The following is a 144,179-nucleotide window of genomic DNA, read 5'->3' as shown; positions in this document are numbered from 1 at the left end:
GCGACAAAAACAAATTGGTATCATCTGCGAACATCACCTTTTGAAATACTTGAGAGGAATTCACAAAGTCATTTATATATATATATATATATATATATATATATATATATATTGAAAAGTAATGGACCCAATATTGAGCCTTGGGGAACCCCGTATTTAAGTTCTTTCATTTGAGATATATGGTTATTAATCATCACATATTGTTTCCGACCATATAGATAACTTTTAAACCAGTCGAATGCTACTCCTCTAACACCATAATGATGTAATTTTTCTAGAAGAATATTAAGATCAATAGTGTCGAATGCCTTAGATAGATCAAGGAAAACACCAACTCCACAATCACCCTGGTCTAAAGAATCATTGTTTTTTTTCAACAAGATCTAAAACAGCCATAAAGGTAGTGTAAGGACTTCTGGCTAGGCAACACACACGAGCCCCCCCGAAACACACACACGCGCAAACACAAGCCCTTTCCTTCCCCCACACATCGGAATGTGTGGAATGTCTCTGAACAAAGAGAAGGACTTTTGGTGTTTAAATACATTCAACAAAATGTTTTCAATGGTTTTTATGTATATGTGTCTTCCCCATGTCACAGTAAAATAACTTTGTTTGGTCACAGCGTAAATAGAAATTGGAAATACCCTCTTCATGCATTGTAAACATAAGTGTATATTACTTTGATATAACATAATGTTCCTTGATATCTCTAGAATGCTTATTGAATGAAACACTCGAATATGCATAGAGATGTAAAGTAAAGTGTATTTTTGATTTGTTTTACTGCCAATGAAGATCAAATTGTTTACTATAAAACCCTCATTGAACACACGCCCTTCCACGAGGAGCGCGCGCTGAGGAACAAAGGACAATAAACCAAGAGTTCCCGCGAGCATGTCCATCTCCCCGATTGGCTCAAGCCAACAAGAAGGGGGTGGATTTCGGAGGAGATAAAAGGAGCGCGCCGGCTCCGCCCACTCTCTTCTGAACTTTCCAGCGCTCCTTCAGCATGTAAACCTCACGGGACTCTGATCCAACCATGGAACTTTCCTTTTGTTCATCTAAAAGTTTCGTCTTTTCCTCAAATGGACTACCAAGTTCGTCTCCCAGGAAAGGAAGTGGACTTTGCCGAACTATTTTCTCGGGTAACGTCACCTCAAAGACTTTAAGCCTTTCAAACACTCGCGCTGAATGCCAACGAACGCCACGTGACTCCCCACGGAACAAAGGAGCCATGCACGCGCCGCTGCAGCCGCGCTCCACGTGATGCGTGCACGCAGGACAGCACCTCCAGTCGACACGTGGCCCGAACAGGCCGAGCAACGAGCCCGCGACTCACACAGACCAAATATGCCCTGCAAGTATACCTTCTTTTAGAGCTTCTAAGAAGCATTAAGAAAGTGTTTTCGTGGTGTTCAGAAAGGTTAACTGACTGTTTTGGTGAACGTATTTCACTCTCTCTCACTTTCTCTACAACTCACTCTATCTCACTCTCTCTCTCTCTCCAACTCACTTAACTTGCGCGCATCCATTGTCTAAACGCTCTGCGTCGTCTTAGTTTGTGTTTTTAATGTTTGTAAATACCTGTATCATTGTAACATAGTAAATGCTTAAGTAGTGGCTTTATTAAATACACTTATGCACATGTCTGACTGAATCACTGTCTCGCTCATGATACAAGTCAATGAAATGCCGATTTAAAATGCTGCTAGCTGTAACTAAAAATACCTGAAAGGGTATTTGTTTATGGAGCAGGGGAGGCAAATTCTTGTGGCCACAGAATTTGTCTTCACAAGCTCTATAACTTGATTGAGCTAATTGATTTTGCCTGTCTTGTAAAACGTGGTCCTTGCAATTAATAACAATTAATTTGTGGTTAATTGCGGGGATGCACAGGTATGCATATGGGTAAAATTAATAAATTAATATGTAAGACCGGTCTGATCCAAATCTGTATGAATAATTATTAATTATCAATTATTAATTATGATATGCAAATTCCCCCTTTATCAGACCCGACCAGAGTCTTTACAATTATGGTGGAGTGAATGCGGAGCACTTCAAACTTGTTTATGAGCATCCAGTTTCAGTCTAATGTGTATATTGTTATTTAATACTGTTTATGTAATATTTAATATTACACGCGCGCATCGGAGTGAACGCTTTGCGAATTCACGATATGACTGATCTGGGCACGAAAGCCGCCTCAGTCAAGCACATTTAACAAGCTGCTAAATGTTCAAACATTTTAGTCAGTGTTAATTGCTCAAAGTAAACTGCAGTTTCCATGGTATTAAATTTGTTCTGGCACAGATGGAAGAGAAACCTCTTCGCATAAACGACACTTTTAATAATTTTAACTCCATTGTCCGAACGAAGACAAGATATAACGAAACAATGCTCTTTCACTATTCTTAAAAGGCCTTATATTATAATCGTTAGAGTAACGATTAGCTCCTGGTTGAAAAAACATTGACTTAGCTACTCAATGTATAAAACCGGACAGCATATTATCATAAGTGCTATGTGATATATGCCTGTTGGAGCAGGAAACAGATGAGTAATTCCTGTTCTCTTACGAGAGGTTCTCTCGTATTGCGTAAGCTAGCTTACGCTACGGGCAAGATTCATCTTTGCTGAGAAGTTGAAGCCAAAAAATTATTCCATAATTTGTAATCATTGTCAACGCAGTCTCTTCTGAGGCAGACCATGAGCGGGCTAGCTAGCGGCTCATTGGTTCGCTCAGAGAGAATGCACGAACCTATGGGAGAGCGGCGCTGAGTCCGCGGCCAATGAGCGGACGGCGCTCGCTCACTGCGTCACAGCCCGCCAAAAGGGGCGTGGCTACAGTGTATAAAGGTCGCTCTCCCAGCTCATTCGTCGATTCTTTTTCATTCAGCGAGCTACACGCATCCGCTGTCCTGGGAAGAAGCCACCGTCGTCGAGAAGGCACCTTCTAGCGAGCTCCGGAGTCTGAGGAAGCCGGCCGTCTGCCACCTTCAGCCGCCCAGCAAGCTAGCGCCATCCGACGCGTATCCTTTACTATTCCATATTCCTAAAAGAGCCGAGCGTCTTTTTAAAGATGCCTCGTATTTCCTGCAGCTCATGCCGCTCTCCACTCGATGAAGGAGACCGCCACCCCATCTGCGCTCTCTGTCTCGGAGTGGAACACGCAGAGCTCGCCCTCGCCAACGGAGGATGCGACCACTGCGAGGACCTGCCGCTGTCAACCCTGCGGGCTCGACTACAGGCGGTCAAAACCGCTCCAGCGCCGCCTCTCACTTCGCCGCGGAAGAAGAAACGCCGCTCCCAGAGGCCGCCGGAGCCCCCTGCGGATCTATGTGGGCCGCCGCCGCCGCCCACCGACCGCTCTCCCTCTCCGCCCCTGCCGGACTTACAGTTGCCGCCGAGTGGCCGCTCTGTCGCCTCCGATGACATGAGAAGGACTCCTGTTCGCTGCACGCTTCGGACAGCGAGGATTGGTCGTCGATCGGCTCATCGACGAGAGAGTCTGCGGGGACCCGCGGCGGCATTGAAGAGGAACTAACGCGCCTCCTTTCACAGGCCGTTAGCCGCCTGGGTCTCGAGTGGTCTCCTCCCCCTGAGCAACCACCGAACCGCATGGATGGGAAGTTCCTGCACCGGCGCCCGGCCCCCGCCTGCAGCCGGGCTGCACCATTCCTGCCTGAGCTTCACAGCGAGCTCACGAAATCCTGGAATGCTCCTCTTTCGGCTCGTAATCGCTCTGATGTGTCCGCTTCGCTGCGCTCAGTGGACGGAGCCGCCGAGAAGGGTTATACTGCCATGCCGCCCGTCGAGGACTCGGCCGCCGCTCATCTCTGCCCGCCCTCTGCTAGATGGCGGTCTTCTCATACGCTTCCCTCTAAAGCGTGCAGAGCGACCTCTAACTTCCATGCCCGCGCCTATTCCGCCGCCGGTCAGGCCGCTTCAGCGCTGCATTCGATGTCTGTCCTCCAGGTGCTCCAGAGCGACATCTTGTGCGAAATGGCGAGCAGCGGGAGGCAACCGCCCGTCCTTTCGGATCTGAGAAGCGCTACGGATCTTTCCCTTCGCGCCACTAAAGCCGCCGCACAAGCTTTGGGGAGATGCATGGCCGCCCTCTGTGTCGCCGAGAGACACTTATGGCTCACGCTTACCGACATGGGAGAGTCAGAACGCGCCGTGTTCCTCAACGCGCCTATTTCTCCTACCGGGCTCTTCGGATCTGCCGTCACGGGCATCGTTGACCGCTTCTCCGAGGTACAAAAAGCGACTCAGGCCATGAACTTGTTCCTGCCCCGCCGCTCGAGCTCTTCGACGGGCCGCTCTCACGAGCCGCCTGCCAGAACCCTACAGCAGCGCCCGCCTCAGCAAGCTCAGCAGCCCCAGCGTAGACAGGGCGGCCGCCCTCGCTCTCGCTCAGACAGCCGCCGCAGACAGCCTCCTCCCCGGGGGCCTCGACCCAAGATCGCGCTGAAGCCCGATCAACAGAAGTCTGCCTAGCACAGCTGAGAAAAAGACGGCTTTCTCGGCTTAGTCCCCGTCTCACCGCTGACTGCAGTAGTGTTTACCGCCACAAACAAGCCGGTTCCCCTGCCCACTTGCGAGCGACTAAAAGCCGTTTTCACGGCTACCCAGAGAGTTCACAAAAAGAGCATAAAAGCCTCAAGTGTAAAAAATGTGCCCACAAACATGTGCTCACGTACACACACAAGCACTTTATGCCCAGGGTCTCTCACAGAGCCCATTCTCACGGAGCGTGCACTATCCGCTCCAGTAGCAGAGAACATAAGCACGCCCACGAGCCCGTGCGCGTGTCCCCCCTCTGCCCGCTCTGTCACACGGCCCATAAACTCCTCTCTGAGTGTAAGTCCCGTTGCCACACACACTCTAAGCGCGCCCACACACAGTGTCCAGCCCGCTATGTGCAGCAATCAGGGCGAAATCGCCATTCAACCGCTAGCCGCATGCTACGAAGCGTGGGAAGCCATCCCCGGCATCTCCCCGTGGGTGTTAAGCATAATAAAGAATGGTTATCGATTACAGTTTCGTCGCCGCCCGCCACGCTCGCGCGTGCGGCTCGAATCCACTGTCAGCCCGGCTGCTATGAACACGCTTCGCTTAGAAATAGCCAAGCTACTGCAGAAGGGCGCTATAGAGAGAGTCCCGCCAGCCATGACCGAGTCGGGGTTTTACGGCCGTTATTTTCTGGTTCCCAAGAAAGACGGCGGCCTCAGGCCGATCTTAGATCTCAGGGCTTTGAACAAAGTGCTCATGAAGAGACCGTTCAAAATGCTCACAGTCAGGAAACTCCTCGCGCACGTCCGCCAGGGGGACTGGTTCATCTCTCTAGACCTGAAACACGCCTATTTTCAGATCCAGATAAACCCTCATCACAGGCCATTCCTACGTTTCGCCTTCGAGGGCCAAGTTTACCAGTATGCCGTTCTCCCGTTCGGCCTATCCTTAGCACCCCGTACGTTCATGAAGTGCATGGATACAGCGCTCGCCCCCATGCGAAGTCAGGGGCTGCGCATACTGAATTATCTGGACGACTGGCTGATTCTAGCAGATTCCCAGACGGAGCTGCTGTCGCACCGCACAGTTCTCCTCAACCATCTGGAAGCGCTGGGACTCTCTGTCAACTGGACAAAGAGCTCTCTCCAGCCCAGTCAAACTATTTCGTTCCTTGGAATAGATTTGAACTCTATCACTATGACGGCTCGCTTATCCACACAGCGCGCGCGCCGTGTTCAGCGCCTAGCCGCCTCGTTTCAGATGGGTACCCATACATCCCTGAAATCGCTTCAGAGGATGCTGGGTCATATGGCTTCAGCCTCCGCTGTGCTACAGCTGGGTCTTCTGCACATGCGCCCCCTTCAACTCTGGTTAAAGAGCCGCGTATCCCACCACGAGTGGACGACAGGCCGCCAGATGATCAAGATTACTCAGACATGTATCACTGCACTGCAGCCATGGTCAGTAATCGAGTGGTTTCAGAGGGGCGTTACCATGGGAACTTTTTCTCGCCGGAAAGTTATCTCGACAGACGCATCCAACTCGGGTTGGGGAGCGGTTTGCGAGGGCTCACCGGCCGCCGGCCAGTGGTCGAGCCACGAGAGTTCCCTACACATAAACTGTCTGGAAATGATCGCGGTCAAGAACGCGCTGCTGTGTTTCCTCCCGCGCATATACGGTCACCACGTCCTGATTCGCTCCGACAATATGGCCGTGGTATCATACATCAACCGTCAGGGCGGCGTCAGATCCAAGAATCTCTTTCATCTGACACGCCGCATCCTATTGTGGTCCCAGAGTCACCTGCTCTCGCTCAGAGCGACGCACGTACCGGGCCATCTGAATGACGGTCCAGACAGGCTGTCCAGGAACCTGGTCTCCCCCGGAGAATGGTCCCTGCACTCTCAAACAGTCCAAACGCTGTGGCGCCTATTCGGCAGAGCGGAGATAGATCTTTTCGCGTCAGAAGAGAACGCTCACTGCCCAATATTCTTTTCAAAGAGCGAGGACGCGCTAGCCCAGGATTGGACCCGCCGCCCGCTCTATGCTTTTCCCCCGATTTCTCTGCTACCGCAGGTCATTCAGAGAATCAGGGACTCACGCCACTCGGTGCTCCTCATAGCCCCGCGCTGAGAGAATCAGATTTGGTTCCCGGAGCTAACGCGGCTGTCACAGACAGCCCCGTGGCCCATTCCAATCAGAGCAGATCTCCTCACTCAAGCCCGCGGCTCGATCTGGCATCCCCATCCACAGCGCTGGGCGCTTCATGCATGGGTGACCAACGACTACACGTCGAATTGCCAGAAGGGGTTTTGAACACGATCAAACACGCCAGAGCGGATTCTACCAGAAAGCTCTATGCTGCAAAATGGTCTGTGTTCTCCAAATGGTGCACCGACAAAAATTTGGACCCACGGACGTGCGAGGTTTCGTCTTTGCTAGTGTTCCTTCAGGAGATGCTGGATAAGGGCAGGTCCCCATCCACTCTTAAGGTCTACGTGGCAGCCGTCGCGGCGTTCGTTGAACCCCGGCGCGCCCAGTCTCTGGGCAAAGACGAGCTAATCATCCGCTTCCTCAGGGGAGCCAGAAGGATGAACCCCCCTCGCCCCCCTACGGTGCCGGTCTGGGATCTTTCTATAGTTCTAGAAGCTCTAAAAGCCCCACCGTTTGAACCACTTGAGTCCGTGGAGCTAAAATACCTCTCGTTAAAAAACGTTCTTCTGACGGCTCTCGCCTCAGTAAAACGTGTGGGGGACATTCACGCGCTGTCTTCGAGCGCCGCGTGCCTAGAGTTTGGACCGAATGACTCCATAGTCATTCTAAAGCCTAGACACGGTTATGTTCCAAAAGCGATTGGTACCCCTTTCAGGGCGCAAGTGATCTCTCTATCGGCGCTGCCTGCATCCGATAGCGAACGTGACGCTGACAGCCTCTGCCCGGTTCGGGCTATCAGAGTGTACACTACACGCGTTGCCGCGTTCAGACGCTCGGAGCAGCTGTTTGTGTCGTTCGGTGGCCACACCAAGGGACTAGCCGCCTCGAAACAGACCCTATCCAGGTGGATAGTAGACGCGATTGCCTCTGCTTATGCCGCTAAAGACCTGCCTTGCCCTCTGGGCATCAGGGCTCATTCCACCAGAGGCATGGCCTCATCGTGGGCATGGTCCTGCGGGATTTCCATTCACGACATTTGTGTGGCTGCGGGATGGGCCTCCCCCTCCACTTTTGTCAGATTTTATAACTTGGAAGTTCCAGCCTTACAGGCTAAAATTCTGGCGGTCTAGTACTCACAGCCCTCCTATAGAAGCCGCACTATCGGGAGTTCCATCACAACCGGCTCACCCCTTGTGTTCCCCTATGTGCTTATGCATTAGCCTACACATCACGGCCCGCTTCGCCGGCCGCCTTTGGGCGTTTTTGCACTAGATGATAACGGCCGCTATGCTGGCCGCCGTATTATCTTCATCCACTTATAGATTCCCCCGGTGTTTTCCCCCTGGGATGCTTAGTGGTTACTTAGCGCGCACGGCGTTGACCAGGTGTTCCCGTAGCGTAAGCTAGCTTACGCAATACGAGAGAACCTCTCGTAAGAGAACGAATCAGTTACCTAACGTAACCTCGGTTCTCTCTAGATGAGGGAACGAGTATTGCGTTCCCGGCCGTGCTTGCGCCACTAGCGTTTCGCTTCATGCTACAGAATCAACGAACGAGCTGGGAGAGCGACCTTTATACACTGTAGCCACGCCCCTTTTGGCGGGCTGTGACGCAGTGAGCGAGCGCCGTCCGCTCATTGGCCGCGGACTCAGCGCCGCTCTCCCATAGGTTCGTGCATTCTCTCTGAGCAAACCAATGAGCCGCTAGCTAGCCCGCTCATGGTCTGCCTCAGAAGAGACTGCGTTGACAATGATTACAAATTATGGAATAATTTTTTGGCTTCAACTTCTCAGCAAAGATGAATCTTTCCCGTAGCGTAAGCTAGCTTACGCAATACTCGTTCCCTCATCTAGAGAGAACCGAGGTTACGTTTGGTAACCGATTCGTTTTCCTTTGCACAATGCAGCGAAGAAAACCTGCTAACGTGTTTTAAATAAATATAGCACCAAAAAGTCCAAACTGAAAACATTCTTATCATTAATGCTAGTTGTGATAAATGTTATTTGGAGTTTTGAAACAGACGAGTAATTCCTGTTTTCCTTTGCACAATGCAGCGAAGAAAGCCTGCTAACGTGTTTTAAATAAATATAGCACCAAAAAGTCCAAAACTGAAAACATTCTTATCATTAATGCTAGTTGTGATAAACGTTATTTAGAGTTTTGAAACAGACGAGTAATTCCTGTTTTCTTTTGCACAACGCAGCGAAAAAAAAAATCCTGCCAAACGTGCTTGTAAAATATAGTACCGGAAAGAAATCCGTCGAGATTTGAAAATTCCGTAACATTTGTGATTATACAGCAGGGAGGAGGTAACGCTCCACTCCCTCTGAGAAAATCACAGGGGCAGCAGGTTGGTTGTAATACTACTGCCAAACACTATGGTGCGCCTTTGAGTGCTTTGCGGTATCAAATTGCCACCATTATCCTGGCTTTACCCCGTGTGAGCGCAGTGGCGCCATCGTGTGGACACTAACAGCTAGGTCATCTTTTCCTCAAAATTCTCTGTTAGAAAATTCCTGTTTTCTTACTAAAATTTTGAACTAGTTTCTCTAATTTTCAGTGCATGTGCAATTTACAGCCTTGTTGTAATAACATGATTTTCCTTACCTTGACTGTGTGCACTTGTTTTGAATTTGGTTCAAACCACATTTGAATTTAAAATTCAAAATTAAGTCTTGGCAACTTCTGATGACCACTTAGTAGGAGAGCGCCCCCTTGTGGCCGCCCCCTTTCTAAGTCATCAACTAACATCACTCTGTTTTGCATGGCTCTTTCTGTTGGTTGTATTCTGGTTATCACTGATCCCTCACCGTAATCGTGATTATTATCAAATATGACACCAACCTTTAATTCCCTACACTTATTCAAATTTGGTTTGAAACAGACAAATTTCGAAGTTAATTTGAATTAATTCTCTCATTTCCCGTTGGGAATTGTTTATGGCTTTATTTCTATATTTCCTCCTCAAATTATTTTTAATAATTTTGATTTCGTCTCGGTACAATTGTATCCTTACTAATCTAATGGTTACTTAACCCCTATGCATTTGCTCAATTTGAATTGTGTTTAAATCAGTTTGAATGCAATTTAAATCAAGCTCTCTGTCAGCCCGGTGGAACACTAGCAGGAAAGGGCCCAAAACCCTTAGTGGCCAAAACCCGCCACTACAGCTTCCTCCTGTGTTCTTCATTGCTGCACTCTATCCCTTTCCTGAATGGAGGCTAGGTTATTCTGATAATTAACATTGTCATTATTTCCTTTTTGTTTATACAATAATTTTTAGTAAAGCCGTTGCCTTTGATTTTTCTACAAAAATAGACACTCAATTTGATTTAGATAAAGGAGCTTTAATTCACATTGAAGTACACTTGTTCTTCATCCTGTTTTGTGTTTGCAAGTAGAAATCTCTCTCGTGCTGTGGTGATTTTGACAGTCATCTCTGCCTTGGGTCCAGCGAGCTGGTTTGTCTGATCTGCGTCACCATCGCTGACTGAGCGCGGGTCTCGGACTTTCCTGTATCTTTCTGTTGGTGCGGCCCGCAACACGATATCACCAATCTGGCACCGCCGGTTGTGTTTAAGGTCAAGTTGCTTGAGAGGGCGCACCTCGGTACAGATGCATCGAAAGGCCCGGGACACTGCTGTCATGTGTGGGGCGACAGAAGGACCAACCACGATGCTGACTCCAGCCAGAATGACCTCATTTCACCCCAGGCAAACTAGAAAAGGTATTAAAACCCATCCACTTACTATTTGCCACAGAATCTAGAGATTCCCCTGGTAATTTGAAGTGGTTGGCTTCCTCCTCTCCGAGCCACAAACCGGCTCCAGACAGGCTTAGGCATTCTCTTCTTCCCCTTTCTAACACTGCTGGTGTACTATTAATGCCATTTGATTACAGACCTTCCCATCTTTGATGGTTGCATGTTACTTCAAACTTTGCTAGCTTGCCATTGCTCTGTTTTGTTGTGCTCTGTTCCTTTCAGTTCACAGAGAGAAAGAACCTCTCTAACACACCAAGGAAAGATGAAGAATAGTTTGACCACCAAGTCGTTAGCACCAACAGGTGACCCCTAAGCTAGCGCCCTGTCAAAAATCTTCATTCAGACCCATGATGACCTACCCAAATTGTCCCACCAAACGGTTTAACTGTCTGCATCAGTTAACCAAAATTCTCATACACGGCTTAGCCTGTATTATAGCTCGTTAAACGTAGTCGAACTTGCATTGGTCTCTCTGTGTGTGTTGTGTTCCTCTCGCCCACAGTGAAGCCAGTATGTTCCAGTCCTACAGTCCCACAACCCGCTGGGACAACCTGGAGACATGGCTGAGATTCATGACATCTCCATCCCTGCCCAAAGCCACCAGCGACTCAGAACCCCGAGCCAAGAGCAGCTGACAAAGACTGGGCCGGACACGTCACAACCTCGCTTACCAGCTCAAATGGTAAATAAATGGTAAAAGCTCAACGCACACGCACGCCTCCGCGAAAGGAGCTGCATTGCCCCGGAGCACAAGGTTGCAACGCCGAGGATGACAACGACCCCGAGCTACCGAAGGAAGTGGAAAGACTTCAAACTGCCCTGTCTAATTTTCTACACAGACTGAAGAAGAATAGTCAGAGAAAAGAACTAAGAAGAATTCAACGAGAAACTCCGACAAAGTGAAGTCTCTTGCAAAGAGCAGAGACTGAACTGAAAGAGACTCAAAAGCCACGGCCTGCGCAAGAGGCCCGTGCGACCACCCACAAGCTCGTTCAGCAGAGACAAGATCTTGAACACGAACTTGACCCACAGAGTTGCAACACTCTGATAGACTGCAGCATGACTGGAAAGGGGAGGACACCTTCCACAAGCTTCCCCTGACCAGTCTGCACATTTCAGCCAAAATACAAGAGCTGAAAAGCTGAATGGAAAAGCCCGCCTTCCACAACATCTCTGACAATCTACAAGACATTGACTTTTCACCTGCTGTCTCCAACTGGTGGACACATGACACCGACACCCAGCAGGACAGACCCAGGAGGGCCTGTGCTATCACCACCGGCTCCGAACGAGTTTTCTGTGGAACTTACAACGAACCTGTAACTGAGGAGGACGCCAGTTTCAAGAAACTTTCCCTCCAAAAACCCGTCAGTCACCATAGTTCTCTCGGCCCCACACCATGCACACTCAACAAGGCGTGAAGGCCCCAGTAAAAAATTCCTCAAACCCCAATTTATTCTAAACTGCAGAACCAGAAGACACACAGCACGAACACCGTGCAAGGCTCTGCGTTTGTAGAATTAGAATTTTACTAAGTTAAAGGAATCTTAGATAGACATGTAAGCCTCAACGGCTGACGGACTATGCACGACTCTTTTGAAACAAACAGTCTCTAGATGTTGTTTAAATCAGCACCGTTAAAGATTAGGTTTCGTGACAGTAAAGAGTTACAGAAAACACCAACTCCAAACAGGGCATACAGTACGTTACCCTGACGACAGAGTGTAGTAAAATCACCCGAGTTTTAAACTACTGTTAACCTACAGGCGTGCACTCGATCATCGCGATCCAACTAAAACGCAACGTGCAACACGCATTTTGATCGCTGGCTTGTCTAAATGCAGACAAAACAAATAGCTGAAATTGACATCTCTACTTAAAAAAAAAAAAAAAAAAACAGCCTTAGATTCCCAACTGATATCAAGAACTTCAGCATTAAAGCGTAAGTCTGTGTAACGAAGGTATCACCTCAGCAGCTTGTAATCTGTACCGATATCTATTCTGCTTTGGTTAAAAATAAATCCAAATCGCGGTATGACTAAACTTCGCGAACGATCTCGTACCCACTTCTGATTGCCCAAGATCTGTGAGATCGCTTTGAGCCTTTAATAGACTTTAAACAACTGAATGCCTGAGCTCAAGTTCAAGAACCCCTCCCCCTCCAGTCATACAGGTCAAGAGAACCTAACTGGCAGGTCACAGAGGTCACAAGAACTCCCTCAGCCAGCCATAAAGGCACAGCCTCAGTACCAAATGGAGATGTGAACTTGCTACCCTGCACCTTTCAGCTTACCACAGACTTTGATTAACCAAATGAACTCTGAGACTACCACCTCTCTACCCCTCCGACCTCCCAAGCCTGCCGTCGAACACAACACCAGGCAGCTCACCAAGCACATGCTGCTCAACGGCCCTACACCTCAGTTTTATGCACCTCGTGACATCACTTCGCCACGGCTTGTGCTGCCACGGTGCAAAAAGGGGGATATGCCAGTGTATGCCCTGTCACGCACCATGTGGGCTGCACACCGCAGCACCAGGACATCTCGGCATCCTCAATCGCATCAGACTGTCCCAGCCGACAGCCGCTGAATTCTTTCCTCCCTTTCACTCTCTCCCCTGTCTCTGTTACAGGATGCTGCTGTGGTCGTCTTCCTGTGCCTCCAGCCAACCAGAGGACAGCTACTGTCGACCGTCTCACCGCCGGGTCCGACATCAGGCAGCATATGGTCGACTGCCACGCAAGCAGAGCTAAATGGACTCCCACGCCGCTGCTGTCAGTACGCAGTCAAACACCGGCCTGTCCAGCAACAAAACAAACTGAAATCCCACAGCCAAAAGGTAACTCACAACACAGAGTGCCTCCTCACCAGTGGTGGTAAGTAACGAAGTAAAAATACTTCGTTACTTTACTTAAGTATTTTTTTCGGGGATCTGTACTTTGCTTGAGTATGTTTTATTTGCATCTACTTTCACTCTTACTCCACTACAATATTAAAGACAAAATGTACTTTTTACTCCGATACATTTCCCCATGCCCGCTCCGAGTATTTACTACACTTGGCTTTTCAAACCAATGAAAAACGTGGTTTTCTTTTGAAAAAAAAAAAAAATTAAGTATGCACGCGCGACGCGCCCGCGTTCTTTGCCAGCATAGTATGCTCACAGCAGTCAGTTCAGTTCCCCATCGCCAGTTCTGTGGAAGATGACAACCAAAGAAACAGTTGCAGCTCTCATCAGAAATGATGATTCTGAGATTCCCGACAGGGATCATCACCCATGGCCATATCTTAAGGATATGTTTGAATTTACAGAATTAAAGGGAGATTCGTATCGGCTGAAATGTCTTCTTTGCCTGCCACGGGTGAATCAAATTTCAGCTTTCAAAAATTCACCCTCGAATCTGAAAAAACATATTGAGGTGAGTTGACGTTAATTTTGTTTCTATAATGTTAGCCAAGTGATTTCATATTGAAACGTGCCTTGTAAACAGCTAATAACGCTAGTCAAGTGGTCATGGGGGTGGGGGGTAGACTTGGGAAAGCAGGTTTGCCGCGTTTGCTCCGTGTTTCCCAAATTTTTTTCTTTCGCGCCACACTATGTAACTATGAAAACATCTCTCTGCACACCACCATGACATTAAATAGATCACTTAGAAAGTGTAAGTAAATGTAGTAAATACAGGTAGTTATAAAGCATTTAGTTGTGGTCACTGCCTGTTCAGTGGTCAGTTAACTATTTTGCGAGCTCATCTGAAGTGAGGACTATCCATGCCAACAGTAAAATGTAACAAACACAACACAGTGATACGGAGCATAGAAATATTTAATAGCCTTTAAATCTCCTGTATAAATGCTTAAAGGCATGAATAGTCCTCACTTTAAATGAGCTCGCAAACATAGTGAACTGACCACTACTAAATGCTTTATAACTACCCGAATTAACCCTGAATTGCAGCATAAATACATGTTAATAAAGCATTTAACATACCAAGTAACCATCACTATATGTCTGAATAATAAGATGGATGTACATTTAAATAGTTTATTAATCACTTACACGTTCTAAGTAATCTTATGAACCACTGAATACTCTTAAATAACACGTTTATAAAAAATGCAATTCTTCATTTAGAAACGATACACTGATCATTAATAAAGGATGAAAATACGATTATTATACAAATTATAGATTTGCTTTTAAATCAAGAAGAAAGCATTTATAGCTGTATTTACAAACTGCTTATTAATGTCTATTTATGGTTTATGAATGATGAATTAACTGTTTACTCATGCTTAACCAATGATTATTAGCTTGTAGTTATTATAAAGTGTTACCTGCATTTTTTAGCAGAAATAATGACATGAAAACGTGATTTAAAGACATATTAAGCCTAAAATATTTCAGCCATTATTATTTATTATTTTATTTTTTTTACACAAATATGAATTTTTCCTGCGCTGGGCAGCTCTTACATCACACACTGTGAGGCTTTTGGGAAACACAGTGTTAGCTAACTTGGCTATCACAGCATTGATAACTTGGACCATGTTTCAATAAAGCTGGCAAGCCACATGTAGTCTAATATGGTTGTTTTTAACAGTTTTATTCTTAGGGAAATGCACGCTTATTAATTAATTGTATCTTTGTTGCAGAGAAAGCATCCCCATCAGTTAGAGAGTTACTCTAAATTGACTCAGAGTCATAACAGCTCACAGAAGAGAAAGTGTCCTAAAAATCCTCCTGCCGGTACCAGCAAGCAGCTCAAGTTGGATATGTCCACCAGCAAACGAGTTTCACAAGTGAACATAAACAAAGCAGTGATGAAGTTTGTTGTTGAAGGCCTTCAACCATTCAGTGTGGTGGACCTACAAGCATTCAAAGACCTGATCCAGGACCTCCAACCCAATGCCACCATCATGTCACGCCCCACTCTACGATCAAGTATAGCTGAAGCTACAAAATCTATGAAGAAGAAATTGATTGCGGCAATGAGTGAGGTGGAATACATTGCAACCACCACAGACTGCAGGACCACCAGAAGGCGCAGCTTTATTGGCATAACAGCTCACTGGCTTGATCCTGACAGTTTAGACAGGCACTCAGTAGCCCTAGCATGTAGGCAGTTAAAATGCTCCCACACTTTTGAAGTTTTAGCGGCTGCATTAAACGACATCCATGCAGAGTACCAGATCCGTGATAAGATCGTTAGAACAACGACTGACAATGGGTCGAATTTTCTAAAAGCATTCCGAGTTTATGGTGACCAAGATGAAAACAACAATGCAACGTACACTGAAGAGTTAAGCAACTCGGGCGATGGAGATGATGATGAGGAGGAGATTCAAGAAGAGGAAGAAGTTGTTAACTACCAAGAAGTGGCAAGTGTGCTTGATATAGGCGATGGCTTTGAGTATCATTTACCCAAGCATCAGCGTTGCGCATGCCATCTTCTCAATTTGGTTTCAACAGTAGATGCTTTAATGGCAAACTCTAATGAGGCCTACAAAAACTATGGAACAAGAGTGCACGATCCGCTTTAGCTACAGAAACCATCCAAGATGCATGCAAACTTCAGCTAATAAGGCCCAATGCAACCAGATGGAACTCGATGTTCCTTGCAGTGGAGAGATTAGTGAGGATCGTCAAAGAACAGGGAGAGGGAGCCATCCGAGATGTCTGCACATCATTAAAAATTCCAATGTGAGTACTGTATTTTTGTTTATTGGGATTGTTTTCCAATGCCACTACTCCTACACTATTTAAGATAGACACACCGCACTAACTTAATTGTAGCCTCTCTACAACTGTCCGATTTATTGTAACTACTACATACTCACTAAATTGCCCCATCCTAACCCAACTCTTAAACGTATTAACTACTCCAGTACAGTTATTCACTTAATCTACCCCACACTAATCAACCCACTACAGTTACCCTACTCTGACGGTCCTAAATCCCTAATTGAACATTATATTCCATTCTAAAGCTATGTCACCGCCAAAACAATTGATCTGCTTAATTATTTATATTTACAGTTAATTTGAATATTTACTTTTTACTTTCGCTACTTAAGTACTTTTTAAATCGGATACTTTTGTACTTTTACTTAAGTGCTGTTTGAATGGAGGACTTTCTACTTTTACTGGAGTAATATTTTATTTAGGTATATATGAAGAGTTCAGATGCAAAAGCCTCTAAATGCCATTTGAAATTTTCTTCTTTAATGATGATTTTTATCAAACTTGTATATTTAAGTTGAGTAATTTCACTTAAATGGCAATGATAATTACCTATTAATTGTTATTTAAGTGAAATTACTGAACTTAAATATACAAGTTTGATAAACATCATCATGAAAGATGAAAATTTCAAATGGCATTTAGAGGCTTTTGCATCTGAACTCTTCATATACTTTTACTCGAGTATAACTTTTGAGTACTTTTACCACCCCTGCTCCTCACAGACCATCAAGAAATTGATAGGAACTGTGATAAATCCGCAACGCTCACAGCATTCTACTGAACCAGACAAGTGAGTTCCAGCGAGACAACTGTTCACTGTCTGCCAGAATGACTTTGCTAAAATTCACCATCAAGCAGCCTTTGCTCCAAGATCCGAGCTACCCTGCTGCGACCGAGCCTGAGTCAAGTCCCATCCTTTACGAAACCCACGATCTCACCCTGATTCCAGAACTGGAATTATGAACGGTGAAAGGGGGGGGGGGGGGGATGTCCCAGCCGAACCGACTTATCCCCAGCGACATAGCCCTCCCAGCTGTGTCTCAACTGCACACCTGTTGACTGCAATCCTGGACTGCAGCTGATTCTGCGCTGGGTACCCCTACAGTAATCAACCTGCTACCTGACCTTCACGATTCACCTGCCATCCGTCCTTTGCGATGGGTGTCGTCCGATGAAGTCCACGCAAGGACTTCATCTGACGAAGAGGGGGATGATGTAAGGACTTCTGGCTAGGCAACACACACGAGCACACCCCCCCCCCCCCCCCCAAACCCCCCAGGGGCAGCCCTTCCCTTCCCCCACACATCTGAATGTGTGGAATGTCTCTAAACAAAGAGAAGGACTTTTGGTGTTTAAGACATTCAACAAAATGTTTTCAATGGTTTTTATGTATATGTGTCTTCCCCATGTCACAGTGAAATAACTTTGTTTGGTCACAGCGTAAATAGAAATTGGAAATACCCTCTTCATGCATTGTAAACATAAGTGTATATTCCTTTGATATAACATAATGTTCCTTTATATCTCTAGAATGTTTATTGAATGAAACACTCGAATATGCATAGAGATGTAAAGTAAAGTGTATTTTTGATTTGTTTTACTGCCAATGAAGATCAAATTGTTTACTATAAAACCCTCATTGAACACACCCCCTTCCACGAGGAGCGCGCGCTGAGGAACAAAGGACAATAAACCAAGAGTTCCCGCGAGCAAAGTCCATCTCCCTGATTGGCTCAAGCCAACAAGAAGGGGGTGGATTTCGCCAATTCCGCCCACTCTCTTCTGAACTTTCCAGCGCTCCTTCAGCATGTAAACCTCACGGGACTCTGATCCAACCATGGATCTTTCCTTTTGTTCGTCTAAAAGTTTCGTCTTTTCCTCAAATGGACTACCAATTAAGAAAGTGTTTAAGAAATTAAGAAAGTGTTTTCGTGGTGATCATTAAGAAAGTGTTTTCGTGGTGTTCAGAAAGGTTAACTGACTGTTTTGGTGAACGTATTTCACTCTCTCTCACTTTCTCTACAACTCACTCTATCTCACTCTCTCTCTCTCTCCAACTCACTTAACTTAACGCGTATCCATTGTCTAAACGCTCTGCGTCGTCTTAGTTTGTGTTTTTAATGTTTGTAAATACCTGTATCATTGTAACGTAGTAAATGCTTAAGTAGTGGCTTTATTAAATACACTTATGCACATGTCTGACTGAATCACTGTCTCGCTCATGATACAAGTCAATGAAATGCCGATTTAAAATGCTGCTAGCTGTAACTAAAAATACCTGAAAGGGTATTTGTTTATGGAGCAGGGGAGGCAAATTCTTGTGGACACAGAATTTGTCTTCACAAGCTCTATAACTTGATTGAGCTAATTGATTTTGCCTGTCTTGTAAAACGTGGTCCTTGCAATTAATAACAATTAATTTGTGGTTAATTGCGGGGATGCACAGGTATGCATATGGGTAAAATTAATAAATTAATATGTAAGACCGGTCTGATCCAAATCTGTATGAATAATTATTAATGATCAATTATTAATTATGATATGCAAATTCCCCCTTTATCAGACCCGACCAGAGTCTTTACAGTAGAATTCTCTTTCCTAAAACCATACTGCGATCTTACAAGAATATGAAGTTTATTCAGATATAGACTTAACCTAATGTGTACCACTCTCTCCAATACTAGGGATGCACCGATACCACTTTTTAAGGATCGAGTACGAGTACCGATATTTTTTTCCTGGTACTCGCCGATACCTGGGGGGGGGGGTGATTTTCTTAGAACAACACAATGAGACTAATGAACATATAAGCATCTTTATTTTTTTTAACAACAAGCTTTAACCAATAAATTGAGAGTGGTTTATTGTCAAGAACAATGAATTGGGTAAGCATTTCTGTTATTTTTATTGCTCTTGGGGTATCTTTTGACATTTTCTCTTGCCTTGAAAAGGTTTGCTGCAAAGTTTGTTGCAAAGTACTGCTAGTGGCAAATTCACCGTGCTCACTTTTGTGTTTAAATTTCAGATGTTTTATCAAGTTACTTGTATTATATGTACTGGCTTTTGTACCTCCTCTCGATTAGGGGTGTCCATGGTTAAAACCGGTTAACCGATTAACCGTTTAAAATTGTGGCGTCAATACATTTGCACAAAACTTTTGCGTTTTTTTTCTGAATGTCGATAAAAAAAATATTGTGAAATGACAGCGTTTCTATTAAAGATGTTATGCGACTAAAGCATTTTTTTCTTTTGCGATAAGTCATTCCAAAAATAATGGCAACGGTCTATCACAACCACCGCACTAGACATTAGCCTATTATTATTTATGTGAGGAGACGTGGTGTCATCCAAGCATTAATGGCAGGCAAAGACAGAGTTTCTGTGTGTTTCTCCCTCATTTCTGCTCCGAGGTCTTGATTTTGGCATTTCTTTGAGGTTTTGTCTACTGTAGTAGGCTATTCCTTAATCTTTTATGATTTAAAAAAAAAAGAACTCTGCCTCGTATTATGTCCAAACGGTCAGTGTACTTTTGTGTTCATTTGTTTCCCCTTATTTAATCCGTACCTAATTGCAAAACGAAAAATGAATGGTTATTTTGTAAAACGCAAAGTTGAACACCAAAATGTTAATTTGAACTGTAGGACTACGTCAAATGTTGCGCAAAAATATATAGGCTATATATAGGCTATACATATCGACGAATTTTCAGATATTTGTTTGATTTTTTTGCCCATTTAAACATTTGAAATATTTGGCAAATGAATATGGAAAAAAAAAAAAGTTTTTCCTGTTTTTCTGAGGCCAAATAAGAACATGGAAATGATATTTTCCCCGCAGTAATGAATGAGTAGAGCCGTAACCACAGCCTACAGAAAGGAGATTTATAGATGATTTATAAGATATAATAAATGTGTCTGATAATAAAATAATATAAAATAACGAGACATTAATTGTTTGTTAATAAACTATTGTTTTCTAAATCAGTTTCTGCTAAAAACAAATCTCCATCCCCGGATCCACCTTTAGAGAGAAATACATAATTAGCTAGGCTACATAATTACATAGTCAGAAGATATTGGCTTTCGATTCGAATTTGTTCATTTTAAATTGGACATTTAAAGCTTTAGTCTACTCAGACTAAAGCTTTAAATGTCCAATTTAAAACGAACAAATTCGAATGCGGCTGTTTCAGTTCTCGCTTCAGTTCACGGAGATCATGAAGCGCGCCTGCTGTTAAAGCACAACGTTTTCTTGTTATTGTGAGTTTACGCAAATAAATGTATTTGTCAATAATGTATTATTATTTTCTGTATGACCAGAAATGAAAGAGTATTTTAAGTTGTTTCCACTGAAAGAACTGCAATGAAACTGCAAGTGTTCACATGGGCGTCTCGCAGCCATCAGTGCACGCTCCACACTAAGCACACACACTGGATATGCGTCAAAATTAGTGTTTATTTGTGCTTTGTTCCTTTTTTGGATAAAGGCGTCTTCTACATATGCAGCCTAATAAAATGTTACAATAATGATGATGATCATAAATATTTATTTGCGATCACGGAGTTTTTGCGAAATGGACTTGTTTCTGTGCGTAGGCTATTTTCAATTGGCAATTTCAGTTTGAAGGGTGATGGAAATGTGCCTACTTTAACTGCTCTGTAGCCTGCGTTTTATTTCTATAAATTAATTCGTTTCAAATGGGGTCCAACCAGTTATTAAATGTTTTAAAAATTAACTCTGTATGTTGCAGCGCGAACACTATGGTTAACCGAGTATTAACGGTTAAAAACTTGAAAACGTGCAGCCCTACTCTCGATATTAATGCAGAAATAATCGTGCAGATTGCCATGCGTGGGTCGTCATCATTGATTTTGAAAATATTTCCACACTGCTGAGGCTGGCATTGCATCTGGTGTCTCTGTGTGCACTGGAAAGTTCTGTCAGTTACGTCGCGTGAGGTATCGGCCTTTGGTATCGGGGTATTTTTACGAGTACGACAAGTACATGAGCTTGGTATCGGTGCATCCCTAGCGGAAACTGAAGCTTCCCTTGGGGGCTGCCATTGTAGCAAACCATCACCTGCTGTTAGTATAGGGGATTATCACGCTTCCGGGTTTCATGGGCGGGATTTGTCAACTTTGTGCATGTCCACTTCCGACGCAGTTCAACAATGCCTGAGACAAATGCTATTTATGTCACTACTCTGTTCCACTTTGTCAATCTAACCAACAACGCTAACCCTACTTAAGTTTTCATATATTCCCGACTGAATTGAGTATAAGGAAGAAATGGATTAAAACTTTAAAATAAAACAAGGTAGCACGTTTGTTTGCAGCCGGCACTTTAGTGAATCAGACTAATTTACCAGGGATGCTGTATAAATAAACTTAGTGTAGTCCTTCATCAGTTTGCCAGCGAGATCGGTCATTCAACGGAAGTGGCAGTGCACAAAGATCACAGAATCCGGAAGTACTACGTATCAGCGTGATAATCCCCTATTCCATTGATACCCATTCATTTAGGCATCACTTTGACAGCGAATAACTTTACATCTGAGGCATCCAAAGACTCCATTTGTCCATTATTTATTTCGAAAGAAACACAACAAAAGTGGCTCCATTACTTTGTATAACAGACCAAGTTAAAGGGACTGATTGCAGCTGTACAATGTACACAGGCTACACTGTAATTTCTATTTTTAATGGACAGTAATATATATGCTGATAACAGTACTGTCACAGTCCTCCGTCTGCACCAGTCTGTCTTGTCTTCAGCACTACACTTCCCATGATCCTCTCGTCTGCACACCTGAACTCACTCCCTCATCAGCCTCCCATTCAGCGTCCTGTTTCACCTGTTTGGACCTCATTATGTTTGATTCCCCTGTGTATTTAGTTCCTCCTCATTCAGTCTGTCATTGTCGGTCGATGTTGATGTTACCCTTCCGTGTCGTGAGTGTATTCCTGCCTGTACCCGTGACTGTTTGCTATTCTGAGTTAAATTAAAGTGTTTGCATTGGAGCATTGCCTCTTGTTCTCCTTCTTCTGCCAACACTCCACCGGCACCGTGACAGATCGACCGACCATCAAAAAAGGAAAAGAAAAAAAAAATGGACCCTTTCGTAGGGGTCCAATTGCTCTGTTTAGAGCAAGCGGACCGGTCTCTGGAGGATCATCTGGCGGATTTCTTCCACCTCGCTTCCGCCACAACCTTCCCGGACGACTGCCTCTGCAGCTTCCTGTACGCCGGCCTCAACACCGCCACCAGAGAGCAGTTGTCCGGGAGTGGTCCCCAGGGGAGCTTTGCTGCATATGTTGAGTGGGTGCTGGTGTCCTGTGGATCACCTTTCACCATCGATGACGGCACCAGCCCCACTCCAACGCCCGAGCTCTCCTCATCGCTGGTTCCGCCCAGCCCCGTCCAGCCAGAGACCGTCCAGCCAGCGCCAGAGACCGTCCAGCCTGCCCCAGAGACCGTCCAGCCAGCGCCAGAGACCGTCCAGCCTGCCCTAGAGACCGTCCAGCCAGCGCCAGAGATCGTCCAGCCTGCACCAGAGACTGTCCAGCCAGCACCAGAGACCGTCCAGCCTGCCCTAGAGACCGTCCAGCCAGCGCCAGAGATCGTCCAGCCTGCCCCAGAGACCAGGATCCCACCCAGCCTCCCTCTCCCACCTCCTCCCGTCATGCATCCGTCAGCCCCTCCGTCTGCCAGCTCCCCTGACCCAGCCTGGTCGTTGGATCCCCGGCCTTCGCCTCACACCTCCTCCATCTGGACACTTCCTCGGCCCCCTGTCCCATCTGCTCCCCCGTGGCTCTTACCTCCCTCAGCTCCTCCATGGCCCATCAGTCCACCAGCTGGGCCAGGCTCCCTCGTCCCTCCAGATTCCCTTCGCTCCCTCATCATCCTCCCTTAACCTTTGGACTTCCTTCCTCTGGCTCCGCCCCGTCATGTCACCCCCCCGGTTCTGTCGGACTCCTCACTCCCTCCAGTCACCCGTCAGCCCTCACTCGCTCTGGCCTCACCGTATCCCTCTGTGCCCCTGTCGTCACTTCTGTCACCTGAGCCTACGGTGTCACCATGGTCCCTCGGTCCCTCTTCAGCACCCGATGTCGTGTGTCCCTCTGCTTCACCCTGGTCTCCTCTCCCATCTCCTCCACCCCTGTCAGTCGGCCCCCTGGTGTTGTCAGCCCCGCTTCCATCGGCTCCACCAGGGGTCCTCCCTCCATCTGCTCCGTCCTGGTCTCGCCCTCAGTCTGCTCCGCCCTGGTCTCGCCCTCAGTCTGCTCCGCCCTGGTCTCGCCCTCAGCCTGCTCCGCCCTGGTCTCGCCCTCAGCCTGCTCCGCCCTGGCCACGCCTTCAGCCTGCTCTGCCCTGGCCACGCCCTCAGCCTGCTCCGCCCTGGCCACGCCCTCAACCTGCTCCGCCCTGGCCACGCTCTCAACCTGCTCCGCCCTGGCCACGACCCCCTCAGCCCTCAGATCGTCCCCCCTCAGCCCTCAGATCGTCCCCCCTCCTTCCTCTGTTCTGCGGCATGAGGTCACGCCTCCCGGGAGGGGGGAGTTCTGTCACAGTCCTCCGTCTACACCAGTCTGTCTTGTCTTCAGCACTACACTTCCCATGATCCTCTCGTCTGCACACCTGAACTCACTCCCTCATCAGCCTCCCATTCAGCGTCCTGTTTCACCTGTTTGCACCTCATTATGTTTGATTCCCCTGTGTATTTAGTTCCTCCTCATTCAGTCTGTCATTGTCGGTCGATGTTGATGTTACCCTTCCGTGTCGTGAGTGTATTCCTGCCTGTACCCGTGCCTGTTTGCTATTCTGAGTTAAATTAAAGTGTTTGCATTGGAGCATTGCCTCTTGTTCTCCTTCTTCTGCCAACACTCCACCGGCACCGTGACAAGTACTATCTGATAGGTAGCATTATTTGACAGAACACTGGCACAGTGACAAATCAAACAAAACGCTGATGCGGTGCTCAACAAGGTCTAAACACTCTGATATTAACTTCCAGCCATATAAAAGACAGGATAATAAAAAGCTAAAATACAAGACATTCACAGCATTGTAGTACAATATTGTATTTATATAATACAAAATACAAAATATAAAAATGTATATGTTTAATTAATATAGGATTTGTTCTGCACTTTCTGTGAAATAATTCTGAAAAAAATATTTTCATTGACTTTTACCATTGACTATGGTAAAAATGTGAAAAGGAAAGGGGAAAAACATGACAAAACCAACCCGATCTCACGACCAAGTCGTACGAATTTGACGAATGATTAAAAAGTGGCTAATTCGTAACAATTCATACGACCTCACTCGTACGAATTAATACAATTTTGCTAAATCGTACATATTTTACTAATTGGCCAATTCGTATGAATTCGTACGAATGACCTAGCCCTTACCCCGCCCCTAAACTTAACCATCACGTGGGTTTAGACAAATCGTACGAATTAGTACGAGTGAGGTCGTACGAATTAGTACGAATTAGACACTTTTTAATCATGCGTCGAATTCGTACGAATTGGTCGTGAGATTATTACTACATGTGTGTGGTATTTCCAGATATAAACAAAACAAAAATAGAAGATAAATTACTTACTTTTGCTTTTCTATATAACATCAGTTCAGAGAGATCAAGAACAATGAAGAAACACCATAAACATACCATAAAAGTATTTCATATGACTCATGAGCTATATATTTCAAATCAACTTAAGCCAGATATGACAACTGTAAAATAATATAAAGAAAAAAAAATAGTTTCATGAACAAACTATGGTTATCACCTGTTAGTTACATAACAGACTGTACTTAAACTGTTAGTTAGGCAAAGGTCAGGGACACAGTGAGTCTTCATGATGTTTATCATCCTCTCAGGAGTCCACACCGAGCGGACGTCTGTTCCGGACTAATTTGTAATGGAGGCAAAGCAGCGCCACAGGCCTCCATTTCCACGCCAGTTGAAGGTGACCTTTCTTTGGAATGAAACAGAGCCCCATGCTGAATGTTGGTTACATTCCCAAAATTAAGAGAGACCCTGAAAATCTCAGGAAGGTCAGGCCACATTAATGCCTACATCAGCCAGGGACAGGTTCATGGTCCAGAGAGAACTGACCGCTCTCAGAAAACAATGTTAGGGTTACGTGGACATATATCAGTCAACATTATTGTTATTGGCCTGCAAATTTCAGAACTACACAATCGCAGATGTGATACTTTTGTTTTAGACCACGATATCGAAAAGCTCAATTTGCCTATTTTGTAAATGGTTTTCATGCTAGAATGTAAAAAAACCCCCCACAATATTAGTCCCATATTTGGTCCAGAATTTAGATTTGCCAGCTGGATAACAAGTAGGCCGCTGTCAGTAGCCTAAAAGAGGCCTAGAAATAGGGTTTCGTTCCAACAAGTGGGGCACTACCTACTTTTTTTTTTTAACATCAGAAATATATAGAGATTCCTTAGGAAAAAGTTCTCCGCACACAACCTTGCAGTTTTTGAGAAAAATGATGCTAAAGATGCCCATTTTGAAACTAGTAAACTACAAAATAAACCAGTTTGAAATGTGTGATATACCTGAAGTTGCCATCTAGGCACAGTAAAAATAAGATTATCAAGAAAACTTCATCATTAACATCCCAATTACTTCTCTTTATGTCGCTCCAATTCAAAGGTAATGTTTGAGGTAAAATCTGAATAACAAATAGAATTCAGCCAAAATATAATATATAAAAAAGTAAAACACTTTTCAAAATAACACATTTAATGGTGAATTGTCAATTCGCATACACAAACAGTAACTGCACTGCATCTGCACTGCATGTACACTGTGAAAATGGTTTTGATAAAAAACATTTTTTTGATAAAGTTTTGTAAAAAAAACCTTTATTTTGATAGTCACTAACTATAAGTAATTTTTCAACTACATGTCAACTAACTGTCATTAGAGTATAGGCTGTAGTAGACTGTCAATAGACTGTTAGGTTAGGGTTAGGTGTTAGGGTTCAGGTTAGGAGAACAAGTTGACTTGTAGTTGATAAGTTACTTATAGTCAGTAGAATATTTGTTGGGGGACCAACAAAATAAAGTGTTAGCAGATATTAAGCAGACAGTCTACTAATACTCTAATGATAGTTAGTTGACATGTAGCGGCAAAGTTACTTATAGTTAGTTGAATGTCTAAAGTGGACTATCAAAATAAAGTGTTACCTAAAAAATATTACATGGTATCTATTTAAAAAAATGATGGTAACAATATTACACGTATTATATTTGAGTAGATTTTTGAGTGGGGTTTTGAGTGGGGGGTTTTTTTGTGTGTGTGTGATCTACCCGAATAAATTAAGTAAAATGTCCTAAATTATTTAGTCTATGGCACATGATGAATTTAATATTATTAGTGGAATGTGCTTTTTTTTTAATTTAAGTCATCTCACAAATAAATCAAGCAGAATTTACTCATTTGTATTAATGATGAAATTGACTTACCGGTGATTATAACATTTACTGCCTTTTTCAGACAGTAAATGTTATAATAATGAATACATACGTAATGCACTTTTTGTTATCAAACATGCTTTTATTCTGTATTTTTTGCACAAATACAACAAATCTACATAAAATGTAAGACAGCAATTTTAAGATATGAAAAATAAAAGCAAAAAAAATAAAAAAATGCTAACATTTTCCATGTCATTGAGAAAGATCATTTTGTTACACAAAAACATGTGCATACAAATTTCTGTACTAAAACTTGTGAATAACTTGTAGGAAAACATAATGTGTTTAAACAACATAACATAATATTATTAAAACATAATAATAAAAAAATAATAATTAAATAATAATTATTAAAACATAAATAATAAAAAAAAACAGAAATCGAAGTCATGAGTTTGTTTTTAAGTGTTAGTAATTTCAGGGAAAACTTGCAAACATGCATTTCCAAGAAAAGCTTCTGAAAGGCCTCAAAAGTGTGCCTCAGTTATTTCGGGTAGGTGTGGTTTAGTGCATACGTGAATCCAAGAAGAACAGCACAGGCTATAGTCATATTTTCCAAGCCAGCCATGACTTGCATCCACCCCTCCAAGATGATGCTGAAATACTCCTGAGAATCGCCCTTGCAGATGGCAATTTTCATTATGTGCTGCAGGATATCTCCATTGTCACACTGTAAAACAAACATTACTTTTATCTTGTCTGTCTCATAAGTCTGTCCTTAATTATAAACTTGATTTGTGTACGGTTGTAAAAAATTTCTTTTAACAGCTTAAAATGCTAAGACAACTACAAGTAAACAATTATAGTTTATTTTCTTTGTAATCACTGAAACATAAAAATATTATGTTTCAGTGGACCACAAAGACAAAGACTGTCACAATAACATACAGTTTCACCAATGACAGAGGGTGTATTCAGGAAGAAAAAATAAAATAAATGTAAATTAAATTTGGTGACACTATTGTAGGGGGTAATTAAATCTCAATGGTCCACTATAAACATTCTACTAGCTATATATAACTACATGTCAACTAACTCTAAGAGTATCAGTAGACTGCTAGGTTAGGGTTAATACTAGATTAAGTTAACAAGTAGATGCAGTTACTTAGTCAGTAGAATGTCTAAAGTGGACCATCAAAATAAGGTGTTACATTTTTAGTGGCTGACAAAAATCTGGTTCTTTATATAATAGAGCAATACAACTTTTGGATAAAAAATATTACGTTATCATCATTGCAGCATCTTTAATAAATATATTTAATGAATTTTGATAGCTTTAGCAAGTTTTCCTTTCTTAAACTAATTTATAAGTGCATTAATCATCTAGCACCTGAGCCACTATAAGTACATTTATTGTGAGACAGAAAAACATCCGAGTCACTAGGAGCTCTACAAATTATGACTGTAAAATACCATATTGCAGGACCAGCTTTGGATAGACAACCTTCTCTAAGAGTTCTAAACTCTGGAACTCATTACCTTTTGAAATCAAGACTGTGCCTGACTTTAAGATGTTCACTTGCAGGCTTAAAAACTGGTTAAAAATAAACCAAAAGTGTACTCATTTTTGATTATTATAAGAGTTGTATATGATATGTATGTATGTTTATACAACGCATTCTCACCCCAAGGCGTCACCTTTGACCATGCTTCAATATTTGACGTTTTAGGCGCCCTTTAGCGTCACTTACATGACGCGATCCTACGGCGTCATCTAACTGACGCTAAAGGCGTCAGTTAGAGGACGCGGTTAGGTTTAGGTATGGGGTGGGGGTAGGGTACACGCGATCCTAGGGCGTCATCTAACTGACGCTAAAGGGCGCCTAAAGCGTCAGATATTGAAGCATGTCCAAATGCTACCCAAGGCGTCAGTTAAGTGACGCCTTGGGGGAGAGAATGGGCTGGTTTATATTATTATTATTATTTACTATTGAAGTAGTTAATCATGTAAATTTTATTGTGTATAAAAGCCCTTCCAGGGACAGGTGTTGAAAATTAGCAATAGCTATAAACTTTATATGCAACACTTCAGTGACATACTTGGTCTTGACACTATGTTTGTATGTTTTCTGTTTTTTATAAATAAAAACAATGGACATAAGTTATACATTTCTCAAAATACCATAAATATATAGATTAAATCTAATCACTTACATTGTACTGTTGGATGAGGTCATCCTCTTTTTCACTCAGATGACAGATCAAGCAACGGTGGACTGGACAACGTCTCTCATCGCGTCGATGTTTTTATCTGGATTCTGATCGGGAAGTTTGTGAATTAGCATCATACAAAAATAATGAAAAAATATTGATAGGTTAGCTATGAAAGTAACTTAACTTACTTGCAGCATGGGATCAATAACGTAGCTAGCTCCGTTGTGTCCGACGTTTTGAGCCATTCCTTTGCACATTGCTTGATTTGTTCCCATCGAACTTCAGTAAAGGGCTACGAACCTTTCCATCCATCTTTTCAGACCGCCATCTTTTCAGACATGAAAAATACACTTTACGGGTGTTAATCGAGCTTGATCGCCGCTATCAGATGAAGATGCGCTGCTTACGTCCTCCTCCATGTTTACATGTGCGTAGTAATATTAGCTTGATTTTGGCTGTGACCTACTTTCATTTTCGACGCTGATTGGTTGAAAATCTAGCTCAACAGTTTTTTTATGTCTCAATGCGCAGTCAATATAATGCGCCAATAAATTGCACTTGCTCATTAACTGCAGGATAATGCGTGGAGAACTGTAACGGTCACCAGCTGGAGTGCCCTTTTGAGCCAGCAGAGGGCACTCCAGATAAGACTATTATCACTCGCAAACTACATTTCCCAGAACTCACTGCCCGGACTCATCATCACTGATCACATTCACCTGTACCTCATTCATTGATTGCATTCACCTGTATCTCATCCTGTTAGTCTGTCTATAAATACCTTGTGTTCACATTCACTGTTTGCAAAGTCTTGTTGTACTGTGTGTCTGCATTTCTGAGTGGTTTCTTGTGTTTGTCTTCGGTTTTTGACTTTGGATTGTTCTTGGATTTTGATTATTGCTGGCTGCCCTGACCTGACCTCTGCCTGTTTTTTTGGATTCCCACTGTGTTCTCCATTGCCCTGTCTGCTGATTCTCGACCCTGCCTGTACAACTATTCTTAATATAGCTGCACATGGATCTACATCTCCCAGTTTAGGAGCAGTTCATAACAAGAACTTTTTGTTTGGATACCTTTTCATTAACGTTAAACATATTGAGCAAAAGAAAATGTAGTGCCCCGTTTGTCGGAACGAACCTAAATGATACAGCTCATGTACAGCGGCCTAAAGTCTGCTGTGATTGGTGAACCACTTTGAGCATGTTAGGGCAATATTCCGTCCACTCAGACGCTGCATCAGGTCCTTCTCAAAAAATTAGCATATTGTGATAAAGTTAATTATTTTCCATAATGTAATGATAAAAATTAAACTTTCATATATTTTAGATTCATTTCACACCAACTGAAATATTTCAGGCCTTTTATTGTTTTAAGAATAGTCTAGAATGAAGTGAAGAGTGGGGGAGATTTATTGGTTATGCGTAGGCTATATTCTAATAAGCCGCAGGCAGCCATCGTGCAGTAGCAAGTCGATCATTCACAAGTTAAATATAGAATAAATATATTTGGTATATCAAATTAAAATGTTACGTTTCAACAGGGCTGGCCCGTGGCATAGGCAGTATAGGCAAATGCTAAGGGCGCTACCACTCAAGGGGCGCCAAAATGAGTGAACGAGTGATTTTTTATTTTTTTTTACTAATACTATTTTAAAACCATTAATTCGAAATACTACAAAATAAAGCAAAACAACTCCACAAAAACTTAACTAAGTCCCCCGACTCCGGTCCGGTGCATTAATCTCCCCCATAGATCTCCGAGTGCTTGAAGTGCGCCAGAAACAGAGCAGATCAGTTTACTGTTGATAATTTGTTGTTTAGCGTCACCGCATAAAAATGTAGACAACATTGCTTTCGTTTGAGGGCGCTTACACTCAAGCACTCCCTTAGAAATGGGCCTGGCAGCCATCTAGACATGGTGAAAGTTTCCTCATTGTGACGGATGGCCGAATTTTCATGACACATTTAAATTAGCATTATAGTCTGCTGCGATAGATAGCCTACAGTGCCAAAAAGAAGAGGATAGAAGGGGATAAAGACAGAGCTAAAGTGATGTAATGAATGAACAGTTTATCTAATTGCATAAGATGCTATAATTTAATGGCAGTTAATTTTACCTTATAACTTTATGCTAACAGTAGTTCTAAGTTCTTCAGAGCTCAGACAATGCAATTTGTAACAAACATGTCAGTCTTTTTAGATGCATTCTATCACTTTAATTATTTAATGTTTTACTATACAGTTGGGATGGCATTTTTTTATTTATTTGCCAAAATTAATAACGATATTTATAGGCTACAGGTTTATTAAAAGTAGCTATGTTTCATGTAAAATTCACATTAAAGACATTTAGCAGTTTCATTCATGTTGAAAACATGAAACGTGCCATAATTTAGTGAAAGATTGCTGCCATCAACTCCAAAACAAATGCTTTTGCTAGTGCTCAATGAATAGTTTGTGCATGAATGACATTTGGAATGACTGTTTTATCTGTGGCTATATATAAATGAAATAAATGTAAAAAAAATACAACAAATTAAACCTTCACTGAACATACTTAAGCTTGATTATGACACTATTTTCTTCTAGATCTTCTGTACAGGAGAAGCAAACTTTGTTGCATTATTTTCCTGTTATTACTGTAAAGCTGCTTGAAATAATCTGTATTGTAGGCTAAAAAGCGCTTTATAAAAATAAAGGGGACTTAACTTGAATGCTAGATGTAATGCTTGTGCTATATATATATATATATATATATATATATATATATATATATATATATATGTATATATAGCCTATAACTAAATAGTCACCAAAACAAATGATGGGGTGAAATGTGCTGTAATGCATGGGGCGCCAGGTAAAATCTTGCCTAGGGCAGCAAATTGGTCAGGGCCGGCCCTGCGTTTAAATTCACCATGCCTGGCTGCCCACAGGGGTTTGATTGACAGGCGACCTGGCCAACGCCGAATACACAATTTTGTCCGACAACAAAGCTGTCAGTAGACTGACGTCGGAGGACTTGGAAACGGTATTGTTTAAATTACTTAAATAACAATATTTGAAAGTTGAGACTTTGTTTCATATCAACAGTAAGTTGATCTAAACTCTCTCTCATAGGCTAGTCACTCGGTGTAACATTAGTCTTTGCCCCTTGGTATTTTTCACTGCGTGAGTGTGCGTGACTTGTGAGAGCCGCCTGGCTTGTCACACAGTAACTAAAAAAGGTGGGTCTTTGCGAACGGTCACTATAATATTAATGATAATGATTCCATGATAATGCATGGAATATACGGCAAAGTGCCACTAAATAACAGGGCTAATTTGTGGGGGGCGTTGCGTGGAAAGGCTTTGGCAATCAGATGGCTAGTAGTATCTGCTCCAAAGCCAGTCACGGGCCCCCTGCTACCCCTATTGTTAATGTGGCCATGCCCTTACACCCATACACATAAATGATTGAATTTTTTGTTGTAAATAAAACAAATATTATTGGACTAAGTTTGACAAAAAATACTATTTCAATTTTTTTTACTGAATATTTCGCTTAATTTTATGTTACTTACTTTGCTTTTTTTGTAATTATTTGTGAAATTTAGGCTTCTAGTCCACACACTTGCTTATGGTTTCTCTATCCACACAGACTCTCAAAGGACCAAAGATGATGACAAGTTGTTCTTCAACTTATTTGCCTTGCCGAGGTGGCGAGGCATTTAATAATTCATTTGCTTGTATGAATGATGAACTATTAGCCAGAGGCCTTTTCAAGAGTGACTCATAATAAAGAGAGAGAGAGTTTGTGTGTGTGTGTGGGTTTTGTCTCCGGGTCTGTATTTTTTTTGGAAGAAATTCTATCAGGATCAGATGATGTGCTATGAGATATGAAATTAACATCAGTATCTCAGGGCTGCTGAGCGGGAACGTATCTAATCCCACTCTACTTATTTATTTCTTCATCAGATTTATGTCAAAATATGCATGGCACAGATGCCACCGGAGCTCAGAGTGCACCGTTTCAATCACCGCGTCCAGAAAGCTGATAAATTAATAATTCCATGTTTCACTAAGATGAAGGATTATTTTATATACATTATGATTACGGTTTAAAGCAGAGGTGGATGCTGGAAAGGAGACTCATATTTCTAGGCGCTTACATAGCAATAAACTTCTACATCTCATAATTGGCGACTCTCGGGTTAGAAGGTAAATTTACAACATCCACTTTGGTTTGCAGAGTGCAGTCGTGGAACACAAAATGTCAATACCACAGGACAAGTGGATCTTGTGTTTTGACTAGGCGGATACGCTGATCTCATCCGCTCAGGTCTCAATTGGTTTCTAGTCTTGGCTGTGTGTGTAGCATATCCCCAACAATACACTACACTAGGCTGTCCTATATGACGTTAACCCTCTGGGGTTGGCGATATTTAATTTTTTTCTTATAAGTGCAAAAGACACTCAAAATACTCTGCTGATTTTGATCTTAAATATAAGTGTTATACATAATTTGATCCTGTTAAGTGTCTATTTTTTAGACGTGAATCAAAAGTGATTCTGATGAATGGGTATATCTACCAAAACACCACGGCTGCTGCAGTGTTCCCTCTAATTTTCTTTATTGCTGAGCAATTTTTTTTTCTATTGGGCGGACATTTTTCACCACCTGAGCAAAAATATTCTTTGTACCTGTAACTACTGTATACATATACCTGTACAGCATGTATAAACACAATGGTTTCAACATTCAGTTGTAACTTTTAACATGAATTTGCCATTTATATTTTATTTGACCCATGATGTACCTTATTGGTATTAAATCATATTTTTGAAAAACAAGCAATTAATTAAGAAGTCACTAAACGAAACACATTTTAGGTTATCTGATTTTTTTTTTTTTTACAGTGTTGTTAACAGTACAGTCTTTACCAAGAAATCGTATGAAAAATAATTTTAAAAAAAATCTTCTGCAGGACAGTTTACAATAATAGAATATAGTAAGAAAGAAAAGTAAGCTGTTACACTGAGATGGTTTGGGAAAAGCATTTAGTGTTGTGTATTGTTTAAGGCTCATTGCCATTAAAAAGTTTGAAACCCCATGCTAAAAAATATTGGAAATTCATAAGGAATAAACAATCATTCAACTTTGATGGTTTAAAGAGCATATTGCAGGTAAAAAAAAATCTAAATTAATAGATAACCTTGTATGAAAATAGAATATGAAAAGTTAATTCAGGATTAATTCAATGTTTTAAAACAACATAAGGGCACTAATTTAGTAGATAAAGTGAGCGTTTCTTGGACTGCTAGTAAAAACGGCTTTTTTTTTCAACATTGCGTCATTTGACATAATATCAGGAAGCCGCAGCCTCGGCTCAGTGAAGTAGGCTGGTATTCAGTGAGCGCGGTCTTCTGTCAGTGTGCTTTCGGTACTTTTTGTATTTTAATTTATCATCGTCATGGTAAATTATTGTGTTTGTGGAGGTTGCATAAACTCAGGCCTGTCACACCACAACTCAATTAGTCTCTGACCGTTCTGTCTGACATTATCCTGGCCTGTCCCTGCTCTCTTTAGCATAGCAGGCTCATAACTTTATGGCTTGATCAGTCATACGAGTATTTCCTCAGCATCTGAAATGTCATTGCGATCCATTGTTTTCCTGTTGTGTGAATTGTCTGCTCTCCCCAGTCTCCCGCTCATTGCGTCACGGCCGCCACGCCCATTTTCAGACGCGGAAGTAAAAATTTCTCACAAAAACGACTCCAGAAGCTTCTGTAGCGTATTTATAAGTATATTTTAAAGAAAATCTAGTTCCTACAGTGTTTTTCTATGCATTGACTCGTTGGGTCCTCTAACCTGCAATATGCCCTTTGATAAGAATTAAACCATCAAATTTAAGTGATTGTACATTCCTTATGAATTTCCAATAATACGAATTAAACCATCAAAGTTAAATGACTGTTTATTCCTTATGAATTTCCAATAATACAAATTAAACCATAAAAGTTAAATGATTGTTTATTCGTTATGAATTTCCAATATTTTCTTTAGCAGGGGGTTTCAAACTTTTTAATGGCAATGAGCCCTAAACAACACCCTAGTGAGATTATTATTTTTTTTTTATTGGGGCTTATAATATAATAAAACATAGGCCGAATATAAACCAAATAATACCTTTGTGAGATTATTTATTTAGGGTTATAATATAAAGTATTTTTAAAGTATTTGAAGTGATATAATATATCAGTTTAAATGATTCAATTTGTTTTTTGTTTGTTTGTTTTTTTTTTCATTTTATTTGATAGGGACAATGCTCATTAATCAACAACAATACATGTTGTAAACAAGCCAGAGTTAGCTACGCGTGCTAGTTTTCATCTGCTGTCCCTAGCCAGGTCTTAGCAGGCTGCCTAAAATGCAAAAGTCAGTAAAAAATACATTTAATAAGTACAGTAGTAATATAATAAAATATGAACAGGACATATCAGGATCAATATAAGCCTAAAAAACATAAAGAGCATTCACAGGCCATATATAAATATACATACACTCTCTCACCCATACATATACGCAAACAAATGTACGCATATACATACGCACATCTCTACATACATTCATACATGTACACAACCCATATACACATACATCCATCCACATATACACATACAAGTGTATTTTAAACCTAAGTATAGGATGTATGCTTACACGTATACGTGTCCCCAAACCAAGACCTAAGTTGTTTTTTAAAGGAGAAGAGACTATTACACTCCCTTAACTCTTTGGGCAAACTATTCCAGAAAATTGTGGCTCTAATAGAGAAGACTGCATTTCCAAACCTGCTTTGTCTATACTGAACAATGCAGTCCCCTCTTGTTGTTGCTCTAGTAGCTCTATTGGCCTTGTCTTTCTGTTTTATGAATTGGCACAGTGGTGGTGGAGCAAGCCCACGGAGTACCTTAAAAACAAGACATGCATCAGCGAAATGTATGAAATTTTCAAAGCTGAGCATATTGTGTTTTTTAATTATAAGACAATGATGATGACTATTTCCTTTCCGGTCCAGAGTCTTTAATGCCTGTTTATAAAGTGACTCCAAAGGTTGCATTTACATATTATATTATTATAATATGAAAACAAACTGAAGCATTAAATAATTAGATATAATAGCAAAATATTTTCAAGAAAAGTGAATATCTGAACTCTTTTATATTAATATAACCATGCCTAAAACTCCCCGACACACAAAAACATCTTCACCGTTCTGTGTCCATCAACCGTTATTCTTCTACGTGGCATTTTATTATTTTACGCGGCTGCGCACGCGCGCAGCTTAGAGGGAACATTTGGCTGCTGGCCCTTGCAGCGCTCCGCTTGAGCCTCCTGGCCTAACTAGGGGCTGAAGTCGGAGCTGTAAGCAAAGAAGTTCAGTCTCTGCTGTTCTGCAAGACCCACTCAGTGTGACTTATTGGATAACGCTGGGAAAGTGTGCCCTTGGGAAGGGAACACTGTAGAAGCCACATCCTACCTGTGAGTGCGCATCGCAAGAATTCCAGTCAACTCGCTCCGTGTCCAATTAAAACTAAAATAATTTACATGCACCGTTTTCTTCATGCAAATTCTTCCTTTAATCCAAACTCGTTAGTAAATAAAACAAAGAAAAGAAAAGAAAACAAATATAATCTTAAATCCTAAATACCACTCTATTTCCTATACAGAACGCACAACCGCCTCACTTACAGTCGCAATTCTTAAAGGGCCAGAGTACAATTTTTACACGTACCAAATTTCAAGGTAAATATAGAGAATATTTGTCTAATTAGTACACACAAAGAAAGAAAGTTACAATCAAAACACAAATATTAAAATACTGAAATACAACACATAATATGAAATAATTGTCACTGAACAAAATCAAAATTAGGCTCCTACATTACCCCAGAAGGAGGCACCGTGATGGATACACATGGATTAGCCAAGCAGGGTAGTACAACAGATGGCAGTCACCACAGGGACCGCTACATTTGTACAGCCAGCATAACACAGGTTCCACAAGCATACAAGTGTAGGTCTAGCATCAGACACTCCAGAACGTCTGACTGCCAGAGGGGTGACGGAGGAACTCACTGGGTTAGCCATTTCTGGGGAACACTACTGCAGCAAAAAGACACACATATCCGGCCCATAGGGGTGGGAGTGGTGTTGCAAGCTGACACTAAGAACAGGTCCTTCGCACTACTGGCCACTGGGGGCGATTATACAGGAAGATACCGGCTCTACACAGAGGCTATAGAATCTAGCGAATGTGTTAGGTGTCGCCCAGCCCACAGCTCTACATATATCTATCAGTGAGGCACCTTGAGCCAGCGCCCAGAAGGAAGCAACAGTTCTAATTGAGTGTGCATGCAACCCAAATGGGCAAGGCACGCCTTGGGCTTCATATGCCAAGGCGATGGCATCCACTATCCAGTGGGCCATCCTCTGCTTGGAGACAGCCTCTGCATCCCATCCAGGGACCAGACATGGAGTTTCCAGAGGTTTGGACGCTGGTGCCATACAGTGCAGAAAATAGGTCCTTCCACAGAGGAATGGGCCAAGGAAGTGCTGTCGTTAGGAGCATGAGTTCTGGGAACCAGGACTCAGTTCTGGGCCAACATGGCACAACTACTGTAACAAGACCTGCTGCTCGTCCTGCCTGACTCTGCAGTTTGCACAGTGTCTGTTTGAGAAGGCTCACTGGGGGAAATGTATACTTGCGCAGGCCTCGGGCCAGCTGTTTTCCAGCGCATCCATGCCCAGGGTTCCATTCGGTCAGGGAGTGAAACAACTGGCAATGGATCAAGTCCGGAGAGGCAAACAAATCTATCTGTGCGGCTCTGAAGAAGTCTTATATCAGCTGGACTGCCTGGGGATGGAGACGCCACTCTCCTGGAAGACTAGGCTGTCGTGAGAGCTTGTCGGCTGCACAATTGATGCCAGGAATGTAAATGGCATGAAGCAACCTCAGAAGAATCTGACTCCAAAGGAAGAGATGGCGGGTGAGGTGCAACATGCAGCGGGAGCGTAGACCACCTTGGCGGTTGATGTACTCAATGGTCGCAGTGTTGTCTGTACGAATGTTGCCTTGGGGTGCTTACCCTGTAGCGAACCTTTAAGGTGGCCCAGCGCAAGGGGTACTGTGAGCAACTCAATGCAATTTATGTGCCAATGCAGTTGAGGCCCCGTCCACGGACCCGAAACTGCTCCTGAAACTGAAAAAGTTTCAGTGGGACCACTGTCCTGCTCTTGATTGTACTCAAGCAGTTCAACACTGATCGGACACTCTCCTTTGTGAGTCATGCTGTCTTATTGATAAAGTCCAACTCCATACCTAGATAACATATCCTCTGCACAGGGGAGAGTTTGCTCTCGTCCCAGTTAACCCCGAAGGCGCAACAGGCTGAGGTGAGGAGCACCATGCGATCCCGAGACTGAGCCAGAATCAGCCATTCCTCGAGATAGTTGAAAAGACGAACACCTTGTTCTCAGAGTGGAACAATGGCAGCCTCCGCGACATTCGTGAAGACGTGGGGCAACAGGGATGCAAAACTAATCATTAGTCCTGCATTATTTGCCAGAGGTTTTTAAAGTTGTTTTATATTAATTTCAATAGGCTACATCTTAAAAGTGATAAAAGATAGAGACTTTCTGTAAATTAGAGAATTATTAAGGATGACCCCAAGTTTATGTAGGGATTATATTTTCCCATCTAATTTGCATATTATGACATCATATGGGGACGGTAACCTTGGATTATATAATTTTCATGAAAAGTCACGTTTAAATGATAAAATGCAGCACTCCTTCCCCCCTAAATGTCCCTCATTTTCTGTATGCTATATTGCCCAATACTGAAAGCTCAGGTATACAGTAGTAAGTAGTAAACAAACTGTGTAAATCATTACTAATAAATGCTAGAAACAAACTGAATGCATGTTGCAATTTGCCCTTTTCTGTAAAGATTTTCCATTTAATACAGTATGCACTCTGATTCCATGTATGGAGCACAAATATATTATTCATATGAATGGAAACACAAGTAAACAAGGCCTGTTTAGTTCAAAACCTCACTCGCCACAGCAAGACACAGGTCATGAGTGAGATGATACAAGCAGCGCGGCCAGATCTGCCTCGCGCGTGCACAGCTCGGATTACTGTCATTGTCATTGCGACTCCCCACCCTGCCCTCTAACTGTCCTATGAATACTTTGACCTCGTTTAACATACCCAATGGCATTAGACAAAGTCTCCACCACAATACTGTCGCTGCGATCGTGGAGAGGCTCTGATAAAATGGCACACTAGCTCTGCTTTTGTCGCACTGATTCAATGCACTCTAACTCAAACATTTTGTATAGAAGTATGACGTTTTTTGAGTCGGGTATGAAGTATGACATCTCTGGCATCTAGTGGAGGGGAAGTTGAATGAAATTTGACACCCAATTAGACAAAATCGGCTTTTTTATTCAGTGCCGGATCTTGTAAATAAACTCGACCATGAAGCCTATGGGGGCTAATAGCCGCTTTTGCATTACCCTTCAAATTGCGCAAATTAAATTGCAAATATGCACTATGGAAACACGTCATTTTCGCAAAAACTCCCATTTATCGCTAAAAAAAGTTTTTCAGGCAGTTCAAAAAAGGAATATTTTTGGGGTACGTGTATCCTACACAAATAATAATAATCATTACATTTTAACATTTATTAGGCTACATATTTAGAAAGCAATTCGTCAAATGTCATACTGTCACGAAATTGCTCAGAGACACGGGGGTTAAGTGTCATGATTCTGCCCTCTTGTGGTTGATTTTCTCTGGTCATGAGGCAGGATCATGACAGAATCATGTTTTGTGTACAAGCGCATGGTCTGTTTGGGCCATGTGCTTGTGTTGTCTCGTTTCTTTACTCCGCCCCCTTGTTATCCTCGTCTCGTCATTATTGTCTAGTCAGTCTCACCTGTCCTCGTCATTAGTGTTCCCTATTTAATCCCCTTGTGTTTGCTGTCCTGGGTCGGTTCATTGCCATATGTTGACAAATGTTGCCAAGTGTTATCCGTGCCAAGTTTGTAATTACCTGTGAAGAGTATTTGTCCTGGTTTTCTATTGCTCGTGTCAGTCGTTTATTTAGTAGAATTTTGTCTGTACCTTGTCTAGTCTGTCACCTTGTCAGAGTCTTGTTTTGCCCCCTCGTGGGCTTTTGCTTTTCCCCTATTTGTCTACAATAAACTATCTGTGATTGCACACCGTCTGCTTCTGGGTTCATCCGCCATCCATACCACAACAGAATGAACCGACCAAAATCGAACCCAGCAGATGGTATGTCCTCCAGTGTCAAGCATGACTCTGAGGAACTGAAGGAGTGGTGGTCCAAGACCATCGCTGACTCGAGGAGAGGCAAGCTCCCGATTCCCGCTCAGGGACAGCTATCGATAAGGGAGTATGCCCGGGTTGTGAACGAGAGGAGGTTTTTCATTCCGGAGTTCCTCCTAAACTGCTACCTCGTCGCTGGTCTCAACTCTCTTCCACCCCTGGTTGAACGGGAGGAGCTGGTGACTTATCCGTTCACTGAGTTGGTGGATTGCTTGTCTCGGAGAGAGTCACAGGCACCCACAGGCTCATCATCCGCCAAGCTGCCCGTGATCCCGGAGGGTTGTGTTCTTGCTGTGGTCACTCAAGGGGATCTGGTTTCCTCCGTATCTTCTCCTGAGGTTTCGTCCACACCACCTCATCTCCGTGGCAAGCGAGAGAGACGGAGTTCATGGGATTCTCCTTCTGAATCATCCTCGACAGAGTCTACGCTGTCTGAGACTGCCCTTCCTGCACCAGTTACAGCCCCCATTGAGCTTCTCCAACCGGTCAAGGGTCCGTCTACTACGTCCGTGCCACGGCCTAGGAAGAAAAGGAGGAGGAGGGGGGCCTCTCGTCCTTCATCTCCACCTGTCCCAGAGCCCGCTGCTGTAAGCGCTGTCCCAGAGCCCGCTGCTGTAAGCGCTGTCCCAGAGCCCGCTGCTGTAAGCGCTGTCCCAGAGCCCGCTGCTGTAAGCGCTGTCCCAGAGCCCGCTGCTGAGGACACCGTTCCTGAGCCTGCTGTCGTGAGCGCCGCTGAGAGGGCTGCAGCTGATTCGGCTGCTGAGGCTGTTTTGCGGTCAGTGTCAGCAGATCAGGAGTTGCCTATTGCCGTTGCGACAAGAACTTTGTCCAAGTACCTGTCAAGTCTAGCCAAGATTCTGGAAGTTCCAGCCAGGTCTGGCATATTGTCTTGTCCCGTGTCTACAGCCGTCGAGAGCGCCGAACCCGCGCCAGCCGCCGAGAGCGCCGAACCCGCGCCAGCCGCCGAGAGCGCAAGACCGGAGCCCGCCACAGAGAGCGCTGCACCCAGTCCTGTCCTTTCGCCTGTCATGTCCCCCGTCAGGAGTCCTGTTTCCCCATCCTCTGAGTTTGTTGCTGCTGCCACTAATGCAGTACCCCAGTCTGTTTTCCCGGTCGCCCCTGTCTCCACTATTTCCCGGACTGTTTCCCCATTTGTCCCTGTCTCCACTGCCCCTGGACTTCCGCTTGTTTCTCCTGTCTCCCCTGCCATGTCTCAACCCCGGATTGTTTCTCCCTCTACCCACACCACTCCACCCAAGTCCGTTCGGACCCCCCGTCCCAAGCCCATACCCCGTGGTCCCAAGATCACCGCCCCGCCTGTGCACCCTGGACCCTCGCTCAAGGACTTTGTTGTCCCTCCGCCTCCCCTTCCTTGTTTATTATTTTTGATGTTCCACCCCAACCCTGTTGTTGTGTATTCTTGTTTGCCTTTGTTGGTTTTTGCTATGTACTGTTGGTTTTTGTCTTTGTCACAGTCTGTCATGTCCCGTGTTTAATGTCCCCTTGAGGAGCGTCTGGTAGCCGCTCCTTAAGGTGGGGGTTCTGTCATGATTCTGCCCTCTTGTGGTTGATTTTCTCTGGTCATGAGGCAGGATCATGACAGAATCATGTTTTGTGTACAAGCGCATGGTCTGTTTGGGCCATGTGCTTGTGTTGTCTCGTTTCTTTACTCCGCCCCCTTGTTATCCTCGTCTCGTCATTATTGTCTAGTCAGTCTCACCTGTCCTCGTCATTAGTGTTCCCTATTTAATCCCCTTGTGTTTGCTGTCCTGGGTCGGTTCATTGCCATATGTTGACAAATGTTGCCAAGTGTTATCCGTGCCAAGTTTGTAATTACCTGTGAAGAGTATTTGTCCTGGTTTTCTATTGCTCGTGTCAGTCGTTTATTTAGTAGAATTTTGTCTGTACCTTGTCTAGTCTGTCACCTTGTCAGAGTCTTGTTTTGCCCCCTCGTGGGCTTTTGCTTTTCCCCTATTTGTCTACAATAAACTATCTGTGATTGCACACCGTCTGCTTCTGGGTTCATCCGCCATCCATACCACAACATTAAGATCCAAATGCAGCTTTAATAGGGACAATCCAGACAGGTAATCCGATAAACAGGCAAAGGTCAAATACACAGGTAGGCAGTCCATATGAACGAACAAACAAAACAGGCAAAACAGGTAGAGGTCAGAGGCAAAAGAATAATCCAAAGAACAGGCAAGAAATCCAAAAAGCGGGAGACAGTTGGGTCATCTATAGCCGTTTTGTGACCGTGGAGAGCGAAGGTTCGTTTCTACTGGATTTGTCATCTATAAAGCTTAAAGAAAAAAATGAGCCGGGGTGCCCCTCGCAAAAATGTGGGGAAATTTTGTGAGAGCCCGAAACCCAAATGGCTGCCGTCGGCCAAGCTGTGAAATTAACTTTTGAATGGTTTTGCCCACAGTGTTGCATAATACATGGTTTCTGAGACTATTTGGGTCAAGAAATTCATAAATTATGTAGATTTATTGATTTTACCTATTTTTGACCTTCAAATTCAAGATGGCCACCAATTGGCTCTTTAAGGTGAGACCTTTAAGGTGAGAAATTTTAACTTGCAGATATCACCATGAAAATTTACCAGTTTATTACTCGCATGCATACGAGAAAAAAAAGTATTGCGAGTTTTCTGTAATTTTATGTTTAAATATGCTAATCAGGCTATATCTAATTAAATATGCACTAATTTGCATATATTTTGAAGTGACGAATCTCACCATTGAAAAAAGGTGCAAAATTATTTTAGCATTTTCTTGATATATTCAATGAAAAGACATCACCTGTGGGGACTATAAATATCTCTTTTTGTTACCCTGGAAATCAGAAAATACTACCAATAGCATGAAATTGAGGCTCCAAGTACCAGTTACTCTGACCTGCCGTCAGAGGCTGCGTTTACACTTGGTGCAATTTTTTTTTTTTACATACCCCTTTGACACTGGCTAGTTGTGCCACTGGATGGGACAAGGCAGGTTTGAGTACCCTACCACCAGTGCTGGTATCTACTATCACCAGAGATAATTTATATAGAGACATGCCACTTCCTAAATCCTCAATACAACTATATAGGGAAAACCCGTAACGCCAGAGATGGCGGTTGTATGCACATGTCCCAACCCTCCCACTGGAAAGCCAATCGTCTGCTTTTAACAGTCAAGCAGGGAGACATTTAAGCCTATCGTCTGGTTCCACTGATCCACACGCACATTTGATGTTTGCGACAGTGGAGATGAGAACCCTTGCGCATGCGTAGTAATAGTATAGCCTGTGGGGAAAAGGGAGTTTCAAACCTTATTTTGGGGCAAAGTCATCAAACTTTTTCAGCGATTTTTGTCATAATGTACTGCTGTTTCTATACATGCAGTTTTTATGTCCCGGTGACCATTGAAACTGCAGTTCTGACTCTCTGCCCATTCATTTAGATAGGAACCTGGTCTTGTTAGTCCGAAATAGCTGCCCTGAGGCATTGCCAAGATGGCGGCCGAGTGGCAGGACTTGCCTAAAAAGACTTTTCTATCACTTACGCTAGACTAGAGCATCATCTAGAGACATTTCTACGCGTTGAAGTGGAACCTCTTCGTCAACTGGTGCTCTACTTGCAGAGAAGACCCCTGTAGATGCTCGATTAATGTCGTGCTTCCCTTCCTGCAAGATGGGATGGAGCGAAGAAAGTGTATGTCGCCGCTATCACCACATATCATGACGCAGTGGGAAGTAAGTCCTTGGGAAAGCACGACCTGATCGAGGAGACTAAATCCTCCTCGTTCCCTCTTGGGACCTCTCAATGGTTCTATCTCCCCGGCAGAGTGCTCCCTTTGAGCCTCTGTATTCAGTAGAGCTTAACTTCCTGTCAATGAAGACAGCTCTACTGGTTGCACTGGCCTCCATCAAGAGGGTAGGGGACTTACACGCATTCTCCATTGACAAAGCCATTGACATGATCCTGAGACCCCGGCCTGGATATGTGCCCAAGGTTCCCACCACTCCCTTTAGGGACCAGGTGGTGAACCTGCAAGCGCTGCCCCTGGAGGAGGCAGACCCAGCCTTGGCACTGCTCTGTCCAGTACGCGTTCTCCGTGCCTATGTTGACAGAACACTATGTTTCAGGACCTCGGACCAGCTCTTTGTCTGTTATGGTGGAAAGCTGAAGGGAAAGGCTCTCTCCAAGCAGAAGCTGTCTCACTGGGTAATGGATGCCATTGCTTTGGCATACCAGCAGCAAGGTCAACCATGCCCCCTTGGTGTGACTGCCCACTCCACCCGGAGTGTGGCTTCCTCTTGGGCTCTATAGCGCATGGTGCCTCTCTAACAGACATTTGCAGAGCTGCAGGTCATTCACCAGATTCTACAATCTCCGAGTGGAGCCAGTGTCCTCTCGTGTACTCGCTTCAACCACCCACTTATCTGTCTTTGCTTGCTCGCCACTCCACTCTACGGACTGGATACATGCAATTTTTTTCCTCAGGTGAGCTTCTCCCATCAAGCATCCCCCGTTAAGCCCTGAGTTTCTCCAGCACTGCTAGGCTAGGTGCCTCCGTGTGCATGGTTCCCCCTCTGGGCGACCCCCAAGTGTATTTCCAATGTAAGTCTCTCTGAGCACGTGTCTTTCCCTTGGCAAGCCACCTTGCCCCCTGGGGTTGAAATATTCAACCCTTCGGGCTGGGCTGGGGTGCAGTGTTATCCGTATGCTACCCCCTTCCCCCTTTCAGACAGGCACTATTTGCATATTTCCTCTGAGATATGCATCCCTGTTTACCTTGGTATTCCTTTGTTAAGTACGAGTCCTTCATCCATGCCAGTCTCACAACAGGGAGGTCAGACTTACGCAGGGCACTGGAAGACAGCTGTAAAGCTGGCTTGATTAGACTGGAACCCCATTTATTGTCACTCGACGTAACTCGGAATAAAAACAAAAGGGAATGTCTCGGTTACATATTTAACCCTTGTTCCCTGAGAAGAGAACGGAGACATTACGTCTTCCTGCCACTTTCGCTGTACCGCGGGGACCGCCTGAGTTCAGTCTTGGCTCCTCAGCGAAGAAACATATCTGCATGTTGCCGGCGTCCTCCTTTTATATCCACGAGGTGGGGCGGAGTTGCTCCATGCAAATCCCACAGACCCATGACATTTCTTTGCCATTGGCTCATTTTTTAATACTCGAAGTCGATAGGCTTTCTTAGCGAAACCCCATTCGTCCTCACTCAGCGTAACGTCTCCATTCCCTACTCAGGGAACGAGGGAGACATTTTTTCTTACACTCCTAGTGCCGATTTTACACTTCTGTAGCACCTATACAACAAACTGTACAGTCTTATTCCCAACTATATTGTGAAGGTTTTTCCAGAGGGATTTGTTGATATATCATTCTTGGCCTGATTTATTTGTCATTTTATGCCTAAAAATAGGGCAGAAATCTGTTTAATGCTATTGGCAGTATTTTCTGATTTCCAGGGTAACAAAAAGAGATATTTATAGTCCCCTCAGGTGATGTCTTTTCATTGAATATATCAAGAAAATGCTAAAATAATTTTGAACCTTATTTTTTTCAATGGTGAGATTTGTCACTTCAAAATATCTGCAAATTAGTGCATATTTAATTAGATATAGCCTGATTAGCATATTTAAACAAACAATTACAGAAAACTCGCAATACATTTTTTTTCTCCTATTCATGCGAGTAATCAACTGGTAAAGTTTCATGGTGATATCTGCAAGTTAAAATTTTTACCCTATTCACCTGTAGTGGTGTCTCACCTTAAAGAGCCAATTGGCGGCCATCTTGAATTTGTCATCTTTCAAAAATAGGTAAAATTAATAAATCTACATAATTTATGAATTTCTTGACCCAAATAGTCTCAGAAACCATGTATTATGCAGCACTGTGGGCAAAACCATTCAAAAGTTATCTTCACAGCTTGGCCGACGGCAGCCATTTTGGATATCGGACTCTCACAAAATGTCCCCACATTTTTGCGAGGGGCACCCCGGCTCATTTTTTTCTTTAACCTTTATAGATGACAAATCCAGTGAGAAACGAACCTTCGCTCTCCACGGTCACAAAACGGCTATAGATGACCCAACTAAGACAGGAAACCATGGAGAAACGCTCAGGAATGCAGTGTAACAACATACAATACTTTGCAGTGAGAGAATGTGAAAACCAGGCTTATAAGGGGTGAGCTAAACAAGGTAATGAGATACAGGTGAATGCAATCAGTGATGAGTCTGGGCAGTGAGTTATGGGAAATGTAGTTTGCGAGGGAGTGATAATAGTCTGAGGGCCAGGCCCATGGAGCGGAAAAGAGCCTGGAGACTGAGGCTGGTCAGACGGCCAGGGTGGAACAGGCTGTGTATGCGACCAGGGCGGAGCAGACAGTTCAGGGGACCTGGGCAGAGCAGACAGTGGCTCAGGAATAGACAGCGGCTCAGGAGCAGACCGTGGCTCAGGAACAGACACCGGCTGAGGAACAAAGGAAACAGACATTGGTTTAGGAACAGACACCGGTTCAGGAACAGACAAGGAATGGCCATCTTGAACGGCGACACAGGCTCGGCAGACAGGACGTGAACAGTCTCTGGCTCGGCAGAGGGGACGTGAACAGTCTCTGGCTCGGCAGACGTGACATGAACAGTCTCTGGCTCGGCAGACGGAACGTGAACAGTCTCTGGCTCGGCAGACGGGACATGAACAGTCTCTGGCTAGGCAGACGGGACGTGAACAGGCTCTTGTGTGGCAAGCACGACGTGGCAGTCTCAGGTTCGGTGGCCCTGACGTGATGCATAGACTCAGCTGGACTGACGTGAAGCAGCTCAGGCTGGCCAGGCGTGACGTGAAGATCAGGCTGGCCAGGGCTGACTTGAAGATCAGGCTGGTCAGGGCTGACGTGAAGATCAGGCTGGTCAGGGGTGATGTGATTATACTCAGGAATGGTGGCCACCTTAGGACATGGCTCTGGAATGACGGTCTGACATCAGCGCTGACATCAGCGGTGGCTGTGACAAAGTGGACATCAGTCCTGGACGCCCATAGACCGATCCGAGGGCAAGCTTGATGGCTGGCGTGACATGGAGATTAGGCTGAGGGGATACTGCGGGTTCACGGAGCTCCTCCACGCCTACAGTAAACGATGAACCGCTCAACAACAGGGCCAGGTCAATATATTGTTCTAATGTCCCGTGAGGATCATGGTCCAGCATCAATGACCTGAGCAGTTCAGATAGTCCTCCTCGGAAAAAGATAATCTAAAACTCTGTGCTCATTGGGGTGAGATGTGCCAGTTCAATAAACTCTCCGACATATTCTTCAATCGACCGATTCCCCTGACGGAGACGGACTTCTGGACTCAAGTTTTCTGTCACGAAACTGCACAGAGACACGGCAGTTAAGATTCAAATGCAGCTTTAATAGGGACAATCCAGACACATAATCCAATAAACAGGCAAAGGTCAAATACACAGGTGGGCAGTCCATACGAACGAACAAACAAAACAGGCAAAACAGGTAGAGGTCAGAGGCAGAAGAATAATCCAGGCAAGAACAGGCAAGAAATTCAAAAAACGGGAGAGCGGAAACAAGGTAGAAACGCTCAGGAATGCAGTGTAACAACATACAAAACTTTACAGTAAGTTAATATGAAAACCAGGCTTATAAGGGATGTGCTAAACAAGGTAATGAGATACAGCTGAATGCAATCAGTGATGAGTCAGGGCAGTGAGTAATGTAGTTTGTGAGGGAGTGATAATAGTCTGTGTGGTGTGCCCTCTTGTGGTTCTCAAGGGCACTTCAGCTGATAAACATTACACATTCATTTTACAGGTAAGACAATAATAATACGGGGCTAAGATTATCACAAAAACACAAGATTTTGACTCATATCCAGTTTGCGGAGTGTGGAGCACGCATGGCAGGGAGGTACTTTTTGCATTTTCCCTTCAACAGTGGAAACAAATTTAAAATACTCTATCATTTATGGCCATACAGAAAATAATAATGCATTATTCACAACTACTTTTATTTGCATAAGCTCAAAATAACAAGAAAACGTTGTGCTTTCCTAAAATAAAATAAAACAATCAGGCGCGGTTTCATGGTCTCCTTGAACTGGAGCGCGAGAACTGACACAAAATATAGCTTATGTTGGCCAAAGCTTGAAACGTCCACTTTTAAACAAACAAATTTGAATTGAAAGCTAATAGCCTACCTTCTGATTATGTAATCCATATGAAAGGTGCATTTATCTCTAAAGGTGGATCCGCCTTACAGCGGAGATATGTTTTAGCCGACATGATTTAGAAAACAATAGTTCATTAAAAAACAATTAAAATGCATAGGTATTTTTTCAGACACATGTATAATCATTAGCCTATAACTCGCCTATAAATAGACATACTGTAGCTCTTCTCATTCAGCACTGTGGGAAAAATATAATTTCCAGGTTCTAATTGGGCCTTAGAAAACCAGTGAAATCTAATTTTTTTCATTATAATTTGTGAATATTTTAAATGTTTAATAAAGGGGCCAAAAGTCATAAACAAAAATCTGAAAATCCGTCTATTTTTTTTTTATTTTTTTTTTTAATGCAGCATTTGGTCTGTACAGTTCAAATTGAAATTTTGGTATTCAACTTTATGCTTCAAAAATACAACAATCGTTAATTTTTCCTTTTGCAAAATTATGGGTTAAAAAGAAAAAAAAACAAATGGACACAAAAGTACACTGACCGTTTGAACAGAATACGTGACATAGTTCTTTATTAAATTCATGAAAAAGAAACAATAATTAAAGAAATAGACTACTGAATTCCAAACCTCAAAGAAATGCTACAATCAAGACCTCGGAGGAGAAATGAGGGAGAAACCCCCATAAACTTCTTAGGCTATGAGCTTTCACAGTATAAGGGTCTTTCCTTGCCATTAAATGTATTGTAGGCAGTAATTTTACATATATATATATAAAAAAAAAAAATTCCAAATTTGTTTAAACTTTCTGTATCAATGCATAATTACTCTGAAAAAGAAAGTATAAAAATCAAGTGTCTGTAGACCTCTCACGACCTCTCATGTTTTAAAGACAGCTCATTATTTCCATTCACTTCACTTCCACCCCCTCCCTTCTGGGCTCCTTCCAAAGCCACGCCCCCAAAACACATGAACGCGCGACTGCTGAGCTGAAGACACATTATTTACCTGAGACGAGTGGAGAGGAAGGAGCGCAGTGCATTGACATCATGTCAGAATCACATGTAATAAAAAAATCTTAACTTTATCATTATGAAGATAAACAAATAAGATGTATTTTAGTACTCACTATCAAGCTATTGGTAAAGTTTTAAATATATATTTATTGATTCGACAACGAGCTAGTTATATAGCCTAAGGCAAAGCTAAAAACAGGTTGCATGATACAGGTTTTTCCATTGCCATCATTTACACTGTGATGAAGATGAATTTCGTGTAAGATTCATAAGATATATGGTGTTCTGCATATAAGAGTTTCCATGATGAAAACATTGTTGACTCTGATGAGGACAGTGGGGTTAATAGCATTTATGAGTCTTCCCATACCATCCAAGGAAAAAAATATCGCTCCCCAGATGTAGATCTACATTTTGCTTCGTTTTGCTCGGACATTTAACGGCATGTACATACATGCATACACGCAGATAGCTCAAAATGCATATAGATAACATGCCAAAAGTGGCATGTATGTTTACGCAAACGTCATGATGTCATGTTACCGCATCGTCAGCTCAAGGAGAGATCCGCAGTTGAGGGCGAACTTGCAGAGGAGGTCGTGCAAGAGGCCGTGCAAATAGGGTCCGAGGAAGTAGAGGCCGAGGACGGGGTGGTCGAAGTGCAGGGGAAGGAACACTTCTTGGACAAGAGGACCTGCGTTGAGTTTTGCATCTTCCAAGCTCAAACAAGGGCATGTGATCTGGTTACACGCAAGTGGGCAGGTCCTGTTTGGCAAAAGGGTGGTTGCCATGGTTGCGAGAGAGTGACAGTCGCCTAAGCCAATCCGTTGTTTTGTCCCGGTTTGAAATAATGAGCTGTGTTTAGTGCAGATTAAACGGTCTAGAGTCACTCGATTTTTATACTCTTTTTATCAGAGTACTTACATTTTAATTATGCATTGACATATATATATATATATATATATATATATATATATATATATATATATATATATATATATATATATGTATATATATATTGAAAGTTTAAAAAAAAATTGGAAAAAAGTTTTTTTTTAATAAAATTCCTGCCTACAAGACCTTTAAGGGATAACACACCTCATCTCCTATTATTAATAATTATAATGTCTAGTACGCTGGCTGGGATATATATAAACCTACCAATGTCCGTTGTCATGATTTTTGTAATGACTTATCGCGAGAGGAAAAAATGCCGTTTTAGTAGCACAACATCCGTTAATGGAAAAGCCGTCATTTCACAATAGATTTTATTGACATTTAGAAAAAAGCGCGAAAGTTTTGCACAAATGGAAACGTGCTTAATGACGGACTAAGGTGTCATTAAACACTAAATCACTTTAATGACAAAAGTTCAATTAAACTAACATTCTAAAGTGTTACCAATTAACACATCATGAAGTAACTGCATCAACCCCAGTGATTCTGGTCTGTCCGACCCAAGGTTTGGATTGAAAGTTAATAGGGACAAAGAGACAGGAGAATCTATAGATTATATTACAAAATTAAGCCATCTATCTATCCATCTTTCTATCTATCTATCCATTCATCTGACAGATTTGTTGGTTGTGGAAATTATGCCACACTTCTGTGTAATTATTCATATTTTTATAATAAATTTTGATAGGAAAAAAAGTTTAATGTGACCTTGATGTGACAAAAAAAGAAAAGAAAGTTTAAATGTGCACAGGTAAATTTTTACAAAAATCAGCATATACGTAGGATGTAAAAGCGCCTATAATTGAAGAGACTCACATAAACATTTTATCACAAATATCATCTGATCTTTCATGAGAGATACAAGAGTGTACGAGGTCGTGTACATTAGCGGCCGCTCGCTTCAGTTGTCATGTACAAACGACATGCCAGCGGGCAGATGAGTTCTCCATTCTCTCCTCCATCTTGTTTTCAGTGAGAACAAACAGAAAGAGAAAAGGCTTTTATAATTTTGAGCTGACAGCACAGAACACACGCCACCTTTCTCTGAGTAACGTCCAGAAGCAACAGAGGAGGAAATGGTGCTTTAAATTGTCTCTCTTTTATCTGCCTCCTTCTATCCCTTATTTCCACTTCCTGTGGAGCATGACGGGAACATGAGCCGTTGTTTCAGCGAGAGCATGTACAGGTTCAGCATTTCCACTTGACAATGGTACTTCACAGTTTTCATAAATTCACACTGGTCTGTATTTGCTGATCGAGTCCAGAAAATAATAAAGTGTCCTGGTCGCCTTGATGCTGTTTACGAGCTGCTTCACGCTGCCATCAGAAATAATTTTTAATCCATAAAACTTCATGGTAGCTTTAAAGTTGTACTCGTACTTTACTGTAATTTATCCATAATTATTTCTCTGCATAAAACCTCCTGAACAGTTTGGTGTTTACGATTTGCTCAAAAAGGAACATTTTGTCATTATAATGACTCAGTAACATGTCATTCCAAACCGCGTATGATGATATTATTTCGATGAAATGCAAAAGGGACATTTTTTTATGAATGAATCTACATTTCATAAAATTAGATAGTTCATATTGGCCTCTTTTACACTGCTTGGTTCAAGTGACCCAAATTTTTTCCTCTCATGTGGCACAGATCGAATATGACTGGTGAACGTGTAAGCAGGAAAAAAACCCGCATGGATTCCGATTTTCTCAGATCGGATTCAGGCCTCATTCATATGTGGTAATAAATCGGATATTTGCGTGTGCCATGAAAGCGGACAAATCGGATACTCCCCTGTAATGCAAGTCGTGTGTAATTAAAAAGTGCGTGATTATAGGCGCGATGGAAGAAAGGATACACACAGTGGAGCAATGCGGAGGTTTCATGTCTTTTGAGTGTTTGCGGTGAAGAGTGCAGGCAAAAATGCAGGGTTGTTACAGAAATAACTCAGTTTTTTAAGACATTTTACGAGATATGAGGCATCGTTTTAAGTGCTCGTGGCTAGAGCGTCTCCTCTTTTTTTCTCCGCCGTACGAGACCAAGTTTTGATGACTTATTGAAATATTGTGGAAAGAAAACACTTGATAATTTTATTTGCATCTGCATCCATTGAATTTCGTGCTGTTTTGCTTAATTTCCCGGGTCGGAACGTCTGCATTTGGTAGTTTCAGCAGTGTATAGTGTAAATGCAAAAATCGGATATGGGTCACTTTTAAAAGATGATGTAAGCAGGTCGTCAAAAAATCGGATATGGTCAGAAAATCGGATTTGGCCATCAAGACCTGCAGTGTAAATGCAGCCATTGATCATGTTTGTCAAGCTCCAAAATAAGTCAAGATCACCATAAAACATCATAACAGTAGCTCTGTTGACAAACTATTGTGACTATTAACTTGCAAGAATCTTTCATTCCAAACAGAAGCAAACATTGACTGGTTAATTGTCACATTTTTGAGCATAGATGTGAAAACACTTAAATGGCTGTAATTCATGAATGCTTTAAAATTACAGATCGTAGTTTGGTATGTTCTTTTTATTTAAGGTCAAAAAACATACTAAAACAGAACAAAGGAGTGTTGCAGGCCAAGACAAAAGACTAACAGAAGAGCACATGGCAAAACAAGATACAAGGCAGACTTTTTTCTTTTTTTACGTTGTGGTTCATGGCTTTCGTAAAAACCAGATGGACTTAATGATGATGAGATTAGATCTCTGTGTGGAGCATACCCGACTGTTGTAAAACTCCTTGTGCATACAAAAATCTTCCTATATTATTAACATTAATTTGGACATGATATTTCTTAATGACACACAACAGCAAAATATATAATAACTGGCTCAAAACCATTTTTTGTATGAAAATATCAACATGCCTAAGACTTTTACATAGTTTTGTATAGATACTATTCTCTATTATAAGCATGCGCCGCAAATGTTCATGCTCTTAAAGCAGATTCGATTCTGATTGTCTGTTTGCTGTATTTATTGCTCATCTGCTGGAAAAAAAAAATGTTCAGAAAGTGATTCCAACAATATATTTTCTCTGTGCTATTACCCTTATTGTTGTGGACTAGGACTATGCATTTCTAATTACCATTATAGTTATTGACCTTGGTGTGAATGGGCCTTTACAGTCTGTCTTTGAATGGAATAAATGCCATCAGATCATCCAATGCTAACATAGACTGCAAGTTAATTCACTTGGATGCAAGTATTGAGATGCATATGTAATGAGATGTAGTGTTTTTTTTTTTTGTTTTTTGTTTTTTAGCAAGTCTGTGATCATCCAGAGAGCAGAATTAATGGCTTCCCTCAAAATTTAATGAATTATTGTCCTTCAGATTACCCCTCACACTCCGTCATCCACCGCTTTCATTCTGCCCCGAGGCAAATTCAGAATGTAATTGAATGAAATAATTTGCTCTCATTTTTTTATTAGTGGTTTAGCCAGTCAGGTGTGTCGCTATATGCTTATTTCCTCTGACAATTAAAGATCCATAATTTATTGCAACAGGAAGTAAGTGTGGGGAGTCTCATCTCGTTTGGACATGGATGATTCTTTGCTTCTGATTAGAGAAATTCTCCTGACTGCCGAGAGTAGAACTTCACATGAAATCGCTCTGTGAACGTATGTACATAAATGAGGAAGGCTTTAATTGCTTTTTGAATTTGTTTAATTTAATTTCTTGTCTTTTCAAAGGATGAATAAATTGCAGTATTGATTTAAAAAATATATATCAAAACAGACACAAGTCACTAAACAAAATTAGAATATCATGTGTGAATAAGTCAATAGTGAATAAAATGTTCTGCACCAGAGTTCGATATAAAACCATAAAATATGTATATATATATATATATATATATATATATATACACACATACATATATATGAGGAAGACGTAATATCCAATACGAATTTTTATTAACAACAGATCCAACAGAAACGCAAATGGATAGCAACAAACACTAAACATAGACAATACAGGACACTGAACTGAAACAGAATAGAACATATATGCAGGTGAAAATGAAGGTGATTGATGAGTGCACAGCTGAATGACAACAACCAAATCAAACTTGAAATAGCTCAACACAACAACTGTTTTAAGTGGTTTCCCCAAATTCAACTGAAAGTGCCACTTTTAATGTATATATATCACACTCGTATCCGTGCAATATCAGTCACAGCCATACTAATATAAAACCATATTGAAATGCTAAAAGTTGGATATTGTGTTTATACTACAGTTTGATGGCACAAGTGTGTAAATAAATAAGAAACAACAACAGAGTGTCTTTAAAAACCCTCTTTCGTAAATCCATCACAGATTCAAAACTCAAATTCACAGTTTAACAGTTGAGCCTAAGCCTCCGTGCCTAATCTAAAACGCAACAAAGTTTACAAGTAAACAAAGTGTTTACACCTGGTACTACGTGTCGATGAGTTTCCATAAATCCAATAACAAGTGGATGACGCTAAATACAGGTGTAAACGGGGTATAAAAGGTTTTGAGATACCAATTTTGACCTCTTCCAGAGGTAGTCAAAAGCACATTTGAGATAGTCGAAAACAAATAGACCCCATAGACCCTGCCATAAAAAAATTAGGACAGAAGTGGTTGAAAGTTGAAAAAAGAGATGGATTAAACACCTGGTGTACATGGGAATGCGACTCTCTCATCTAATTGTGATCCAATCAGCCAAAATGCATCTTAAATCAGGTGTAAACAAGTTTTTAATGTTAACAAAAAAACACAAAGACATCACTCACTGCAGTGCAAATACATTACTCTCTTCACGTTTTTAAAGTTTGCGTAGAATTAAGTTTTCTGTTAAAACGGTGTCGTATTAGCGGCACCTAAGTTAATAACTAATGATCGTTGTGATGGAAGTGAATCAATTAAAACTAACTTCAGCTGGAAAATAACTTTATTCTAGAGCGGTCATAAAGCCAAAACACTCACATTTGCTTTGATTTCCTATTATCACTAGGGTAGTTTCCATTACAGATTTGCGCAAAACTTTTGCGATATTTTCCAAATGTCGATAAAAAACTATTGCGAAATGACGGTGTTTCCATTAACCGATGTTATGCTGTAAAAAAATATGTTATTTTTTTCCTCTCGCGATAAGTCATTCAAAAAATCATGGCAACAGACTTTGGTAGGTTTATAACCTATTTCACATCCATGCACCGCACTAGACATTATTATTATTATTGGAAGGAGATGTGGTGTGTTATCCAAGCATTAATGGCAGGGAAAGACACAGAGTTCCTGCAGTTTCTTCCTTATTTCTGCTTCAATATCTTGTTAGCATTTCTTTGAGGTTTAGAGAGGCTAGGCCTATTCCTGTAATTATTGTTTCTTTTTTTAAAATGAATTTAATAAAGAACTCTCTCATATTATGTCCAAATGGTCGTTGCAAAACGAAAAATGAACGGTTGTATTTTTAAAATGCAAAGTTGAACACCAACATTTTAGTTTGACCACACCAATGCTGTGCTATATAGCTTTATTGTTTATGACTTTTTGCCCCCTTTAAAACTGACATGTTTCCATTGAGCGTATTTTCATTTCGCAATTTCAATTTGCGCAAATTGAAGGGTAATGGAAACGCAGCTACTGTAAAACAGCTTTGGAACAATCTACATTGTTAAAAGCACTGTTAATGAAGATGACTTTCCTTGACTGCTCTTCATTGAATAACTTTTGTAACTATATACAAAAGTATATATATACAGTATATATATATATATATATTTATATACTGTATATAATAAACTAAACCTACCTAAAAAGCTTCATTTTATATGACTTTTATATGACTTTTGACTTGTTTTTATTAATCTTTGAAATGTATATTAGTTAGTAATTTTAGCACTGTAAGAAATGATTCTGTGGTCATGTAGACTTGAATGAATGTTTTTGGTTAAAATGTATTCAATATAATTGTGTTTTTGATTTTGACGCAAATATTTAATTAAATTTCAAATAAAAATGTTTTTTTTTTAATAAAAACCACCCATTGTAGTTGAATAAAACTTAAGCATTTTATTATTTTAAATCCAAATGGAGAGAATATTGAGTGAATTCAAATTAATGTAATCAGGCAAATTTTAATTCAAAAGCACTTACTGTCAAAGTCCGCCTTTTTGAAATGCAGCAAGCTAGACATTTGAGTACATTAAGCTGCTACAGACAGTGTCGTCGTCTTCCACATTGCTCATCTTGCAACTGCTTGACCAAGGTAAGAAAACTTATTTTGTTTTCACTGGACTAGTAAAAAGAACGCATGTAGTGGTTATATGTAAGAGATAATGTAGACCGAGGCATTGTTATAGCAAATAGAAACCCTGACAGGCTGATTATAACCCCGACGCGAAGCCGAGATGAATGGGTTGTATTTGACGATTTCAATTTCGATATATCTAAATATGTTTAGTGAAAGGTAAAACTTCCGAAATCTCCGTGTAAACAATACGTGACGTAGACGCGCAAGAGATCACTTCTGGCGTAACGTTGGAGACGGTTCAGTTCAGTTTAGTTCGGTTCAGTTGGACATCTGATTCAGATCAGTTAAATAAATACTGTTCGTTTTCTCACACAAACTGCTCGTTTCATGTCTTAGGCCATCAGTGTGTACTTACATTCACGAGTCATTAAATCATGTTTAATTTTGACTTCGCTGTGCATGCACTTTGAGGTGGACCCCCTAAACCTGCATTATATGACTGACAGACAACAACGGTTTGACCGAAAAATGTCAAAATTGAAAATGCTGTGGAAACAAAGACACCTACATCTCGGATGCCCTTGAGGTAAGCTAAAACATATCAAAAATTAATTTCAAAGTGAACTATCCCTTTAAATGTCTGGTTTGAAATGCAAGATCCTACTTCTGTCTTGAAATGAGACTGTGGCTGCAGTGTACAATGATGTGCTCCAATGTGTTGAAAGCACAAAAGTGAATTGTTAATAAAATTCTTATTTGAGTATTTGTTAAGTTCTGTACTTTCTGGGCAACCCAGTCTCATATAAAAATGTACCCTGGCTACGTTGGTCCAAAGTGCAAAACGTAGAGGGGTTACAATAATGGCCCTTAAATTGTATGACTGTTACATTTTTTTTGCTTATTCTTCTCCTATTGTTTTCCGTCAGAGTCACGTGACTTTCAAGATTACGGCTGTGAGAACGAAAAACATGGCGGACATTTCTTTCATGTTTAGTGAAAAAAACTATATTTTCAGTTGGTTTCTGCATAAAAAAACAAGTTTTGATTACATTTCTAGCGAGAAATATATATTTTATTTTCATAATATCCACTCAGTGAGTGTACATAATTCCCTGTTTGCTCGTTACTGCAAATATTTTTCAGATCTCACCAGAATAATGTGAAACTGAAACGTTTTGGTTGCTATAACATGGACGCTGCTATCTGCATATTTTGACTTAGTTTCTGCATAAAAACAAGTTTTGATTACATTTCTAGCGAGAAATATATATTTTATTTTCAGCATAATATTCACTCAGTCAATGTACATCCCCTGTTTGCTCGTTATTGCAAATATTTTTCAGATCTCGCCAGAATAATGTGAAACTGAAACGTTTTGGTTGCTATAAAGACCCTGCTATCTGCATATTTTGAGTTTCTGCATAAATAAGTTTTGATTACATTACTAGCGAGAAATATATATTTCATTTTCATAAGATCCACTCAGTGAGTGTACATAATCACCTGTTTGCTCGTTATTGCGAATATCTTTCAGATCTCGCCAGAATAATGTGAAACTGAAACGTTTTGGTTGCTATAACATGGACGCTGCTATCGGCATATTGACTTTCTGCATAAAAACAAGTTTTGATTACATTTCTAGCGAGAAATATATATTTTATTTTCATAAGATCCACTCAGTGAGTGTACATAATCACCTGTTTGCTCGTTAATGCGAATATCTTTCAGATCTCTCCAGAATAATGTGAAACTGAAACGTTTTGGTTGCTATAACATGGATGCTGCTATCTGCATATTTTGACTTAGTTTCTGCATAAAAATAAGTTTTGATTACATTTCTAGCGCGAAATATTTTATTTTCATAATATTCACTCAGTCAATGTACATAATCACTGGCTTGCTCGTTGCGAATATTTTTCAGATCTCGCCAGAATAATGTGAAACTGAAACGTTTTGTTTTGGTATGGTGCTATCGGCATATTTTTAGTTTCTGCATAAAAATAAGTTTTGATTACATTTCTAGCGAGAAATATATATTTTATTTGTTATAATATCCACTCAGTGAATGTACATAATCACTTGCTTGCTCGTTGTTGCGAATATTTTTCAGATCTCGCCAGAATAATGTGAAACTGAAACGTTTTGGTTGAGTCACGTGACTTCAAGAAGGATGGGGAGTGGGTAGTTGTAGAGTTTCTGGATCAAGTTCACAGTAGGTGGCGGTAATGCGCGAAATCGATGCGAATCAAGAAGAAGAAGAAGAAGAAGAAGAAGAAGAAGAAGAAGAAGAAGAAGAAGAAGAAGAAGGCAGGAAAAGGTAGACATTAACAAAGAATATATATTAACAAGGAGGAAAAGGAAGCGTGGATAACTTGACCAAGCTGAAAAAATGAATCACCTTGAACCAGAAGATGCCATATTCCTGGTTGATGCGTTCCTGGACGAGTGCAAGGTAAATAACATTATCTCAGTGGTGGAAAAGCATACTAATTAATGCTAATTGCAAGGTGTAAGACCATAATAGACTCTGACTGAGGTATTGCAGGGAAGGTGCAAAATTAAAAACACTCCAAGCAAAGTGCAACTATACAGGTTCATTGTCTTTGTTCAAATGCAAGCTATAGTGCTGAGCTGATTTCCTACGTTAGAGCCAGTGAGAGTTTAATTAAATATTATGTAAAAACGTCTCACTTTCTTTTGTTCTTTTTTTTTTTAATGTAGAAAGGGTTTTCTAGATCTGTCTGTACAGTACAGGACCAGAATTCATCACATTAGAGTGAATTTTTACAATGTAATATTTATTAGGGCCCAAGCCCTGAAAGGGCGAAGGCCCTATTGTTTTCCTTAGGATTATTATTATTAGGGCCCAAGCCCTGAAAGGGCGAAGGCCCTATTGTTTTCCTTGCGATTATTTTTCTTCTCTATTATTATAATAATTATTATTTTACTACCTTTTGGGCACTTTTGGGGCCCTTAACGTGCTCGAAAACTCTTGAAACTTTGCACACGGGTCAGAACCCGCGGCCATCAGAGCCGGGCTGAAGCTGGTACCTGGGCGTGGCAGGGGGGCTCGTCAGCGCCCCCTGGAACGGGGTCCGAACACTCGGTCCATAACTCAAACACGCTTGCATGTAATAATATGAAACTCGGTACACATGTTGATCTCATCGTTTCATCTATACCTCGCGCTCTTACTTTTTACCCCAGCCCAACAGGAAGTCGGCTATTGAGGTTTGTTTGTAAAACGCTCGCAATGGTATTTGAAATACTCCTCCTAGAGCTTTGATCCACATTCGACGAAACTCGGTCAGCGTGAAGTCAAGACATTGAGGATGAAAGTTTGCGAGGGGATTTTTGATATCTCGAACGGTTTGTCCGTGGCGAGGAAACGAAATCATGGCGAGAAACGTGAAACAGGAAGTGTGTTATAACTTCAGCATACATTAACTGATCTTGATGAAACTTCAGCAGTGTGCTCGCTGTAAGAGGACGATCACATGGATGTGACTATTGTGAGTAAAAGTTATAGCGCCACCAACTGGCAGCAGGAAGTGTGTCACTTTCAAAATGCTTTGAAATCACCCTTTTATTTTTACCCGATTTGCTTCAAACTTCATCTGTATAATGTAAACATACGGCAGATGTAGACCTGTGAATGGATTCTTGATATCTTTGAAACTGTTGCCGTGGCGACGCATCAAACTTTGCCCTTCTTTTAGGATGCTTTTAGGATGCTTTTGAGACCCTTAGCATGCTTCAAATTGCATGAAACTCGACAGACACATCACATTTATTAGCCAGTAGACATGTGCAAAGTTGCAGAAAGGGGCGTGGTGAGGGCTCAGTAGCGCCACCTTTTGACAAAAGTGGGGTGGTTAGTTTTAACTAGAGTTACAAAAATTGGTATGTATATTGTACTCCTCGAGCCGGACAACTTTCTAATTGACACTTATTAGCTAGGACCCACAGAAACTCAGATATTTTTGTTTGAATATGGCCACTCTGAGCCTTTGGCTGGCTGGCTGGCTGTCTGTGTGTGTGTGTGTGTGCAGGGGGAGGGGGCTTAACCATTTCACTGCTGTGTGTATGACCTGCATAAAGAAAATACATTTCTCAAGCCTGGTATTTTTTAAATAAGTTTTTATTTTTATTTTTTATAAGTAAAGGCATATAACTAGTTTAATTGTAGTGAATTGACAATAGTTTTATATAATTAGTTTATTAATCAGATTAACTTGGTCAATAAACTTGGTCTGAAAATTTGGTCCATAAATCAAACACACTTGCATGTAATAATATGAAACTTGGTACACATATAGATCTCATCGTTTCATATATACTTCACACTCTTACTTTTTACCCCAGCCCAACAGGAAGTTGGCTATTTAGGGTTGTGTTTAAAACACATGCAATGTAATTTAAATTATTGCTCCTAGAGCACTGAACCAAATTCGACGAAACTCGATCAGCGTGAAGTCAAGACATTAAGGATGAAAAAGTGCCACGGGATTTTTGATATCTCGAACGGTTTGGCCGTGGCGAGGAAACGAAATTATGGCGAGAAACATGGAACAGGATGTGTGTTATAACTTCAGCATACATTAACTGATCTTGATGAAACTTCAGCAGTGTTTTCGCTGTAAGAGACCGATCACATGGATGTGACTATTGTGAGTCAAAGTTATAGCGCCACCAACTGGCAGCAGGAAGTGTGTCACTTTCAAAATGCCGTGGCAACGAAACAAACTTTAACATTATTTTTTGATGCTTTTGGGACTCTTAGCTTGCTTGAAATTGCTTGAAACTCAACAGATACATCACATTTATTAGCCAATAGACATGTGCAACTATGGCAAAAGATTAAAGTAATGTCAAAAAAGTAAACACTAAAAGCCTCATATCTTCTAAAAATGTAATTATACATCATTTGTTTCTAAATTAAATTATACAAATATTATAACTTCCCCAATTTTTCCTTTTTTTTCATTTAAGAATTGTGTTTACGTTCAAAAACAGCCAGAATTGTTGTAAAATTCATAAAAAAATAATAATCTGAGTCATACGTAGTGCTATACTGCCCTCTTGTGTTCAATATCAGGTAGGCCTATTGTGTATATTCCCACCGGTTAATCAACGTGTGACTCCGCTGGGACTTGGGAGCTTTTAAATCGCTTACTTAAAACCGAAAGTCAAAATACGGATGTCCGCACAAGACATTAATGGTGTGGAGTAGAGCGAGCATTTTAAATAAATTCCTATTAAGTAGGATTGAACTAAACAGAAAGAATGTTCACTCTGTTCTGCTGGTTCCTCGCTGGTGGATCATATGATTACTTTGTCATAATCTATGACAAAAATGCTATTATAAACCATATTAATAATAGATAATACACATTGCTCTTATTTTTGAAAAATACATTCATGAAAAACAAGATAACAAAAATCATTAAAAAAAAATATAGCCATGGCTGCTATAAAGCAACATATAATTGAAAGGCAATTAATAATCTGTCATTACGTCACTGCTGTGACGATCTGCGGCTGGAGTGCCCGCTTGAGCCTTTGGGGGGCACTCCTTCCTAGGTTATTGTTTCATTCATGTTTTACCCTGGACTGATTATGGTTTATTTCATGCACCTGTGTTTTATCATCTTGTTTAGTTCACCTGATTTAAGCCCTGTGTTTCTGCCCTGTCTTTGTTGGTTGTTGAATTTATGTGTGTTGCGTTGGTGCTCTAGTTTCTTGCTTCTAGTGTCTTGTTTTAAGTTTCTTTAATAAAGCTACACTGCGTTTGGACCCAGCCTCAGCTCTGTTTCTCCGCACAGCGTCACAGAACAACCAACCTCAATATGGGTCCAGCAGTCGTCAGCAACCGGGCTATGACAGAATACCTGTCGTCGGTCTTGCAAGAGGGCCAGTCTGTCCAAAGGTACGCGAAGGAGTTCCTGTCCATTAGCAGTCTGGGAGCGCTAGATGATATCCAGCTCATGGGCCTGTTTCTGAATGGGCTGGATTATGAGATCGCTCGATGGATGCCGCGGGACCTTGCCAACTGGACTCTTGACGGGTATGTCGCTCGGGCTCGTTACTTGCAGGACCTCTTCACTACTGCGCGCTTATTCTACTCGACACCTGCCGAGTGTACTTTACCCGCGAAGCCCTCGTCGTCTTCACCGCTGGTTCACGTCAGTCACGATGAGCCCGCGCTTCACGTGCGCATTGACGAGCCCGCGATTCACGTCAGCCCAGCCGAGCCCGCGCTTCACGTCAGCCCAGCCGAACTCGCGATTCACGTGAGCTCCGTTGCATTCCTGCCTCAAGAGTTTTCCACTGAGCGCGTGCCAGCCGAGTCAAGTGAGTCAACGGCCGAGTCAAGTGAGTCAACGGCCGAGTCAAGTGAGTCAACGGCCGAGTCAAGTGAGTCAACGGCCGAGTCAAGTGAGTCAACGGCCGAGTCAAGTGAGTCAACGGCCGAGTCAAGTGAGTCAACGGCCGAGTCAAGTGAGTCAAGTGTGTCCAGGTCCAAATCAAGTGAGTCAAGTGTGTCCTGGTCCAAATCAAGTGAGTCAAGTGTGTCCTGGTCCAAATCAAGTGAGTCAAGTGTGTCCAGGTCCAAATCGAGTCAAGTGAGCACTGAATCTCCTCTTCAAGTGAGCGCTGAATCTCCTCTTCAAGTGAGCGCTGAATCTCCTCTTCAAGTGAGCGCTGCATCTCCTCTTCAAGTGAGCGCTGAATCTCCTCTTCAAGTGAGCGCTGCATCTCCTCTTCAAGTGAGCGCTGCATCTCCTCTTCAAGTGAGCGCTGAATCTCCTCTTCAAGTGAGCGCTGAATCTCCTCCTCAAGTGAGCGCTGAATCTCCTCTTCAAGTGAGCGCTGAATCTCCTCCTCAAGTGAGCGCTGAATCTCCTCTTCAAGTGAGCGCTGCATCTCCTCTTCAAGTGAGCGCTGCATCTCCTCTTCAAGTGAGCGCTGAATCTCCTCTTCAAGTGAGCGCTGAATCTCCTCTTCAAGTGAGCGCTGAATCTCCTCTTCAAGTGAGCGCTGCATCTCCTCTTCAAGTGAGCGCTGAATCTCCTCTTCAAGTGAGCGCTGCATCTCCTCTTCAAGTGAGCGCTGCATCTCCAGTTCAAGTGAGTGAGTTGTCCAGCCCAGCGAGTGTGTCTAGCCCTGTGACGCGCCGCCGCAGGAGGAGGAGAAGGAGGACTCGTTTGGTTCGCCAGGCCCCGGTGAGCGTGCCCAGACTCCTCGCTCTGCCGGCCCCGCCTCTGCGCCTCGCCCTGCCAGCCCCGCCTCTGCGCCTTGCTCTGCCGGCCCCGCCTCTGCGCCTTGCTCTGCCGGCCCCGCCTCTGCGCCTTGCTCTGCCGGCCCCGCCTCTGCGCCTCGCTCTGCCGGCCCCGCCTCTGCGCCTCGCTCTGCCTGCGCCCTTCAGGCTCCGGGAGGCCTTTCCTGTGCCCGTTCGCCACCCAGGGGCTCCTCCCGTGAATTTCCCCAAGTATTTTTTGGGGGGGGGCAGTAGGTACCCTGTGAGGGCCATGGAGGCGATGCAGACATGGACCTCGCCTCGTTCTGCTCCGCCCTGGCCTTCGCCTCTTCCTGCTCCGCCCTGGTCTCTTCCTGCTCTGCCCTGGCCTCTGCCTCGTCCTGCTCCGCCCTGGCCTCTGCCTCGTCCTGCTCCGCCCTGGCCTCTGCCTCGTCCTGCTCCGCCCTGGCCTCTGCCTCGTCCTGCTCCGCCCTGGCCTCTGCCTCGTCCTGCTCCGCCCTGGCCTCTGCCTCGTCCTGCTCCGCCCTGGCCTCTGCCTCGTTCTGCTCCGCCCTGGCCTCCGCCTCGTCCTGCTCCGCCTTGGTCTCCGGCCCAGTCTGGTATGCCCATGCTCTGCGGCCCAGGCCCGCCTTGGCTACCTCCTGGTCCTGTTCCCCTGCACGGGCCTGGCCCTCCGTCCCTCCCCCGGGATCACCTTCACTCTGCCCCCCGCCTGGATCGTTCTAGGAGCGTCTGGAAGCCGCTCCTTAGAGGGGGGGTTATGTGACGATCTGCGGCTGGAGTGCCCGCTTGAGCCTTTGGGGGGCACTCCTTCCTAGGTTATTGTTTCATTCATGTTTTACCCTGGACTGATTATGGTTTATTTCATGCACCTGTGTTTTATCATCTTGTTTAGTTCACCTGATTTAAGCCCTGTGTTTCTGCCCTGTCTTTGTTGGTTGTTGAATTTATGTGTGTTGCGTTGGTGCTCTAGTTTCTTGCTTCTAGTGTCTTGTTTTAAGTTTCTTTAATAAAGCTACACTGCGTTTGGACCCAGCCTCAGCTCTGTTTCTCCGCACAGCGTCACAACTGCATTATGATATTACGGCTCCAATACGGTGCAGCACAAAGCACTTATGTGCATCCCGAGCGGAGAATGATGTGCTTGAAGCCACATGAAGTTACAGCGCATTGAGTCCGTATTGAAAAGTTCAAAGCACAAAGGAAATACATATTTATGAACAGTGTATTATACATTATCTATCTATGCAATAGTTTATTGAGCCTTTTCTTTTAAAGGTTTTAAATTTCAGTTACTGTGTGCGTGAAGAACAATTATAGTGCTCTGACTCTAGTGTTGTGATCTAACCGACAGCGTCCGACACCCGGTAGAAAGTAACACGATTAAGTTACAGCAATAAAGTCCAGCAAGAAAAAGTTTCTTCATTCGAAAATATAGACCTTTAGACCTTTATCTTAAAGATCCAGTATAATAGGATTAACATTGAATCATTGAAGATCGTTTCATCATTGACTGTAACCGAATGTGACGTGCTGTTTGAATGCTGAATGGAGAATGACTGACAGGCGCAGAGAGGGAAAAGTTTGTGTTCTTGAATTTAATGACTTAAATATTAATTTCTATATCACATAATAGCTTCAGAACACTAATAATACAGTACACAAAAACTTTATGGTACTTTAGAAAGTTTTTGTGCCTTTGTGCCTAACAGAATAGTATATGCACAATATAGAATTTGAATCAGCCTCGTCAAAGATGGCAGTGTCAGAGCCGATACCGATCCTGAGTATCTAATCGGCGCACTTCTTTTCAACAGTCAAATTGAAATTGAAATTGCTTGAAACTCAACAGATACATCACATTTATTAGCCAGTAGACGTGCAAAGTTTCAGAAACGGGCAATGTGCAAGGACTAAATAGCGCCACCTTTTGACAAAAGTGGGGTTGTTAGTTTTATCTACAGTTACAAAAATCGGTATATACATTGTACTCCTCAAGCCGGACAACTTTCTAATACATAGTCATTAGCTCGGACCAAGAGGAAGTCAGATATTTTGGTTTGAATATGGTGAGCCTCTCTCTGAGCCTACGTCCCTGTATGGCAAGCCCTTTTAACATTTAAAAGCTAAGTTTGCCTGTCCGGAATTAACATTGTAGATATCAACAACGTCTTTCTGTCTATTCGTAATTACATTTTGGATAGTTTGTATTATCATTTAAGACATCTGTAACATAATTGTGACTAGTCGAAATGACAGAGTATGGCAAGCCGTTTTAACATTTAATCATAAAAGGGCCAAAGCCTTCGGCACCGCTACCCGGGTGCCTTTAGGTAACTAAAGGAACCGGGGTTGCGGTGCCACCGGCTTGGGCCCGCCATCGCTGCTCGCAGCTATATTTATTAGGGCCCAAGCCCTGAAAGGGCGAAGGCCCTATTGTTTTCCTTAGGATTATTATTATTATTATTATTATTATTATTATTTATACGACTATTCGGGCACTTTTGGGGCCCTTAACATGCTCAAAAACTCTTGAAACTTTGCACACGGGTCAGAAACCGCGGCCATCAGGGCCGGGCTGAAGATGGTACCCGGGCGTGGCAGGGGGGCTAGACAGCGCCCCCTGGAACGGAGTCCGAAAACTTGGTCCATAAATCAAACATGCTTGCATGTAATAATATGAAACTCGGTGCACATATAGATCTCATCGTTCATATATACCTCATACTATTACTTTTTACCCCAGCCCAACAGGAAGTCGGTTATTTAGGGTTGTTCATAAAACACTCGCAATGGAATTTGCAATACTCCTCCTAGAGAATTCAAACACACGGCACGAAACTCGGTCAGCATGAAGTCAAGGCATTGAGGATGAAAGTTTGCGAGGGGATTTTTGATATCTCGAACGGTTTGGCCGTGGCGAGGAAACGAAATTATGGCGAGAAACGTGAAACAGGAAGTGTGTCATAACTTCAGCATACATTAACTGATCTTGATGAAACTTTAGCAGTTTGTTCGCTGTAAGAGGACGATCACATGGATGTGACTATTGTGAGTCAAAGTTATAGCGCCACCAACTGGTAGCAGGAAGTGTGTCACTTTCAAAATGCTTTGAACTCACCCTTTTATTTTGACCCGATTTGCCTCAAACTTCATCTGTATAATGTAAATACATAGCAGATGAAGACCTGTGAATGGATTCTTGATATCTTTGATACTGTTGCCGTGGCAATGCATCAAACTTTAAAATTCTTTTTTTTGATGATTTTGAGACTCTTAGCGGCTTTTGGGGCCCTTAACGGGTTTGGAAACTCTTGAAACTTTGCATACAGGTCAGATCCCACAGCCATCAGGCCCGGGCTGAAGATGGTACCTGGGCGTGGCAGGGGGGCTAGACAGCGCCCCCTGGAAGGGGGTCCAAAAACTTGGTCCATAAATCAAACACGCTTGCATGTAATAATATGAAACTCGGTACACATGTTGATGTCATCGTTTCATATATACCTCACACTCTTACTTTTACCCCAGCTAGACATGAAGTCGGTTATTTAGGGTTGTTCATAAAACACACACAATGGAATTTGCAATACTACTCCTAGAGAATTCAAACACACAGCACGAAACTCGGTCAGCATGAAGTCAAGAAACTGAGGATGAAATTTTGCGAGGGGATTTTTGATATCTCGAACGGTTTGGCCGTGGCGAGGAAATAAAATTATGGCGAGAAACGTGAAACAGGAAGTGTGTTATAACTTCAGCATACATTAACTGATCTTGATGAAACTTCAGCAGTGTGTTCGCTGTAAGAGGCCGATCACATGGATGTGACTATTGTGAGTCAAAGTTATAGCGCCACCAACTGGCAGCAGGAAGTGTGTCACTTTCCAAATGCTTTAAAATCATCCTTTTATTTTGACCCGATTTGCTTCAAACTTCATCTGTATAATGTAAATACATGGCAGATGAAGACCTGAGAATGGATTCTTGATATATCTGATACTGTTGCCGTGGCAACGCATCAAACTTTGAAATTATTTTAGGATGCTTTTGAGACTCTTAGCATGCTTGAAATTGCATGAAAATCAACAGACACATCACATTTATTAGCCAGTAGACATGTGCAAAGTTTCAGAAACGGGCATGGTGCAGGGACTAAATAGCGTCACCTTTTGACAAAAGTGGCGTTGTTAGTTTTATCTACAGTTACAAAAATCGGTATATACATTTTACTCCTCAAGCCGGACTACTTTCTAATTCATAGTCATTAGTTTGGATCAAAAGGAAGTCAGATATTTTGGATTGAATATGGTGAGCCTCTCTCTGAGCCTACTGTACGTCCCTATATGGCAAGCCCTTTTAACATTTAAAAGCTAAGTTTGCCTATCCGGAATTAACATTGTAGATATCAACACCCCACCTTTTGACAAAAGTGACTAGTCTTAATTACATTTTGAATAGTTTGTATTATCATTTAAGATATCTGTAATGTAATTGTGACTAGTCGAAATGACAGATAGAGTATGGCAAGCTGTATTAACATTTCATTTAATCATGAAAGGGCTAAAGCCTGCGACACCGCCACCCCGGTGCCTTTAGGTAACTAAAGGAACCGGGGTTGCGGTGCCACCGGCTTGGGCCCGCCATCGCTGCTCGCAGCTATATTTATTATTATTATTATTTTTCTTACGACTATTCGGGCACTTTTGGGGCCCTTAACATGCTTGAAAACTCTTGAAACTTTGCACACGGGTCAGAACCCGCGGCCATCAGAGCCGGGCTGAAGATGGTACCCGGGCGTGGCAGGGGGGCTCGTCAGCGCCCCCTGGAATGGGGTCCGAACACTTGGTCCATAACTCAAACACGCTTGCATGTAATAATATGAAACTCGGTACGCATGTTGATCTCATCGTTTCATCTATACCTCGCGCTTTTACTTTTTACCCCAGCCCAACAGGAAGTCGGCTATTGAGGTTTGTTTGTAAAACGCTCGCAATGTTATTTGAAATACTCCTCCTAGAGCTTTGATCCAAATTCGACGAAACTCGGTCAGCGTAAAGTGAAGACATTGAGGATGAAAGCTTGTGTGGGGATTTTTGATATCTCGAACGGTTTGGCCGTGGCGAGGAAACGAAATCATGGCGAGAAACGTGAAACAGGAAGTTTGTTATAACTTCAGCATACATTAACTGATCTTGATGAAACTTCAGCAGTATGTTCGCTGTAAGAGGACGATCACATGGATGTGACTATTGTGAGTCAAAGTTATAGCGCCACCAACTGGCAGCAGGAAGTGTGTCACTTTCAAAATGCTTTGATATCACCCTTTTATTTTTACCCGATTTGCTTCAAACTTCATATGTATAATGTAAACATACGGCAGATGTAGACCTGTGAATGGATTCTTGATATCTTTGAAACTGTTGCCGTGGCGACACATCAAACTTTACCCTTCTTTTAGGATGCTTTTAGGATGCTTTTGAGACCCTTAGCATGCTTCAAAATGCATGAAACTCGACAGACACATCACATTTATTAGCCAGTAGACACGTGCAATGTTTCAGAAACGGGCGTGGTGAGGGCTCAGTAGCGCCACCTTTTGACAAAAGTAGGGTTGTTAGTTTTATCTACAGTTACAAAAATCGGTATGTATATTGTACTCCTCGAGCCGGACAACTTTCTAATTGACACTCATTAGCTAGGACCCACAGAAAGTCAGATATGTTTGTTTGAATGTGGTCTTGCTTAATCTGAGCCTACATCTCTGTCTTTGCCTGTCTGTGTATGTGTGTGTGTTTGTAGGGGGAGGGGTCTTAACCATTTCACTCCTGTGTGTATGGCCTGCATAAAAAATAAATGCCTTAAGCCTGGTATTTTTTTTAATAAGTTTTTTATTTTTTATAAGTAAAGGCATATAACCAGTTTAATTGTAGTGCATTAATAGTTTTATAGGTTTATTAATTAAATTAACTTGGTCCATAAACTTGATCTGAAAATTTGGTCCATAAATCAAACACACTTGCATGTAATAATATGACTTGAGTGTTAATCACATCATGTTTTCAGTTTGAATATAAAATATATAAATTATGTAAAAAAAATAAAGTTGATCCAGCTGGAGCGCAGGCTGAGAATAGCGCTGTCATGACTGGATCACGAGATCATCAGTCATGCCTTCTCATACCTTATGCGCACACCACGCCCACTTACATCAGATCACATCAACATGTCAGCCGGAGGGATAACGAGGGTCGTCGTCGCTTTTGGATTCAAGAATTTCTTACAACAAGATGGCAAAAGAACAGCGCTTTGCAAGACATGCAACGTTAAGATCGCGGACAGTCAGATGACAACCTCCAATTTCGTCGGTCATTTGAAGAGCCATTCTGCCCACTGTGCCCAGTAAGTGCTTGTCAATTTGTTAATGTTATCTGGTTAGCTCGTTCGTAGTTAGCTAGCTAATGTAAGTTAAAGGAGAACTCCGGCGCAAAATTACACATTGTTACCTAGTCAACCGTTATCTGAGATTTGTTTTCATGACTGCCGAATGTAAATAGTTTTATCTATAAAAACAGTTTAGCCTATAAGTGACGTCCGACATTCTGCATATTGTGTTATTTTGTTAAGCCCCACTAAAGGCATAAAAAACTGTAAAGCACAATCAAGTTTTCACACTATATTCCAAGACTTCTAAAGTCATTCAATAGCTTAATGTGTGGTAAAATTAATATTTTAGTCTCTAAGTTAAAGTTAACGGAAAGTCATCTCGCCTCAGTCATTCTCCATGCATCAGCATTAGCGCGTCGCGTTCGGTTGCGACAGTAACACGACGACACTCTCTTCAAGATCAATGTTCCCAATATTATACTTTATTTGTAGATAAGGCATAAAGGTCTATGATTTGCATAAAATGACTATCTTGCTGGAGTGGAGTTTATTGCCCTTTAGAATACACTAAGCATTAGTGCTGCACGATTAATTATATCGCAGTCGTAATAGCGATCTCAAACCTATGCAATTATATAACGCAAAATGCCGCGATTTTATATGAAATAAACAAAGTAGGGCTATTAGCGCAGCATCTCTTCTTTTTTGTCATCCTTTGACTAGTGTTACAAGATCCCCCTCTTATTGGTTCAAATGCCTTTTCGCATTTTGCACGACAAGAAGTGAAAAGCTGCCTGTGAGTGCCCTAGATTAGAATAGATGAGACTCGCATAATGCGCATGCACTGACCGTGTGCCAGCCCAGAATAAACAGTTCTCTTTCGAGCTTGAACGAACAATAGCACACACAATTATGCCAAAATGTGATTTTGTCTAGTATCTTCATAACATAAGAAAAGTCTATGGATGAAAAGAGTTGTGCTATGAGGCGCGTGTGAGATCCGCGTCTCGGCAACGGGTGCTCTTAAAGGGCCAGCAGCGAATAAAGCGTTCTTTCAGTAAAGTTAAAAGAACAAAGGGAAATTAGAAAATTACTTACTGATCTTGAGTAAAGAACTTTTGTAGCTTTAATAAGGATTATTATATATATAATTTATGATTCAGGCAGCGCAGACTGTTTGATAACTTTATTCAATTTCTGTACCTGTTAAGACAGGAAGGGCACAGGTAAATATGTTTTTTATTATGGGTTTATGTGGGGATTGTTTGAAGTTCACTTAATTTAAAAGCTGTTATATATTTTTTTTAAGCGTAATAATTTTTTAAAAAGTTGATGGCTTTCAATTGATGGAATCACTGTAATGTTGGTTTGGTTGATGGTTTATTGATCATTATAGGTGTTATCAATCATTTATTGTTGTTGTTGTTTTTAGTTTGAGTTGAGAAATAAACATTAATCTGTGTGTGCATTTTACTTTAGAACCAAGCAAGTTGGACTCATGAAACCATTTTATTATATCGGAGTCGCAAATCGCAATTGCAATATTGGCTCAATAATGGCAATATGACATTTTCCCAAATCGTGCAGCCCTACTAAGCATAGATTATAGATACCATCCCTTCGCTATGTTCTTTTCAATGTGAAGCGTTGCGTGCTGTGACTTGGTGTTGCTTCAAGTGCATCATTCTGCACACGGGATACGCATGATTGCTTATAATACTTTGGGGAGACAAGGGGGCGTGGCCTAAGGGAATAGCACTCGTGATGTTAAGTGATGTTACCCCGCCATCGCTGATACAACCTTTAGCAGTCATGTTTTTGCTTCTTGAGAGAGAGAGAAAGTGTGTGTGTGTGTGTGTGTGTGTGTGAGCAATGGCGGTTCTAGGCGGGGGCCTGGGGGGGCCAGTGCCCCTGCGACAACAAGCTTGGACCCCCTTGTGGCCCCCTAAATGTGGAGTCAGTGTGAAATATTTTTTTATAGTGTGTCACGCATTGAGCATGACAGTCACTCGTTTCAGTCTTTTGTCTCACACTCCCGTCACACATTGTATTTCTCATGCGGAAAAACTATTAATAATATATTTAATATACGCAATTTCTCTGGCCGCGCCGCTCTCACGTGAGAATCAAGCGCGTCTCGCCTGGAGTTCAGCAGTCGACCCTGCTACGCATCAGCCAATCAAAAAAAGAGAAGTGCTACTACATTGGTTGTTAGTTTTATCTACAGTTACAAAAATCGGTATATACATTGTACTCCTCAAGCCGTACAACTTTCTAATACATAGTCATTAGCTCGGACCAAGAGGAAGTCAGATATTTTGGTCTGAATATGGTGAGCCTCTCTCTGAGCCTACGTCCCTGTATGGCAAGCCCTTTTAACATTTAAAAGCTAAGTTTGCCTGTCCGGAATTAACATTGTAGATATCAACAACGTCTTTCTGTCTAGTCGTTACACTTTGGATAGTTTGTATTATCATTTAAGATATCTGTAACATAATTGTGACTAGTCGAAATGACAGAGTATGGCAAGCCGCTTTAACATTTAATCATGAAAGGGCCAAAGCCTTCGGCACCGCCACCCGGGTGCCTTTAGGTAACTAAAGGAACCGGGGTTGCGGTGCCTCCGGCTTGGGCCCGCCATCGCTGCTCGCAGCTATATTTATTATTATTATTATTTATACGACTATTCGGGCACTTTTGGGGCCCTTAACATGCTCAAAAACTCTTGAAACTTAGCACACGGGTCAGAACCCGCGGCCATCAGGGCCGGGCTGAAGATGGTACCCGGGCGTGGCAGGGGGGCTAGACAGCGCCCCCTGGAACGGGGTCCGAAAACTTGGTCCATAAATCAAACACGCTTGCATGTAATAATATGAAACTCGGTGCACATATAGATCTCATCGTTCATATATACCTCATACTATTACTTTTTACCCCAGCCCAACAGGAAGTCGGTTATTTAGGGTTGTTCATAAAACACTCGCAATGGAATTTGAAGTACTACTCCTAGAGAATTCAAACTCACGGCACGAAACTCGGTCAGCATGAAGTCAAGGCATTGACGATGAAAGTTTGCGAGGGGATTTTTGATATCTCGAACGGTTTGGCCATGGCGAGGAAACGAAATTATGTCGAGAAACGTGAAACAGGAAGTGTGTTATAACTTCAGCATACATTAACTGATCTTGATGAAACTTCAGCAGTGTGTTCGCTGTAAGAGGACGATCACATGGATGTGACTATTGTGAGTCAGAGTTATAGCGCCACCAACTGGTAGCAGGAAGTGTGTCACTTTCAAAATGCTTTGAACTCACCCTTTTATTTTTACCCGATGTGCTTCAAACTTAATCTGTATAATGTAAATACATAGCAGATGAAGACCTGTGAATGGATTCTTGATATCTTTGATACTGTTGCCGTGGCAACGCATCAAACTTTAAAATTCTTTTTTTTTATGATTTTGAGACTCTTAGCGGCTTTTGGGGCCCTTAACGGGTTTGAAAACTCTTGAAACTTTGCACACAGGTCAGATCCCACAGCCATCAGAGCCGGGCTGAAGATGGTACCTGGGTGTGGCAGGGGGGCTAGACAGCGCCCCCTGGAACGGGGTCCGAACACTTGGTCCATAAATCAAACACGCTTGCATGTAATAATAAGAAACTCGGTACACATGTTGATCTCATCGTTTCATCTATACCTCACGCTCTTACTTTTTACCCCAGCCAAACAGGAAGTCGGCTATTGAGGTTTGTTTGTAAAACGCTCGCAATGGAATGTGCAATACTCCTCCTAGAGAATTCAAACACACGGCACGAAACTCGGTCAGCATGAAGTCAAGGCATTGAGGATGAAAGTTTGCGAGGGGATTTTTGATATCTCGAACGGTTTGGCCGTGGCGAGGAAACAAAATTATGGCGAGAAACGTGAAACAGGAAGTGTGTTATAACTTCAGCATACATTAACTGATCTTGATGAAACTTCAGCAGTGTGTTCACTGTAAGAGGCTGATTACATGGATGTGACTATTGTGAGTCAGAGTTATAGCGCCACCAACTGGCAGCAGGAAGTGTGTCACTTTCAAAATGCTTTGATATCACCCTCTTATTTTTAACCGATTTGCTTCAAACTTCATCTGTATAATGTAAAAATACAGCAGATGTAGACCTGTGAATGGATTCTTGATATCTTTGATACTGTTGCTGTGGCAACAAATCAAACTTTAACATTCTTTTTTGATACTTTTGGGACTCTTAGCATGCTTGAAATTGCTTAAAACAGATAGATACAGATAGCTCGACAGATACATCACATTTATTAGCCAGTAGGCATGTGCAACTTTGGCAAAAGATTAAAGTAATGTCAAAAAAGTAAACAGTAAACACTAAAAGCCTCATATCTTCTAAAAATGTAATTATACATCATTTGTTTCTAAATTAAATTATACAAATATTATAATTAAACCAGTTTTTCCCTTTTTTCATTTAAGAATTATGTTTACGTTCAAAAACAGCCAGAATGGTTTTAAAATTCAGAAGAAGAAAAAATAATCTGAGTCATACGTAGTGCTATACTGCCCTCTTGTGTTCAATATCAGGTAGGCCTATTGTGTATATTCCCACCGGTTAATCAACGTGTGACTCCGCTGGGACTCGGGAACTTTTAAATCGCTTACTTAAAACCGAAAGTCAAAATACAGATATCCGCACAAGACATTAATGTTGTGGAGTAGAGCAAGCATTTTAAATAAATTCCTATTAAGTAGGATTGAACTAAACAGAATGAACGTTCACTCGGTTCTGCTGGTTCCTCGCTGTTGGCGCGCACAGTTATGAATGCTTGTGCAGCCATGAGTTTTAGTTTAATTTTAAAATTAGCGCAATTTCGGGATTTGTATTATTTGAATTTATTTTTAAAAAACACAATGTTGAGTTTTATTGTAACACTGTTTAATCGCGCCCACTGTTATATTTTGTATATTATATATAATTATAATGTATTTCTGTATAAAATAATACTACAATAAAAAACACATTTGTGACCGACCTGATCCAGCAAAATTAGTCACAGTGACCCAAATTTAAAAATTGAGATTTTGATATTAATGGAAAGAGGACACTGTAAGCTTTCAAATGATACCTTGGTCATACCTTGAATGGTTGTAACGATATACAGATTTGAATTCTGGTCGTCTGCCCTTTTTTTTCCAATTGAAAACCTAAGAAAATCGCTTTTAAAGTTTTTTTGCCCGTTTTTTTTTTTTTTTTTTTTTGATATCTTTCAAAATCCATAGCATTTTAAGGGATAAACTATTTATTTTATATAGCTTAATTTGACCAAATAGATTAACATATATAAATGCAATTTAACGAGGCTGAAACTCAACTTATTTTTATTTTTTTTGAAATAAATAATTAAAAAGTCACTTTTACAAAAATGTTCTAAAATCAGAAAGATTAAAGAGGAGTCAGAGAGAAATTCAGTTTTCATACGGATTAGCCCACATAAGCAGAGAGCAGTCTGTTTTCTTTCATTTTGAATGGTTGTGTTTAAAAGTAGACATTTCAATATATATGTCTGTGAGGATACCTTATACGCTGACTTTCGGTTCATGAGACAAGCTTCAGTTCACGTGCCGCGCGTCTCCGCGTCGTGATTAGGCCTAGCCTATTGTCTGCAATTTATTTCTTATTATTAAATCCTAGTAATTGGTTGATGAAACATTGATTTAAATTAAGATAATTATTTTAAAACGAAATTTACTTTAAAGAAAGGCTTTGTGCTTGCATGTTTAAGCTATGTGAAAGTTTTAGTGCTGCTTCCAGAGAACGGTCACGTTCGGATTGTTTTTCCTCATAAATGCGAACACGGAAAATAAAATAAAGATTTTATGTTCTGGAGAGAGTCAACCCTTCTTCATCGGGTGAGTATTACTTTTGGTTTGTGCAGTGTGGTTCACATAGGCCAATTTATTAAAATATTTAATTATCTGGGAATTGGATCTCCTCCATAATGCTGAAATTGCCCAATTTAAAAAAAAAAATTAGTAATAATTTAAGTTTTGTGGTGTAAGTCTACGTATTTTATAATGTTAACTTCAAATAATACTAATAGCCTAGTAATTTAAAGATGTTGTAGCTAGCATTGGGTCTGGACGTGAAGGATAACTTCGGGAGTTGAAGGGACGTGTCGGTGTCGTGATTCTGTCTTCTCACACCGCGACACAGGTTCGTGGATCTGAGTGTCGTGATCGTTACAGCCTTAAATAGGCTATATTCTTCTTGCAGATAAATATACTCACGCAGTTTAGGTTAGAAGCCTCCAGTGAGTTCAACGTTTCAGGGGATAGGAAATGCTCAGAGGTGACGAAGGGAGTTGAGAAGAGCAATGTTTATTTCAGCGAATTTAAAGCTTTGACAACTTTAATCATTATTTAAATACCTTTACTCAATTATCTCGACTACGAAACCCTGTGAGATTATTTTTGAATGTCTGTTCTTTGAAATTAGCAAAAAAAATTTTTTTTTTTTTTTTTTTTGTTATTTCATGGTTTTTCCACATAATCGGCCCATATCTTAAAATGGAAGGTTGCAACTTCCGACTCATTTCGCCAGAGCGGGTCACATTTGATTTTTATTTTTTAAACAATGTAATGTGTAACCTAAAAATAAACAGATTATTTGATAAATGGTATATTTAAATCTGCATATTGTAGCCTAATATCTGCAGGGCAGCCTAGTCTTAATAAATGTATGCTTCATTTTTCATTAGTAAATTTGATCAATAAATTCAATAATTTAGAATAATAAGACACTATAGGGCTGTTACCCTAGGTAAGGCTGATCAAATTAAATCGGTTACACAATAATGTTACGAGATTGGTTTAACAGGAGTCAATTAAAAATCGCTGTAAAGAACGATACTTTTAAACATAACCCTAAATCACCATAAGGTGTCGCCAGATGACCGTCTTAATGAACGAGTCATGGATTCAAAATGCTGAATCATTCATTAATGAAAAAACACATTGCTTTGAGATGCGCGATGGGTCGCTGTGATCTTTGTTTAACTATTTTCTCTGCTGAAACAGAAAAAAGTCAATATTGCATCTAAAAAGTCAATATTGCATATAAAATGTAAGTGACTTGACTTGTGTGTGTGACTATGTTTGTTGTAGTGAAAAGAGTTGCACCCTTGTTAAAGTTTAAGGCCTTGTGTTTTTGGATATATATCTTTCTTTCTTTTTTTACAAAATATGCATATAACCCATATATTTTAGATTTATTATTTGCTTTAAATTAAATTAAGATTGTATTTTTGGTAATTGAACCTGAATGAATTTAAAAATGAATGTGCTATATTTCAGATCATATATTTGTTTTTCTTAAAATTTGAACTAACTTTATTCTCAGCTGAATTATAAATATTTTATTTCTGTATCAATTAAAAACACATTTGATTTTTCTTTTTTAATCAATGTAGAATGTGTAACTGAAATATAAACAGAGTAGGGCTCTGTTTGAGGACAAGTAACTAAAACCAATGCGACATGATGAATGTTTGTTTCCCAAACCATCTCAGAGTAACAGCTTACTTTTCTTTCTTACTATATTCTTTCTTACTATAAACTGTGCTGTAGAGCTTGCATCAGTCAAAGCAGGGTTACATTTTGCATGTCGTGCACAATAAACCTAAAGGCACCAGGGTGGCGGTGCCACCGGCTTCATATATATATGTATATATACAGTATATATATATATATATATATATATATATAGCTGTGATCCGCGATGAAGGGCCAAAGCCAGTGGCATGGCCACCCTGGTGCTTTTAGGTAACTAAGGAACCGGGGTTGCGGTGCCACCGGCTTGGGCCCTTCATCGCTGCTCGCAGCTATATTTATAACATTGTTTTTATAATGGGATTGTAGGTAGCAATGACCTTAGTGGGTGGAAGTTTATTCTGTGGCTCAATTGTTTATTTAGGTAGATCAGCATGGACGCACTGAAGGAGGGTCAAAACAATCAACAAAGCTGTGCGTTTGGCTTGATGAGGACAATGGTCAACCTCGGCCAAAAAGACGTAGAGCTGGGGAGAGACGAAAGCGAAATTCAGCTAACGTTACTGGTTGGTTTTTTGATATTTTTTTTTTTAGTTTTTTCATCAGTAGTTGCATTCATTATTAATTGAGGAAGTTCTAAATGGATATTCATATTTTTGCAGTTTCTTCAGCAAGCGTCACACCCTCCTGTGCTCCATCAACCAGCACAACTGAGACACTACAAGACACTGTGACCATCGAAAATTTAGGTTTTTTTCCCTTTATATTTGTGTCCTCATTTGTTATGTGTTAATTGCCCAGATTTACCATTGCCTTCTTCACTTTTCATTTTTAGACTCCCTCATTCAAGAGGTCAGAGACCTCTTGGGAAATGGTGCTGAACAACCTCTCCCCTCACTTTGGAGGGACAGGCAAACTTCCTCTCTAGAAAATTGGACAGTATTAAGGCCCTTCATGGTGAACAATATGTTGTCATCAGAGAAGCCGAAGGAGGGGGTTTGCCATCATTGTGGACACAAGGCTGCAGTAGTGATGTGTAGAGACTGTTTACCACGATCACTCTACTGCACAGCCTGTGACCTTTCCACACATGAGGCCCTGGTGCTTCATAACAGAGCATCCATGGTGGAGGGGTTCTTCAGACACCTGCCACCATCCACTTTTGTTCAGCAGGATGAAGGAGGGAAATTCTCCTATTATGAAAAAGGTATTTTTTTTTAATCTCAGGTTATATACACTCACCTAAATTATTATTAGGAACACCAGTTCAATTTCTCTTTAATGCAATTATCTAATCAACCAATGACATGGCAGTTGCTTCAATGCATTTAGGGGTGTGGTCCTGGTCAAGACAATCTCCTGAACTCCAAACTGAATGTCAGAATGGGAAAGAAAGGTGATCTAGGCAATTTTGAGCGTGGCATGGTTATTGGTGCCAGACGGGCCGGTCTGAGTATTTCACAATCTGCTCAGTTACTGGGATTTTCACGCACAACCATTTCTAGGGTTTACAAAGAATGGTGTGAAAAGGGAAGAACATCCAGTATGCGGCAGTGCTGTGGGCGAATATATGCCTTGTTGATGCTCGAGGTCAGAGGAGAATGGGCCGACTGATTCAAGCTGATAGAAGAGCAACTTTGACTGAAATAACCACTCGTTACAACCAAGGTATTCAGCAAAGCATTTGTGAAGCCACAACACACACAACCTTGAGGCGGATGGGCCACAACAGCAGAAGACCCCACCGGGTACCAATCATCTCCACTACAAATAGGAAAAAGAGGCTACAATTTGCAAGAGCTCACCAAAATTGGACAGTTGAAGACTGGAAAAATGTTGCCTGGTCTGATGAGTCTCGATTTCTGTTGAGACATTCAGATGGTAGAGTCAGAATTTGGCGTAAACAGAATGAGAACATGGATCCATCATGCCTTGTTACCACTGTTGGGCTGGTGGTGGTGGTGTAATGGTGTGGGGGATGTTTTCTTGAGACACTTTAGACCCCTTAGTGCCAATTGGGCATCATTTAAATGCCACGGCCTACCTGAGCATTGTTTCTGACCATGTCCATCCCTTTATGGCCACCATGTCCCCATCCTCTGATGGCTACTTCCAGCAGCATAATGCAACGTCACAAAGCTCGAATCATTTCAAATTGGTTTCTTGAACATGACAATGACTTCAATGTACTAAAATGGCCCCCACAGTCACCAGATCTCAACCCAATAGAGCATCTTTGGGATGTGGTGGAACTGGAGCTTCGTGCCCTGGATGTGCATCCCACAAATCTCCATCAACTACAAGATGCTACCCTATCAATATAGGCCAACATTTCTAAAGAATGCTTTCAGCACTTTGTCGAATCAATGCCACGCAGAATTAAGGCAGTTCTGAAGGTGAAATGGGGTCAAACACAGTATTAGAATGGTGTTCCTAATAATCCTTTAGGTGAGTGTAGGCTATTTTACATCTTACACAAACCCTGGTTTACTCCAACAAACATGCTGGATGAAGTTTTGTTTGATAGAAACAACAACCTCACTGTTTCATTTACACTAATATGTAAACTAATTCTGCTTTTTAGATTGCATGTTACCAATCGTTCCTCCCTGCTGCGACTGCTCCACTGGGCAAACAAGCTTTTCCAGGGGAAAGCCAGTTATTTTAGTTGGAATGAATGGTAACTTTTTTTATTTCTTCATATTGTGTTTTTTGTTTCTTGTGAACAATAGATAATTGTTTTTCTCTGAAATTTCAGGAAGATACAACCTATTCCTTCCATCAGTAAACTGCTCCTGTGGAAAAACCTTGCCAGTAACCATGAGTGATTTGGTTGAAAGTGGTTACTGGCCAGCCACTGTCAATTTTGAGACCTTGTACATGGTGGACTTGTTCACCACGTATGAAGATCTTAAAATCACTGCCCCAGGGATGTCAAGACAAGCTTTTGTCAGCATGCTTGAGTGTCGTACAAAACTCTTTGGGCGAGTGAGTGGACTCATCATTTCTTATTTGGATTACGTTTTAAATAACTGTTTCATTGTTAGGACTTGTTCTTACAATCCCCAATGTTTCAGTACATATTTCTTGATGGAGCCCTTTCTTCGTCCTGACCATTGTCTGAAGCCAACCTTTTTTTTTTTTTTTTCACTTTTGCTCTCAGAGTGGTAAGATATGTGGGGACACAATGCAGAGGGCCTTCCTTGAATGGGCCTATGCCAAATTTGAGGTTGACAAGCTGTCTCAGGTCCAGCATTTTCAGTGCCCTGCATGCACACCCACCATGTTGGCAGTTGCAGTGGATGGGAACCGCAAATTATATCGTTTCAAAAGCCAACCAGGGTGTGTAACATTCAAGTACAATGAAAAGTACAAATCAAGTACAAATTACTTCTATAAAATAAATTTGACCCACATCTACATCTATAGACCAAGACCTGATGGGTTTTTTGATGGAGTCTTTTTGGCCAGTGATGCTGAGGTGTCCTCCTTTGTTGATTACATCCATGGAAAAACTGGACATGTAAGCTAAATTTATATTTCTTCATGTGTAACACCACAGTTTCACATTTTTATGAATGCTTGCCAGTTTTTCTCCCCCAAATTTAAACATCATTTGCTTTATGTAAGTGATAGAGCGGCATTACTCCATCAAATGCCATAATACCATGATTTACAGCTTATTTTATAAAATGTAACTGTGTAAATGTCTGTATTTGCCCTCATCTGTTTAAGAATCCAGGAAAAGGGAGATGTGGTGCGGGTCAGTGGACCGCAGCACGAGAGTCCGCCAACAAGTCTGCGAGTAAACTGGATGAGGAAGGTGTTGAAGTGGCTGTCTGCCGTCATGGGGTTTTGTTGAAGGGATTGAATATGTTCCGTGGAGAAATTTTTGCATACCCATTATATCTCCAGAAACAGCTAGCTTCACAGAACGTTCAGTTCTTTTGCTCTGATGTGGTCTGCAAATATTGGCCATATCTGGAGAGAGTTGTGGACCACTGTCCAGAGTTGGAGGACTTGCTGGATATGCGCCCATTTCTTTCCATCATGCATGCAAAAGCGCATTCATGGATGTGTGAGGTAATCAATTAGATGTATTTCTTACCATTTGTACCACATGTTATGATTGTCTGTCCTCTGCCCCTACTTGTTGTTTTCCAAATGATTACATTCATGTAAATGTGTTGCAGTTAAAATGGGGGGGACGCAATCAGGAAGGAGCTGGAACAACAATCGGGGAGGAGGTTGAACAGGTTAACAGCTTCCTCTCCCGAGCAGCCATATGTTCCAAGTACATGTCAAAAGCCGGTAAGCATTTTTCATGTATAGTTGTGTCAAAATTGAGACCAAGGGGTTTGAACACTGATTCTCGGCCTTTGCATTTTAGAGTTCCATGCATAGGTCAAATGCATAGGTGAAAACAAGAAAATAAGTCTAATCAGCTTACAGACACTGATCAGTATTCTCTTTATAATAATTTATCTTCTGACTCATTAATTAAGTGTATAATTATTTCCAGGTTAATGTGACAATATTAGAGAATGATCAATGTAGTATCTGTCTGATCTTTGGTCCTCACTGTGAACCTAAATTACTGCACATTCATTGTGTGTCAAGTTCGCACAGACATGCTGACAATCCAGGCAAGTGGCTGGAACAAGCGAAAGGCAGAAAACCTTGACCGGACATTGGCCAAAAGATACGTCAAGGTACTTACTAGGCAAATATGCATAACAACATTTTTGTTTTTAAATTGTCTCAGCATTTGTCAACATGGACATTTCTTTTGGACAGACTGTACAAAGGATTGCAGAGGCAACAAAAGACCTAGAGAAACTCACCGCTGAGTTATCTCTACAGCAAGACACAGTCCAGCAGTGGGTGTCTGATGTTCAGCAGTGGACCTCAGGTAATTTGAAAAAATTATTTAATGGCATATTTTAAAGCATCATTGGCTCTGCTCTTATACAGGGGATCTAAAAGAGGCTGATTGTAAATGGGCATTCATTTGTTTTTTTGTCATACAAAGAAGCAACAATCCAAAATGACCTGCAGAGGACCATCGAGGGGCTATATTTGGGCATCAAACAGCGAAAATTTCAGCTGTATCGTCAGTCTGGTGAGAGCAGAAAAGGCAACTAGTAATGCAGATTTTTGAAAAAATGAATTCACTACTGATTTATACATAGTAAAAATAGCAAACCCATTTATATAAAAAAAAGTATGTTTACTACAAGTCAGGGCAGCATACTGAAAAACTGTCAAAATCATAATAAGGTTTAGTGCAATATCCAAATATTTCCAATATTTCTGCAAAGTGCAGAGATGTCCTGACCTATCTATTTTGTCCTCTATTTAAAAAAAATTGTATGATTGTTTAAAATAGATTCTGGAAAAAATGCAAAAAAGATTACACAAAATCTGTCACAATAATCATAACACATACATGCATATTGTGAAGTTGTATTTTGTATGGTGCTATTGTGTAGTCATCGTGTGAATCCACACTCATTTTGTGTTTCTCATTGAAGGTGGGAATAAGCGAAGGCATCAACTGAGAAAAAAGATTGCTGTTGAGAAGAAAGCCTTGGAAGTTGCCATCAATGACTACAATGCTACTGTGGGGGAAGTTGAAAAACTCCCTCCTCCCAATGAACTCCTGGCTGTGGACAACTACTCCTGGCCATGGGAATGTAAGTACTTCCTCTAAAATGCACTGAATACAATTTGTTTTATGCACACATTTTGATGTAAATATGGAATTTGATGTAAAAAATGTTATATGATGTTAAAAAAATAAGACATGGGGCAATATGCAAAAAAAAAAAAAGAATGCAATTTGTAAATGTATGTGATCAAACCCCTTCGTGAAGCGCTGGGGTTCTATCTCATCCTTCCAGGGTTTATTTCTCTATTGTAGTATTCTCTATTCTCTATTTTTATAGGCTGTAAGATCACACTTTGACGTAATGTATTGCAGGTCATGGTGATATGGAGCGGAAAAAAAATGTTTTTGACAAGGTAATGCTGCTGGCTAGACTGAAAGAAGAAGAAGTTATTGTGGTTCGTGAAGTCAAGCAGCACATGGAGTACATGAGGAGTGTTGCTGGACTGATTGTAGAGTTTACCTTTCAGCTCACTGAAGACACCAATGGGAAATGTAAGGACAATAAATAGTTTTTTTTCAATTTGCTTCTCTGGAAACCATTGGCTCATTTCTTTATATTTTAATGTCACATTTTCAGGCAGTACAGAGGGCTTAATGGAGAAAGGACGTGAGGGACTACTTTCTGTACTGAAGAAAAGATTGTGTGAAGTTGAAGCACAACTGGCTACAGCACGCACAACATACAAAAGTATTCTTGGACTGCAAACATTGTCCTTCGATGACTTCTCTGAAGAGGAAGACTTAGAGGGTACTTCCTCAACTGATGAGGAACTGGGAGAGTAGTTATTAGGTAGAAAATGTGTATGACTCTATGAAGATGTCAAAGCACAAGATGTCAAACATGAGAAATTACCTTGTTTTTTTTTTTTTGTTTTTTTTTTTGCATTACATTGGTTGAAATGTATTGCGCATCCATACATAGCTTCATTGTATTTGTATATATTTTGTATATGTAATGTAGTTAACTGTACATAGCCTATTGTATTGTTATTCTCTACAACAGTGTGCTATGATTCCACATGTTAGAATATTCTCTCTCTCTCTCTCTCTCTCTCTCTCTCTCTCTCTCTCTCTCTCTCTCTCTCTCTCTCTCTCTCTCTCTCTCTCAATTCAATATTGCTTTATTGGAATGACTGTAAATATTACAATATTGCCAAAGCCTTTAAAAAGACATCAAAATAATAAAATATTTTAACATAACTTCTATCTAAATGTACTTCTTAAATAAACTGTACAAATTAACAGTGTAACAAATTATAATATCTCTGAACATTTTACACCACAGTGTTTTAACATACATACAAATTATAATATACGTGAACAATTTATGTTTTGTTTTTGTTTTCCCTGTCGGGAAAAAGAAAACACCGGACATTAAGTGGAAAATTAAATATCTCTTGTTTTTAAAGATATTTGTGTTTTATAACTCAGCACTACAGTAGATTGACATCAAATATGATGGTTTTAAAAATCACACCTTCAGTTATGAAAAACAAATGTTAGCCAGACTTTTTCCAGACAATATTGGGGGAAAAAAGATACTTAATTATTAATAAGATAAGAGAAGTTTCCTTTCGAATTATCCAACGTGTATATCCCGTTAATACTTTCTTAAAGAAATTCAAGGTAGATGTTAATGCAAATTGTTCTTTTTGTGGACAGCACCCAGAGATTAGTGCATTTATTTTGGCTTTGCCATTATTCTAAATTGTTATGGAAAGATTTTTCCCATTTTGTTATTGATAACATTGATAAGGATTTTTCTCTACTCTGGGAAAAATGTTTTGTTTGGAATTGTTAGTTGGAAAAATTAGCAATTAGACAAAAACAAAATATTCTTAATGATCTTTTTTAAAACAAAATTTTATATACATAAATGTAAATTTTCAGGTCAGAAACCACTTTTCGATGTTTTGAGTACTGATGTACAACATTACTTTGGGACTATCTCTGACTCGTGTAAAGAAGGATTTAAAAACAGTTGAAATATGTAAATCTTTTGATATTTTCCTTTGATGTGTAAAAATATTTTCAGACTAGTTATACTCCTGTATTTTTTTATTATTCGTTTTATATTGTGACTGTTTATATAATGTTTTCTATTTTTTTTTAAATGTGTTTGTGTGTGTTTTTAGGAGTTTTTCTGTACATTTTTCATAGCGGAAGTGGCAATATGGGCCGTTACTATGGAGATGAGGACAAGTCTGCTTTGCGTCACGTGAGCAGAGCAGTTGGCGCGCTGGTCTCCTGTTTTAGTCAAAATATCGTCATTAAACGAACATTTTTGTCTTTTCTTAGCATAGATCATATACATGCAGTATAATTATTTATTAGACAGTCTGTGATATTTGATATATTGGGTAGATACATGTTTTCACAACCCTAGCACGGCCCTAAAACGGAGGAACTACAACTGGGTTGCTGATGTCAACACAAGTACTGAAGAGGGGTCTAGGGAGTTGTAGTTTTTTTTTTTAACCCGGGGTTTTTCCTAAAATTGGAAGTTGTAAATACTTAATTGGTGGCATTCCAGGGATTTGAGGGGATGTAAAACACATTTTTGGTATCAGAATTTAAATATTGTCTTGTTCAAAGGGGGATTTTTTATTTTCACACCATAGCCCCCCCCCCCCACCCCTTGGTGACTATAACCATGACTACTCAGCTTACAACACATGTCAACACCTTTCTATTACAGTTGGTCTCATGTCCGTAACCCTTTTTGTCCCATAATTACAAGCCTTCAAATGTGCCCTGAGGTTAAGGTTAAAGGGTCAATATCTCAAAGCAGTAATAATATAGAACCTTCAAATTAATATATATTACTCTCCAGGCCAAGACGTTTCCAGTGATATATTTGGTGTAGCTATATGACAAAGTTTTTTTTTTTTTTTTTGACAATTAGGACATATATGCCCTAACAGTTTCAGGTTCAGAAAGCACTTTGAGGGCTTCAAGTTTGTGTTTGTGTTTGTGTGTGTGTGTGTGTGTGTGTGTGTGTGTGTGTGTGTGTGTGTGTGTGTGTGTGTGTGTGTGTGTGTGTGTGTGTGTGTGTGTGTGTGTGTGTGTGTGTGTGTGTGTGTGTGTGTGTGCGTGCGTGTGCGCGTGCGTGCGTGTGTGCGTGTCTGTGTGTGTGCAAGGGCATAGATTTGGTTTGAACATTGGGGGGTAATGTTAGTTAAAAAATGTTCTGCATATTTTTCATGTGATCATGGTATAAATATGGGGGGGGGGGTTACCCCCCCCCCCCCAACCCCCCACACACCCACAAATTACGCCCCTGTGTGTGTTTGTGTGTGTGCTTGTACAACTTTGTGTTTTAGACCATTGGAGTGAGGACAAAGAAAGTAAAGTGAGGACATTTTGCCCGGTCCCCACTTTCTGAGACCCCTTTAAAGGTCTGTTTGAGGGTCAAGACTTGGTTTTAGGGATAAGGTTATAATTGGGTTAAGGGTAGGTTTAGGTAAGGGTTCGGGTTATGCACTTAGTTGTGATGGGTATGGTTAGGGTCAGCGGCTAGTGTTTGCTTTGTGTCAATGTCCTCATAAAGATAGATGTACAAGAGAGTGTGTGTGTGTGTGTGTGTGTGAGAGAGAGAGAGAGAGAGAGAGAGAGAGAGAGAGAGAGAGAGAGAGAGAGAGAGAGAGAGAGAGAGAGAGTGTGTGTGTGTGTGAGTGCAAAAGTGAGTTTTGTGTTTTTACCCCTCCCTTTCTCACACAAGGTTGCAATTCTTAAATGAAATATAACAAAGGAAAATATTAACCATAAATGCTGTTTATATTGCTTTTAATTGTGATAAAATAAACGGTTGAGTAGGTCCACAGACCCACAAACACTGGCTGATTAACAAAAATAACCAACAAAGCACTACACACACTTTTTTGTCTACTAAAATATAACATCTGATGCATTGTGTAGCCTATTTGCTGTGGCAGATATAAATGATTTGAATGACTGTGTTAGGTCATCCTTGCACAAACCTACCAAAAAAAAAAAAAAAAAATTCAAAAAACACCATTTAGTAGGCTTATGTTCGTGAGCCATTTGCTTTATGAGGACACTAATGTCCTCATAAACCATGTTTACATTATAATACCCTACCCATGTCATTATACAGATTCGTTTCCTCATAAACCATAAGGGTGGGGGCTGGGGGGTGTTGAAACGTGTTCTATTTTTCACAGAAAATTAGCCAAGGCCAATTAATCTGAGGTTGAAAAATAATTAATCTTATCGTTGTTCTTTTGATAAAAAACTGGTAAAAGTACATTTTTTTTAAGTGTCACGAAAGTGGCAACATTACGTGTGGGCAACGTAGCTGCGAGAGGTCGCTGATTGACAAGTGGGTTGCCCTATCACAGAGGCACAGAGATCAGCAGATTGACAACTGAGGGGGAGTGGGGTGTCCGCTCTATTCGACCGCCACCATCATACTGTACACCCTCAAAGGTAGGTAATGAATACTGATATTAACATGCTTACGGAACCTGAATAATAAAGTTCGTTAGCGCTGTCTAAACCATCTTTCGTTAATTATGTATCACCATTAATTTATAGGAATGCGTTTAATGACATAGGGGTTTACCCAGCTTCAAGCCACCGCATTTAAGGTTAGCTGCAGTTGGCGCCAATGTGCTAACCGAGGTCAGAATTATAAATTGAAAAGTGTATTTACTCCAATACTACATTAAATCAGAAATCAACTATGGAGTATGGGTTATTGTTGCATAGAATATGTAGTAGGGCTGTGCGATATGGACTAAAAGTCACATATCGATATTTTTTTCCGTGATCGTATAATTTCATACGTCTATCATTAATGGCCCGCGGTAAATCGCACTCCCATCACTCACTCTTACTTCAAATCCCACAATGCACTGCAACAGCTGACACACAGCATAGACACACGAGGTGTTTCTCAATGTCAAGGATACTTCCTTGGCAGGACGGGTCCTTCCAAGTCATTTCCTTCAGAGGCTAGGCAAGGGTCCTCTTTAGCGTTCGGAGAACATGTAAATGGAACAGGCTAGCAAGTGCACGTCATTGCGTCATTACATCAGTGAAAGGTCCGCTTCGGCGCTGCAAAAATCATTGTGCTGGTGTACTGCACTGTTTAAATACACTTGACAGTCCTTATTTTGTCTTGTCAGTCCTTATAGAAATAAATAAAGGGATAATGTATAACCAGGCGGTTGTTATAGAATACAACCCCGCAAACTCTAAAGCAGAGGGGTCTTGATCAGCCGGTTGTATTCGCTGTAACAACCGCCTCGCTATACATTTTCCCACTTATAACATGGCTAACGTTACCTACCAAATAAATCAATAATTTGACACAAAATATTGATTTAAAAAGGAGTTTATTCATTCAAAAACGATTATATTACCGGAGTTAACAGAACAACATGATCTAGCTGTTAAAACACATGCAATTGTAAAATATGTGACCAACAAAAAAGGCTATGAAGTAAAAATTAAAAAGTTAATCACCAGTAAAAGGGAACAGCTTTAAATCCCCTCAGCAAATTTGAGCCGATATGTTAAATAGTTTAACAAACATTAAATAAATGGCTAAACTGAAATTATACTTGCTTACATTTGAAAGCATATTTGCCGTTATCACTCCGACTCCGCTAACGGTCGACATTTTTTATTTTTTGAACAAGATAGCAAAGCTGCGCATAGGATTGTGGGTGATTTAAGAGCGCGAAGGCTACACATATGCATCCTTTCCTGTGTATGGGATATTTTCCGAACGAAGGACTCAGTCCTTGGTTGAAATTCTGAGGATCCTCGACATTGGAACAGTCCTTCGACGGACGTCGATGACGTAGCATCCTCGAAATTCCGGCTTCCGAGGATCCTTCCTTGACATTGAGAAACGCCTACAGGCCATAAAAACCGAATGGGCTCTATGCGCGGCGGTATTTCCGGTGAAGGTCAAGGATGTTTGATTACTTCCGCCAATCGTAGAGTCCAATGCTATACCGAGAACTTATATTGGTTTTCATACTCTATGGCTATACTTAAGAAACGTTAGTCACAAAAACAGACAAAACAGACACCCCTCATTGTGTTTATGCTTCTTTTTTAAATTATAAACATAACTATATATAAAATTACATCTAAACGTATTAAAGTTTTGTTTCAAAGACGGGAGGACAGTACATTTTTAAGATTCTGCCATAATCCCGTTTTCCTCGGTTCTCCTCCACTTTAAATCTCCCCAACCGGAAACTGAAGAGCAGCCTTGCGTTGGTTTTATGCACAGCTGCACTACTTCCTGAACTTAAGCCAGCTCCTTGTTTCCTGTCTGACATTATTGTCCAAACTTGATTAATTCAGGTGTGTCTGATTATTGTTGTCGTGAATATTGAGGCCAGGCACACCTGAATCAATCAATTTGTCCAATAATGGCAGACAGGAAACAAGGAGCTGGCTTAAGTTCAGGAAGTAGTGCAGCTGTGCGTAAAGCCAATTAGGCCAAATTACAAACATTTGTAATGTAACACTTAAATAATGAAGTGCCTTTGTCACTTTGGTTGTCATTAAATGTTGATTGTTTTTATATTCTAGTTTTAAGATGCCAAGAGGTTCAACAATAACAACCTGCGTGAGCTGCAAAGCAGCTATTGGTGTGGCCACCAAAACCTGCAAATATTGCCAGTCAGTACAGCCAAGAAAGCAAAGACTGGCAAAAAAACTCCAGAAATTTGAGGCCAGAAAGGAGATATGGTTGAAAAACCAAAACAAAAACCAAACCTCCTCTCATGTTATTGATGAGGCATCTGTCTTGGTATGTGTTTAGCGTCTGTAGTTATTATTTACATAATTACAGCCCACAATGTTTCAGACATTTATAATTGCTTATATTTCTGTATATATTATATAATATATATCTTTATTTTCAGGTCGAAAAGTTAAACACACTGGGGTACAAGGCCATAGTCTTCATTGCAAAGAAAACAAAGAAGAAAAAAACCTGGTCCGCACAAGTCCTCCAGCCTAAATGGCAGCTGTCAGACCATTCTGAAAAATGCCTTGACAGGATGAAGGCTCTCTATGAAGTTTTAATTAATAGTAAGTGTGTTCGATTATTTAAAATCTTACTTCAGTCAACATAAAAATAAATGTGGCACAGACACAGTAATTGCAGTTGCCACAGGGCAAACCACAGTGGACCAAAACTAGCTATTCACCTGTTCATCAAATTTGGTCTTTGCTTTATCCAATAGGTTTTTCTGTAACACTTTATTATAATAGTCTGTCAGTCATTAATAAGTAACTATGCAGGAAGTAATGCAGGACTAATGAATATTACTACATTAACACTTCAGCTACTACTATTAACTAATATAGAAACAAGCTTAACTAATCAGTAAGTAATATCAAATTTAGGAGAGAGTTTATTATTAAGTAATCAATAATTACTCAATGAGATAGCCTTAGCCTCATAATTAACTGTTAACTAACTGACTAATTATAAAGAACATTATCGTGTGCCTGAGACATGATCAGTCATATGTTTTACTCTGAATGTAGTCATAAAATGCATCACTTATTATTCAAGTGTTACCTAGTCACTATGCAGGAACTACTAGTGATCTGGACCATTATTTTAAAGTGAAAAACATATATTTTTTAGTTTAAAATAATGGTCCAGATCACTAGTAGTCCTTGAAGAGTGACTAGGTAACACTTGAGTAATTAGTGATGCATTTTATGACCATGTTGAGAGTAAAAAAAGACAATTTCTAACGTATCAGACACGTTAATGTTGTGATTATTAATTTAATTAGTTATTTATAATTTGTCATAATTACCTATTAGTTCTTAATTATCTCATTAAGTAATTATAGATTACCTAATAATGAACTCTCTCCTAAATTTGATATTACTTACTGATAAGTTAAGATTGTCTCTATATTAGTTAATAGTAATAGCTGAAGTGTTAATGTAGTAATACTCATTAGTCCTGCATTACTTCATGCATAGTTACTTATTATTGATGGATCATTATTATAAAGTGTTACGGATTTTTCTTTTAGAGCTGCAACAATTATTTAATATTTGAGATTGTTATACAATTAATCACCAACAATTTTGATAATTGTTTAATAAAAAATGCTCTGCTTTCAGAGTCATTACATTAGAATATATATGTGTGTGTGTGTGTACATATATATATATATATATATATATATATATTCATACATCATCTTTTAGATTATGAAAATAACTGTTGTTTGCAGACTTAGTTTCTTAGTTTGAGCCACATAGCTCACTGATTGTCTGCCATACATAGCAAAAGAGTCAACAGCAAGATGCATTGCTCAATTCAATTTCGATGCATTGCTCAATTAAACTTCAAAAAACTATGAACACATATCTCCACTTCACATAGGGTAATGAGATCCTACAATTTGCATCAGAGTACAAAATCAGCCTTGCCTCAGTTTGATAGAGAGCATAGAGTCCATAGGGCAGCATGTATAGACAGAAGAATACAAAAGACAAATGTACTGGATGTTTCCTTATGGAGCACAGTCACTGCTTGAAAAAGGGGACATTTGTTCTTATTACAGGAGGTAAATAATTTTCTCTTTTTGTACCATTTGTACAGGTTGTACTAACCAGTTGTCCACCACCAGTCCTCCCATCCAGCCCACCACCGGTCCTCCCATCCAGCCCACCACCGGTCCTCCCATCCAGCCCACCACCAGTCCTCCCATCCAGCCCACCACCAGTCCTCCCATCCAGCCCACCACCAGTCCTCCCATCCAGCCCACCACCAGTCCTCCCATCCAGCCCACCACCAGTCCTCCCATCCAGCCCACCACCAGTCCTCCCATCCAGCCCACCACCAGTCCTCCCATCCAGCCCACCACCAGTCCTCCCATCCAGCCCACCACCGGTCCTCCCATCCAGCCCACCACCAGTCCTCCCATCCAGCCCACCACCGGTCCTCCCATCCAGCCCACCACCAGTCCTCCCATCCAGCCCACCACCGGTGCTCCCATCCAGCTCACCACCAGTCCTCCCATCAAGCCCACCACCAGTCCTCCCATCCAGCCCACCACCAGTCCTCCCATCCAGCCCACCACCAGTCCTCCCATCCAGCTCACCATCAGTCCTCCCATCCAGCCCACCACCAGTGCTCCGATCCAGCCCACCACCAGTGCTCCCATCCAGCCCACCACCAGTGCTCCCATCCAGCCCACCACAGAACCACCTCAGCAGAAACGCAGTAAGTTCTGCTGATATTTTCAAATAGCATATTAAATCATGATTCAATTGCTAGTCGTGTAGAAGAATAAATATATTATTTTTCATATATTTAATCAGGATATACGTGATAACCATGTTAAACATTTAATATGTCTCTCCTTCTTAAACTGAAATAATACTGTAAATGAAGAAATGTATTTAAATGTGAAAAAAAAAATACAAGTGACTGATTAGTGTGAGGTGACTTCTGAGGTGTTATACAAGTAACTACTGTAATATGTAGGTCTGGATAACTTGCCTTTCAAATATTACTAAAGGGAAATATAACGTTTAAAAATTCTAACAGGATGATTGACAGATTTTGAAGCAAAAACTTTTAGCAAGTGAATTTCTAAGGTGGTATCGGCCACAATGTGCAACCAGAACAGTTTCAATCTGTGCAGGAACTGATGATGATGGAGAGCACTGTTGCACATCCAAAGTCTACTGCAGGTGTTTGGTGCCTCATTCTTAGCTGTATAGAATTCACTTCAGTCTAAATTTGGCCCCTGAGGATCATACAAACCCCTATTCCAGTGAAGTTCCTATATTCAATGAATATACAACGAAGACAAGATGTTTAATGTTCAAACTGAAAAGCTTTATTGTTTGTTTGCAAAGATACACTCATTTTGAATGTCATGGTGCATGGGTATGCCATGGACACTAACACACCCCCATGGCTTTTGAACTTAGCACTGAAAACAATCTGGGAGGTCCTTTTCCTTTTTATCCGAGGAACACAACGTCGATGATTTCCATAAACTATTTTAAATGTGTACAGCACTCATAGTACTTGTAGTAGCGACAAACTGTGTTAACTGACAATTGTTTTCCAAGGTGTTCCTGAGCCCATGTTACAGTAATATCCTTTATAGTTGTGATTCCCAGCATCACATAGCATCCCCAGAAGACTCAGTCATTCACAACCAAGGATGACTTGCTTGTGAATGAATCCTGGGATGCCCCTTTAATGCCCAATCATGACACTCACATGTTTTTAATGAACCTGTTCACCTGTGGAATGTTCCAAACATTCCCAGTCTAGATCCTGTTGAAAATCGTTGTATTATGTTTTTATTTTTGTTTTACAGTTGACCCAGCTTAATTGGATTTGGGTTTGTAAAACCTATTGAATCAGATTGACAGAATCTTCATACTTAGTAAATCATTTTGTGAGACCCTGTGCCCTGTGAATTGAAGCATTATCAGTCTTGAAGACACATCTCCCATCAATATTAAAATTACAGGACAAAGGTGATATGTGTAGGAGGAACTACATTCGTTGTTTTTCCCCTCATTTTCCAGGCTTTTTTTTCTTGAATTGATCACCTGTTTGTACATCTTTCTATAACCCTTAGTATAACCCTTAGTAGAGTGAATAAGTGACCATACAGCATATGGTTGAACAGTGTCCATGTATTTCAATGAGTACCCTGGCCTGCAAATATCTTTCCAATTGTAATGTGACATTATATATTTGTTATCGGAATAAAGGTATTTAGACCAGTATTCATTGTAATAACAGATACATTTCCTTAATCTCAACAGATATGTCTGCAAACAACAGAAAGAAGCAGAAGAATTCTGCAGCCTCAGACATGTCCTCAAGGAAGAAACTGAGGGGGATACAATCAACCAAAGGTTATTAAGCTTTAGTAGTTTTACATCTCACCATTTCAAATCAGACTTCAAATACAGTGATTCTTTTGCCTTAGCCAGATATACTTCACTTCCAGCCAGGTCATAAATATATCATGTGTAGCCTGTCATTTTTTTTATATATATATATTGATGATGTATGAGGTCAAACTCATTTACTTTTTTTGCTCATGTTCTTTTTTTTTCTTCAGATTGTAACCATGGAATCCTAGAAAAGGAGCCTTACTACCCAGTGAAGAGGGTGATCCGCTGCAAAATGCAAAAGGTTAGCTTTAGAGTAATTTATAAAAGTTATAGATGTACTCTGTACTCGGTAGAATTGCAGCACCACATCTGGAAACCCCTTAACTCCCAACTTTGATGTTTTTACAGGGGATCCAAATGAAGTTAGTGGAATGGGAGCCCTGTTCACTTTGGTATGTACAATTTATCATATATTCCATTTTGATTGGAATAGCCTAATTCTTAGTACTTCAAAACAAAGTAATAGCCTTGGCTTTTATTTGTGGCCGGCTGTGGCACAGTGTGTCAAAGTGTCCTTGGGCAAGACACTGAACCCACACTTTCCCCCCAGTGTGTCATTGGGTGTGTGAATATGTGGGAATCCAATCTCCAAAGCCTGTCTGCAAACAGTTCTGTATGAATGTGTGTGTAAAAGGGTGGTTGTGAGGAACATTGTAAAAGTACTTTGAGAGGTCCCAGAAAGTCTAAAAGCGCAATAAAAGTGCAAGTCCATTTAACATCCATAATTGCTTCAGCCACTTAACTGAACAGGTTGAATTTGGGATAGTCATCTATATGTGGCTTGCCTTTAATTTATTTTGTGCAAAGCTCTTGTTCAAATATAAATTAATTATAATTTGGTGCATGTGGGTAACATGAGACTAACTGGATGGATTAATTGTTTAGAATCAAACTAAATAATGATATGTCGCATGCTGCATAAAGTTTAAACATACACGCTAAACAGCACAAGGGAACAGATCTACTATGAAAAAAAAAAAAAACTAACTGAGACTGAGTTTCACTTATCAAAATGTGCTATCACATCAGGTCCATGAGGGGGCGGACAATTTTTGGTACTGAGCTTTTAGTTCAAGTTTTACAGTTTGTGTATTTTATCAGTTATGTATTGCTTAAGGCAGAAAAACCTGACTGATGATAATGGAGAGACATATGTTGGACATAATCACCAATTTATTCTGAGCCAGGATTTCCTTTTTCTTTACATTGAATTTTGATTAGATGTTGACATTGTGTTGACATAAAGTAACACACATTGGTTAAAGGCATTTACAAAAGTCCAAAGACTTGAGAGGTCTTTCATGACTACATTTTCAAGACAATTATTGTGCAGCAAATTGCAGAGGTCTTTTACAATGGATACCTTCAGAGCAGAGGTATAGACCATTTCACAAGATGTAAACAAGACTGGTCCAGAAGCACTTCCTGTTTCAGTTTGTAACTGTTTTCTTTATTTCACATGTAAAGAAAACATCTTAAAGATGTTTGTTTAACTTTTTGATTCAGTTTTAAATGTTCTGTTGGTTGTATTTTATCCCAGCTCTTATGTAGTGTTAAAAAACTGAAACAGGAAGTGCTTCTGGACCAGTGTTGTTTACATCTTGTGAAATGGTCTTAATGGCTACACCGTAGGTAATGCAGATTCAAACCTTAACCAAAATATTACCATAGGCAGGCAATTGACTGTTATCAGGCTACTGAATGGGTGGCTTGCTGCTCCTCATTGCCCTTAACCTTGTCATGATTGTTTTGAATTAAATTCATGGCTGATGTAAAGACCTAAATTAATAACAATCTCTTTTAATTACAGTGGGAAAACTTGGCCGACACAGTGGGTGACGGAGGAGAACACCAGGAATTAAGAAAATTTTCAATTCCATTGTTGTTTATGTTGTTATACAGTATATTAAAATACTTTTTCAAAAGCCTTAAAGTTGCCTGAAATCTTTTTTTCAAAAGCCTGAAAGTCTCCCACTTTGTAGAAAACCAGAGAACACATGCTGTGTTTGTAAAAAGCTTGACAGATCAACTCTCTCCTTCACACAGATAGATAGATAGATAGATAGATAGATAGATAGATAGATAGATAGATAGATAGATAGATAGATAGATAGATAGATAGATAGATAGATAGATAGATAGATAGATAGATAGATAGATAGATAGATAGATAGATAGATAGATAGATAGATAGATAGATAGATAGATAGATAGATAGATAGATAGATAGATAGATAGATAGATAGATAGATAGATAGATAGATAGCGCGTTGCCACCACCTGCTGTGAACTTGATCCAGAAACTACAAACTACCCTCTCCCCATCCTTCTTGAAGTCACGTGACTCAACCAAAACGTTTCAGTTTCACATTATTCTGGCGAGATCTAAACATTCTAAGCAACAACGAGCAAGTGAGTGATTATGTACATTCAATGACTGAATATTATGAAAATAAAATATGTTTCTCTCTAGAAATGTAATCAAAACTTATTTTCATGCAGAAACTAACTAAAAATATGGCGATAGCAGCATCCATAGCAACCAAAACGTTTCAGTTTCACATTATTCTGTCGAGATCTGAAAACTATCGCAACAACTAGCAAGCATGTACATTCACTGAGTGGATATTATAAAAATAAAATATATATTTCTCGCTAGAAATGTAATCAAAACTTATTGTCATGCAGAAACTAACTAAAAATATGGCGATAGCAGCGTCCATGGCAACTAAAATGTTTCAGTTTCACATTATTCTGTCGAGATCTGAAAAATATTCGCAACAACGAGCAAGCCAGTGATTATGTACATTGACTGAGTGAATATTATGAAAATAAAATATATATTTCTCGCTAGAAATGTAATCAAACCTTATTTTTATGCAGAAACTAAGTCAAAATATGCCGATAGCAGCGTGTTATAGCAACCAAAACGTTTCAGTTTCACATTCTGGCGAGATCTTAAAGATATTCGCATTAACGAGCAAACAGGTGATTATGTACACTCACTGAGTGGATATTATGAAAATAAAATATATATTTCTCGCTAGAAATGTAATCAAAACTTATTTTTATGCAGAAACTAAGATAAAATATGCCGATAGCAGGGTCCATGTAGCAACCAAAACGTTTCAGTTTCACATTATTCTGGCGAGATCTGAAAAATATTTGCAGTAACGAGCAAACAGGTGATTATGTACACTCACTGAGTGGATATTATGAAAATAAAATATATATTTCTCGCTAGAAATGTAATCAAAACTTATTTTTATGCAGAAACTAAGATAAAATATGCCGATAGCAGCGTCCATAGCAACCAAAACGTTTCAGTTTCACATTATTCTGGCGAGATCTGAAAGATATTCGCAATAACGAGCAAACAGGTGATTATGTACATTCACTGAGTGGATCTTATGAAAATAAAATATATATTTCTCGCTAGAAATGTAATCAAAACTTGTTTTTATGCAGAAACTAAGTCAAAATATGCAGATAGCAGCGTCCATGTTATAGCAACCAAAACGTTTCAGTTTCACATTATTCTGGTGAGATCTGAAAAATATTTGCAGTAACGAGCAAACAGGGAATTATGTACACTCACTGAGTGGATATTATGAAAATAAAATATATATTTCTCGCTAGAAATGTAATCAAAACTTGTTTTTTTATGCAGAAACCAACTGAAAATATAGTTTTTTTCACTAAACATGAAAGAAATGTCCGCCATGTTTTTCGTTCTCACAGCCGTAATCTTGAAAGTCACGTGACTCTGACGGAAAACAATAGGAGAAGAATAAGCAAAAAAAATGTAACAGTCATACAATTTAAGGGCCATTATTGTAACCCCTCTACGTTTTGCACTTTGGACCAACGTAGCCAGGGTACATTTTTATATGAGACTGGGTTGTTCTGGGCTATTATTCCTTGGAAAGGAATATTTAGATTGAATTAATTGAATTGATTAAATTCAAATCAATGTGCGGATTAATGTTGATTATTATTACTCAATTATGTATCATTTTTATGTAGAATTAAATTATTTTTATCAGCACCATTTACACATTAAAGGTATTTTTCAAATCAATTCAATATTTTTTTCAGTTTATAATTAATTCTGTTCTGTTTTCTATTCGAATCTACACATTTTAAATGGATAACTATTAAGAGTCTCGTTTAATTAATATTTACTCAATACCAAACCTTGTGAAATTTAATTAATAATATTGCTTGTAATCTGTTGCCTCATTTTTATTGAGTAGATTTGCTGTATCTTTTCTTACAGAGCCTATCTAAATTTTTAATTTTATAAACTTTTTTTTTTTTTTTTTACAATAGAAGGACAAAACAAGTCAAACAAAAAAACTTTTTTATTTATTTATTTCTTGTTTTGTGGTGTGTCTGATGAAAATTCATATAATCTGATTGAATCGGAATTGAATCGATTTTAATCGAATCAGGTCATCTGTATCGATACCCAGTGCATACTTTGCTAATCAATTTTTCATCAAATTGTTCATACGTATTTGGCAGTAATTTAGCATTTAGCTAAAATGTGATTTTTGTTAAAGTAAAAATGGATTAAAATGACATACTAATATGTACGGTTTTGCCAATAGAGGAAATGCGCGTGACGTCACCGTCGGCCGGAGTGCCTGCAGTTCCTTTCAGTGAGTGGCAAAAAGACTGAGCGGCTGTATACGTGTTCAGCGTGAATGCCGCAAAAAACAAACACAACACACACAAATAAAGTGGGAAAGAGCTTTGCGATTGACTGTAGGCTTACAACTAGATTTGACAAAACATCAGAGGTATATTTTTACAGACTGCTATGGAAAGCAATGCAATTCACAGAAACAACTGGACTCCAGTCAGCAAAAGGTGGATTTGCATTTTGCAATATGCTGAATTTAGCTCTAAAACCATACCCATATATTTTGTATTGTTATATACATTAACAGCTCATCAATTAAATATTTATCATTGCATATTCTGCATTATTGGATGTTTTTTTAATAAACACTGACCAAAAAAATGTATAAAGTTTTAGGGCTGGACGATATTATATATATATATATATTTGATATATATATAGGCTATATAACACTGATATAAGTGATCACCTGGATTTAGACCTATTTTATATTTATATAAAGCGTTCACAGGCATGTTTAGATCTTGCTTTTATTTCCCCGGTGTCGAAATTAGGCAAACATAAATGTCAGGCAACACGATTCCTAGCTGCATGTCAATATCCATGGATCACTGGATCTTTAGTAAGTTGTAAGGAACACTATATTGAGTCCAACATTTAGTTTAAATTGATAAAATTGTCTGATTTAATCGCATTTCCGCAGTTTTCCCCTATTGAATCCAGTCACGCAGCAGATATTTTGCCTCTCGGTCAGGCTGAGGGGGGTTGTCACGCGGGAAAGTCACGTGTCAATGCATTCCCTGTATTTTTTAGTTTGCTCTTGTTTCTTGGTTATTTATTTGTTGATTCGTGGTTGTGTAGGTCCAAAATATTCCCTGAGAACATTGAAATGAAATCCCTGCAGATTTTAATTATAATCTCAGAGCTGTTGGCCTTGTGTAAAGATCCCGGGCAGAGGTTTAACCCACACACATGTCAACATCCTCACAGAGTACTTTCAGAGGTTTAGACACAGACAGGCGGACAGGTTTATGGATTAGATTTTTAATAATTAGAAGAGTAGGAGAGGAAGTGAATATGTGCTTATTAGAACAATTAAAAACAGCATGACACACAATCATGGGCTCAGAACAGCATTAACCCCGCAGGAAAACACTGCAGATGGGTGGACGCCACAAATACACACTGAACATGGCGGACTTGGACAATCTGAGCTGAAGTTTTGACTTCTGGGTGTGTTGGAGAGGGTTTTGGACTGTAAGGTTCTAATTAGTTAATGGTAAAGGAAACCCTTCTGGGTGCCGGTGAGAGCACAAAAAAATGAGAAGACAGGTGATCAGATTAACTCTGTGTATTGGAGGTAGAGGGATGGACCACTAATATTCAGGGATGTATAGATATAATCTGAAAAATTATAAATACAATAAAGATAGTAAGGGTTTCACATTATTTTGATGGTCCCTTTTTACATATTCTGTTGACCATAGGTAACGTTGCACCTACATGTCAACTAACTTTCATTAGAGTGTTATTTGAGTATTAATACATCCTCTGATGGCTACTTCCAGCAGGATAATGGACCATGTCACATAGCTCGAATCATTTCAAATCGAAATGATGAAAATTGGTTTCTTGAAAATGACAATGAGTTCACTGTACTAAAATGGCCCCCACAGTCACCAAATCTCAACCCAAGAGAGCATCTTTGGGATGTGGTGAAACAGGAGCTTCATGCCCTAGATGTGCATCACACAAATCTCCATCAACTGTAAGATACTATCCTATTAATATGGGCCAACATTTCTAAAGAATGCTTTTAGCACCTTGTTTAATCAATGCCACATAGAATTAAGGCAGTTCTGAAGGTAAAAGGGGCTCAAACACAGGTGAGTGTTTGTTTTAATGTCATATATGACTTGAATGTTAAGAGAATTTCAAAATAAACATAGGCTATAATTGTTATAATTGGGAAAATGATTTGTAAATGACAAGGAAAAACAATATAAACTTTGAAATTACTAGTGCCATCTAGATCTAATAATAGGTCAATTACAAATCTGATCTTACCTTTTAATATTAGTATCTCATTGGGCTCAACTGATGATATATATATATATATTATGGGTGTAATGGTTCACAAAATTCACGGTTCAGTTCGATACGGTACACTTGTGTCACGGTTTGGTTCGGTACGGTTCAGTACGTTTTTTTTTTTTTTTTTTACTTCGAGCAATGATGGAGCTACACTTGACTTTTCTTGTGAGCATATAAAACAAAACAGCTCCTTGGACAAAATTAAGTGTAATATTGTAGTAGTTATAAACAAAGGTTTATTTTAGTTCAGATTAACATTTGAGGGCAATTGTATTCATAATTTCTAAATAAAACCGACGTGATGTTACTTGATAGCATTATAGCCTACTATTCCTGCCAAACTTACAGTTAGTAGTGTTATACAGTAAATCCATGATGAATGCTGCTGATATGTGGACACTGGATAGTTCATTCATGGCACAATGTTTCTTCCTGGTTTCCACGTCAGCACTGTTTGATACGTTAATAACGGAGAAATGTAAATGTTTCTCACCAGATCTCGCAGCGATGTTATTACTTCAGTGGAGAATTGGGAGAATTATTATTTTTTCCTTTCTGATTTCGCTGTGTAGTAACAGTGCTACTTGATTAAGATCGGCTCGCTGCATTGGACCAAACTGATACACGGTCCGTCAACCACACAATAACTAGTAGCTCAGTTTCGTTCCGCTTACATTACATTTGCCATTTGATGTTGGGCAATGCTGTGGTCATGCACGCCAGCGTCTCTTACATTATGAGCGCACTTGTCACGTGCGACACACCTACATTTGAATAATGGAATTTTGGTCAGCAGGAAAAATGTTCCAACCTATTCTTTACAGTCTATGGTTCCAACGAACCGTTCGGTTCAAATATGCATACCGAAAACCGAATCGAAAGCCTCGTACCGAACAGTTCAATACGAATACGTGTATTGTTAGAGAGAGAACAGTGAGAGATGCAAGACCAGTGCGTCTCACAGGTGTCATTCATTATCACTCATGCCACCAGCCTCGCGCCATTCTCTCACGTCCCTCAGCCTCGTCCTGCTCGCCACAGAAACATTCTCAGATGCCACTGCTTTGGCTCTGAGGTCCCAATATCCTCTAGCCTGGTAATACCAGACTCTGCTACTTCAATTTGCTTCGTAGACAGAGTCTGGAATGGCATAATAGAGAAGTGTTTTCTCTCTCGCAAGGGGGCGCTTCTCTGAAGTTTAAAATCATTGGTTACCCGTAAGCCAATCAGATAAGTTTATTTATGACGTATGTTATGCGCCGACACGGCCGCATCGAGACATTATGCATCGAACTCAAATCTATAATCGAACTTCCACTGTAGACAGGGAGCGGCGCTTTTTTAAGGACTGCAAAATGTGTGCTAACCGGGAATGAACAATTCACAAACTAGGTTATTTATGTGAATTACTGAGTTGCGGCCGCCCCGCAGCATCGGCTTGCCCTGCTCTCACGATCGAGTCATGAATGATTTAGTTTCCGCCGCCCCGCAGCGCTGCGATCGGGCGAGACCGAGCCGCTGCTCTCGCGAGTCATGAATAGGAAGTTCATTTTACTGATTTTCTGAGTCATTCGAGTCATTTTGTTTTGGCTTAATGTTATAATTTGAACAGCCAAATTCCCCGATCACATCCACCTAAGCAATGTTGATCATATTCTGAATTAAGAAATCATAATGCAGTAAAAAATGATTTACAGGGAACATAAATAATCACTTTACCTTGCTTCCGAGTCTTACGTTCATTTGTCACGTGACATACACAATGAACAGATTGTTCATGAATCAAATATCTGGGACTAATGCAGCAGGATGTGGAAACGAAATATGGTGGATTATTATTATGATAATAAGAGCGCGCCAGGAGCGTTCACAGCCGAGGAAACCGACGTTATTGTCATCATTGTCATGGCCGTAAAAGACAGAGAACTGACGTTGAATGGGGGTAAGTTATGTCCTTATATAGTTATGCATATAGTTATGGCCAAACAGGTCTGATCCTTCATTACTACAATTAGCCTGAAAAAAATGGGTAGCCTAAATGCCTAAGCTTGAAGTGTTAATATTTGTCCTTGTTATAATGATTTGCAAAAATAAAAACGTCTGCACGCGCCGGTCCTAGCTGTAAACATTGATGATGCGAGCGAAATACTGGAGTGAACATGGCTGTAAACGACTTTTGCTTCAGTTTGAAAAACCCCGGAATGTTCTCCATAACAGAGCGAATTGCATCCCGTGTCTTGTTTCCCATTTCTGCGGTTGTTTCCCTAACCGGTCGGTTTTCAAAATTTCTCTAACCTACAATGTACTCCTTTGGCGCTTAGCGGCTACGTCACGGCTCTCAGCCCGCCCTCTGTTCGTTGATTGGCCGGCTGTTTTCAGCCCGGTGGAAAACTGAAAGATAGGCCGCTATCTCAGACTGACTACAGGAGCGAAATGAAATTAGCGGAAGTAGGAAGTCTGACGTAGTCAGGCTAAATATCCTCATCTTTTAGCACCTTTTCACTGCTTTGTGCGACTCGACTCGTTGTAAGACTCCTACTTCAATACACACACACACACAAATATATATAAATATATGGGTTTATATAGTGTCCGGACCTCTGCTGGGAAGGAATTACAGAGACTGGACCTCTTGGAACTTTAATATAATACACCTGTTCTAGAGGAATTTGAGCTCTGAAAAAGGAGGTCTTGCTTCCGGAGACAATGTTCTGAATTTCTGATAATATAACATTCTTCCAGTAATAGTAATAGGATGTTTGTTAGAAGTTATCTGTTCTTTTTAATAATGTTCACACAAAAACATTCCCTTTAACAATGCAAATTATGTTTTTTTTTCCTGAAACGTTTTAGTTGGACGTTTGTCTAATATTTTTTTAGATGTTCCTAATTGCTCCAGAATGTTCAGAGAAAAATCAAAAGTAATGTCCCCATGTTTGCAGAATTTTAAAATGAAATGTTCCTTTAATGTTCACATAACATTAAAAAAATACTGAATGTTAGAACAAATTTTTGTTAGCTGAGTTACATTACATACAAGGAATAATTTTGTTTGAGATACATGAAGGCAATTACTCCTGACACACCAGCACATGAGTGTCCAGTCCTTTTCCTGGAGGGCCACTGTCCTGCAGAGCAGTTCTAGCCCCAATGAACAAGTGAATCAAGTTCTTGGGGATCATTGAAAACATCCAAGCAGGTATGCTAAAGCAAAACTCTGAAGGAAGTCCCTCGAGGAGCAGGAATGGACTATCCTTTTCTCATACAAAGCAATGTGTTAAAAACTACTGAGCAACTGTGAAGTAATATCTTGTTACCACATTGAAGACAACACTTTAGCACCGGTTTTTCAACATGCACATACCACTTATGTTTTCTTTAGAAATCATAAAAATATTGTTTCCTGTTTATCCACAAAAGCTCTAAGCTATTTGCAGATTTATCTACATGTAAAAATAAGGATATTTAACTTTGACCATTTTAACATTGCTTCTCTATTTTCCCTCAAAAATAAAGCAGTAAGGCGGAGGAGAAGCTTTCTGACAGCCTCCTCAAAATGGCATCTGCAAATTACAGGCTGTTACGTTCTCTTAGCACCTATTAATTATATCAAAGATGAGAGCGGCCAGCCGCACTGTGATTTATTACACCACTAACTTGTTGTGTCACTCTTGGGATAGTGGGAGGAGCAGACGACAGGAGAGAGAGAGACAGTGGCACTGGACTTCGACGACCCAGACAACCCTCTGCGACCTCACCTGAGAGACAGACAGACATGGACAGTAAGACAGGTTTCTAGTTGACCGTTTGGCTCAAACCTGAAGCTCAAAATCAGAGCTGAAAACGGCCTCATAACAAACAGACACAATGGATAAGCTGGCACTTTTACATTTTGCCAAAGTAAATCTGCCGCTGAAGCAGCCCTGGAAATGAATGGAGGCTTGGGCAAAATTGCCACCAAAATAAACAAAATGCTCCCAAATCCAAAGTAAGGGGGCATAAATTACATTTTTTCAAGGTTTTTGTGCGTTTTTTTAATCCATCTTTCGCGAAGAATGGAGGCTGCGTATATAATTTGCAGAAAGACAAAGCTGAAAGAGGAAAAACAAAAAGAATGATTTGATGGAGATAAATTACAAAATCATACGAAGTCCCCAGATAATACTAATCCAGTGCGAATAGGGCTAAAGTAACATTATTGAAAAAAGTCATGCATGGGGCTGGAAAAAAAAGTGAAAATGAATTAAAGTGAGATTTTATGCATGTTATAATCAAGACGACAAAATGGGGAGACTTGTTAATGTTTAATGTTCTATTATGCCGGTATTTAAAAGACTTTCGGTTATGTTGGTGCTTTTGGAGAGTTATAATTGTGGTGAAGTGTAGGGGTGCTTGAGGTCCTGCTAATTTAAATTTAAGTTGTTTTTTTTTTATTTAGTTTAAAGTATAACTTTTTGATTGTGTAATTATGTAGAAAGCCTTATGGAAGCTTGCTTAAAAGAAAATAATCTCACAATTCTGACTTTATTTCTCGCAATTGCAAGTTTAAATAAAAAGTAAGCTTTTTTATTCCATACAAACACTGATCGCCCCTTTATAGAAAAGTTAATTTCTGACCCAGTGCTGAAGCACATTTGCTAATCTGACATTTTATTATAAAATGAGAGCTAGAAGAAAATGTAATTAATCAAGAGTTATTCTGAATCAACATGAAGATTTTTCCTAAAACACCAATGAGCCAATAGTTGGCACAGCTGCAAAAAAAAAAAAAAAAAAAAAGATTGTGGAAAACATATTGAGGGCTTCCTTATGAGCTCATCTCTGGTGTTTAAGCCTAACAGCCTAACAGATATTAAGAGAATCTCTTTCACACGAATAAAAAAAATTATGTGGCCGATTAGATACTGATGGCCACTTTCAAAATAACTCATTTGTTTGGAACTTGAAACACTCCATCAGAGCTGATTGAGCTTGCAGCACAAGTCTGAACCATCCAATGGAATTGCTTGTTGTGGCAACCTGTGACATTCAATTCATTTTTACCCGGAGGAGAATTTTTGCACAGTCTGTGGTTCATTCTGCCCTACTTACTCTGCGAGAGAAGACTATGAACTTCTGTCAATTTACACCAGAGAGACATCAATACATCAGCAGGTTGAGGGGCTATTAGGAACAGACAGTGGACTAAAACACAGCCTGAGAAGATTGTGTGTGTATCACACACACACACACACACACACACACACACACACACACACACACACACATACACTGCAGGGCACTAGATTTTCTTTCAGTGAGCGATCATTCATGTGTACATGTTATATTTTTCTGTTTTCCGTGGGAGGCGATTTAACAGCGCACTTCTCTAGTCTATAGGGTAAATGCTCATTTTCGATATACATTACAAATAACAAGATATTTGAAATAACTGTGGAGCAAATTGGCTAGTGATTAATATTGAAGCATGTTTTACAATAGATAAGTTGTTTAAAACCAAGTGACTTTCTTTCTACTGTCGAAAAAAAAAGGAAATCATTAGCAGAACACAGGCACAGGAACATTTACCTTTTAAGTGAAAGTGACGTGAAGTCCAAGTATGGTAACCCATACTCGGAATTTGTCCTCTTTTTTTAACCCATCCAGGTTACTGAACACACATTAGAAGCCATTTGCTGCGGTGCCTGGGGAGTGATTGGGGGTTGGGTTCCTAGAGCAGGGCACCTCAGTCATAGGTATTGAGGATGGAATATAGTGCTGTTCATTCACCTTATTCATTTTTCCTGCAGGTATTGAGAACTGAAACAGCAACCTTCGGGTTAAGTCCGACTCTCTAACATTAGGCCACAACTGCCCCCCATGACTTGTAATACCTTACAAGTCAAGTCAAGTCACATTTATTTATATAGCGCTTTTTACAATATAGATTGTATCAAAGCAGCTTCACAGTAATAACATGAAAATAATACAACACAGATCAATAATATTGTTGAATGTTACATGTCCCCAACTAAGGAAGCCAAAAGCCATTAAGGCAACAGTGGCAAGGAACCAAAACAATGTAGGAACTAGATTTTCTTTAAAATATATGTATAAACACGCTACAGAAGCTTCTGCAGTCGTTTTTGTGAGAAAATTTTACTTCCGCGTCTGAAAATGGGCGTGGCGGGCGTGACGCAATGAGCGGGAGAGCCGTCGATTCACACAACAGGAAAACAATGGATCGCATGACATTTCGGACGCTGAGGAAATACTCGTATGACGGATCAAGCCATAAAGTTATGAGCCTGCTATGCTAAAGAGATCAGGGACAGGCCAGGATAATGTCAGACAGAATGGTCAGAGAAAAATTGACCTGTGATGTGAGAAGAACCAGTGGAGAACAGGACAGGTGCCTTTTAGGTGAGAGACGTGCTTATAGGCTATACACGTTCGCTAACGATATACACTGTGCTCACAATATTGTACAGATTATTATGATCCTATAACAGGCCAGCAGACATTAGTATGTTTAGGGTAGATTTATATACTATTAAATGTATAAAAACTTTACTTGAGTATATTTCTATACTAAAAGCATAGGTTATACTCAGGTACATTTTTAATACATATTTTTCACCTAGGTTATAACATAAACAGAACATTAAAGATTTGAGTATTTAAACAACCAATTTTGTTTTTCAATTACAAGTTCTATTTAGGGCATGACATGACTAAGTTAAATATATAACAGTATTTGATGCCATATTGGTAGTATAAGACGATCAATAATCTTGCTTCGGCATACCATGTTGAACTCCATCATATTGCCGGGATGCTAATTATTTGATCTGAAGTGAACGCTACACACGACCGCGTTTTCTGAGCCGATGCAGAAGAGAAATCCCGTCTCTTCACCTGCTCAAACTGCACCAGGAACGAAAGATAGGCTATATAGCACCGTCACTTTTATTGTAATGGAAACTTGTGGACTCGATCTTGAAGTCCTGACAGTCTGGAGTTTTTGCAATCTCCACAAACACAATAATTTACCATGACGATGATAAATTAAAATGCAAAAACTAACGAAAGCACACCGACTGACGAGCGCTCTCACTGAACACCAGCCTGCTCTTCACTGAGCCGAGGCTGCGGCTCCCTGATATGACGTCAAATGACGCGATGTTGAAAAAAAAGCCGTTTTTACTAGCAGTCCAAGAAACGCTCACTTTATCTTCTAAATTAGTGCCCTTATGTTGTTTTAAAACATTTTAAATCCTGCATTAACTTTTCATATGGTATTTTCATACAAGGTTATCTATAAATTTCGATTTTTTTTTTACCTGCAATATGCTCTTTAAGGCATTTCTGTATGTGATCGAGCTCTCCTTCCATGAAATCCGAAATACCTCTATGTGGTGAGCAGGACGGCTGAGGGACGTGAGAGAAAGTCGCGAGGTCGGTGGTGCTATTGCTAATGAGCAGCACCTGCAAAGCACACCGGTCTCTCATCTCTCACGGAGGAGCGGAGGCATAAAGGGGGAGCGACGAAGTGGATGATCGAGAGAGGAACAGGCCTGCTTTTGTTTGTATTTTGTTATATGTTGGTTCAGTTCCGTGAGAGACTGCAGGCAGGTATTTTGTTTGTTTATTTCATTTAAATAAAGTTTTATTTTTTGATTGTTATCCGGTTCCTCCAGCTACGCTCCATTTTTCTGGCTGTTCTCTTAAGGGCCTGAGTGTGCTTGTTGTACCATGGTGTTGGACTATTTTCTTTAATATTCTTTAAGCGCAACGGAGCAATTGTGTCTAAAGTGAGAGAGAGTTAAAAGTTTCTGTCACAATATCGAGTTCTTCTATGCTGAGATGATGAACAAATAATTAAATTTAAACAAACAACAAACAATTAAATTTAAACAATCAGATTCAATATATTGCCACAATAATTCTTAAGCAGAAAAAAGTCAACCACAGAAGAAAAACATAATAAATAATTATATTTGAGAGGACGTTCAGTGGCTTTATCATGGGGTGCAGGACAAGGTGTTAATGTCTGAGATGTGGTTCTGTCCCACATAAAGAGGTTGGGGTTGCAGCTCAACACCAAAAAGAGTGTACTCCTCCCCGCTCAGAGGACCACTTTTCTAGGTGTGATATATGGTTTTCGACCACAATGCAAGCACAAGTCACTCACAGTTTCAGAGACTGTTGGGGCTCATCGCAGGCGTGTTCAAAGTAATTACTTTTGGCCTGCAGGGTATACTGTAACATAATTACGTGTCAATGCCTACGTGTCTTGCTCATGTGGAAGAAACCTTGGTTCCTTGTCCAGGGCCCAGTGCTGGGGGCTTCTTGTCGACGCTTCACGCTATCAACGGATGCTTCCCTCATGGGATGGGGGGCGGTTATGAGTGGGCGCTCGACGCAAGGTCTTTGGCAGGACCATCAATGTTCCTGGCATAAAAATCGTTTGGAGATGATGGCGGTATTTTGAGCTCTCAAATATTTCCTGCCAGACCTGAGAGAATACCATGTGTTGGTCCACTCGGTGGTTTCCTATATCAACCATCAGGGGGGTCTGAGGTCACGTCACCTTTGCAAGCAGGCCCATCAGATCCTCCTATGGGCCCATGGGAAATAGTTGTCACTCAGGGCAGTATAGAGCAGATATTCTGTCGAGACAAGGGCTGAGGCTCGGGGAATGGAGACTTCACCCTGAGGTGGTGGAGCTCCTTTGAGAGAAGTTTGGTCAAGCTCCAGTCGAACTTTTCGCATCATCAGATTCAACCCTTTGTCCCATGTGGTTCTCCCTGATGCAACCAGCTCCTCTTAGACTAGATGCTTTGGTGCAGGTGCGAGGCTGCACCTGTACGCTTTCCCTCTGATATCCATGGTTCCGGGGGTTCTGGAGAGGGTTCGCTGGGAAGGGGCCCATGTCTATATGCATTGAAATGGAAATTATTCTCCACCTCAATATCGGCCTAACACACCCCTCTGAGGGATACTTCTATTGGGAGAGATCCTCTAATTATTCGTTTTCTCCGTAGTACATTGACTTTGAGACCTCCACTGCACTCTAGAGCACCGGTTTGGGATTTGGCTTTGGCTACCTTCGAGCCCATCGAAGATGTTTCAGAAAAGTTCCTCACTTTAAAAATTGTATTTCTTCTCGATATTTTTTCTATTAAGAGAACTGGAGATTTGCATGCCCTGTCGGTTGCTCCTTCATGCCTAGAATTTGCACCTGGTATGGTGAATGCATTTCTTTAAAAATAAAAAAGAGTGTACTTGAGTGCACTAAAAACACTTAAATACAAGAAAGTATATTTGTAGTACATTCTTACTTTTTGTGCTAAAGAAAATGTCTCGGTTACGTCTAAAACGTCTGTACTCGGGGAACGTGGGTTACATACGTAACTGAGACGTTTACGTACGTAAACGTGTCGTCGGGGAGTTCCCTGACGAATTGGGATCCCTAACAAAACGCCATGGTGCTGGCCCCTTCCAGTGCCCAGCTAAGCTACCCAAAAGCAGTTTCACAAATTGCGGGAGCTAGCTAGGGAGGCACACTGCTGTTCTGCAAGACCCATTCAGTGGACATTGGATAACACTGGGAAAGTGTGCCCTAACCCATCACGGGGAAGGGAACTCTGTGGAAGCCAGCCGCCTGATGAAGGCCTGGAATACACATATGTACTAGCCCAGGGGGGTAGTGAAACATACGGCAGTCCCTGAGGTAGTCCCAATCCAAGGGAGCATACTCAACAGGGACGTACTCACCAGGGAAGTTATGGCTGAACTGAACGTGGCATAATGGGTCACCGAAGAGACCACTGGACATAACACCCAGTCTACACAAAATCTCCCTTAGAGGTAGTAGACCTGGTGCCGGCAGTCTGCCACGCCTGGCACCGAAAGGGTGATGGAGGAACTCACGAGGCTAACCAACGTAGGGCACAGACAGAGCAAAAAGACCCACGTATCCGGTAGGGTTGCCGCGGTGAGGAAAATTTCCCACCGGTTAATCGACGTGTGACAACACCGTTAATCCCGGTGTCACCGTGGAGGGCAGGGCGGGGGGGTTAAATAGCTTTTAAATGCGTGCGCGTTATACTTTCACTTTCGAAAAAAGCGTCAATTGCTTGAATGGACAAAAACAACTCGCTGATAATAAAACTTTTATTTATAGACTTTTATTAGCATAACGAACTAATAAAAATAACCCCATGCATAGGCTGAAAAAAGTGAAAATCGGCAAAATGTGGGCCCAAACAAATAAGAACCATAAAACGTTTATTAACGAATAAGAAAATAAAATAGGCCTAAATAAATTACACAAAGTTTAAATGAGATAAAACCAATTAAAAAGAGACGAATATAAAATAAAAACTTCAAAACGGACCTTAGCCTACATAAATGACATACTTTCACTTTCGAAATAAGCGTCAATTGCAATTCAGCGTCAATTGCTGGAATGGACAAAAAAAAAAAAAAAAAAAAAACAACTCGCTGACAATAAACTTTTATTAGACAGCACTTTTATTAGAATAATAAACGAATAAAATATAGACAGAACTTTTATTAGCATAACGAACGAATAAAAATAACCCAATGCATAGGCTGAAAAAAAGTGAAAATCGGCAAACTGTGGGCCCCAAAAAAATAAAACGTTTATTAACGAATAAGAAAACAAAATAGGCCTAAATAAATTAAACAAAGTTTAAATAAGATAAAACCAAATAAAAAGAGACGAATATAAAATAAAAACTTTAAAAAGGACCTTAGCCTACATAAATGACAGCACTCTAAAAAAAAGTAAAACACTATAAATTGGCATTTATTAACATTAATATATATTGGCCAAAATATTGCCAAACAGGCGCTTTTGCATTGCGTTTTGACACCATCTTCCGCCATTATCTTGCTTTTCTGTAATTTGACTCGTTCTCGTCTCCACACGTGCTAAATGGAATCCTGATGCTTGCTGATCTGTGACGTGACGGCACGCGTTGCGCAGTTCATTTTTAATTATAATGCTCTCTTCAGAACTAAATAATTGAAAATTATTATTTGTAATTAATTCAAATAAATATTTTAGCAAAAACGAATACTTAAAAAAAAAAGACATCGCGGTGTCACGGTGGGAAAGTGATGTCACCGGTGATGGGGCTTAAAACCGGTAACACCGTCAACACCGTCTATCGCGGCAAGCCTAGTATCCGGCTGAGGCATGGAGTGGCGTAGGAAGCCAACACAACCTATTCCCTCGCACCACTGGCCGTAGCGAGTACTCAGGAGGAAACAGGTTCCACACGTAGGCAATAGAACCTAGCAACATGTTCAGTATCGCCCAGCCCGCAGCTCTACAAATGTCTCTCAACGAGGCACCTTGAGCCAAAGCCCAGGAGGCGGCAACACTAAAAAAAAACGTACCTTCATACGCTCGGGTGATAGCATCCACTAACCTGTGAGCTAACCTCTGCTTGGAGACAGCCTTATCCTTCTGCTGGCCTCCATAACAGACAAAGAGCTGGTCTGAGGTCCTGAAGCTTTGCGTTCTGTCAATGTAAACTCGCAGGACGTGGACGGGAAAGAGAAAAGCCAGGGCTGGGTCTGCCTCCTCCTGGGGCAGCGCTTGCAGGTTCACTACCTGATCCACGAAGGAAGTGGTAGAAACCTTGGGAACATATCCGGGTCGGGGTCTCAATATCACCTGAGAAAGGCCCGGCCTAAACTCTAGGCATTATTCGTCGACTGAAAAAGCCTGCAGGTTCCCTCTTAAATAAGGGGCCAAAGCCAATAGGAGCGCTGTCTTAATGGACAGGATGTTTAGCTCCACTGTCAGCAAAGGCTCAAAGGGAGGACTTTGGAGAGCTCTCAGTGCCAAGAGGGTACAGAGTACAAAACCCGAGGTGGATCTAACCTTCTAGCACCCTTAAGGAATCTGATGACCAGGTCCTGCTTCCCCACGGACTTACCTTCAACTACATCGTGATGTGCAAGTATTGTGGCAACATACACTTTGAGGGTGGAGGGAGACAGCCTTCGCTCCAACCCATCTAGTAGGAAGAAAAGCACGACTCTGATCGGGCAAGTTCGGGGGTCCTCCTGATGGGAGGAACACCACTCAATGAATAGGTTCCACTTCAAGGCACTTCGAGGCACCTCTTAGAGGGGCTCTAGCAGAAGTGATGGTGTTTACCACTGCCTGTGGTAGATCAACTAGAACCTCCACGTCCCATCCAGGGACCAGACATGGAGTTTCCAGAGGTCTGGACGCGGGTGCCATAGAGTGCCCCGTCTCTGAGATAGGAGGTCCTTCCTCAGAGGAATCAGCCAAGGAGGGGCTGTTGCGAGGAGCCAATACGGCGCCACTAACAGGACCTGCTTCTCGTCCTCCCTGACCTTGCACAGGGTCTGTGCAAGAAGGCTCTCTTGGGGAAACGCATACTTGCACAGGTCCCGGGGCCAGCTGTGAGCCAGGGCATCCGTGCCGAGGGTCCCCTCGGACAGGGAGTAAAACTACTGGCAATGGGTTGTGTCCGGAGAGGCAAACAGGTCCACCTGTGCGACTCCGAAAAAACTCCAGATCAGCTGAACCGATAGAGCCTGCAGATCTCCTATTCTTTTCAAAGAAGAGATAGCGAGTAGAAAAATAATTTTAGACATGAGAAACTTCTCAGGAACTTCTTCGATAGGTTCAAAAGGGGCTAGAGAAAGACCTTCCAATACAACGCCCAGATCCCAGGTGAGCACCCTCGTGCGAACTGCTGGCCTCAGCCTCAAAGTGCCACAAAGGAAGCGAATAATATAAATATTATAAGTGGGTGTCTCCTGAGAGAAACTCCACTGAAAGGGACATGGTAAGCAGCCAGTGCCGCCACATACACCTTTAGTGTGGAGGGGGTTAACCCTGCAGAGAAACGCTCCTGCAGGAATTCCAGCACTGCACCCACTGGGCAGTTAACTGGGTCCTGTAGGTGTTCTCCACACCAAGAAGTGAAAAGTTTCCACTTCAAAGCATAAAGCTACCTCGTGGATGAAGCTCTGGAGTGAAGAATGGTCTCAACAACCTCGGTTGAGAGACCTGAATCTATGAGCTGGGCCCCCTCAGAGGCCAAGCCTACAATTTCCATAACTCTGGGCGGGGGTGAAATATCGTGCCACCCGCCTGAGAGAGTAGGTCTCTCCTGAGTGGTAGCTCCATCAGAGAGCCGTCCAGGAGAGAAATCAGGTCCGCGAACCATACTCGGCCCGGCCAGAACGGGGCTACTAATAGTAAGCTGACCCCGTCCCGGCAAACCCTCTCCAGAACTCCTGGTAGCAGAGCAATCGGGGGAAATGCGTACAGACATGACATCGGCCACCGCTGCACCATAGCGTCCAACCCCAGGGGGGCTGGATGACTGATGGAGAACCACAGATGACAATGCGTGGTCTCCTTGGAAGCGAATAGGTCCACCTCGGCACGACCGAAACTCAACCAAAGGAGCTCCACCACCTCGGGGTGAAGTCTCCATTCCTCTGCCTCAGCCTTTGCCTTGACTGGGAGTCCGCTATCACATTTAAATACCCAGGATGATACATTGCTCTCAGTGATAGTAATTTCCCTTGGGACCACAGGAGAACCTGACGGGCCAACTTGTAAAGCCGGCGAGACCGCAGGCCCCCTTGATGATTTATATAAGAGACCACCTTCTGACCACGTTCTGTTGTCTGACTGAACTAACAAGTGATGACCTCTCAGGACTGCTAGAAAGTGTTTCCGAGCCTGGAACACCACCAACATCTCTAGACAATTTATGTGCCACGATAGATGATGGTCCTGCCACAGACCTTGGGCTGGACGGCCAATCATGACTACCCCCCACACCGTGAGGGAAGCATCCGTCCTGAGCCACCACTGTAGCCACCACTGTAGTCTCATGTACAACAGGCCGCAAGGTATAACGTTGGACGCTGCTGCCATCAGACCCAACAGTCTCTGATACTGCTTTACAGTGAGTAGCTGGCCTAGCTTTACTCGTTTCACAGCTGAGAGAATCGAAGCGATGCAGGACGGAGAGAGTCGCGCCCGCATCGAAACCGAATCCCAAACTACACCCAGAAAAGTGGTCTTCTGAGACGGAGATAAAACACTTTTCTTTGCGTTCAGCCTCAACCCCAACTTCCTGATATGAGCGAGAATGACATCTTGATGTCGAACCGCCATCTGCTCTGACTGAGCTAAAATCAACCAATCTTCAATGTAATTGAGGATACGAATGCCTTGAAGCCTCAGCGGCACTAGTGCTTCATCCATGCATTTGGTGAAAGTGCAGGGATATAAAGCTAGGCCAAATGGAAGAACCCTGTATTGGTACTCCTCGCCCCCGAAAGCGAACCTCAGGAACTTCCTGTGTTGTGGAAGGATGGAAATGTGGAAGTATGCGTCTTTTAGATCTATCATGACAAACCAGTCCTCGGATCTGATTTGTGACACGATCTGCTTGATAGTGAGCATCTTGAATTTTAGCGGTAACAGTTTACAATAAGGTTCATTAGTTAACATTAGTTAACTACATTAGTTAACATGTACAATATGTGAACAATACTTCTTCAGCATTTATTAATCTTAGTTAATATTAATTCCAACATTTACTAATACGTTATTAAAATCAAAGGTTGTATTAGTTAACATTAGTTAATGGACTGTGAACTAACATGAACGCACAATGAACAGCTGTATTTGTATTAACTAACATTAACAAAGATTAATAAACACTGTAACTAATGCATTGCTCATCGTTAGTTCATGTTAGTTAATGCATTTACTAATGTTAACTAATGAACCTTATTGTAAAGTGTTACCATTTTAGCTTCCCTACCGAGTGGTTCAATAGGCGCAGGTCTAAAATTGGACACAACCCCCCATCCTTCTTTGGAACGATGAAATATCGGCTGTAATAACCTGACTCCAAACTGGGAGGAGGAACCCCTTCTATAGCATCCTTTTGAGGGAGCATTTTCACCTCCTTTTCCATTACCAGAGCCTGCTCGGGGACCACCACTGTGGCCATAACCCCTCTGAATTTTGGTGGACGACACCTGAATTGGATAGCATAACCCTTTTCTACTGTCTGCAGGACCCAATGAGATATTTTTGGAAGGCTTTTCCACTCTGCCAGAAAATCTACTAAGGGTACCAGTCTCTTGAGACTGGCCTCTGGTGTAACTTGAGCAGCAAACACAGCGCCCTGTAACGGCGCACCGGCAGGGAACGACTGGTTTGACTTCTCTGAGACCCTTCTGAGAGGGAGTGAGTGTCCCTCTGGAAAGCGCTGGCTGGGCCCGTCTACGCCCCGGCATGAAGGCGGGGTTGGCAGAACGGTCCCCTGAGGACACTGAGGAATAATGTGCATTGTAAAGAGAGGTGAACTCCTTTCTGCCTCGGCGGGGACCACCCTCAGCATCCTGAATGCCTGGGCGTCAGGATTTCTTCTTAGCCGCAGCCTTCTTAGACAATATCACTGTCCTCAGATCAGGTCTATTGCTAGAAGGCTTTGGCTGAGAGTGCCGCGCCTGAGCCCACTGTCCAGCAGGGGGAGCACGAGACACTACACTCTGCTTCTGCTGCGCCCTATGGGATGAGCTTGTAGACGGCCATGGCTCCGCCCAGCAGCCCCGGGACATGAACTTTTAGTGGAAGACATTTTTTGAAAGTTGCAGCTTGTTTTTTCTCTTCCTGAAATTTCTCTATAACAGAATTTATAGCTTCACCAAATTACCCACTAGGAGAGCGAAGAGCGTCTAACAAAAATATTTTTTCTTTTTCCTTCATGTTAGTTTGATTTAACCATAAATGTCTTTCTGCGGCCACCAGAGCTGCCATGGATCGACCCACTAACTTGGCCGAATCTCTGGTGGCACGCAGGGATAAATTAGCAGCCTGACACAGACTACGTCAGAACAGATCTCCTTCAGCAGGTCAACCTAGTATGCCTGCAAAATTGACATCGTATGCAGACATGACGTAGCCTGACCTGCTGCCGAATACACTTTACCCACCAAAGCAGATGTATTTCTAAGGGGCTTGGTGGGTAACACCGGTGTTTTAAATGATGACGCCCAGGGCTTGACATTAACACCCGCCAAATGCGGGTGGATTTAACCCGTGGCGGGTAACACAGTCACTCCCACTAGCCACTTTGGCATGTTGAAAAATTGTAGTCTTGTCAAAAGACATCTGACATAACAAACGAATTGCAATTGGAAAAGATTAAACTCGCGGGCTGGCCGTCGGACTAAGGGCTGTTTTAGTCTGTGTTTAATTATGAACTTAATGTGATGATATAGCGATCTTTTTTTAATAGCACGAGAATCCAGAACATACACGCGTCTCACGCTCTCCTGCAGTGCCACTGCGCGAGGGTGCACGCGCCAAATATGGCATCCAGACTTTTGTCAAACGATCATCACATGCAACTGGTGCACACACATTAACACAGCGTTGAGTCAGTTTGTGAGTGTGCGTGGCCGATATAAAGAAAAAAAATCTTCGTGATTAAGGGACACGGTGTAGCCTATCTACTAGCAGGGCTGCCCTTATGCCACGTCATATCACAACTATCTTTCCAGAGTTAATTTTATGTTCTAATAAAATGAATCATGCCATGAAAGAAAGCAGGAGATGCATTTGTGGGAATAATCTGGAAAATAAAGACCTATAGGCCTATACTTGTTTCAGGTGGACATATCTCCAGTTTATGATAATTATTAAGTCAGAGCTCTAAGGAAATGATAATGCAAAACAAACAATTCAAATTCCCCAAAACTGACATTTAGGGATATATGAAGTTGTAATCCTGTTGCCTTAATTGTGGATTTTTTCTTAGAAAAAAATTATTTATTCTTGGCTCATTGTTTCTAATGCAAATAATTATTCTACTCTGTATTATGGTATTTACTGCTGTTAAAAAAAAAAAAAAAAAAAAACGATGCAGCAATTTTATTTTATGTAAGAAGCTATTTTATGTGTATCTTAATAGACAACATGTTTTCAAAAAAGGAGCTTTACAACCTTACCAGAGCTAATGATAATATTAGTAAATTTTAGCACATTTTAAGCCGCTTTGTCAACTTTAATCATATAAACGTAATTTTCCAACAACAAAAATGTGGCTAGTAAAAGTGCTGTGTGGCTAGTAATTTTGGAAAACCACTAGCCAAATTGGCTAATGAGCAAAAAAGTTAATGTCAAGCCCTGATGACGCCGCCTCGGGAGAAAGATGGCTCGCGAGTGTCTCTTCCACACGAGGCATAGCGCCATAACCATATGATTTAACCCCTAATATGTTTGAATATGTGGATGTCTGGGGACTAAATATTCTGTGAGAAACCGGTCTGTTTTGTGGAGATCGAGAAAGAACGGCAAACACCGGCGTGGAGGCTGAACACGAGAGGGCAAAAATCTCTCGTCAAGCTTTGATTTTGACACAGACTCCTGTCTAATCACTGGCCATTCAATACTCAGTTTTTCAACCGCTCTCGTTAAAACCTCCATCAGCTCATCACTTTCGGCAGTGTAAGGTGGCAAATCCTCAACCTCTCCTTCAATACTAACAACATCCAGTTCCTCGGAACTGGATAGCTGTAGTACTGGTGCCTCAGCCAGAGCGGAAGAAACCGCAATGCGTGCTTCCGAACCCGGGACTGAGGCACTGGATTTCACAGGTGAAGGGAGAGATAAGGCAGAGCCCGTTTCTAACCCCGCTGTGAGATCCATCTGCGATCCCCACGATAAGCGCCGCCGCTCTGTCTCGGCAGAAGCGGGACCAGAACTGCGGGGAGCACGCACCGAACCACTCTCCTCAAAGGGCGCCCAGCGGGAGCGGAGCGTCCTTACGGGCAGACGCTCACAATGCTCACAATCAGCCCCCTCAAGAGCTGACTGGGTATGCTGCACTCCCAAATAAACAACTCAAAGAATATGTGTATCCCCGCCCGTTAGATAACGCGAGCAGGGAGGAACACACTTCTTAAACTACTGTTCATTCGCCATCTCTCTCTCTCTCTCTCTCTCTCTCTCTATATATATATATATATATATATATATTGTCTGTGTGGTGCAGAGTATGTAATGACAGACAGGGACAGATTCACATGAAGCACAACTGAAGGCACAGAAGCTGATGCGCTTGTGTTTTTGGGGTGCTTTATAGTTTTCTGATCAATGACGTCACCCGCCTTGACGTTCCATCTCTCCATTGGGCTGATTCCATATGTGCTTCATGACGCACAACGCAGGGGCGTTCCCACAGCGCTGAAGCAGCTTGAAGTGTCCTTGAAAGGGAACTTGAAGAATCTGTAGCTTATTTTTATAGGTTGCATAGTATTTACTGTCAATATATTCCTGTGTATATTGTGTGAATGATGGGTGGTTGGGCAGAAATTGTGTTTTGCGGTAGGTGGTATGCCTTATGGAACCGTTGCCACTGAAACTGCATTAACGCACCAGTGGGGCTCAATTGCGCAAGAAGTAAAGCAACAGGGTTCTTGCCGTGCTACTTGTTGTATGGAAGATACCTTCGCCTACCAATTGACATTCTTTTCAACCTGAAGACAGATGAAGAGTATGGCACATACCAGGACTATGTGTCTCGTTGGAAGGAAAGGATGAGTGAGGCATACCAAATTGCAGAAAAGACCACTTCGCAAGCAGCAGCCCAAAACCAAAAACCACTGAGACATTATCCAAAGTGACAGAGACAGAAATAAGTGGTATTTATGTATAATACCTTCCAAAAAGAAGGCCAGCCTTCTTTGGTCCAAGGCACTATTGAAAATTAGAGTCACTGAAACGGAACTTTAAAGCTGTCAACCTCTTTAGCAGCTAAACAATTTGACCATAATACATAAAGTTTCCAAAATTTCCTAAAAGGCTTTAGTTATTGGACAAAACGGCATCGCGCCTCAGACTGAAAAGTTTCAGGTCTCAGGAAAAACAATGTCAGGTGTCAGGTCTCGTACATTAGGCATCAGACAGGCAGTGGCTCAGTGGTTCATGTGGATTGTCTACGAACCAAGAGGTTGGTGGTTCAATCCTCGGTTCCACCTGACCAAGTGTCGAGGTGTCCGTGAGCAAGACACCTATGCCCAGCTGCTCCCGACGAGCTGGCTGGCGCCTTGCATGGCTGACACCGCCGTCGGTGTATGAATGTGTGTGTGAATGGGTGAATGTGAGGCAAATGTAAAGCGCTTTGGTGGCCATTAGGTCTATGAAGGCGCTATATAAATGCAGTCCATTTACTATTTTTACCATTTACATAAAGGCATCAGGCGAAATGGACTCAGATGGAGTTTGGAGGTTCGCAACGCTTTACTTCATAATAGTTTGCACATATATGTCATCTAACATTTTAAAAGTGCAAATAAAACTCGCAAAATGCATGTTCTCTTCTGCATACAGCGAAACATTGTAACAGTGTAACATTTAATTAAAATATTTATGAACGATAGCCTATAGCCTATTTATCACTAAGATTTTTAAAATGTTTTTAAAAGTATCTTCTGCTCACCAAGGCTACATATATTTGATAAAAAAACAGTAACATTGTGAAATATTATTCCAATGTAAATCATCTGTTTTCTATGTGAATATACAGTAAAGTGTAATTTATTCCTGTGATTAAAGCTGAATGATCAGCATCATTAATCCAGGCTTCAGTGTCACAATGATCCTTTAGAATTCACTCTAATATGATGATTTGATGCTCAAGAAACATTCATTATTACTATCAGTGTTGAAAATAGTTGTGTACGTTTTTTTTTTTTCAAAATTCTTTGAAGAGAGAACAGCAAAAGAACAAAAGAATCTTTCAAAAGAACTGCATTTATCTGAAATATAAAGCGTTTTTAACATTAAACATACCATTCAAAAGTTTGGGGTCAGTAAGAATTTTTATTTTATATTTGAGGGAAATAAATAAAATAAATCAATACATTTATTCATCAAGGATGAGTTAAACTGATCAAAAGTTACAGTAAAGACATCAATAATGTTAGAAAATATTTTATTTTAAATAAATGCTGTTCTTTTGAACTTTCTATTCATCAAAGATTTTGAAAAAAATGTACACAACTGTTTTCAACATTGATAATAATAATAATAATGAATGATTCTTGAGCATTAAATCATCATATTAGAGTGATTTCTGAAGGATCATCATGTGACACTGGAGTAATGATGCTGAAAATTTAGCTTTAATCACAGGAATAAATTTCACTTTACTGTACATTCACAACATTAAAAAAAATCTCAGTGATATGCTTTAAGCATTTACTACGTTACAATGATGTATTTACAAACATTAAAACACAAACGACGCGGCCGCGGGGCGTTTAGACAATGGATACGCGTAAGTGAGTTGGAGAGAGACAGAGAGAGAGAGGGTATGTAGAGAGAGAGACCCCATTTACACCTGGTATTAAAATGCGATCTGATTCCATTTACACCTGGCCACATAAATGTGTTTTTGCAAAACGGATATAAATCCGATCTTCAACTCCCGCGTTATATGCTGATTTAATGGATTGCACGCCACCAAAAGCTACAGATATGAGCTGCATTTTGTTGATCATCAGCTAATTTCCAAATCAAAGACATCAATAAGAGAGAGTGGCAACAGCGCTGCGCAGATAATTTCGTTTCTTTACTTGAAGATGATTGTGTGTTAAGCGTCTGTGACTTACTTTCATTTTTATTTGCGATGTTTGCACCGTGCACGTTGGTTTGATGAATAGCTAGACGCTCAGCTGCTCATCTGCGGTGATGCGTGTTGCAGTAGCGCCGTCATATCTGACTATAACATGACATATAGCCCATATAACACACTCGTTTATTTATTTATTTTTTTATTTTTTTTTACATTTTTGGGAGGAGTAATCTACATATGTGGTTTCAACAACCAGATTGCGTTTACACCTAGTAAAGATCCGGACACAATGCGAGCCAGACTACCTCCAGATGTGGTCAGGCAGATCCGATCACGATCCGATCACAACGCATTTACACCTTGCATTAACATGCGTTTTTTATTATCCGGATAACTTATCTGGATACAGATCGCATTTTAATACCAGGTGTAAATGGCGTCAGAGAGAGAGCATGTTACATTCACCAAAACAATCACCTTTCTGAAACACCACAGAAACCTCATCATAATGCTTCTTAGAAGCACTGAAAGAAGATAAAAAAGAGACAAAGATAATTTCCCAACAAACAGATTATTAGGTATTTGATTTTTAATCAAACCCAGGTGAAAAGGAAATGTATTTAAATTGTACTTATTTTGATATACTTAATGTATTTTAAGTGCACCGTATTAAATATGTATTAAATGTGCTAAATTGAAACAACTTCAAGTATATTAAGTGTACTTTAATATGTATTTAAGTTCAATTTTAAGGTAATAGTAATATATTTTATTATACTAAATTGTGCTAAAATGGAACCATTTTAAGTACATTTAATGTAATATAATAGCACTTATTTAAAGTGTATTTTAATACACTTTAAATCGACTTTAGAAATAAAGCATTAGTATATTTTAGCTTCACATTAATGCGTTCTAAGTATATTTTAAATATAATTACAGCTTATTAATAATGTATTTGTAGAACACTATAGGACCCACTATTAACATATTAAAAATATATTTTTTCCAAAAACCATTTAATATAAAAATAATATATTTTAATGTATTAAAAATACAGTTAAACATTTTAATTCAACAAAACCCAGTAAAAAAATATTTCTACAGAACACACAAACACTCTTTGAAAGATAAACTTTAATGCACTACATCAGTAAAGCATTATGAAAACTAAACAAAATACATTAACATAAAATGCATTGATTTGCAGAGGTATTAAACAGAACAATAAATAAATAAATAAATAAACTAACTGAAAGGAGTAGTTCACTTTAAAAAAAAACTTTTGCTGATAATTTACTCACCCCATGTCATCCAAGATGTCCATGTCTTTCTTTCTTCAGTCAAAAAGGAATTAAGTTTTGATGAAAACATTCCAGGATTTTTCTCCATATAATGGACTTCAATGGGAACAAAACGGTTCAAGGTCCAATGGCTAACAGTCAATTTGTCGTGAAAGCATGAGAATTGCTCAATTGCGAGAGTCTCGTGCTGAATGCTTGAGAGTTGGCAGCCCTGACAAATCTTTTTTCAAGTCAATTCATTCATTTCGTTCGTTGAATGAACTGACTCGAAAAAAGATTTGTTAATTTTGATGAACGAGTTTGAATAGGAGAGTTATGAACATGCATAACAGAACAGAGCAAGGCGACCATTTGAGCTTATAAAACTTAAACGTTGTTTTTTTTTTTTTAAATGACCGATCGTTTCGCTTGATAAGACCCTTATTCATCGTCTGGAATCGTTTAAAGCCCTTTGAACAGTTTGCACAGAAACTGCCTTTTGGACCTTGAACCGTTTGGTTCCCAATGAAGTCCATATGGAGAAAATCCTGAAATGTTTTCATCAAAAACCTTAATTTCTTTTCAACTGAAGAAAGAATGACATGGATATCTTGGCATGGGGGTGGGTAAGTTATCAGCAAAAGTTTTTTTTTTTTTTAAGTGAACTAATCCTTTAAGTCAAACAAAGTGAAATACAATAGCAAAAAGTAAAGTTGCCAAGTCGTGAGTAAAAAGAGAAGTTCGTGACTTGTTCAGTCTGCCATAGACTCTTTTGGGGACATCAGAACCACCGAGGGAAATCTGGAAAGAATAAAAAAAACAAGCATTAGTATAAACCTGTTCATTTATAATTCTAATAAAAAGCTGTCACTTTGTTACTTAATTCAGAACACTTACTGAAGTATTAATGCACAAAAAGTCAGATATAATTATTATAACAAATAGGATTTTTCTTTATCATAAAGAATTTTCTTACCATTTCTGAGGTTTCAGGAAGACACAGCTCAGATGATCTTGGGCTTGAGCTGAATGAACCTCGTTTCATGGACTCCAGGGCCTCTTTGAGAGATGCTAATATCCCTGGAAGCTCCTGGAAAAATAAAGTCGCATGTTATACAAAGTTAGGGCAGAACAAACACTAGTTTGTGTTCTTCATATATAATTTGTCTTTTGTTTAAATGGTGAAACATATATAATGAACCATTACTGTAACTTCCACGCTATTGTTAAAGTAATTATTCATTATTAATAAAGACAGAACGTTCTATTGAAAGTTACAAGTTGGTGACAGCTGATAACGACTTGATTAAATGTAAAAAAGCTGAATACCACACATAAAATCATATAAATCAGTCCCTCGAGAAAAACACGATTATGCGATTGCATAATTCAATGCATAATCAGGCAAAATACATATTCATGCGGGGGACGCAATTTTTCAAATACGTGTTAATATATAGGTCACTTAGCTACTTAGCTGCTACATGACACACTATTGACTGTTTTTGTTGTTTTTCACCAACAAAAAGTTACAAATCAAGAGGATCAACTACTACTTACTCGACTTGACCTCATCTACTCACGGTTAGGTTTAAAGGGTTAGTTCACCCAAAAATGAAAATTCTGTCAGTATTTACTCACCCTCATGTTGTTCCAACCCCGTAAGACCTTCGTTCATCTTCGGAACACAAATTAAGATATTTAAGATATTAAGATCGCTCCTGCATACAGTCCATAGGCTTCTTGAGGGACTGGCTCTTGCTGTCCTCGAAAAGTCATTAAAGACATCATTAAAATAGTCCAAGTGACTACAGGGGCTCAATCTTAAGTTTATCAAACGACGAGAACACTTTTGTGCGCAAAAAAACAACAAAAATAACGACTTTATTTCAACTATTCGTTTATTTCTCCCTCTGCGCGAGTCAGGTTACTAGTTTAATAGCGTAAGCTTCTGTTATTGTACGTCACACAGCATCACACACACATGACCAGCGTCGGCCAATAGTGAGCCTACGTGTGACGTAGCTCTACGCACACTACGTTAACTGACTTACAGGCTCATGGAGAAGGAAGTGATAGTTGAAATAAAGTCGTTATTTTTGTTGTTTTTTTGCACACAAAAGTGTTCTCGTCGTTTGATAAACTTAAGATTGAGCCCCTGTAGTCACTTGGACTATTTTAACGATGTCTTTAATGACTTTTTTCGAGGACAGCAAGAGCCAGTCCCTCAAGAAGCCTATGGACTGTATGCAGGAGCGATCTTAATATCTTAAATATCTTAATTTGTGTTCCGAAGATGAACGAAGGTCTTACGGGGTTGAAACAACATGAGGGTGAGTAAATACTGACAGAATTTTCATTTTTGGGTGAACTAACCCTTTAATATAAAAAAATGTATTTGCAATGTGCAAATTCCTTGGTTAGGCTAAATATTAAATATAAAAACTCTCATTTCATTATTTAACATCGTTTTAATTTCTCAGTGCAAGATATTTAATAATTGGTTTTATGAAAGCTTATAGTTGGTGATTACAACTTAATTTACTTATCGAATTGACATGAAAACTGACAGCCTACTAATAATTAATTAGATTTTACTATGAATTAAATATCACAAATGTGAAAGTTTTATTAGAGCTTAAAATATATTATAATATTTAAAACACAAGAAGTTACTTAGGGACAATCAAGCCTGTCGTGTAATCACCATTAATAACCTTTTTTCTGCAAACACAGTGTGCAATGTTTTTATAGTTGTATTATGTCACTGTCTAGATCTATAAGTTGATAGACGTCAATGGATTAACTCGCTTTAGTGTCAAATCAACAGAAACGCCAGTAATCCACAGAACATCGTCATCAACTTCTGAAAATATTTTCTAAACTCAAAGTGAGAATAAAGCCAATTATACTAATCACTTAAACTAATAAACTTACCACCAAGAAGTAAGATCTTTTCTGGCAGTATCTTGCTCTGTCCATGTCGTGGCGGCGCACCTCTGCGTTGTCCTCTTCACTGCTAAATTGTTCGCGGGAGCTGACGACCTGGTAATCTGCTCGTGTGTTCTCTCAATATTAGATCGGTGCTATCCACATTCACTAGGTCCGAGGCAGTGAAATAACAAAGCAAAATTTGGAAAATACATGATTTCTGTTGAAATATCCGAAATAGGAAATCTAGGAATACCACAGTGACAGTCAGTATCCGCTGTCCGCGCCCCACCCAACATGTAAGTTCAAATGGCAGTGTCTGATTGGACAATTGCCGGCAAGCTTGTTTTGAAAAGATTGGCTCTGATTGGTCCAAATGAATGCAACTGGAAATATTAACTAACATCCACAAAAAAAGAAACAACTCTGTTAATATAAACCTAACATGCTTTATAACAAGTTTTTTTTTAATTAATTTTGGCTGAACAAATGTAAGAGTCAAGCTTTAAGAAATTTATTTTGTTTTTCTAGTATGTACACCTGATCTTTTATGTTGATGTGTGCAAGTACATGGTATTCACTTGTTTTGTGGAAAAGACTATTTGATTAATTCATGCAGAAGTATAGAAGTGCATTACTTGTTAGTCAAATTTTAGTGCTTTTCATAATTATAACAAATTAATTTAAAAAAGTTAAACCTAAAACACATAATTTAAAGTGTGAAATATATATGCATTGAGTTAAGTGTTGGTAGTATTACAAAAAGTGTGGTAGTTTTTGGTATATTTCTTAAAAGCTTAACTGAGCACATATTTATAATTAAAGTGCTACTTCTAGTCTTTGTAGAAATATACAATTAATTTCGATACATGTTTAATTGCCTTCATGTTAGGAAGGGAATTAAAGGGACTTGAATTTTTAAACTTGAAGTGAACACAAAAAATACTTTAATTTAGCAACAAGTATGCTTTCTGTAAATACACTAAAACTTCACTAAAACTATGTTTGTTTTTAGCATATTTCTAAAAGTGTAATTAAGTGTATATTTATTAGCATTGCGTTTCTAGTAAAACATTTTTAAATATAATTAAAATATGTTTGTATTTAGCATATTTCTTAAAAATGTAATTAAATACCAATGTACTTCTAGTACACTTTTTAGAAACATATTTAAAGCATGATTGTCATTAGCATATTTATTAAAAATATAATTAAGCATACATTTATTACCAATAATAATATACTTTTTTAGAAATACATTAAAAGTATGCTTTTCTATAGTGTATTTCTTAAAAGTGTATTTAAACATATATTTATTACCAATGTACTTCTAATATACTTTTTAGAAATACATTTAAAGTATAATTATCATTAGCATATTTATTAAAAATATAATAAAGCATACATTTATTACCAATATATTACTAATATACTTTTTATAAATACATTAAAAGTATGCTTTTCTATAGTATATTTCTTAAAAATGTAATTAAATATATATTTATTACCAATGTACTTCTAGTATACTTTTTAGAAATATAGTAAAATGCAATAAAATAAATTTTTAGTACACTTTAAATAAGCATGTTGTAAATACAAATGTATTATAAACACACTATTTGTATTTCAAATATATTTTTAATACATTTAATACAACGTCTTTTTCACCTGGGCTTCATTCGTCTCCCTGCATTTGTAAACGCAATTTAAACTTTGACATCTTATCCAAGATTAATTAACAGAGACAAGTGTTGAGCAAACTCCGCCTTCAAAGCATCCCTGCTGTAAGCCCTGCTGTAAGCGGTCCAACCGAAGGTGTGTGTCAATCCTGTCAAACTCAGAAAAGAGGTATCAGCATTATTATTGTATTATTTTTCATTGCAAACATAAACAATAATATTGTTCACCTTTCTTAAAACAGATTGTCATTGATAAGAAACATTTATGAGAAATTAATACTTTCCCTAGTTAATAATTTCCTTTTTGTTTTGTTTCTCTCTCATTTGAAATTGGTTAACTTTTCTCTCTTCTTCCCTTACTCAGTTGAGCGACGAAGTCCTCACATCACGAGTTGAAACCAGCTTTTCAGTGATAGAAAATATTTACAAAAAAAATATTTTCTTCCATTGGAAAAAAAAGCTTTTTCCATTTGAGATTTGTTTTAACCTCTTTCTTTTTCTTTCCTTTGCCCAGGTGAGTGACGAGATCTTCACATCCCTAGCCTCACTGTGTACACTTAGACCAACACTTAGTCATCACGACACTCCACTATTGGTCTACACTTACTGAAACAACACTTAGCCGTTCATATATTGGCTTATACCACACAGATCTGTGTCAGTCTCTTCACCAAGCGTGCCAACATGTAGTGGACGACAAACCCCACTACCCAACGGGAAGACATGGACGCCTGGCTCAGGAGCATTACAGACTGCCTCACACCAAAGACAATTGAACTGTTATTATTTTTAATAATAATCATAATTCTGAGAAGATTTCTGACGCATGATTCAAGCCAGAACCAAAACCATGTGGAACTAACCAAAATAACCTGATCCCTAAGCAATGCCTTCACAGCCCAGCTGAACCTAAGCCACCAGCACGTCACCTATCTTCAGGAGGAGCTGACACGTGCACAAAGCCGCATAGACAAGCTGGAAGTGAAAGTCCAGGACGACGTCAAGATCACCGAGTTCCTGAGAGAGCTGATGCACACTCAACACTGCAAAGACCAGCTCAAAGTGTCCGACAAAGCGGAGCAAGAAACAAAGACCCAAGTTGACAAGCTCCAAGAAGCCCTTGCAGTCACTGAATGTGACAAACAAGAGTTAAAGACTGTCCAGAAACACCTAGAAAACCAACTCCAGTCTGTTGAACATCAGCTAGAGAAAGCCGAAGCTGACATTGACAGTAAGAACTCTAAAATCACTGCTCTGGAAGACCACCTGCAAAGGTGCAGCGTTGAAATGGACCATCTGATCCAATAGCGAGACGACGCCAACGACAAGCTCTACGAGGTCAGAGATGAACTCCAACATGTCTGTACACAGAAACCAGAGCCAAGAAGGGAGAGACCTCCTTCAGCATCATCACTGCTGAGCAGAACAGAGTCCTCCATCCAAGAACTGTCATCCTACGGAAGAAGTAAATGGCCACACCCCAAAACGTCACCGGCCTTCACCACAGAACTCTTCCCTGCCAACAAACAAAGAGAGATCATCCAGCCAGACTCCAAAGCTGCACATGGAATGACCTTCAGAGATCTCAACCAGCTGGCTAAGAACATCACCCAGTTCGAACCGAACTCCACGGAGGGCCACAGCATCCAGGCCTACCTCCACGATATCGACTTCCTCCTAGAGGTGAGACCCCCTATGACTGACAGAGACATTTTATACCTCCTCAGATCCACATCCAGTCAAGAGGTACGAAGCTTCCTAGACCGACAACCTGCTCATGTCAAGTCAAACTACCAGCTGCTACGTGAGATCCTGCTTAAAGAATTTACAAGTCCAGAGTCAGAACATGGTGTGTTAGTCGCCTTGGAAACCAAACAAGGTCGTCAAGAGACTCCCCAAGCCTATTACCACCATTTCCGAAAAGCCTACTTCGGTGCACATAGCAAACCTGAATTTGAAGAGGATGTGAACTTCAAAACCCTCTTCCTGAGAAACCTGCACCCTGGACTGAGTCATCATCTCGGCTTCATGGCCTGCCCAGTCACAATGACCCTTCAACAGCTACGTGACCTGACACACAAGGCCTACATCAAACAAAAGATGACTTCAAAGAAAGGTTTGAAATCATTCACAGTGTCAAACCCCATCAGCCAAGACGCAAGCCTTGCACTGGAAGACACCCAGTGGCATGACAACTCCACAGTCCTTCATAAGGAGCACAGAGAACGCTACTCCCATGCTAACGACAGCTACCACTCCAACCACATGGGAAAGTCATGGGACCCACCAGAAGGAAACAACTGGAATCAACGAGTGCATCCAAAAGCATTCTATGTGGGTAAGCAACAACGAAACCCACCTCCACACCACTCAGCCACACATCACACTGAGTGTGCCCAAGAACACGACAGTCTCCCCTCAGAAGACATGGAGCAACTACTGAGGCAACTGCAAGTGTTCATCAAAGACAAGCTGAACACAGAAGACCAGTGATCACCTTGTAAACCTTCCTGAGACGACCACCTGTTCTACAACAACACAGAACAAGGTGGCCTCTCACAGTCAACCACTGATAAACACCCAGACGTACCAGAAAACACCATCCTGGTTACCCATCACACCACAAGCTCCAAACCCCAAAACCATCTGTGTGCTACAGCAACAACAGTTAGCACAGAAGTCAGAAAGTCTGTCACAACCAGAAGGCATCACAAGAGGAAGGCAACAAAGGAGACCACGTTTTGCACTACAGCTTCACGCATCCCTGCCAAACCATCTCCCAATGTCTGCCAGAGAACTTCCTGCCTTACTGGACTGACCCCCAGCAGATCACAGAAGATCCCTTTCCAAGGAAAAGATGCAACAAGCTCATCAAAGCTAAGCCATCAAGAAAAGGGGGGGGGGGGGAGCAAAACAGGCTGAGACAGATCTGACATACATACAGCATAGATACAGTACATGCACTACACTACATGCACTACACTACACTGTACCACTAACATACACAAGTTAAACACATCTACTAAGAAAACATTCAACAAACACGTTTTTCTCACAGGTAGAAGCTGAATTCTCAACACTGACTGAGCTACCCTTTCCACAGAAAACATATAGCGATACACCCAACAAGTATAACACCTCTCATTACATTGTGACACCTGTCACTGCACCACAGTACCCATACTGGACTCACTCAACTGCTTTGTTTTGTTTTACCTCTTCCTTCCCTTTCCTCCTTCTTTTATTAGGTAAAATCCCTGTTACCCCATAAGGGTCAAGGTTACAATATAAAGATTGACGCACCACGCCTGATGTTTGCAAGTCACCTTAAAACGAATGTTAGGAAGAGAACTCCCTGCATCATTCGAATCAAAATTTGGAAGGTAAATTGGTCTAAACCTAGAACAATTTAGAAGAGAATAAAACAAACAAATCAAATTTAGTCATAAAGTTGATCAATCACCGTTTTAAAACAAACTAGGATAATGGTCCTAAAATTGAAGTAAACTTTTTCCACATAATTGACGATGTTGAGAGAGTGAACCTTTTAGGCCTAGGTAATCTAATGCCCTGCACTAGTAAAGTGACCAGTCATGGAGGTTGTCTTGTTGTTTGCTGTGTGTGTTTGCTTCTTCCTCTTCTGTTTTTCCAGCGTTCAATGATGTCTTCTCCTCAACCCATCATCGAACAAAGGGGGGATATATGTAACGAATTGAGGCGAATCAAACACAACTTAATCAAATTCATCTCTCATAGGATTAATTCAAATGTGATCCAGCACTCTTCTGGAGCTCACATTCCATTGACTGGATGGCTCAGCTGGCAGAAACCACCCCCCTCAGAAGAGACTTTTTATGGTCCTGCAGACCAACAGAATGCCACAGAAAGGGGGCACTCCTTTGATCCTGGACAAAGATGTAACCCAGATCTCCTTTTTCTAACTCACTTATCAGCAAGAACTTTGCTTGACTTTTCGAACATACCATGACCTCACTGTTGAGATCTGAGATCTCACACATAAGATCATTAAACTACCTTCAGAACAATTCTTGGACTTATAATCAAACATCATAATTCTGATTGTTTCCTACAACTCATGTTTGTGTTGGTATGCTTAGATCACATATAAATAATGTTATGGTATTAACTATTGTGATTGTTTATAACTCTAGTGAATGTGAATGCCTCGTTTCCTATTGAAAGAATCAGATTCTCTTAATTCAAAAGATGGCTTGATTGAAATCTTGATTGTGTAAAATGCTCTGTTTTATGATTATAATAATCTATTTAATGTTTAATCTGTGTTCTCTTGTTCCTCTGCTAAGTGCGGGAGAACCAGGCAGATCACAAGATAACGATAAGCAGAAACTTGATCCACCTCCTAAAATTATGCCATTATCTCATTGGTCAGGATTTTCAAAAGAGGTTGGACTAAAGTTTAAGTTAAATATCCGAACAAAGAAACAGGATCTCAGAGTTTGTGTTTGTTCAGTTTCTCGTTCGTTCAGTTCATTCAGTTTGTAACTGTTAAGTTCGTGCCTCTCTCTAAAACAACAAGAGAGTGTTCCTGTTCGAGCGTCTCTCTGAAACAAAGAGTGTGTACGCACGCTTCTACATCGACTAGACCAAATTCGACCAGCAGATAAAATAACCCATCCAGATCGGGGTTAAAACAGCTAATTCAAGCCATCTAACTCGCCTTACTTTCATTTCTTTCCTTTATTTTCTTTTTCGTAAAAGTCTCTTTTCAAAGTTAAGTTTGCTGCAAAGTTCGTTCAAACGGCTCTCCTGCGATGCGCTTCGAATCCGAGACTTCCATTCGTCTGCTGACCACACGTGACCAGCAGCTCAAGACTTCCCTCCTCCAGGCACACGAGAAGACAGCCACGCAACGGACCCACCCGGGAAACCCCTTCTACGAAACAGACAAAGGGAACTCCCAAAGCCACGCATGAACTTGCAAGTAACACTTCAGACTCTAACTGAACTGGTGCCTTAATGTCAATTGAATAACCTCTCTAAGAAACGAAGGTTTAATTTAATGCTTGTTGGTTCGTTCAGGTGTCTTACAAAGTGCATCTCTGAAAACTCATTCCTTCCCTCTCTTTCTCTTTCTGCGACTGTATGAATGTGTGTGTGTGTGTGCGTGCGTGATTGTTATACATCAGTTTTATGTGTTAGAATATCTAATAAAGTCTTGTCCATATATTTGAAAAGATAATTGCCTTGTGTCGTGTTTGCATATTTAATATCTTGCACTGTTTGATCTAAAGTTACCTTGCTAAGACATAGTGTTTCACTATAGATTGGGTATTTATATCCTTGCAAAGGTTATAATTACGGCCCGTTCAAATGAACTCTAAACGAGTCAGTTGCTCGGTTCCATAGTGATTCGTCAAGATTCATTGTAAATCAATGAATCATCCCCTTTGAGCTAAATTGGCCTTTCCGACCCCCTTAAATACATTTTATGTATATTATTAAATTTTGCATTTGCTACAGCTGGCAGAAACCATCAAGTTTCGGATCACAGAGACGGGATCCTCCGGAGAGTGTTACTCAACCTCAAAATAACGGAAGTTGTCTACTCAATCCATGGGTCTACCCAGTGCTTGCTCTTGAGCACTGAGGAAGTAAGAGTGGGATCAAAATCAGGAAAGTCTTCTGAGGCCTAAGAATTGATGACCCCTTATGTGTGGAGCCCTGTGTAACCCAGTGACCACAATATGTGGGAGCTCATAACCAAGAAGGCCTGGTGAGGCCTGTAACTCAGCGACCACAGTATGTGGGAGCTCGTAACCAAGAAGGCCTGGTGAGGCCTATAGCCCATCGGCCACAGTGTGTGGGAGTTCATAGCCAGGAAGACCTGGTGAGGCCTGTAACCCAGCGACCACAATATGTGGGAGCTCATAACCAGAAAGGCCTGGTGAGGCCTGTAACCTGGCGAAAACAGTATACGGGAGCTCATAACCAGGAAGGCCTAGTGAGCCCTGTAACCCAGCAACCACAGTATGTGGGAGCTCATAGCCAGGAAGGCTTGGTGAGACCTGTAACCTGGCAACCTCAGTATGTGGGAGCTCATAATCAGGAAGGCCTGGTAAGGCCTGTAACCTGGCGACCACATCGGGTGGGAGCTCGTACTCAGGAAGGTCGGTGAGACCCAGCCTGGTAACCACAACCTGTGGGAGCTTACTTTCAGGAAAACCTGATAAGGCCTGTACCCTGAAAAACCACACCAAGTGGGAGCTACTTCCAGATTTTAGCCAGAGAAGGGGCGTCCATCGTAGCCTACTTCAGTGACAGGACGCCTCTTAAAGTGGCACCCGAGGAAAAGATCTGCGTCTGAGCCACATAAGAAGGCATCGTAGTGTACCGTGCGTGACCCTTACCATAAGAAATGGATTTTAGAAAGTATGTCATCATCAACATCTCGTCGTGTGACTTACAATAAGAATAGGTGAAGTATAGGTGCATGTACTTCACTCTGTATTCAGGAAGGCCGATCTTGAGGCCTGTAACCTGGCAATCACAATGTGGGAACCCATAATCAGGAAGGCCTGACGAGGCCTGTAACCCGATAGTCCCAATGCGTGGGGAGCTCACATTCAGAAAGGCCGCTGAGGCCTGCAACCTGACATGTGAAGACTCACAACTATACCTTAGCGACCACAATAAGTGGGGGTTTCCGATTCAGGAAGTTCTGGTAAAGGCTGCAACCTGACATGTGACTACTCACAACCAAGAAGGCCAATGCAGCCTGAAGCCTGGTGACCATTGGGAGTGGGAGCATAGTACTCAGGAAAGGTGGTGAGGCTGTAGTCTGGCTACCACAGCATGTGGGAGCTCACATTCAGGAAGGCCGGGTGAGGCCTGTAACCTGACATGTAGAAGCCCATCACCAAGAAGGCCGGATGAGGCCTGTAACCTGGCGACCACAGAATGTGGGAGCTCATAACCAGGAAGGCCGTATGGGGCCTGAAACCTGATATATGTTATATGGCACAATATGTGGGAGCTTAACAGTATGTGGGAGCTCATAATCAGTTTGAGGCCTGTAACCCGCCGACCACAGTGTGTGGGAGCTCGTAACCAGGAAGGCCTGGTGAGGCCTGTAACCCAGCGACCACAGTATGTGGGAGCTCGTAACCAGGAAGGCCTGGTGAGGCCTGTAACCTGGTGACCACAGTATGTGGGAGCTCACAGCCAGGAAGGCCTGGTGAGGCCTATAATCTGGTGACCACAGTATGTGGGAGCTCATAACCAGGAAGGCCAGAAGAGGCCTGTAACCTGGCAACCACAGTATGTGGGAGCACATAACCAGGAAGACCTGATGAGTCCTGTAACCTGGCGACCACAGTATGTGGGAGCTCATAAGCAGGAAGGCCAGGTGAGACCTCTAACCCGGCAGACACAGCATGAGGGAGCTCATAACCAGGAAGGCCTGGTGTGGCCTGTAATCCGGCAACCACAGTATGCGGGAGCATACTTACAAACATTAATTTTGAGAGACTTTCCTCTGGAGTCCCGCCTCCCGTGGGAGTTACGCCTCCTGCGCGCCCTACTCCCCCTACTGGGAAGGAGGAGGTGCACGGGAAGTGACACTGTCTGTGATCCTCAGACCATGACGGACCAGGCCATTCCACCTGCCTGTGGCTGGGCAGAGGACCTCCACGGTATGCAGCCGTAGAGTGCGCCCTCCATGAACCTATCGACCACCGTCTCAACGGAAGGTTCGTGGCCACCATAGCACCGATGGGAACAACAGACTGCTTGCGACCATATCAGGGGACAGGCCAGCCCCCTGATCAAGGTTCCGCAGCATGCCGGCCTGGTAGGCCTGAAGACTGCAAGGGTGTGCAGAACCGCCTGACCTTCTGCCATGTACGCTCTGTCATCCAAGCGCGAAGATGTCTTGAGCAGCTTGGATGGCAGGGTCGGAGCTCTTAGTGAAGAAGACCAACCAGGGGCAAGATAGTTAGCTAACGTCTTGTCCACTGGCGGCATCGACACATATCCGTGATCCGCGGCTCCCTCCACAGCAGCGAAACTAGCCCGCTGGTGGAGATAGAGACATGAGGAGAACAGGTTCTTCCATACCCTCTCAATCCCAGAGTGGAGATCAGAAAGGAATGGAAGGCTCATCCGGGCTGGTGCTTACGGGTGGGGTGGAACCGGTCCTCCAAAATATCATGAGCGGGTTCCTCCCGGACGCGCCTCCACTGCAACTGCAATCTGTCTGTGGCGCACCCCATAATGTCAACCAGCTCAGCATACACTGGGAGAGAACCCGAAGAGAACCAGTTACAGATTCATCAGAAAGAGAAAGAACCTCCTCAATAATGACCTGTAACTCACCCTCGTCAGCTGGTAGATCATCCGCGAGGTTAACGCCCCTCTCCAGATACCTGCTCCATCTGAAAGCCCCACAAGCTTAACCGCCGCTGAGCCTCAGCCCGAGTGGGAACCGGAACCACGGGGTTCAGATGCCGCGCCCACTTTCCTCGAGAATTGAGACAGACGAGAGCAGAGAGTTCTGATAGGAAAACTCTCGCAGTTTGCGCAAAAAGCTCCCTCGAGAGCTTCCCGTGCGTGCAGGGGCAGAGTGGGACCAAAAAATCTACCGGAAAATTTCGTAGACCACCGGCCCTCGTCGCCGGCACGATTTTAATAGTCGATAGCATTTACAGTTCCCTTTCGAGGGAACTCTACACTGCGTCGAGAATCGACACTTTGGGGACGCTCCCTAAGCGTGCGCCTCTGAAGTATGAATGAAACTAATCCAATCCTGATTGGTGTTGCGTCGTGACGTAACATGTGACGGCATACCCGGAAGTATAAAAGTGACGTTGTCACAACACACACTAGCTTTTCGCTCTTCAGCAAGCGCTTTATGTTGAAACTGTCTGTCTTATTTGGTGTTGTTTGTCACTCAGTTTGAACTGGAAATGGCCAGCGAACAATTTAAAAACATGTGTGCATCTCTGCCCTCGTTATGTCACAGGTGGGGACGCACATGCTTTGTGTGTAAATTGTTTGGGAGCGCAGCATGACTTGTGCAGACTGTAAAGCACTTCCTATTAGAGTGCTGCGCTCCCGGCTGGCGTGCTTTGATGAGCACGGTCAGGCTTGCGTTCCCTGCGTTTCTGGTCCCGTGTCCGTTGAGGCGGCGCGGCGATTGAGATCGTGGGGTTCACAGCGGGATCTTGCAGACGAGAATGAGACTGCTGAGGCACTTTCTCATTCATCGTCTGATGATCCCGTAGCCCCTGTGAGTGGCGCAGAAGTCCGCGCCGCGGCTTCTTCTGACCACGATCAGGTCCCGATACTCAGGCTCTCTGCTTCCAAGGAAGTAGACGTGCTCAGTATCGATACGGATGACCGTGAGTTAGGCGCGCCAGTTCACGGCCAAGCATATGAGGAACTGGTGAGGTTGTGACTCGTGCCGTGGCCAGACTGAACTTCAGCTGGCCACAAAATGAGGAGGGAACGCAAGTTTAAATAAATTGCGTTTCTTGCGGCACGGGTCACAGCCTCAGCGCCGGAGTTTGCCGTTTTTCCCCGATCTCCACTAAAAGATCATGAGATCGGGGGATGAACCGCATTCGTCCCGTGTTTCCAAACCCAGTGTCCTAAATTCTTGCGTTTGCCGAGGCAGCGTGTAGATTACGAGTCTACTCTGCAATAAAGATTCTGTGACTGCAGCGCATAGATTTAAGGTCTGCATTGCAATACGGAAACTTTGACTCGGATCTCTCGTTTGTCGAGGCAAATTTTCTCTCGTGAAAATTACGAGTCTCCTTTCCAATAAGGGAAACTGGCCTGTTCTCCGGCGCTGTAACTTCAATCGTCGACAGGTTTAGGAATAAATAAATAATATATATATATATATATATATATATAGTAAATAAATAAATATATATAAGATATAAATATATAAAATATATATGTTGTCCCGCCGTTTTGAACGTTTCGGGCTACATCGATTTCCAGCGAACGCACACTGTGTCGTTCACCCCGACTGTGGTCACAAAATTTTTCTCGACTTTTTCCTGCCGGTCATCCGCTTCAGGGACTCGAAAGACACCCGAGGTCGGTCTCAAGGGGCTGGTTCCCTTAGTAGATTTTGCAGAATGGCTACACCTTCCAATATATCTATATGGGGCCTGAATATTTTTAAACAGGAAACGATGTATGTTGCCCGCCGTCAGCGACGCTTCGGGCCACATCGGTTTCCAGCGAAAATATTATAACGAAGCATCGTTTATGGTCAAAACATCCATATCGACTACAGCCTGCCGGTATTCCGCTTCAGGAAGTCGAGAAAGATGCTCTCGAAAGACAAAACAGAAAACCAGAGGCCACTCTCCAGAGGCTGGTACCCCTAGTATATTTTGTAGAGGCATGGTATCATCTTCCCAACATATCTGCATGGGTCCTACATATAATAGAATCAGGGTACAGACTGCAGTTTGCACACCGCCCCCCAAGTTCTCTGGGGTGGTACAGACTACAGTGGTCCCAGAGCAGGCTCAGGTGATGGAACAAGAAGTTCAAACTCTGCTGCTAAAGGAAGCCATAGAACGTGTTCTTCCTTCAGACAGGGGGTCCGCGTTTTACACCCGGTACTTTATAGTTCCAAAGAAGGATTGGGGGTTAAGGCCAATTCTAGATCTCGGGGTTTTGTACCGATCTCTGAATAGGGAGGTGCAGGTTCGAACGGTTAACTCCAGTAATCGTGAGTCAGATCAGAGGACTGATTTGTCACGATAGATCTAAAAGACGCCTATTTTCACTCCATCCTTCCATGTCACAGGAGATACCTGAGGTTCGCTTTCGAAGCTTACCAATATCGGGTTCTTCCGTTCGGCCTAGCACGCTCTCCCTGCACATTCACCAAATTTATGGATGTAGCCCTTGCTCCACTGAGACTTCAAGACATCCATATATTAATTTATCTCGACGACTGGCTCATTCTGGCTCAGTCTCGGGAAATGGCAGTTCGGCATCGAAATGTCGTCCTTGGCCACATTCTGAAATTGGGGTTGAGACTCAATGCAAAGAGGAGTGTGCTAGAACCATCCCAGTGTACGACATTTTTGGGAGTCATATGGAACTCGATTACGATGTAGGCACGCATGTCTCCCGCACGTATCGAGTCAATTTTGACGATGGTATCCAGGGTAAAGCTAGGCCAGGCCATCACTGTGAAGCAATTTCAAAGAATGCTGGGCCTCATGGCAGTGACATCCAACATCATTCCTTTGGGGCCTGCTACACATGAGGCCCCTTCAGTGGTGGTTAAAGACCAAGGGGTTTTCTCCCGAGGGAATCCGCTTCGTATGATCAGAGTAACGCGCAGATGCCTTTGTTCTCTGAGAATATGGAAGAAACCTTGGGCCAGTGTTGGGAGTGTCATGTCGCCGGGAAACCGTTTCGACAGACGCCTCCCTCACTGGCTGGGGCGCGGTCATGGACGACCGTTTGCCAGGGGTCTATGGCAGGACCATCATCTTTCTTGGCATATAAACTGCCTAGAGATGATGGTTTTGTTCAGGGCTTTGAGGAGCTTCCTCCCAGACATCAAAGGTCACCACGTCCTAGTACGGTCAGTGGTAGCCTATCTGAACCGACAAGGGGGAATCAGATCGCGCCCTCTGTGCAGACTGACGCATCAGATTATCCTTTGGTCCCAAGGGAAAATACTCTCTATCAGAGCAATGTATATTCCGGGGGGTTCAGAATCAGGGGGCAGACATCCTGTTGAGAAAACCATACTTAGCTCTTGGGCTCCATCCACCAGGAGATTATATGACCTCAAGTGGAATGTGTTTGTCACTTGGTGTAGAGAACTTGGGTTAAATCCAGTAAACTGCCCGGTGGCTTCAGTTCTGGGATTTCTCCAAGATCGTTTCTCTAAGGGTCTCTCCCCGTCCACGCTTAGGGTGTACGTGGCTGCCATTGCGGTTTTCCACGCACCGTTAAGTGATGGGCCTCTGGGGAGGCACCAGTTGGTCATTCGGTTTATCCTTGGTACTTGGAGGATGAGGCCGGCAGCCAGGTCCAGGGTTCCTGCCTAGGACCTGGCAATAGTTCTGGAGGGGTTATCCAAAAGTAGAGTGCCCCCTTCGAACCTTTAGAGTCGGCTTCGCCTAAGGACTTAACACTGAAAATGGCTTTTCGCTTAGCAATTACCTCACTTAAGAGGGTGGGAGATTTCCAAGCCCTGGCAGTAATGCCAGCTTGCTTGGAGTTTGCCCCTGGCAGAGTGAAGGCCTTTTTACACCCGAGTCCGGGCTACGTGCCTAAAGTTCCATCGAATACGGCTCATTCTATAGTCCCTCAGGCATTCCATCCTCCACCTCATGTGTCGGCGGAAGTGGAGAGGCTTCACTTGCTCTGCCCAGTCAGAGCTTGAGCTTGTACCTTGAGGGGTCCTCTTCTTGGAGAAGGTTGGAACAATTGGACTAGTATGTTCTGGGTCACCTAAGAGGGGGCTCCCGGCAACCAAACAAACTATTAGCAACTGGATCGTCCAGGCTATTACTGAGGCTTACAAGGTGCGCGGTTTGCCTTCACCTTTTACCTTGTGGGCACAGTCAACTAGAGGCATGGCTTCCTCTAGGGCCCTTCTTTCGGGAGTACCTCTTCAGGAGATCTGCGAGGCAGCCGGCTGGGCTACCCCACATACTTTCATAAAATTTTACAGTCTCCACCTTCCCAGTACACCCGGTGCACAGGTGCTCAGTCCTTGCTGAGTGCCTAGACAGTTTTACTCCAGGACAGGCCTATTCGGTGCGTGGCCTAGTGGGCACTCGTTCCCCAAAGTGTCGATTCTCGACGCAGTGTAGAGTTCCCTCGAAAGGGAACGTCTCGGGTTATGACTATAACCCTTGTTCCCTGAGAAGGGAACGAGACACTGCGTCGTTCTGCCACGCCCCCTTTAGGCCTTAGAGCGTCTTGCTTCATCGCGAGGCTAGTGTGTGTTGTGACAACGTCACTTTTATACTTCCGGGTATGCCGTCACATGTTACGTCACGACGCAACACCAATCAGGATTGGATTAGTTTCATTCATACTTCAGAGGCGCACGCTTAGGGAGCGTCCCCAAAGTGTCGATTCTCGACGCAGTGTCTCGTTCCCTTCTCAGGGAACAAGGGTTATAGTCATAACCCGAGACGTTTTATTGATTTAAAAGGAAGTTTGTTGTACTATGCTGGAGTAAAGTTAATAAATGGTCGTTCTTTCCCATAGTAATTTCTAAAACTATGTTGGGTGGACTCTGTGCTTCTAGGGGGGTTCGGGGGCATGCTCCCCCGCAAGAAAAATTTGGACATTTTAAGGTTAAATGCATCAATCTCGTGCTCTCTAAGAGATCACAATTAAGAGCTTCAACCCATGAACTGCTCGTTGAACAAAGAAAAAGTATTAATTTGTACCAGGACAATACTGCCCTACAAAGGCAAAGTGCAGTAACTACGCAAACAAAGAAACGGAGAAAAAGGCCTTTAAAGTTCTTATGCCAGCCAGTCAAACATGTTATGGATAGATTATGTGGTAATGCATCTCCGAAACGGGACATAATTTAACCCAGATATTTTTTCACAAGACAGAACACATGTCATAAAGCTGTCACGGTGCAATATATATCACAGGAAACAAAAGCGAGTGAAGAAGTTTTATTATAAATGAACTCAGTCCAAGTGCAGCAAGCCAGATGTAGACAGTGACGCAGGGACTTCGATGGCCAACCCGGGGAAGTGAAGACAGACGGCGACACAAATCCACAGGTGAGACGATGAACAGAAACTCTAAGCACAGTAAGATATCCACGGAACATGAGACGATCGGGAACACCAGGAGGAACAAGAGAACCAGACAGGGACACACCAAACAACGATCTGACAAGGATGAGAGAACAGCGGTGAGTATAAATAGAGTGGTGATGATTGACTGCAGCTGGTGATGTGATGATGAGCAGCTGGAGCAGATCAGGTGATGTCATACAGACACGCCCCTCACACATGTGCTTGCATACAACAACATAAACACGAGACTAGAAGGAAACAGGGAAAACGTCTACCGTGACAAAAGCCCATTACAAGTCTTAACTCATTTTTGACCAAATGTGTTACTGCGCTTTGCCTTTGTAGGGCAGAATAAAGAGGGCTCAAACATATTTTTAGTTATGAGAGTCTCAGTCTGCATTACATTATCAATGGTGTTTTAGGATGCCAAACATTTATTATAATAATGTAATAATGATTTATAATTATTCCTATGACGTACTGTAAAATCCATTTAGCCTATAAATGTACTATGTAAATGAAAATGAGTATTTCAAAAGTATATTTTAACCTACATTACACTATAATATAGGAACATTAAAATACTTTTGTCCTAATTTCTTATTTCTTTCTTAATAAACCCTTGAGCTTTTATTTAGGAGAAAACACCAGACCATGATGATCGCGTGAGCAAAGTAATCACTCACCACTAACTGGATGCTATTCTTATGTCAGTTATTATAATGGCGCAACGCCATGTAACCTCAGGGGGGTCTATTGCAACCAAATAATCATGGCTAAGCAACCGTAAGAATTTAAAATGTTTACCAGCAGGCTATCCCAATAAAGGGAAATACAAAGAGAGAGAGAGAGAGACTGGAGTATTATAAAAATAAAAAATTTATTTATTTCCCGCGACCTCGAAACACTACCGGCCCACCGGGAAAACTCCTGACTCTCCCGATTGCCACTCCGCTACTGCGTACGTGCTCTTCTCCCAGGCACAACACACACAGATCGTGTGAATCCTCCAGTGTCAAATATCTGGACATGGGTCAGCACACTTGCAAAAAGTGTTCCCTATCGAGGGAACTCAACACTGCGTCGATAAAATCGACTCTTTGGGGACGCTCCCTAAGCGTGCGCCTCTGAAGTATGAATGAAACTAATCCAATCCTGATTGGTGTTGCGTCGTGACGTAACATGTGACGGCATACCCGGAAGTATAAAAGTGACGCTGTCACAACACACACTAGCTTTCGCTCTTCAGCAAGCGCTTTATGTTGAAACTGTCTGTCTTATTTGGTGTTGTTTGTCTTATTATTGAAAGAAAGTATGGCCAGTGAACAATTCAAGAGGTGTGTGCATCCCTGCCCTCGTTTCATCACGGGTGGGGACGCACACTCTCTATGTGTGTATTGTTTGGGAGTGCAGCACGCACGGGCAGCTCTCGAGGGGGCTGCTTGTGAAATGTGTGAGGCTTTGCCTATTAGAGTGCTGCGCTCCCGGCTGGCGTGCTTTGACGAGCACGGTCAGGCTCGCGTTCCCCAGGGTTCCGGTCCCGCATATGTCGAGGCGATGCGGCGACTGAGATCCTGGGGTTCGCAGCGGGATCTGGCGGAGGAGAGTGAGAATGCTGAGGCATTTTCTCGCTCGCCATCGGCTGGTCCCGCAGCCTCTGAGAGTGGTGTGGGAGCCCGCGCTGCGGTTTCTCCTACCCGCGATCAGGTCCCGGTGCTTGAGCTGTCTACTTCTGAGGAAGGGGACGTGCTCAGCATCGATGCGGACGACCGTGATCTCAGCACGCCATCACGCGGCCTGGGTTATGAGGAGCTGGTGGAGGTTGTGACACGCGCTGTGGCCAGACTAAACATCAGCTGGCCACAACATGAGCAGGAAACGCAAGTCACCAGTAAAATGGACGAGCGTTACCTGCAGCGCAGGTCACAGCCTCACCGCCGGGGTCTGCCGTTTTTCCCTGATCTCCATAAAGAGATCTCGAGAACGTGGGAAAGACCGCATTCGTCCCGTATTTCGAGTCCCAATGTAATAGATTACAGCAATGTTATGGGGGCTCGAGATATGGGATATGGGAGGATGCCGAAGGTGGAGGAGGCTTTAGCGAGCTATCTCTCTCCCGAATCGGCGTCTTCCCTAAAGACCCCGGTGTTGCCTAGTAAGCCCTGCAGAGAGACATCTGCATGGGTGGGCAGGGCTTACATGGCGGCGGGTCGGGCTGGTTCGTGTCTGCACTCAATGGCGATTTTGCAGGCATACCAGGCCGACCTCCTGAAAGATTTGGATGAGGGGGAGGGGCCTACTCCTGAAGATGTCGCGGAGTTGAGGAAGGCCGCAGATTTGTCTCTCCGGGCCACTAGGGAAGCGGCCAGCGCTATTGGCCGCTCTATGGCGGCCATGGTGGCCACGGAGAGGCATCTGTGGCTGAACTTATCCGGTATTAAAGAAAAGGATAGGTCCTTCCTGCTGGATGCGCCGCTTTCGGCTTCTGGCCTGTTCGGCGACGCCGTTAATTCGGTTGTCGACAGGTTTCAGGAGTCGAGAAAACAATCTGCGGCGTTCCAGCAGTACCTCCCCC

General features: G+C 41.5%; 3 protein-coding genes across 4 annotated transcripts; all 3 read left to right on the top strand.

Moving 5' to 3' along the window:
* The first annotated feature begins 39,949 nt into the window (after window positions 1–39,949).
* On the top strand, window positions 39,950–42,012 carry LOC148998358 (uncharacterized). Its single transcript, XM_089127346.1, has one exon. It carries the CDS (start codon window positions 40,168–40,170, stop codon window positions 41,746–41,748), a length of 1,581 nt encoding a protein of 526 aa, XP_088983472.1. The 5' UTR covers window positions 39,950–40,167; the 3' UTR covers window positions 41,749–42,012.
* Window positions 42,013–58,319: 16,307 nt separating this feature from the next.
* On the top strand, window positions 58,320–85,220 carry LOC148998357 (uncharacterized). Of its 2 annotated transcripts, XM_089127344.1 has the most exons (16): window positions 58,320–59,117; window positions 78,293–78,434; window positions 78,531–78,617; window positions 78,704–79,075; window positions 80,453–80,548; window positions 80,627–80,856; window positions 81,032–81,210; window positions 81,298–81,391; window positions 81,604–81,951; window positions 82,062–82,179; window positions 82,489–82,580; window positions 82,666–82,780; window positions 82,901–82,990; window positions 83,403–83,564; window positions 83,852–84,031; window positions 84,117–85,218. In XM_089127344.1, exons 1-16 carry the CDS (start codon window positions 59,055–59,057, stop codon window positions 84,320–84,322), a joined length of 2,574 nt encoding a protein of 857 aa, XP_088983470.1. In that variant the 5' UTR covers window positions 58,320–59,054; the 3' UTR covers window positions 84,323–85,218. The 2 variants fall into 2 exon arrangements, with proteins under 2 accessions (XP_088983470.1, XP_088983469.1); XM_089127343.1 differs by lacking the exons at window positions 58,320–59,117; window positions 82,901–82,990 and having other exon boundaries at window positions 78,279–78,434; window positions 84,117–85,220.
* A 4,902-nt stretch (window positions 85,221–90,122) lies between these two features.
* On the top strand, window positions 90,123–96,354 carry LOC148998356 (uncharacterized). Its single transcript, XM_089127345.1, has 7 exons — window positions 90,123–90,335; window positions 90,451–90,619; window positions 92,163–92,786; window positions 94,358–94,450; window positions 94,660–94,733; window positions 94,841–94,884; window positions 96,303–96,354. The coding sequence occupies exons 1-7, from the start codon at window positions 90,123–90,125 to the stop codon at window positions 96,352–96,354; spliced, it is 1,269 nt and encodes a 422-aa protein (XP_088983471.1).
* The last annotated feature ends 47,825 nt before the right edge of the window (window positions 96,355–144,179 follow it).

Source organism: Pimephales promelas, chromosome 1 (assembly GCF_988280905.1).
Source record: "Pimephales promelas chromosome 1, fPimPro1.hap1.1, whole genome shotgun sequence".
NCBI lineage: Eukaryota > Metazoa > Chordata > Actinopteri > Cypriniformes > Leuciscidae > Pimephales > Pimephales promelas.
The sequence above is the reverse complement of the archived record's forward strand: the minus strand, read 5'-3'. Positions and strand labels throughout refer to the sequence as shown.

What these genes read in the sequence shown, in the direction of transcription:
- LOC148998357 (XM_089127344.1), top strand. Translation starts at nt 59,055, where the DNA reads ATGAATCACCTTGAACCAGAAGATGCCATATTCCTGGTTGATGCGTTC. An exon ending in TCCATGGAAAAACTGGACAT is followed by an intron (nt 81,392 to 81,603) that starts GTAAGCTAAATT and finishes CATCTGTTTAAG; the next exon opens with AATCCAGGAAAAGGGAGATG. An exon ending in TGAAGACACCAATGGGAAAT is followed by an intron (nt 84,032 to 84,116) that starts GTAAGGACAATA and finishes TCACATTTTCAG; the next exon opens with GCAGTACAGAGGGCTTAATG.
- LOC148998356 (XM_089127345.1), top strand. Translation starts at nt 90,123, where the DNA reads ATGCCAAGAGGTTCAACAATAACAACCTGCGTGAGCTGCAAAGCAGCT. An exon ending in CTATGAAGTTTTAATTAATA is followed by an intron (nt 90,620 to 92,162) that starts GTAAGTGTGTTC and finishes CCATTTGTACAG; the next exon opens with GTTGTACTAACCAGTTGTCC. An exon ending in ACCACCTCAGCAGAAACGCA is followed by an intron (nt 92,787 to 94,357) that starts GTAAGTTCTGCT and finishes TAATCTCAACAG; the next exon opens with ATATGTCTGCAAACAACAGA.
- LOC148998358 (XM_089127346.1), top strand. Translation starts at nt 40,168, where the DNA reads ATGAACCGACCAAAATCGAACCCAGCAGATGGTATGTCCTCCAGTGTC.